Genomic DNA, 103,065 nt, shown 5'->3' on the forward strand with positions numbered 1-103,065 from the left:
TAATTTTTGTTGTAGAACAAAACGTCAAAGTATAGTCAAGTTTAGGCTTACCACAGGCTTAAACAGGCTCTTTACAACAGGCTTCATAAATCGAAAAACCCTATAAACCTCATAGGGAAATCTCTTCAGGGTTCTGACATAAGGCAAATAAATTCACACCTCACAGACAAAGCTAACAACCACATTTTTGGGGGGTTTGGTTGGATCAGTGTTTATACTGTTTATTTTTCCGGAAATTCCAAATCCAACAGCCAAACAACTTGTTTGTTGGTGTAAGTCTGCGCAATGTAAATTGGACCACTGCACCACTCATTCAAAAAGTTTTCTTATTTTCTCATGCATAAAACAATGGCTCAAAAATCAATAAACGCACACAAATGACAAAGTCATTCATAGTGTTGCATAAGTTCCACATTTATTTCATATCTGTCAATGTGTTAAGTGTACACAAACATTTGACTCATAATTCCAACACTCAGAAAGAGACACTGAACTACTGCCCACTGAAGATGGTACAAACCGGTTACAACTGCATATTACACCATTCACAGCAATCATGTTTATATACAAGGCAAGTAAAACTGAGAGAAAACGACAGAAAAAAAAAATGCTCATGAATGAAGTCTGTGCATAAGAGGCGAATGGAAGCACACAGATATTTGGTGTCGATTATGAGAACTGATTCATTCTTACACTTTGGGAGGTGGTAAAATGGATGCAATGTTTTAGCTTGGAAACATGATAATGCAACGTTTTATGGAAATTGCTAGTAGAAATGGTACAGGACAGGCTATAACATGAACAATTCATTCAGCTCTCTGCATTACTTTCTACAAGGTGCACAGACAAAAACTAAGACAATTTACATATGCTTGTACAGTATGTACTAAAACTGAAAGTGATTATTTTAACTATATATTTTTTTCAAATAATTTTGTTGACACGCCTGCTATTACTTAACATATGCACTGGTTTAAAGGTAGTGGCATTGTTTTTATTTACTCTGAACTGGTCGTGAAAGTAAATTGAAGCTGATTGACATGCATGGAAAAGTGAAAAGTTGCATGAACAGAGAACCTTCAGGGTTTGAGAATCATAGGGATATGCTTTCTGCTTTTACTCACAGAAACAGAATACCATCCTAAACACCCATATTAGTAACTGATTTTTTGGAATTAGAAGTGTAGATTTCATAGACATATCAAGGCTTCAGTAGAGGTTTGTTCAGGGTTTCAGATTCTTGCTGTACTGAGCATGTGCTGTAGGTTGGCTGGCCTCAGTCATACACATGTGCCTGAATCTTGCTGCCCTGGAGGAACCTCAGGTGATTTGCAAACAATTGATATGTGCACTGAACATGCAAGTATGGGTGAAAGGCTTGTGTTGGTTAGGCAAATTGCAGGATCATCCAATTATCTCACATTATAAGCCATCTGGAAAGCATGAGCTCTGCTCCAGTAACTATCAAGGTCTGGCCTACAGGACTCCACCTGCTAGCAAATGCTTTGTCAGAAAACGTGTCTAAATCACAGCTTCTGGCATTATATAACTCAAAAATGTTGTTTCATATTCCATAAAATGTAGTTCGGCTGAAGTTGAACAACTATTGGGGGTTTTTGAGGGGGTTTGCCTGTTGAAAATAAGCACAACAATCCGACCTGAGACAAATTTAAAACGTATTGAGTTGCCATCTATCAGCTCATCAGATATGTTATATGATTTTAATCACAAAAAATAGGACCAAAATGATATTTGGAACAACAGAAGGGCTTATTTCTGGAGTCCATGATGGTGTTAAAGATGAGAAACTTGTCCCTAAAATGAAAAATGTTTCTGGGTGAATAAGTAGATTTGTTTAGTTCATTTGCAAGTCAAATCAGTTGAGGAAAAAACAATTTACACCATCTAGACATGCTTAGAAATCTCAAAACCTAGTCTTATGTTGGGCATGTGCAATATTAAAACTATCTAAAAAATAATTAAAACTGATTTTGCCTGTGCACAAGAATTACACACAAAGAGAAAGGGTGGTACTGAAAGTGGATGATGAAAATTGTAAAACAAAAACAGAGTAGATGATCCAAGAGGCACAAATCATATCTCATCACTCTCTGGGGTGCGTATAGAAAATTCCATCAGTACTGTACATTTGATTTGTTCTAACAAACTTCTAAACCTTCCATTTTACCATACAAACACTCATGTAGGATTCTGGGCAATAATGATAATGTTTCTCTACCTGAAAAACCTTTTTCTTAACCAAAACTAGTTAACCTCTAAAAAGTAAAATTCAAGTAATCTACATGTTATAGCAGCTATCCCAGCATTCACTTCTAACCTGTTCCCCAAATGCATTCGGTCGTGTTGGGGGAATGAGAGCAGTGCGGTCAGTAAAATGGAGCTTAGTCAACTCATGATAAAAAAAAAAAGTGTCATGTGCAGAAATTGCACTGTACTTCTTCAAAAAATATTACAGTCTTTGTCAATAAATACATGCTGAAATAAATAAAAACATGTTAAATAAATACCTAACTAGATAAGACTTAATTAGAAATTTTAAAAATAAATTAGACAGATACTGTATAAGATAAGTTGGGGATACCGATCTTTTTTTTATATAAAATATTAGACTGGATTATGATACATTTTAGATAAATCTACTGACCAGTACTCCAACAAAAATAGGCCAAATCTGTATGAACGGTTCTCATACAGAGATATGAGAATGCAACCGTTTTCCATTGCCAAATTTTTCCTCATGCGTCCTGATTATTTTGAAAACTGCATTTCAAGGCCTTACAAGGGAAACATTATAGAGGTATATGAGTATTTATGGTGGGCTGTACTGTGTCCAAGAACTGCACTTAAAGAGAGTAACAGCGTAATATGATGTGATTCATCTGCTCCTTGCTAAGAACTGCTTATCGTTGATCAATTATATCTTCCATAGCCAAGAGATGAATAAACATATGGTCTGCTTACTTAAATACCGACCAGCTTTAAACGCAAAGACTTGCAAGTCAGGAGTAGCGCAATAAGGCCATGTGATCCATTTTCCCACCAAACTCAAGATATGGACGTCACTCTTCACAGTACCAAATTTAGATGTGTTTGCGTGAGCTGACAGCTTCAGAATTTTCAAACTTTCTAAAATGTTGCTGAAGACTACATAAGCATACTATCTCTAACCCCAAAAAGTAGTTAGCCTGTTCTGTTGGCGCTATAAGTTGAATATTTAGGCCACTGTAGATGCACAACAAAGGGGCCTTTAAGATACAGGTGCACAGTTGGTGCTAGTGTGGGCAGGTGCAGGTACACACATGAAGGAAACAGAGGGTCAGAGAGTTGATTGAGCACAGAAACTGGGGGATCTGTCAGTAGATCTATTTACAAGTATAGTCCTTAGTGTTTTTTGTCCTCGAAGAGTTGTACATGTGGTGGGCTCAAAACCTCATCTGCCCGGCTCTTCTTCTTGACAGTTTAGACCTGACGGGAAGAAGACAATTGAACAAATATTGGCATGTAAGGTCTTTTTTTGTGTGTGCGAAAGAGTTCGATATGTGCTCCACTGTACCTGATAGATCCAGCAAGCAAAGGGTTAAAGGCATACAGCCAGTCATGCATCTCCTTGTCATTACTGGCTTGAAGGAGTATCCCACGATGCTCTGTGCATACCGCAAACGTGTAGGGGGTCTGCAGTTCAGACAGACATTGGGTTACAGTTCAGTCGATTTACTCGAAAATAAAGAAAAGAAAAGATTTGTAGATGTTTTACCTTCAGCATGGCCTGCTGGTCTTCGCTGTACTCCACTTGTGCCGAGGACAGGTTAAGAATGGCCCTCTCCACTGTGTCTCTCTCCGTGTTGTAGATGTAGACATAAGGTCGGCGTACCACCACATATCTCTTAACCCAGCCATTACTGTGGGGCTCCAGGAAGTGCAAATAACCTTTCTTTGACACAATTGGGCTGCGACAATAAAATAGAGTACAGGTTAGACTTAGTCATGTTTCAAACATGTAAATTCATGAAATCTCAGAAATTTTATTTAATTTACAGGCAAATGTAAAATAAAAAGGAATTGCTTATCTTTTGTATAATGTTTTTTTTTTGTACAATTTTTGTTTTACCTGACACGGATTTCCTGAATATCTGGCACGAAAGTGTGGGTCCTTGATCTGGACGGTTGAGGGGACTTCTTGCCCTCTGTTTCAGACTCAGGGATGGGGCTGACAGCACGAGATCGAGGTGTTGGGGGTCTACACATAGAATACAGCAGTAAGAATACAGATGTTACTAACTACTGTATTAGTTAGATGGTGTTAGTTAGACTAATGTTCCTAAACATGACAATATAGCCTGTATACCAGTGCCCTGGTAGTGGACATTCATTCAAAAGCATAAGCACTCAAAATTGGACATTGCGTTCCCTTTCAGAGGGCTACATTTTTGTGATATCAACTTCAAATTTGTAAGACAACTTGGTTAGACATACTTTTTAGGCTTTGTAGCATTTTTAGACTCCAAATTACTTACAGTATATCATATAATTTATATTTATAAATTTATATATATATTCTGGTGACAATATTTGCGTCACACAGTGGGCCCTCGTGTACACGTAAAAACCAAAGTATACTCTGGGCTTAAGGGTACAAGACACCAATGTACTAAACACAGAAAAGTTTTTCGTTTGCGTTTTTCGAGTACATGCGACACCATTGTCAAAATGATCCCCGGATCCACAAAAACGACTGAAAACGCTGTATTGTGCATGCCAGGCCAGTAGTTGACGATGCTACTTTGTAAAGAAACAATACGCACCTACTGACTGAACATGTAATACACGCGTGCTCATGGCGTCACTTTTCACAAATTCACATTCAAACTGGACTTTGAAACCGATTTACAAAAGTATTCGTTTTCAGGCCCCCAAAACATCGTTGTCGTGTAACTGAATGGCCAAAACGCATAAAAAGTTTTACGAGTAAACGCCCCCTCAGTCTGATCAATAGTAGGCGGGAGAGGCCAGAAAAAAGTCTTTTTTCAGTCTGTATTGCATAAATCAGCTTGTTAAAATTCTTTTAAATCTCTAAATGAGACAACAGTCACTATTTACTGACCTGAGATCAGTGTTGTGGCCGTAGCGTCCCTCCACAAGTGATGGACATGTGGAGGACGGTGTGAGAGTGCTTTCAGCACACACTGAGGCTGAGTCTTTCAAAAGAGTTACTGACATCTCACTCAACTACAACACATCACAACAGAGAAAAAAGTCATTAAACAGAGAACACAACATGCTCCTTCAAAAAAATATATCTTCAGAAATCTTCAGTCATGACTAATATCTAATTTCTGTAGGTTTCTGCAGCGACCTGAGCTCCTAAAAGCTTCTTAATGTATTGTTGATAACTGAAACGTGTAAAATAGTGTAAAATATTCTTAATATCTTCACCTTGCTCTCACTGGCGCTAACACACACATGGCTGTAGTCCCTGTTAAAGGAGTGGTTAAGCAAACGCAGACACTGTTGGGGATAAACAGAAAAGGGGAACGTTAAACTGATTGACAAGAGCCTTTTTCTCATGATTTCCTGAAGTGATCTTAAAATTTCTTAAATTTTAAAAAACCTTTGCAGCCAGCTCCTTCTGCCTCTCGTTGGGTGTTGCGGGGCCTGGGCCGGGGCTGTGGCCCAGGCCCAGGTGGGTGGATGGGGAAGAGGACTCGGTTAGATCTTCACTCCCGCAGGACAGCAGCGACTCCTGGCCCAGCAGCAGGGTGGACTCCAGCTTCTCCCTAAGGAGGAGGTAGTGTCTAGTTTTCTCCACCTAACATACCGCAGAAGGAAATGAAGTCTCAGATACTCAGCAGGGCCGCCAATGACACATTCTTGTCATTTCACATTAAAAACCAAATAACTAGATGTTCTCACCTCCTGCAGGAGGCTCAATTTCTCCAGCTCCCACTGATGGTCCAGGATGAGGCTGTCACTGCGGGGCCTCCAGCCAGCCAGGTTCTCCTCCCCTCGCACGTACGCCACCGACGTATCCAGCACCCTCCTGCGCCGTCTTTGCATTCCTGCACATTCAGGTGTCATTTCAACAGCAGAACCTCCCCTAAAATGTAAACTGCCCAGCATCTCATAAATCCTCAGTTAAACAGGCTAGTGTCTTACCTGGGCTCCCTGCATCAGCCAGGTGGCACAGACTGAGCTCATACACTCCAGTTACACGGTTTCTACGTGTAAAACAAACAACACAAAACCTTATGGTAACTTCAATTAAAAGAGGAACACTGCAAAGGACTTCTGCTGTAATTTAAAGCAGCCGTACCCTTCAGATGGCCTCAAGGTGCCACTGCTGAAAAGGTTTCTGATGGAGCGAGAAGCCGGGAGCTTGGCGTCTCGCGAGTAGAACACCATGCATAAGTCTTTGGTTATTACTGTGGGCTGTGTGCAGTTCTCCATCTGGGAAAAGAAAACCATTGTAAGCTTTTCCATCTAAAATGGTGCTTAAAATTACCAAGAACAAGCAACACCTATAGAGCACAACAGTTGGGTTCCAATGAGCTCCAAGGCTGTTAATTGATAGTATATGATTCTGTTGAAATCATTAGTCCATGTTATTTAAACATCATAAAAAAAATTCAAAAACAATCCATTACGCCAAAAGAGCTCTACAGCGACCAAAGGTGAGAGTAAAGACTTTCACATTGTTACAAAACATATTTCAAATAAATGCTTATCGTTTCCACAAAAATATTAAGCACCTGTTTACAACATAGATAATAAGAAATGTTTCTTGAGCACCAAATCAGCATATTAGAATGATTTCTGAAGTATCATGTGACATTGAAAATTCATGAATAAATTATATTTTAAAATATATTAAAATTAGAAAATTTTAAATTGTAATATTTCATAAAATTACTGTTTTTTTTACTGTATTTTGATCAAATAAACGCAGCCTTGGTGAGCATAAGAGACTTCTTTCAAAAACATTTATTGTTTCTATACTTACTATACTAGTTTTTGATTATATAATTTGCATTTGCTTCATGAAATGTGAAGCCAAGGAATGTTGTCTTTTTATCTGATTTTCAAATACTTATTTGATTCAAATCAAAATATGTAATGTTTCTGAGCTGTTTAGTTTATGTCATGAAATTCTTCACTGAAGTTTTTTTTTTTTTCCTCTGTGGAAAAATGAATGGGAACTATACTTCCAGAACCAAGACAACTACTAAAACTGGAAAGATACTGTTGTGCTCTATAGAGTCACAAGGTTTACTGCCATTTGCCTCTCTTTCACATATGTACTTGATTTAACCATTACAAATGCCATTGGCTGTTTGCTAGATTAAATTATCTGGAACTAAATCATGTAACTAAATAAGTAAATGGCCTTGGTTACCTCCAAGTAAGCAGACAAAGTCATGTAGATTTTCTCTCCATAAGGAGTGACACGATTTAGCAGCAAAGAGTTGTGCATGGATGAATCCCAAGCAGCATCAAAACGGAAGAATGTCCTATATTGATGGTAGAAAACAGCCTTAAAGATATCATTTCAACATAGACCAAGGTGAATTTACATATTCTCTCACTCATGTTAGAATTTCATAAATATTAACAGGCTAAATGAATTAACTATGTTAATAATACATAATAACTAGTGTCAGCTTTTAGGCAAAACAATTACTAAATACAGTGTCTGTGTCATTTTATTTTAACTGATAAAAAGATAATATTTTAAAGGAACATTTTAAGAGTGTTTAAAAATTGTGACTACGAGACAATATAAATGCATGCAACAAAACACTTAGCTTCCTCACTAGATATGAATGCCACCACCAATGATGTGTAGAACGATGACAATAAAATAAAATTAAAATGATGACGGATGAAAGACGTAACCATTCAAAGAGGGAGGCAGGTACAAGGGGACACTTATACCTAGAATCAGTCCCCAAGGAAATGCTTTAGGTGGAAAGGAAAGAATCATAAGTAAGACAGTTCGGAGAGGAAAACTGAAGTATAAAAGCATATAGCAAATTTATCTCAATGAGCGATTGCATCTCCAATCAACTCACATCAGCTTTGTTAGGATTTCACAGACTTCCATGAAGTACAACTGAACTAATATTGACCCTAAAGCAATACTATATGAAAATAGTATGGGCTGCCTCTTACACATAGGCTTATTTTCACCTTGTTGAACTTCAAGGCTATAGTACCCTCCCTCGCTCTGATAAATTTAGGTCATAACCCACTGAAATGATCACAGATTGGATCCACTTGGCCCTACGCCAGGTAAGGGTCTTAAATCTCGAAATGCCTGAGTCTGAAGTACATGAGAGGGGCCGAGCTTCTCTGAAGTATGTGATAGATTGAGCTTGTGTGCTTTATATGTTGAGTGTTAAAGCGAATGGACCGGCATGACCCAGTAGGCAGCTTTGTGGCTGTCATTCAGACAAAAAGGAGTGAAAGAGGTACTGGAAATTTTGATTTGTTGAAGAGATGGGGAGAAAATAATGAAACATGGTGGGGGAAATTTCAAGGGTCACTGTGGGGAAGGTCTAGACTGTCCCACTTAGTGTATTTAAGTCCTAAAAGGGATAGTTCACCCAAAAATGACAATTCTAGAAAAGACATTTTCTAGACTTTTGCAAGTCAATGCTAGTTGCCAAAAGTCAAAGCCAGTTTGTAGATTTTGGGTCGACAGACTTCACAGAAAATTGAGTAGTGTATCATGGAACAGACTTCTTTTTCATTTGTCATGCGTCTCCTAACGAGGCATGTTTATGCATGTTCATTGGTTCCATTTGGAATGACTTGAAAGTGACCCTCAGTCGTTTATTGTACAATGCCATGGGGGAAAATGAAGAGACATCTCCTTATTGATCAACCACTATTGTGAATATTTGTGGTACGTGCCTCCTCAATTATAGTTACAGCCCTGCAACTGATGGGAACCCGCTGAGCTGCCGGATCATCTTGGACCAGGAACAAACCAGCAACATTCTCAGGAAAACATAGTACAAAAGCTGTCACTTAAATGGTTCCCTTTCAAAGGGTACTAATCTCTACCATTTAGGTACAAATGTGCACCCTTTAGTGCTAATTATACCATGGTCTGAGTGAATACTCGATTCTGATTGGCTGCAGGGTGTCCATTAAAAAGTGATAATGTACACCTAGGAAAGGCGTCCCGTCAATTTGCCTGATGACAGTTCTAAATGATTGCGCTGGCTCAAACTCACTGATCAACTGCTGCGGTCGGGTCGCTGTGGCCACGTTGCTTGGCAACGCCTGTATACGGGAGATATTAAGTAGTGTGCTCGACCTAATAAATAAAAACCCTCACGATTTTTACTCTAAAACACATTAAAGTATTATTAATTGATTAAATATTTCTTTCTTTCGTAAGTGACCATGGTATAAGCGGGTTAATGCCCTTCGAGGTGTCCATTGTCAGGTATTAATGGACTTCGGCGGAGGCAACCGTTCACGCCTCGCCGTCGTCCATTAATACCTGATAATGGACACCTCGTCGGGCATTAACCCTTACATAACGTACACAGTTGAAAGGGTACCATCTCAGTAACTGCTAAAATGTATTTCTGAGAGAGTACAACATGGCCTTAAGCTGGTATGATGTGATGCTGGGCTCAGGTCTACCAGCTCAGTCAGTTCCCCATCAGTTCCCACATCAAGCACCCAAACCAATTTGAACCAGCTAGAAGCCAACTACCATGTTCCAAAACACAGCTACTGGACTCGCTTGAGTTAGCTTTAGCAGATTAGGATACAAACACAGTTAGAAGACACTCAGCCATCTCATTTCTGACGCTAGTGTTAACTCCCAAAAAAACACATAAATCAAGCTCAGCATACCAAGCAAGATGAGGGATTGTGAAGATAATTTCCACCTCCCATTTATACACGATAAAAGATATTTCCTGTTTTGTTACCTTCCCTTTCAATTTTTCTTTCCCTTTAATTTTCTTATATCAGCCAATCCAAACTATAACTCATGTTCTTGGCAAAATATACAGAGGGACATTTCTTTCTAAGTTTATTGGTTCTGCCTGCATTGAGGACCTAAATAATATTGAAGAATTACTCATTGCACAAGGGTTAGAAAGCAAGCATGCTACCGCTGAGGTAATGCTTACATGGATTGTTGAGCTGCACACTGCCACCCAAACTGCTGGAAATTAAAATTGGTTTCTGTGACAACATATATGGGAGGAGGGACACTGTAGGGCTATACTCAACTCCCTGAATAACTCTTGGGACAGTAAGAACTACATTGGAGGATGTTGGTGTGGATAATAGTACAGTTGCCAAGGTGACAAGTGTGTACTAAGAATGATATCAAATACTTTGAGGAATTATGTGATGATATCTTACCTTCTCAAATCATTACTCATCTAACAAAAATATGTTCTAAGAACATTTTGATAACATTCACATTGAAGAAACATTATTTCTGAGTTCTCCGGACATTCAAAACGTCCAGTTAAAAAAAAAAAAGTTAGAAAAACATTCCACATTAGGGGGGCGTTCCATTTTATAAAAAACATTATGGGAATGTTAGTTTTTAAATGTTTTGAACATTTTTATACAAGTAGGCCTAGTAAGTATTGACGTACAAAAAAACGTTTGACGAGTGTCCAATTAATGTTTCAGAAAAAAAACATTCCATTAATAATGTACACTAAAATATCATATGATCAATAAGTTATGATAACATGTTCCCATCAAAATAAGTTGAGCAATTGTTAATATTTTCTGACTTATACAAGATTAAAACATTTTAAAGTCAGTTTTATGTAATTTAAGTTGAAATGACTTAAACAACCAAGTTGATTGTACTTAAAAAATTCAGGCAGCAACTTTTTCAACCAGATAGCTAATGAACATTCTATTAACCTTACTGGAAAATGTTTGTTCGTGACTTTGAGAGAACCTTGCCAGAAAATTTGCGAAAGTTCTGAGAATGTTTTCTGTTAGCTGGGATTTGCTTTCAATTCCTAAATTTCTTTCTGCAGCCCACAAATTGTCTAATTTATTTTCAAGCACTTCTATTCTACAATTGAACTATGGGTTGCAAGTTTAAAGAAGCACATACAATGATAAAAAAAATCCCAGATGATGTCTACTAAAGAGCGCTTAATCTGGAAAACATCAGTTGTGTACAACATCTGATAAACTTCTTATAAAAAGCAGATTTACATACATTCTAAATCATAAACATCTTCTAAATGTCTATTCAACATCTGACAAGAATTGTTGCAGATGAGCAAACACTCTAAAACATACATCTTGCAGATGAAAATGCAAGTTTACATTTAAGATGTAAACTGTACAATATCATACCACCATATACAGTGAATTACAGGTTACAAGTTTAATACTATGCAGCATAATTTTTCTGTAAAAGAGGGTGTTGAATTATGTGTATGATAAATTACATTCTCAGTGTGATCTGTAATAGCCCTGGCAAATGGAACAGTTCTGGCACTGCAACAAGAAAAACAGATTTGGATAAAAACAATGCTCTCATACCGCTCTGTGGCGACACCACCCTTATATTTACAAACAAGCAGCTAATTCCTGTGATTATAGTTGTCCTGGTTTAATCATTAGAAATCTGCAAGCAGCTCTTAGAAATGTTAGCTTATACTGTAGTCATTCAGGCAACATAATAAACCTTTAAAGAAATTTGATCAACACTACCTCCTAGTGGTCAAAAAGACTGGCTAATGTGAGCAGAGAATGCAAGGGAAGACTACCTGTCAATAAACTTGACTAAACGCATTTTTTTCATATGAGATCATAAATCTCAGTGGACTAACATAACACTAATTTTGTTCAGAGATTCATGATTAATACTGAGGTTAGCAGAGCAAGCCCTCCCGCCCATAAACAACACAGACCTCATGGTGTGTGGTCTGGCCAACAGTTATCGCCCCACACAGGCGAAATTGTGTTTTATGGTGTTGCTTTGACATTTGTGATGGAACTTGATCTAGTTGCAGAGCTGTTTAAATGAAACCATACATTTTTAATTAAGAGATGTCAGCTAATTTGTTGAGAATTTGTTGAGCAAGAGCAATACATTTTATGTGGGACTGATGGAGCGTGTGTGGTAAGAGTGACTCATTAAAAATATTATAAAAACGCTTTTAGTTTAAACCGGAGGAATGTGTGACTGATGAAGAAGTGGCTGACGTAGATTACAAATTTATTTATGAAGTTGTCATAAAATGGATTCGGCTAACAAAAATGTTCCAAGAAAGTTTTGCTGACGTTCCCTTTAGTTCTGAAAATGTTCTCTGAAACGTCCAAAATCAAACTTTCAAAATGTTCAATAGTTTTTCTTGGTTATGTGAACTTTATTTTATGGGGACGTTAGCTTTAAATGTCCTCAGTTACATAAAAAAAAAAAAAAAAAAAAAAAACAACGTTCTGTAAATAATGTTTTTGTGCTACCATTTTGAGAGCATTATTAAAGATCAGAATCTTTTCATAACTTTTAGAGCGTTAACGTAAAGTTCTGAGAATGTTCCCTATTAACTGGGAACGTGACTATGATCTCTACCACACCTCCTGTAAATGATTCAGCCAAAAATGCAGCCCATACAAAAGCCAAGCCATGCAATCCAGTCACCTGGTGCCAAAAATGTCAAAAACATACAATGCACAACAGAAGCTTCACACACAAAAGCATTTCCACGGGAGCCAGGGTGAAATTCTCTCACATTTTCCGAAATAGTAGGAGGAAAGGAGAAAAAAAATAGACAAACCAACATGATTGCAGAAAGAGTATTTGAGAGCCAAAACAATTACGCAAAGAACGATGGAGGTTGATTAGACAGATGGCCAGAGAAATAAAAAGATGAAAAATAAACATTCTGTTGTGTGTGTGTGTGTGTCTGATAAAATGGGAGGAGAGGGATTTGAAGGTAATATACCTAGGCATGTCCGAATCAAGAAACTGTCTGGAAAAACACAAAACAACATTCTGTTAGTGGACTAGAGAAATGTCAGAATCAGAAGGTTGTGGAGAGGAGCTTGTGTGGAGGCCCAGCAGCTTGTGTCTGATGAGACCTCTGCACAACTCTCCCGTCACAGCTTTGTCCTTGGTGTATGAATCCAGCTCCGATACATGGTTTTATGGGTAAGTATAATGTGGATTATCTAGTTAGGACATGTGGTTACATCGCAGGAGAGGAGGTCACAGCTGCTTGAAACGAGAGGTTTGTAATAATGTCTCTTTCATGCAGTTTTGCATCGGTGGATAAATCTAATAATATAAGAATGACTTTACTTTAAGCATTTCATGTTTGCAAAGTCTGGATGCTGATATGTGATGCCCATTTAAGGTGATGTCATAGTAATGCATTGCAGATGAAAAAATGCTTTGTTTGGCTGCTAGCATGAGAAACGTACTATTTTGTTTCCAATAACTATCATGATGAGAGAATGTTAATGATGGATTCTATTAGTAAAGTTTCATAAATAAGCTTCAAGTGTTTTTAACGTTAAGCTTTCTTTAAAAAAAAAAAAACAATCTTCACATGCAGATCACAACGACGTGATGGTGACCAGCAGAGCTCGATCCACTGTGTGGTTCAGTGAGAGGGTACAGTAGCTGAATCTGAGCAATGGAGTGCGGACAGAGCGAATGGAATGAACAGATGAGAATGGACACAAATGCAGACCAGCATCAGATGGGAAGACTTGCATAACCAGCAAGGAGGTGAACTAGAGAACCATTTTTCAGTGTCGGAAAATAGTGAATTCATATCTTCAGATTGAATTGTGACCTCCTTCATAGTGGCTAATAAAACCACATTTTGTCTCATGTGTGCAGTGGGAGGGGAATTATTAGTTATGAGTTTTATTAAACAGAAAAAGAGCAGTTGCAGGAATTAGTCTGTCAGTCAAGCGATTCGTATCCTGACTCGCTGTTGTTATGTCATGCAGAAAGGTCTCTGCAATAATTAAACACAATCCAACAAAAAAGAGGCGTGTTGAGAGGTTGTGTTAATATATTTTAACCATTTATCTAAGTTTATTCCACCCGTGTACCATATAAATCAGTCTTAGAATTAAAAATGGTAAAAAAAAATATTCATTTTGCACATATCAAATGTGTTTGGAGCTACTAGCATAGTTAGCCAAACGCTAACCATTTAATTTTCAGTAAACAACAATCTTACTATCAACTTTTTACACAAAACATTTTTGTATGATATACTTGTGTTATGTAAATATAAAATATACATAATAAATAAATAAAAATGACTAACTTCCAAGGGGTCTCAGAATGACTTGAATGAAAAACAATTCCTCTAAAACCATTTTCCCTTAAAAAAACTATTGTTTTCAGTTAAATCACAAAATGATTCATTGTTTGTTGATTAATTATATTCACACATTCACTGTCGGTGTGTGAATGAGTGAGTGAATGGGTGAATGTGAGGCAATATTGTAAAGCGCTTTGGTGGCCATTGGGTCTGTGAAAGCGCTATATAAATGCAGTCCATTTACCATTTTACCATTTAATTATATTGTCGCCGTTGATGAAAAAAGCCTGAAAAGAAGCAGTTTTGTCAGGAAGAAATATCTTCAAATATATCTTCAGTTTTTGAAAATAGTTTTGGACACAATTTTAACCTTTAAAGTAAAAAATAAACACTGTGTTAATTACATTCCTTATGTAATATGTAAAATTAAAACAATTTACTTTCACTATTGTTAAAAAAGTTTGGGGTCAGTTGCCAGTAAGTTTTTTTTTTTTTAAGAAATTAATACTTTTTTTCTGCAAGGGTGCATAAAATTTATCAAACATAACAGTGAAGGCATTTATAATGTTACAAAAGGTTTCGATTTCAAACAAATGCTGTTCTTTTGAACTTTCTATTGATCAAAGAATCCATAAAAATATCAAGCAGCACAACTGTTTTCACCAATTCAGCATATTATTATGATTTCTGAAAGATCATGTGACACTGAATAATAGAAAACAGTTAGATTTAATTGTAATAATATTTGATGTACAATTGTAATAACTGTAATAAAATATTACTGTATTTTGAATGAATAAATGCAGCCTTGGTAAGCTTAATAGACTTCTTTAAAAAACATTTAAAAAAAATCATACCGACCCCCAACTTTTGAACAGTAGTGTACTTTTTAAGGTTCAAACCTTCATTTTAGGATCAGACTTCCCCAAGCCAAGCATACTTTGCACCCTGTCGATAATGCTAAAAGCCTCAATATGGCAGTTCTAGGATGTGTCAGTTGTCAGTGCCCACAACCGTGCAGCGAGTTATGGTATGTTTGTGCAAAGGAACATAAAAGTGTAAATATACTTCTGGTCTTTATCTAAGGCTGGCACTGTTGCATTGCCGTTTGATTCTGAATCACTCCCTTGTGTCAAGCCCTTAAGAGCTGTTTGGAAGGTTTGGTTCACTGACTCATTTCTCTTTGGCAAAAACTCATTGCTTTAAAGTTGTGCAGAGAACTGTTTGTCTCACAGGCTTGGCTTCAGCTCTCAGATCATATGCCAAGGCTGAGGAGAGAGTCGTATTAAGTGCAGCAATCACTAAAATGGAGACCTGGTATTAAAAAGAGTGGAGTGTGAAACAGCCAAAGTGGACAAACTCTTCTACTGAGTGTTCAAGGAGAAAAAAGGCTTCGTGACAGAAGAATAAATCTCCCATGTACTGTAACCTCTTGTGGCAGTGTTCTTAAATATAAAGTGACAAGCATAATTTTCAAGATGTCTTATGTTTAGTGTTAAAGACATGGAAAACATGAGAATGTCATGTTATTGTAAACTTCTAAACTGGTCTTCCTGACATATTTATTAGGGTTGAGAAGGTACCTGTCATCTTGTGTGGGTCGAATGTATCCTGCAGACAGTATGTTGAGAGAGAGAATATTGGGGTCGATAATCGTCTCATCTGCTTCAGGTGTGTTCCGGATGCGCCCTGTCAAACGCGAAAATCCCATTTGCTGAATATCACAATATATCTCTTATTTACTCATTTGCATTGAGCATAAGTTCGAATTTGAGGCCAAACTCACCAACAACCAGCTCTCGCACTTCCTTCCACTCGATATCTCTTCCTGACTCATGTACTATGGTGACTGTAACTCTCCTTTGGATGCCCTGTTATGTAAATGTTGTGTTGTTGTATGTCATATTGTACTCTAATGTTATATTAGTATGGACTATGGTTGCTGTGTTACACAATAAAAAAAAAGAACATTTTCCAGTACCTGATGTAACATGAATGTGCCATGGCAGGGCATGCCTACCCGGTGGTCCACTACGGCTGGGATATAGCTGCAAGGGACAGATACATGTCAAATACAATAACCAGCAGTCAAGCTTTCCTGTATGTAGAAACACAGTGTAGGATTTACTGTATAAAGCCAATAGATTTATTAATTAGGAATAATTATTCACTTAATAATACATAATATATTTTAATCTATATAAAATATATATATACTATAGAAAATATGTCTAAAAATATTTATTGTATAATAATGATTTGATATTAATTATATATTATATTTTTTAAGCATGCCCAGTTTGGTATGCTGATAAATCATTCATATACAGTAATTTACCATAAAACAAATTTATTAGATATAATTTCGATAAAGAAAAGTCAGCTTTTATTGTTATTTAGTTGTGTGTGTGTACAGCAAAAATGTCCTGGTGCAAATTTTATGTACAGTATAACTAATTTGAGTTTGCACACATGACATTGTATAACATAATATAGCACATACATTTGTTCAAGCGCGAAAGAGAACTCGATTCTGGTGCGCTGTCTGTGCGCACGATACTGACATGCACACGAGTTGTGTGTGTGTGTCACAGAGACAGGACATTCACAGACAGCACTTTCTCCTTTTGTCTTGTTGCGCTTTAATGGTTTAAAAGCATTTGTATGAATAAGAGTGTGATCATATAATGTAAGATAAAAACGAATGCTGCATTAAATATATTTTTTAACGCATTAAACTGAAAAACATAATCACACGTGTTAATGCGCTAATTTTGACAGCACTAATATAAATGTATAAATATGTGTGTGTGTGTGTATATACAGTATATACACACACACAGACATATCTATAATATTATATGTAGGCTACACACACATATCATGTAAACAAAAACTTTTATGTTAGATGGGATTAATAGCGATTAATCGATTTGACAGCAATACATTTAATGCATCCTTGCTGAATAAAAGTATTAATTTCTTTTAAAAAAACTAAAATTACTGACCCCAAACTGTACATACAGTATATGTAAAGTGTGTAAAATGTCCTTTGGGAAGAGTTGTAAAGTGTCTAAAATGATTCCTGATGGTACTGAGAGCAATTACATGAATGAGAACAGGTATGATTTCCTTTATATCACGATCTAAAAACCATTTTATACAGATACAAGTCAAGTCAAGTCAACTTTATTTATATAGCGCTTTTCACAATACAGATTGTATCAAAGCAGCTTCACAGTATTAAATAAAATAGTACATCAGTGTTTGTTTCTGGTGTAAAACATCCACGTTTGGTAATGCAGATCAATAGCACTGGTGAATCGATTAATCAATTTAAGCATCCCCAACTGAGCAAGCCAAAGGCAACAGTGGCAAGGAACCGAAAAAACTCCATTAGGTGACCTAATGGAGAAAAAAAAACCTTGGGAGAACCCAGGCTCAGTCGGGGGCCAGTTCTCCTCTGGCGTTTATGAAGTAGAGACCGGATTTAACTGTAAGATTAAAATATTATATGAATGCCTGGCTGAAGAGATGCGTCTTTAATCTAGTTTTAAACTGGGAGAGCGAGTCTGAGCAACGAACAGTATCAGGAAGGCTATTCCAGAGTTTTGGTGCTAAATGTGAAAATGCTCTCCCTCCTTTGGTGGATCTGGATATCCTAGGTATGACCAGAAGCCTCGAATTTAGTGATCTTAAAGAGCGCGATGGATTATAGGGCGATAGAAGATCCGTTAAATAAACTGGAGCTAAGCCGTTTAGGGCTTTATAAGTCAGTAGCAATACCTTGTAATTAATACGGAACTTTATAGGTAACCAATGTAGTGATGATAAAATTGGTGTTATATGGTCAAACTTTCTTGATCTAGTAAGAACTCTAGCGGCGGCATTTTGGACTAACTGTAGCTTGTTTATTGAGGATGCAGGACAACCAGCTAATAAAGCATTACAGTAATCTAGTCTCGAGGTCATGAATGCATGAACTAGCTTTTCTGCATCAGAAACTGATAGCATGTTACGTAATTTAGCAATATTTCTAAGGTGAAAAAATGCTGTTTTTGTAACATATGAAATATGATTTTCAAAAGACAAGTTACAATCTAATATAACACCCAGGTCTTTTACTGTAGAGGATAAAGTAACAGGACACCCTACTATGTTAAAGTTGTACTGTAAGAGGTTTTGTGGGCGGTTTTTTGAACCGATAAGTATTACCTCTGTCTTATCTGGATTTAATAAAAGAAAATTGTGCGTCATCCAATCTTTTATATCTTTAACACACTCTGTCAATTTGGATAATTTAGCGTTTTCATCCGGCCGTGATGAAATATATAGTTGAGTGTCATCAGCATAACAATGGAAACTAATTCCATGTTTCCTTATAATATTTCCAAGTGGCAGCATATATATTGAGAATAATTGAGGGCCTAACACAGATCCTTGCGGCACTCCATAGTTTACTGTGGAACTAGAGTTATGATCGATTTTTCTCCGTTTAAATAGACAAAATGGTAGCGTTCAGATAGGTATGATCTGAACCAGCTTAATGCTTGTCCTTGAACACCGTTCAGTTTTGTAGCCGATCTAAGAGTATTGTGTGATCTATAGTATCGAACGCAGCACTAAGATCAAGTAAAACTAGTATTGAGATACAGCCTTGGTCAGAAGCTAAGAGTAAATCATTTGTGATTTTAACGAGCGCAGTTTCAGTGCTATGATGCGGCCTGAACCCAGACTGAAACTTTTCATAGGTGTCATTTTCTTGCAAGAAAGAGCCCAGTTGGGCAGACACAACTTTTTCTAATATTTTGGACATAAAAGGAAGATTTGAAATGGGTCTATAATTTGCTAGGTTATTTGGGTCTAATTGTGGTTTCTTAATGAGAGGTTTTATAACTGCCAATTTAAATGTTCTTGGAACATGACCTAAAGATAAAGACGAGTTAATAATATTGAGGAGAGGCTCTTCCACTATAGGTAACACTTCTTTCAATAGCTTAGTTGGTATGGGATCTAATAAACATGTTGTTGTTTTAGAGGAAATGATAAATTTATTTAACTCTTTTTGTTTGTCCAGATACACTGGAAATCACTGATTTTACAGGCCACACTGAAGACAGCAGTCGATTCTGTTCTGACTGAATCAGTTAAAGGCCAATTTAAAGGGAAAAGGTCAATGTTTAGACAAGACACTTACTCTCCATTGGCCTCTAGCTCACAGATTTCAAAGAGGACCATCAGGTCGTATTTACAGTGGCACGGTCCTGCTGTGGGTCGCGTGAGAGCTGTCAGTTTGGTGGCAGGTACTATGCAGAAAATAGAGAAAGAAGGAACAACAAAGAGAGTCAAACCAATATTGAGTTAATCATAGACCAAAGGATATAATAATTCAATGGCAGATGAGAGGGAGACTAGAGTTTCACAGGAGAGAGGAAGATATGGATCACAGTATAAAAGGAGGAATAGAGAATATAGTTAGAGAGGACCAGGAGTGGGAGATCAGGGGTCCGATGTAAAGGCACACTGCTGTTAAGATGAATAAAGTAAAGTGAATAACAGTGATCCCTAAACATCTGCACATGCCAAGCAGAATTAATAAAGGAATAGTTCACCTCAAAATTAAAATTCTCTCATTATTTTTTTCACCCTCACATCGTTCCAACCCTGTATGACTTTTTGTCCTTCTGTGGAATACAAAAGGAGATTTTTCTTTATTCTGTCCGCTTTTTTCAATGTAATGAAAGTTAATGAGTACTGGGATCAAGCACCAAAATGGCAGCAACAAAAAAAGCACCATAAAGGTCTCATAAAAGTGATTCATACAAGTCCTCTGAAATCATACGATAGCAGCACATTGAGTCAGTGAGTTGAACTAGAGAACTGGATCTGTTTGATTCATTCAGATTTTGTCAACTAGATCAACTGTAAAAAAAAAAAAAAAAAAAAAAAAAAGATATGAAATACACTGAAAGGAAGCAGACTTCTCTACTTCTCTCATGCACTTACATACAGAATATATCATGTGGCTTCAGAAGACAATTATGCTGCTTTTTTGTAGTTGTTTTGCTTTTACTCATTTTCTTACATTATATATAAAAAATAATTGCTCAAAAATTCACCTTTTGTGTTCAACAGAAAAAAGCTAGGTTTAGAATGAAATACGACTGAATGAAATTTTAATTCGAAGGTGAACTATTCCTTAAACTCATATTTAACTATATTCATATACTTATGAATATTTATTTAAATTTTTCTCTTTCTGTAAGACAAACCATTGAATATGACACATACAATACGACACATTGTCTACTGTAAGTAGACAAGAAAACTAACAACGAAATACCTAATAATAATAATGACCCAAAAAGAATATCCTGCAAATGTATAGAGACCACTGCATCATCAAGCTCAGTTTCAAGTGACAGAACAACCAGTTTTACTCATGCAGTTCCACAGTCTTATTTCGGTACTATTCATCAATTTATTTCTGGTGAATGATGTCAGAGAGAAAGACCAGAATTGTCCATCTGCTTGATAAGGTTTGTATGGAGAGGCTGAGGGAGAGAAAAAGACATACACCCACACACAGTATTAACAGGCCGAAACGCAGTCCCTGGAACAAAGCGTCCTTCAGTCTGTCAATGCAGGGATTTTGTGTGACTCCCGTAGGACTGGGGGAAATGAGTAGACACTGCCTAAATATCACACATTTTTAAGTATAACATGTTTAAGAAATAACAAGAATTATATTATATTATATTTAGTGCTGAGCAACGATTAATTGCGATTAATCGCATCCAAAATAAAAGTTTGTTTACATAATATATGTGTGTGCACTGTGTATAATTATTTTGTATATATGAATACACACATACAGTATGCATGTATATATTTAAGAAATATTAGCATGTATATATTTAAACATAATTTATATTATATATAAATATTTTATTTATAAATAACACATTTTTCTTAAATATATACATGTATATGTGTGTATTTATATATATACAAAATAATTATACACAGTGCACACACATATATTATGTAAACAAACTTTTATTTTTGGATGCGATTAATCGTTGCCCAGCACTATTATATTATATTATATTATATTATATTATATTATATTATATTATATTAGTGTCAAAAGTACCGACTTGGGTACCATTTTAAAAATGTGACGCTTTGAGGACTGTTGAGCAGAATCATAAACAACTCTGATTGGCCATTGTGTTCACAAGCTCATTGGATATGTCTGTGATTGGCTACAATGATCAACGCACGGGAGCGTTTGAGAGCTGATAGACTCCTGCTTTCAAATGCTCCCGTGTGTATCTGTGTAAGCGCTCGCTGAAGAGTGGCATTGATGTATATTTACAACATGTTTTTGAAGCGCTGATCATTGTAGCCAATCACAGACATATTTGATGAGCGTGTGAGTACACTGACCATTCTGAAGTGTTTACGATTCAGCTCAACAGCGCTCAAAGCGGCACATTTTTCAATTTTCAGTATCGACTTGGTACTTTTGACAACACTATATTATATTATATTGTATTAAATTATATTATCAGCGCATTAGACTGACTAGAGGTTTAGTTTCAGGGACATTCTTTGGCCTTAAGCACTCAGAACCATTACAGACCCGGCTTCTGCGCTTTTATTACTGAACAGATAGACAAGGGCGGGGCCGGCAGTCTGGCTTGCTCCTCCCCCTCAAGGAGGTAGGACACAGCCACGCCTGCTGCATTGAGGGCGTGGCTTGACAGCGAGTCCACCAGAGCCCCATTGAAGACCTCTGGCAACAGGAAGCGAATCAGGTCCATGTTCTTCTCTCGATCAGGAGGGGTGTCGTTATCTGCGGCTACACCCACCACCAACAACATAAAGACTGTGACATGGGTACATGGACCCAAAACATAAAAAAGCAACATAAAACAGGCAACACAAAAAGACGGAGAATATGTGCTAAACAGCTTCAGCCTCAACGTGATTTGGCAGGAAACATTAACCAGTCGCAACTGCTTTATTTATTTTTTTACAAAACATGCAGTGGCCAATGGGGTGAAAGGGGGGGGGGGGCTTCAATGTTAATGGTCATAAAAAAAAGTCATTGCTCTCACCTGGTTTGGAAAGAGGCATGACTCTCGGGAACTGCCGTCTACATGGGCGCAACGGACTGAAAAAAGAGATCTGGCTGTCATTTCAGTACAACTTTGATGGATGAATTCGGACATTTGTAGCATGTATTAATCTGATTTGGAAATAATAAATATTGCCAGGATCTACCTAATGAGATCCTTGCAGAGCGCAGGGAAAGGCTGCTTCTGGTAATGTCCAAAGACTTCAAACACAATCGGCTGAGTCTTTATGTACTCTATAAAGGACTTGGTCACATCCACGGCAATCTGGAAAATCGAAGAAACGAGTGTTTTACCCTCAGCTTAATAAAAACAGCGTGACGTGGTGCTCTGAGTTATAGTGCAAAGCTTACATTCTGCACATGATAGAAGCCAAGTGGTGGACCACGTCCAGTGTTCTTCAACGGCTCTGTGGAAAACGCTTCATCGTGCCTGTGAATAAAACTACAAACGAGGAGTTTAATGAAAGAATATTAGATTTAGAACAATGACAAATGTCCACAAGTGGAAACAGACTTCAGAACAGGACAGAGGCACTCACTTGAACTGGCAGAATATGTCAGCGTACTCTGCGGATATGCTTGATGCCTGCAGCACAGTAACTCTGAATGTGAAGACTTCTCCAATCCTCAAGTGATCCAGAGCGCCGTCCAGTATGCCATCAAAACCTGTTTTTACAGGGCTGTCCAACTCTTCTGGGTTAACTGAAGAGCACACGACATATAGACATATAGATTCAGACTTCAGACACACAAACTCGAAGGTCATGTTTCCACTTGCAAACATTACCATTCAAACATTTGGGGTCAGCTTCTTTTTTTTTTTTTAAATTCATACTTTTATTCAGCAAGTATGGATTGAATTGATCAAATGTGGCAATAAATACATTTATAATGTTACAAAAGGGCTGTTTAAACGTACAGTATGTCATTTTTTTCGCCGCTAGGGGTCTCTAACCTCTTACAATAACAAAGGCGTAGTTTGATGACGCAACATTTGCTAAGAATTATGGATCTTGTCGTCAACGTCAAGCCGACCGATCTAATAATGTTTATGAATGACTGAATACATCGATGCTTTTATCATGACTGTGATATGAAGCAGCTCGGGATTGCTAAGAGACAGCTATCAGCTCCACACGCGACGCGAGTCCCGCGGATATAAAAGGAATATGGACATTTCATTCTACCGAACTACACGCAAGTGCAGAATTACAACTCACAGGTCAGTTTATAAGACAAATTAAACTTGTGAGGTAACGCAGCGCTGTTTCACCTGGTCTAACATTACACTATCACACTAAACTGCATTTGAATGTGTTGAAATGTATGTGTTAGTTTGTCTGTATGAGACTAGCAGTAAGCTAGATCAACATTAGAATAACATACAGATCATATTATAACATTTTATCATTGTTGAACTATATAACATTGATTAGTTTTATGTAAATGTGCTCACCTGTTTAATAAAGTACATGTAGGAGTGGTCGAAGTCTCGGACGTGGAGCTCTCGTTTATATACTGTCTATGGGAGCTCTTGGCATCTCGAAAACACCGCGCTGATATTGATTCTCGTTTTAGTTCTCATTTTTTATCCAAAGTCTGCTTGCCATGGTCCATAATGTTTGAACGAAACAACAACAGCGTGCAAATAGACATTGCGAACTACACAGTGGTCCACGTCCACGGGTTACTATCAGAGGGCTCTGGTTCATAGCTCTGGTTACCATGGCAGTACGAGCGGAAACCAGGGACAACGCGGATATGACGCCATTGACTGCGACAAAACGTAAATAAAGAAACTTGCCGTGTCTTCGAATTAAATAAAAATTTCTCCTGGTTTGAAAGTTGTTGGAACAGTCGGGATAATGTAAGTACACAACTAAAAAATATATATAACATAGATATAGTGATTTTTGCTATTTTTAAAGCAAAAAAGTTACATATTGTGCCTTTAAAATAAATGCTGTTCTTTCAAAGAAACAAAATAATGATTTCCACAAAAATACTAAGCAGCACAACTGTTTTCGCCTGTGATAAGAAATGTTTCTTGAGCATATTAAATATATTAAAAAAGAAAACAGTTATTTTAAATTGTAATACTATTTTACAATTAATGTTTTAACTGCATTTTTGATCAAATAAATGCAGCCTTGGTGAGCATTAAAAACTCAAATACATAAAAAAAAATTAACCAGTCCCAAACCTTAGAACCGTAGAGTACATGTTTTTCTATACATTTAATGGTATATTTTGAGTATGATGTGATCAAAATTTTCTTTGAAGATGCCATGTATGCTCCATATTTCTTACCAGCACAGGTATTATTGTTGACTTCATCAGCTGAGAGTCCCATCTCTGCATTCTGGCCCTCACCCTCCACAATTCGTAGCTCTTCCTGAGAAACGCCAGCACAGGAAAGTCCAGAAGTGCAGGACTCTGACTGGAACTGCTCAACAGGAAAGAGAAACACTTCAAGTAAGATGCCATATGAATATCAATGTTGACCAGTTCAGCAAAGCAGGTCACCAAGTATATGTCATGGTTCTCACGCTTTTGAGCAATTCATTTATGTGATTTTCCAGGGCATTACTATAAATCTTACAGCTTTTTGTAAAAATGTAAGTTTGTACAAATGTAAATTTTTTAAAAATAATTAAATTAAATGATTAAGCTCCCACTCACAAGGAGTATTCCCAGCCATTACAAATGGTTTAATGTCAATACCTTCTCAAACTGTTGGTCCTCAAAAGAAATCTTGGCAGTGCCTGACTGTCGGACACCAGAGCCATAGTCTGGTGCCTCTTCATCAGCTGGAGGAAAAACCAGAGCACCTTCACATCACTTCCTCAAGAAGTCACACACAGCTTGCCCTTTATATATACAATCCCTCAGGTCTAAATACACCCTCCAACCCCCAAAACTTTTTCCTGTTTCCATAAACTAAGGATTCACAATATATATTGGCACGTATCGGTCATCTACCAATATTAGAGAACTTTTTAATTTAGTGTATATTAAATTGTGCATGCTCGTTTTCAACTGCAACTATAACCCAATAATATAAATATAATATATGTCTTATTTAAAAAACTATATGTCTTAAATACTGTCTTACATCTTAAATATTATATGTCGTCTCGGTATGAGACAGAATTTAATATCGGTCAATTCATATTATTACCATCCATAAATATCTTTATCTAGACATGCATCTAAAGCAATGATATATGGAAATATGTGCCACTCTACTCACCAGTAGGTTCTGCAATACACTTACAGTCCTAATCTTACCTGATATTGCTTGTACAGCTACTCTGAGGAAACCTTTGACCTCTCCCTTCTCATTGACAATGGCAACCCGATGTACCAGGGGCACAGGATAGAGCAGATTACTCAAATACACAAAAGCCCTAAAGGAGAGAGGGAAGAAGAAAATCAGAAAATGTCCAAGGTATCAACTATACAGCAAACAGGACAAACAAAACATTGATCCACATATACACAAAAGCAGGCACTGCTGTGGCCCTGGACAGGATTATTCCTTACAGGACACATGATATAAAACAGGAAGGTGTAGAGTATTTTTATCTGTTTATATATATGTGTGTAAATGTTGGGCGAGTTTAAGGAGCATGGGACTGAAGTGAAGATAAACCCTAAAAATCTGATATCCCAAATTTGGAGATTATTTTTTCATTTAAAACTATAAATAAAATTGAAAAAATGTAATATACTCTACTGTTCAAAAAGTTTGGAGTCAGAGAGATTTAAATAACAATAATACTTTTATTAATAATATTACTTTTATTCAGCAGGAAAGCTTTAAAATTTCAAAGCGAATGTTACAACAGATGTCATTTTCAAATAAAAGGCTGTTTCTTTAAACTTTCTATTTATCAAAGAATCCTGGGGGGAAAAAATGATCCACAAAGGCATTAAGCAGCAGAACTGTTTTCAACATTGATAATAAGAAATATTTCTTGAGCAGCAAATCAGCATTTTAGAATCATTTCTGAAGGATCATGAAGACTTGAGTAATGCTGCTGATAATTCTGATCAAATAAATGCAGCCTTGGTGAGCATAAGAGAATTAATATCTTAAAATATCTTACCAACCCCAAACATTTGAATGGTAGAGATGATAGAAATAGAAATGAAAAATAAATACTTAAGATTCCACACTATTTCTACTGTAGGTCACTAATCAAATAAGTACATATGAGAATCACACAAGACGTTTTGGAACAAAACATTCTGAAAATTCATGTTAATTGCTGTTATAATGATATTATTATTAATTATTATAATAGTTGTAATTAAAAATGTAAAACAGCACAAACTGTCCTTTTATATAGTCTGTGCATGAGTAAATATGTTACATGGAGTGACTCAATATGTTTTTGTGCAAATGATTGTGGGGTATTTGGATAAGCAATACATCTATGATCAGAACAAGAAATACGACTGTATTTATATGTTCCAAAACCTTGAGATTGACATTTCATATACAGTAGTTGATTGTCATAATTAACAGTTTTCCATCCATCTGATATCAAGGACTACATCGCCCATCTTCCATGGGTAGACACTGAAAGATAACGGTAGTGCTGAACAAAAAAAGGGTTTTGGTGAGGTACAAAAAAGCATGCTTATGACAAAAAAAGGTGGAAGCGATGACATAAAATGTGACAGTACTGGACACTGCGAGCATGAACAGACAATACCATTAGCATATACCAAAAAATAAATAAAGATAACAAAAAAAAGCGGCCATACTGTAACAGATGTGCAGTGCATTGCACAAGCGCAACTTAAAAGAGTGAGCCGTTTCATCAAAGGTTTCCATGTAAAAATCTCACAAAAAAGGTCGAAATACGGCATATGATCTCACATGCCCGGAAGAGAGACAGCTGTGCTAGAAACCAGCTCTTTCATCTTGAGATATGTGAACACTCTGCGTAACCAAACTGCTGTATTACGGGAACCAATTAGTAAGTCATTACATTAATAGCTTTTTTTCTCATTCATCAGACACTCATGCCATGTTACAAAAATCTGGTCGTGTTTGTTTCTGCGGTACACAAAACAAACAGCTACGGTAATATGAATGTTTGGAGATAGCACTTCAAAGCTGACGGAGCCCTTTGAAGAAGTGATGCGGTGCATGTAAAAGCTGGGACACAGACCTTGACGGGACACGAGGGCCAAAGCTATGCTGGGTGGAGCTGCTGACAGCCAGCCAATTCTGAATTCAATTATCACAATCATTAGGTCCAAATCAAACCCAGAAGCTCAAGGTGTGTGTCTGCAGCGATCAGATGAAAGTCAAATGTATGATAATGGGAGAAGACAGGGTAAAGTCCAGACATGCTGACTAAACTCCAGGAATCCTTCCCACAGGGGAAGACAAATCAGAAGAGATCTCTTTAATATCTTATAGCGGTGAGATGGATATCAAGTGGAGACTTGCTTAAGTCTCCTGCTTTTTCTCTTGATCAAGTGACCCTTGTAATCCCATGTCTCCTCAAGTGTCAATAGCTATGTTTCCATCCACCTATTTTAATGTGAGTTCTGGGATATCGCAAATGCTGGATGGAAAAGCCAAGATGCGCATACATTCAAAGCATTAACTATACTATGGAAACACATTTACCAGATAAATCCCTTGATGTGCGAAACAAAATGTGATTGGAAAACTGGACTAAAACTTCTGTACAATTGCAGCAATTGTGCCAATTTCCCAGAAAGTAACAATTTTGTTCTCTTGAACACATGATAAAAATGGCTTTATTCGCTAAAGTTTTATGCGATATTCCAATTTTGTGCATAAGTTAGGTTTTTATCTTTGGATGGAAACATAGCTAACTGACAAATAAGAGTGGCCAAGATAAGGAAAAGGAAAAAAAAAAAAAACCTTTTTTTAAATAAATAGAATCTGGTTTACTCTCAGTTCTTAGAAATGCAATTATGTTGTTTTCATACGGTTTTGAAAAATGTCATGTGGTGTAATCATCAAATAAAAAGTAAGAAAATAATAAAATATTTCCTTACACCTTGAATATATTTACATGTTTGAGGTAAAAATTATTTTTGGACAAACATCATGAATTAAAAATTAATAAATGTTGTTGGGGAGATGCATCACATGAGATTTTATAATCTGAACTAAACTTACCTCGTCATAAATAAGTCCAATTATCTTATATTTTAGGAGACTGTTTGACTTTGACACACAGTCATGAGGGTCTGCAGGAGCCTTTCTATTATATCATTTCCTGTTTATTTCTGTATCGCACCACATGACTTTAATCTGTTGGAAAAGGTTGAACAGATTCACTGTTTTAAAAAAATAAATAATTGATTGTACTAAACTAATAATATATATTGTACTAAACTTTGCATTTTATTATTATTAGATTTTCTTTTCAAATAGTTTTTTTTTACTTCACTAGGATATCAGAACATTTGTACCACCCTGACATTTATCACGTCATTGACCCAAACACCAAAATCATCAATTCAACAGTCAAGAGATCTCAATAGAAAATAAAAAATAAAACTCAACCATTCTCCCATGTCAATTTCATAGCTAAATACTTGCACTGTACGTCAATAACAGTCTTATTTGTGTTTACATTTATATTTCTCATTTCAAAGCCCACTAAGAAGAGTGTACACAGACTCCCAGCCATTATACATTAAATGTATTTTAAACTACAGTGTATGACACCAACAGAAACTGAAAATAAACTCAAACAATCTCATTGTGTCTATATACTATCATCCTATTTGCATATGTCTGCCCTTTTTTCAGGTATTTATTTGTCTATAAATGTGAGTGTAGTCATATGTAAATAAAAATCTCTCATATGTATGTGTATGTGTGTATAGGCCTACATATGTGTGTGTGTGTGATGTGCACATATAATGTTTAAAAGTCAGTGTTGTAAAACAACCCAGTCTCAGTGTGAAAGAGCTAGTTTCCTTTCCCAGCATTCTCCTGAAACCTCACCAACCTTCCCAATACACTGAACAATGGCGAGCGATCATAAAACGGGTCCTCAGTCTTGCTGGAGCTTCTGCAGAGCTCTCCCTCATCATCATCATCATCATCATCATCATCATCCTCCCCCTCCTCCTCCTCCTCTAAATCCGAGTATGGGTCATCCAACAAGAAATCATCGTCCAAGTCATCCAAATCTGTCCCCACCTTCTTGTCCGGCCATGACTGGACCAGCTCAGTGAGCTCAGAGGTTGATGTGGGCTCAGAGGGGGTGGGGGAGGAGTTAGAGTCGCTCGCTTGCTCACTAAGGCATGTGGAGAAAAGGGGGTTTCTGGTGTAGCCAAAGACACGGGAGCCCAGTTAGTGTAAGGGGCCATCTGTCTATTTAATTGTTTCTGCTCGCAAGTGGGTACGTAAAGACTTTTAATAAGCCAACTTCACTTAGTTGCAGGGTAATGGACATACAACATATAAAAAACCTAAAAAACATGTGAACAGCAGCCTCTGTGACAGGATTCTGTTAAGAATGTCCAATATTACACTACCTTTCAAAAGTTTGGGGTCAGAAAATTTATCAGAAGTGATAGTAAAGACACTGATAATGTTACAAAAGGTTTCTATTTCAAATACTGTTCTTATGAACTTTCTATTCATCAAAATATATCACAATTTCTACAAAATATTAAGCAGCACAACCGTTTTTAACATTGCTAATAATTAGAAATGTTTCTTGAGCACCAAATCAGCATATTAGAATGATTTCTGAAGTGTCATGTGACAATGAAGACTGGAGTAATGACGCTGAAAAATCCAGCTTTGAAATCACAGGAATAAGTTACATTTTAGGATAGAAAACATCTTGTGAGAATATTTCACAATATTACTGTTTTTAATTATCGCCTTGGTAAGCATGAGACTTATTTCAAAAACATTAAAAAAAAAAAATCATACAGACCCCAAACATTTGAATGGTAATGTAAATTTTATAGATATAGTTCGCTCAAAAAAAAAAATATGATTCTGTCATAACACAGTCATCATCATGTAGTTCTAAACCTGTTCTCTTTTTTTTTTTTTTTATACACCAAAAGTTGTACTTTTGAAAAATACCTTTTTGTAAATATCAGCCAACATTTTTGAAAAATATCATGTTCAATATAATGAAAGTGAAACGAGATGGGGGACTGGCAAGCACTACAATGACAAAAAGCACCATGAAAGTAAAAGCAGTCCATTCACTATTCCAAGTCTTCTGAAGTCATACAGTACAGTAGCAAAAACCTCAACCAATACAGTTGTTACTTATTAGAGCTACCAGTACATTTTTAAAAATCTCTCCTTTCGTGTTCCACAGAAGAATAAGGTAAGGTGGGTTTAGAACAACATGAGAGTAAATGATTTGATTTCAGTGTGATCTTTTAAGATATAGTAAAGGCAAGATTAAGAGTAAGTCATACAGCTCAGAAGTAGACAGGGCAAAGGGAAGCTTGTGACCTAATTTAGAAGTGCATGGAAAATCGATTTCATGCTCCTCTGAATAAAGCAGCATCAAAAATCTTGCACTCTTGAAAAGTGTGTGGGCAATAATTCCTCAGAGGAATAAGCAATATTACATATATCCTGTAGAGATCAACTTTTAACCACAGTTTTTATTACATTTTCTCTTTCCAGCAGTTGTTTTGCCCTGCAATATACTCTACTATTACAAGAACAAAACATAATGAGAATTGCTGATTCTGTTCTGCATAACAGAAATGAATTCACTTTCAATGGGCCTTTCAAACACTAGAGTAGTTTGATGAGAATAATGTTGATAATGTGGCATTCTGTACTGAACACCAGCGGCCAGGTCTGTGTAGCCATGCTCTGAAGTAACCTTAAAACTCACCTTCCAACCAGACGGAACCAGGGAAACCGGTCGTAGAAGGGATCGCCTCCAGTCAGCACACTGTCACAGTCTTCAAGAGCATTGCTGGGCACCTCAGCAGCACGATCATACATCTCCCTCATCAGATCCAACCTCTGCCTGCAGGGGGCGGCATTATCCATCATTTACAATCTAAATCCTGGATACACTATGAAACCCAAGGTGACTCAGCTGGGTTTCTCTTCACCTACGCGTTTTTGTGTCTCAGAACTTGCCTTTTATAGCAAGTAACAGATTTTCTTTTTGTCATCCTGAAACAACATGCCTTCATTTTCTTTGCTTCTTTTCAAACACTCTTAATGTAAAAATTGCATTGTTTAACCCTTATCCCAGACTTTTAATCCTAAAATATGAGATTCCATGATTAAAATACAAAATTATTATACTTGTAAAACTATTAAAATTTAAACAAAACATGAAATAACCCATTTCAGTAATTATTGTGTAAATATACTTCATAAAAATGTATAACGACACAAATAATGACTGTCCCTCAGTTGTTGCATCATTTCCACCATGACAAATAATTTTATCCCTAATAAAATTTTATTTAAATGTAGTGGTTACCAAGGAGTCAAAAGTGTCAGTAAAGAGCACACTGATATGAGACATATGTGAAGAAACCCATTCCATGAAGCTCCCGCCACACAGTTTTTCTGCTGATATTAACGCCAGTGGAAGTTCTCTTCAGCTTTGGAATCAGATTGTTGGCGACTTTAATGCACCATGCGGCTCAGCACTCGATGACCCCGCTTTGTGACATTACATGGTCTTCCTCTTTGTGGCTGAGTTGCTGCTGTTCCTAAATGTTTCCGCTTTCCAATAATACCACTTACAGTTGACCATGGAATATCTAGTAGGGATGAAATTTCACAAACTGACCTATTGTAAAGGTGGCATCCTGTCACAGTACCACGCTTGAATTTGCTGAGCTCTTCAGAACGATGTTTTTTTTTCTTTCAAATGTTTGTAAATGCAGACTGCATGGCTAGGTGTGCTTTTATACCCCTTTGGCAATGTGTCTGATTGAAACACCTGGACTGAATAATTAAGTCCCAATACTTTTGTCCATATAGTGTGTGTGTGGAGTCTGTTGTTGAAGAAACGATATGTAAAAGCAATATGCAAAAATTACCTAAGCTTCTCCAGGGTCCAGTAATGTGTGGCTCCATTTTTCTGATCTTGGACTTCTACGGCCACAATGGTGCGAGGGAACGGGCTCTTCTCCCTGTCTTTAGCAGCCTCAGGTGGTAACAGGTCAGGCGGAAGTGGAGAGTAAAGTGTGTCCGTCAATAAAACGAACTGAAACTGAACCTGTAAGAGACATAAGGCTCAATCAGTTATGATGTTGTCATATCTTATAGGTTTAGCAGAGTGAATGTAGTTCTTTCTGGTACTATTTTCAAAGCTTTCACCTTCTTCTTTAGCTCGACGCTAATGGCATTGGCCTCCTTGAGGAAGATGGCATTGCCCCAAAGCATGTCTCTTAGAGATGTGAACTGATAACATCTCCATTTACGGAAACCCCACAACGCCAGTTCTGTCTCCCTCTCAGTCCATTGCACTATGGGTAAAAGAGATTGAATACAAGATGCTCAGGTGTCAAGATGTGGGTCATTTTGATTAGTTCAAGCAGTTAAAAAAAAACAATGTAAAGGAAATGGATCAGAGGTAAAATCTAGTCAATCTAGTCACCTTCCTCCTCAGGTTCTTCATCTTCCTCTGCTACATCAGGGTAACAACGATTTACCTGCTTCTGCAGTTCTTCTAGCCTGCTCTCATAGTCCTGTAAAAGACAAACAGTGAAATATCAACATTAAAAAAGGATCATATTATATATTACTGTAAGTTTGGAGTAAAGGAAACAAGTTTTATAAGCTCTTTATGCCTTTATGTCACTTACTAATCTCTGTTGCTCCAATAGATTGTTAGCCTCTTCTCTCTCCTTGCGATACTGATCCTCAAGTTCCTGCAGTCTATACAAACGATATGAAAATGGATATGAGTCTAAAACACAAACGTCACATTTGTTCACACTTGTTCTTGAATTTCCTCCACGTTACTTTTACCTCTGATCCATTTCCTGTTTCATATCAATGCCCTGTTTGTCCAGGAGTTCTCTCTGAGCAAAGGCCCAGTCTACAGGCTCCATTGGGGTCTCAGAGCAGGGGGTGCGCTCACGTTCCTGACGAGCCTGCTCTGGATGGTTGAAGCGGAACACATGGCTCTTGCCCAAAATGATTCGGTTCCCTACAAAAGAGTCAGTAAATACAAAGAAATTAAAAAATTGCATTAACACAGACTGGTTAATTCTGCACAGATGTGCATAAAATAATTATTTTACAAATAATATAATAAAAATCATAAATCAATCAAAAATAAATCAATGAATAAATAAAATCTTAAATCAATACAAGCATGCATGCATGCATACATACTAGGGATGGGAATCACAGGGTACCTCACGATACGATACGATACACGGCTCACGATGCCGATAATATCACGATACAGCAATTCTGCGCTAATCAATATATTGCTAGACAATCCTGTAATGATACATCACGATATCTGTGAACTATGATAACTCTGAAAACAAAATATATTAGTAAAAAAGGTTTGAATATGCTGAGAGTGCAGGTTTTCTCTCTTTTTATCTCTTTATTCAAGTCCAAACTGTTAGAAAACAACACAACGTTTTTCAGACTGTAAATTAAATGGAACATTTTAAGTAAATTAAAAAATTTCAATGAGATCAGTAGCCTGGAAATCAATCCAGACCCAAATCCGAAAGAATAAGGAAATTCCCCCAACTCGAGGGACGGCACCGTTTCAAACAACTGGTGTTCATCCATAGCCATCATGCAATGTTTACTAATGACTTTGACGTTGCAGCGCTGTCGTCATCTGTTTAACTCGCCTCTGGCGCGCCTATATCAGATACACCGATGTGATTGGTGCAGCTCGGCTACAAGGGCATAGTTAATGAGCATTATTACTCAATGCCAGAGTGACTCGCTGAGCAAATTCAAATTGTGCTCTTGCGAGAACTCTGGATTTCCAGGGTATGAGATCAGGGTGATGGCGTTCCAACTTAAGTAGCTTTACATGTTCGTGGTATTGCCCATGCACTTTACTTTTACCAGGCAGTTATTGTATATTGCGTACTCTTTGTCGATTTTGTTTGTCCCATAAATGGTATAAAAGCCAAACTGGGTCCAGGATTTAAACATGGCTGGGGCATCTATTATTTTACTCACATTGCTGTGCGCCATCCCGTTATAAACCTCTTTCTCTTAGGCTTGTTAACTTCTGTTCACGTTTCCCTCATTCATGTGTTGAGGGCCACCTCTAGGAGCCATGAAGTAGCGACGCTGGGAGCAGGGAAATCTATTTAGAGCGCCTTATTTTATTCATTAAAATATCGATATTTGGTGCCAGAGTAACGATTCTCGTATCGCACGGAGAATATATTGCCCTATCGATATTTTGTCCCACCCCTAATAAATATGCACACAAACACACACCAGCACAAACAAATAAATAATAGGAACCAAACCATATTGCTTAGAACAGTATTTTAGCAGGTGAGGGTAAAAAAGTAAAAACAAACCTGATCTGAGAACAGTGGGTTCTGTTACTCTCTTCCCATTTACATACGTTTCTGCTCCCTCACACGGCTCGAGAATGACAGCTGTAAACAACAGGAAGAACAACCATAAGGATTTTGGCATATACATGTACACAAGTAGGTGTGTTTTTACAGTAGCTGCATCATTAACAAACCTTCTCCCATTGGCCCAGTGGTGCTGGTGAAAGTGCAGTGTTCCTCTTTGATGAAGTGACCACTCAAAACAATGTCCTGTCTACTGCTGGCATCTTCTCTCCCCACCCTGAGCAAAGCAACACATCAAGATACCATAGTGCCAATTCTACTGAACAAAAGCATATATGTGTGATTTATATGCACGATGGAGAAAAGGAGAAGCTTGGATTGTAACTAACCTAGTAATTCCATCTTTGATGTAATATAGGAGACATTCAGACATCAAAGGATCTTCATTCAGGTTCACAAGGTGGGGTGTCTGTAACGAGGGGCCCAAACATACTTAAAATCAACTTTACAGACTCAACTATTTTTGCATTTCCAGAAAGAAATACCAGTGCTTGCAAGGCAGCAAATGACTAGTCTTAAAGGGGGGGTGAAATGCTATTTCATGCATACTGAGTTTTTTACACTGTTAAAGAGTTGGATTCCCATGCTAAACATGGACAAAGTTTCAAAATTTTAATTGTACGTTTGATGGAGTATTTCTGTGCCAAAAATACTCCTTCCGGTTTGTCACAAGTTTCGGAAAGTTTTTTTCGAGTATGGGCCTGTGTGACGTCAGATGGGGCGGAATCTCCTTATACGGGTCCTAAGGGCACTTCTCCCGGAAGGGCGCGCGCGCACCCGTAGACCAGAGCGAAAGAGCAAAAGCAGTACGCCCATCAAAGCGCTGTGATCGGCTTTAGGGAAGTCAATGTCACCAAAGAAGTGGGTTTTTGGTTGCCAGGGCAAGACAACCCTGCACAGATTCCCAAAGAACCCAGCGTTAAGGGACCAGTGGATGGAGTTTGTTTTTCCAGAGCATCAACGGAGTTGTGCAAGTGTTCTTGTTTGTTCCCTGCATTTCGACGATGATTGTTTTATAAACAAGGCCCAGTTCGACGCCGGATTTGCAGATCGTCTAATGCTTAAGGATGGAGCAGTCCCAACGATAAAGGTTCACGGTCGTGCGTTGGAACCACAGGCGGTGAGTAAAACTGCTTCAAATGTCTGTGTGTTGTTACTTAGCTATCGGCGCGTAAGCACAGCTTTAGCTCCGCCCACACGGCACGCCTCCAGCCGCTCGTTTTTTTCCGGAAAGACTCGGTAACGCCTATCTTTCTTTTATAAATATAATAAAACTAAAGACTTTTTGGAGATATGAAAGATGCAATACTACTCTATAGGTACTCAAGATTAACATGAGATTGACTGAAACTGAGTGTTTCACCCCCCCTTTAAAGTTTCAGGCAAGTTTAGGTTTTAGGCTTTGGTTCTGTGTTAATGCTAAATGTCACATCAAAGTCTTGTGGCATGAACCTCCCTATTGTGACATATATTTCTGAGTGAAATAGCTTCTCGAATTAGATAAAAATTTAGGACGAGATTTGATTGGATCTGTTTGGAACTGATTGGATTGTTGGCTCATTTGCTAATTGTTGCAATCTCATGTGAGTGACAGGTTGCTGGAGGGGAGTCAATATTGTCCCGCCCACAAATAATGATGTGCACAGATAAATCATAATAATAACCATTGCAATATTCCATAAAATATAAGAATTGTCCATTTTGATTTCATGGTTACTTTAAATATATGAAAAAAGTCCAATCACAATTTGTATCCAAGCATAAGAAAGAAGACCAATCGCAATTCAGCAGACATATATTTAAATAGTCTCATTGTTGATGGTTACATTTTCAAATGCTGAATATGCTGAAGTCAATGAGAGCTTTTCAAACATTAAAAAAAAACGTAAAAGTATGAATCACAGGGGCAAAAAGAGCCACAAAAGGCTGAAATTATCTACAAACTAAAGTTCAAATGTAGTCTACGCATTAAACCGTTCTGAATTTAATAATTGGAATCAATGGTTTAAACCCAAGCCAAAGTGCTGTACAACGTAGCAATGCCTTGCAAGCACTTTCAAAATGTATTTATACGACCTTGGAAAGAGGAAAATAAGATTTAAATTTTGATATCCATCAAAATGCATGCGATTCGATTTAGATATCACACAAGTGTAAGTCTCCAGACAGGAAAGCCTTTAAAAGCATCATAGGGCATGATGCTTGAGATCTGAAGTCTGCTGTACATTCACCCAGCAGTTTGCTTTAAAGTTTACTATAAAGACTTGAAGGAATTGCAGCACATCGACATTCATATCAGCAACAGATCCCTAAATAAAGATCAGAGATGCGTTTAAAAGAGCTCTGATGGGGAAAGAACACACAGAGGTACATTCTGAGAGAATCGAGATGCAACCACACAGTATCCATGGCAACCAACCTCATTGGGAGAGAACAGCCCAACAGTGTCTATAAACACGGGCTGAGGTTTTCTCTGCGAGGGCTTCCAGAAAGGGAACGTAAAGACATTCACAGGCTTATTTAGTTATTTGAACACAACATAGCCTTATCATGTGGTCCACCTCCACCTGCATACAGCCTTAATAATGACTTTACCTTCTTTGGTGAAAAGACTCCAACAGTTCCTCCATCCTCACGCATGGCCACACCCATCTCGGCCAGCAGTGCTTCTCTGTGAAAACCAATTTAGATGTTTTTAAAACTTATTGTTTAGGTTTATGACAATAGCATAACTAACACTAACGTAAAATTGCTTATCATCACATAAGGCTTCATATAACAAACCTGTCCATTCTGATGGCTTCTGTACGGCGAAGCTTCTCTTCCCACGTTTCATTGAGCTCAGCAATGATTTTCTCCGTTTCCTAGTTGGCATTGCAAACAAATTCAAGTTAAAATATGCCTCCAAGTTCATAGTAGTAGTAGTAGTAGTAGTAGTAGTAGTAGTAGTAGTAGTAGTAGTTTTTTAGATTTATTAATGTGAGATGTACATCAGCAAAGCTTTTGGATTTAATTAATGAGGTGTAAAAAAAATTGTATTAAAGGTATCATATCAGGAATACTTACTAATATAGTACCGTATACCTTTAAGACCTCAATACTCCCTCCCTAGTACAAAAAGACTACCTTAGTTTTATTAATGCAATCAAAGCCTCACAAACAGCTCATTCCGAAATTTCTTTTCAGTTTAAAAGGTACAGTTATAAGAAGTGTAGCTTTTTTATATATATTTTTTTCATTTTGATTTTAGTTTGTTTTAGTGATTGAAGTGCTTTTGTCATTTTAATTTATTTTTAGCTTTTTTTGTCATTTTTATTATAGCTTTAGTTGTATTTTACAGTCAGTTTTATAGTATTATAGTAGAGTAAGTTATTATATTTAAATATAATATTTATATTTTCTTTAATTTAAGATTTATTACAAAAACTATTTTTAATAGTTGTAGTTTCGGTTAATAATAACAACACGGTTTGTAGGTAAAAACAATTATGAAAAGATCCCTTTAATCTAGAGTTGATCCCTTAATATCTGGAGGCAGATATTTGTCAGATTTATATTTGGAGGATTTCATTCAGTGTTGTCAGGCTTTTATACTTTATGGCAGTCACCTTGAGTCTCTCAATGGCTTCCTCGCTCCCTGGGCTGAACATGATGCGATCGTGCAAGTTGCTGATGGAACCAGCCCGGCTGGACAGGGCGGAGAGAGATGGAGAGGGGCTCATCCCCGTCATAGCATTGGTCACTGTGGAGAGATCACCTCTTTGATTGACAGCTTGGCCACTATTGTTATTGTTCTTGTAATCGGATATGTCTGTCGGGGAAGGGGGAGAGAGGTGCGGGGGGTTGTGGAGGGGGGGGGGGTCAGGGGGTGACAGACACAGAGTTCAGAGAGAAGCAGACAGAAAAGGATGAGCAGAAGGAAGGAAAGGTAGAGAAAAGAAGACAGAGAAAGACTTGTAGCTTGAAATAAATTTGAATTCAGAGAGCAAGAAATTTCACATGTGAGGAGAAACGCTCAAGAAAGAACAGACAGTCACAGCCCAGTAAAGGAGACAAGCGGAAATAAAATAGGAGCTCTAGCACAGGCACCCGGCAGCACAGAGACAGCCATCTCAAGCGCAATGTAACACTTCGGGCTTCAGCTACAGCATTACACGTCGACCATCCAATGACAGCAACCTGAGAGCCATGTCTGAAATATTTAACAGGCATACATGCATTGATCTGGGCTGTTATTTGACACCAGTTTCTTATATGTGTTAGTGTACATTGAGCAGAATAATGGTGTTAGTCCGTTCAAGCAACTAAATGGCAATTCGTTCTTGGTCTTAAAGATGAAAATTCTGTCATCGTTTACTCAAATTGATCCAAGCCTTGGATTTAAACTGCATCAAATGACGACATGAAAATCAAACGTCAAGTTATATCAAAACTTACTGGCTCTCGCATGTCAGGAGACAAACGTTATTATGTGTTTTTTTATTTTTATTTGATATGACAGCGAATAAAGACTTAAATCTCAGTTTAATCATGCAACTGATAATGCCACTTCAGAAAACTTTATAGTCAAATTAAGCTATATGCTAATTTTAGACCTTGAAACCCAACTGACACTCAGTATACAGACAAACACAGCTAAAACCTTTTTCAAAATGTATTATTTTGTGTTAAACAGAAGAAAGCAAGCCATACGAGTTTGGGACGACATGAGGGTGACTTAATGATAACATAATTTTCATTTCTGGTTTTTGAGTTTTGTGGCTTTTATATACATGGATTTGAGGTTTTCTGAATGCTAATGAAGTCACTAAAAATCTAAATTCTTCCAAGAAAACATCTTGATGACTCATGTTGCACTACACTGATTTTTGTCCAATTAAATGGTGTCTAGAAGAATTGCCCCGCCCCCGCAAACAACTAGAAAGTAAATAAATTGTTGATGACTGCAATGGTCCATCTCTCATACTAATTAACATACACTTTATGTAAGCAAATATTGACTGTAGTACATCTGGACATTATCAATGAGCTCATATTTCTGCTAAAAGCCAGTGACTGTCATTACTGTCATCAACTAACTGGAATGATTGTCATCGCTGACCACAGTAAAACCTCCATTACCAGTTCAATTATACTCTCGTAAAATCCATTTGACAGTAAAATTTACATCCTACATCTGTTACAAAACAGCATTCACAAATCTTGTGAGCCGCACACAGGAAATATCCTCCCACGCTGCTCTTACTTAGAGACACTGTCAGCATTTCATGTGATATCCACCTATCCAACCACTTAATATCATATAGCTCTAGCTGAACAGTTATGCTAATATAATTTGAAATGCAACACTGGAAATAAGTGGCTAAATAAACATATACTCTATAGAGTATATAGTTTGTCTTTGTAATGTCTCTGTAACCTTCGGCACAATAATATCTCTCAGCTCTGACAGTGCTGCTATGGCAACAGAGTGCTTACTCGGTGCTACTACACTCCTAAGAGAGCTACCAGGCAAGTATCTTGGGTAAAACGTGAGAAGACATGGCCCCTGGTGACGGATGACTAAACACCAGACTAAGATAGATATGTGCTCTTCTAAGCATATAGCAGCTCATACAAGAGGATTGCATAATACATATTGAAGAAAGGTACTTCAGCTAATACTTTCCGCTCAAAGCAGTGCTGTGTGCCAATACGCGCAACCTCCCTTCATGGCTTGAGATTAACAAAGGCATTACCCCCTCTCTACATCCATCTCGGGTTTGAATAATGGTTCCATCACACACAGAGCAAATGCAATCAATTATGCACTAAAAATATTTTTTCATGACTGGCCAGTCCCTCGTCTGAAAGCACAAATAGCCACTTATTACTTATGGACAATGTAGTACAAATAGAATATTATTTATGTTTACTCTTTGTCTGTCAACTATTGGCACACTATTATAGATTAGATTAGGCAGAAATGCAGAAATAGATTCTTGATGTAACAGTTGCAGGTTTGGACATGTTTGGAATGGTCTATATCTTCTCAAAAATCGATACGATCAAGGCCATTAATTATCCTTGCCTACATTCATTGCTTTAAAGAGTTGAGTTGTGTTACATCTGACATTAAGAAGCATTGGGTTTGATGTTCAGCCATTATTAAAGCAGCAGCTAGCAACAGGCAAACATTGTATAAAGAAAACACAAGCTGTCACTCAAACACACATCTGCACTAAGTCCCTCCCACTGCAAAATACAGTCAGGTATCAAGACTTACTCCTATGTCTTGGAGAATTTTAGTGCATGTTGAATATTTAATTGAACGTACATTTTTTGTGCATCTCTTATTTTACAATTATGGTGTGATTTTTGCAAACTGTGGAAGTCACATAAAAAAATATATAAAATGCAATTTCCTTGCATTAGATTACAAAATATATTTACAATGTAAAAAATGTTTGTTTCAATTTAAAAAAGTAAGTGTTATTGCTACCTGAACATTTTAAGTTTAGCCAACTTGAAATGTGAAGTTGTACTAAGATCCAACTTAGATATTTGAGTTGACTAAACTTAAAATTTTAAGATAGCGCGAACAATTTAAGTTGAAACAACACATTTTTTTGCAGTATATTGTAAAGAATAGAAGGATATTGTGTGCTGAAGTGGCTAAAGTGTGCAGACACTGATTTCAGCATTAGGACACAATTATTACGCATTAATAAATCTTTACATTCTTATTCAATGAAAAGCATATGTAAATAGAAGGCAGCTAAAGAACATTCACTAGTATGACAGATGAGTGGATGAGTGAGATCAATTAGCTCATAAGTGTGACATCACATTTATCCCGCTCTGCACTGCAAGCCAAAAGAGAACGATAACAAAAAAGAGGGAGTGAGAAAGAGAGAGAGGGAGGGAGACAGCCCTGCATCACCAGACTAGATAAAGCAGCTTTCAGCTCAGAAACCACACCAGCAACCAGGGTTAGAAAAAAGCAACTGCCAAATAATCACATCCAAAAATTGCATTTTAGTAATAATCATTTAGATTATTAGAATACTATATTATGTTTATCTATTACAAATGCAACTTTCCTAATTCTATCCTAACTTTCCTAATCTATATTATTTATAATTATTAATATATTAGATACTAAATAAGTAGCAAATATATTAATGTTTAGCATTTATATAATGATATTTCATAAATCAACAATTATAAAAGATAGTTAAACCCTTGAATAGACCCTGATGCTGCAGAGATCTGCTTTATCCATAAAAAACTGCAAAAGCGTAGAAAAGAGAGTGAGATAGAGCCCAAGAAACACACATTTCAAACCAGCAAAATCTTCAACTGGCCCCCGAAACGCTGAGAGAATGACAAAGAAGAAACAAGAGTAAGAGGAATAATATAGAAAAAAAGTAATATATACAGAATAATACAGAAAAAAAGAGAGAAAAAGAGAGAGGAAAGTGAGACTCATTGTTTCACACAAAAAGACTTTAAGTGCTCATAGGACATTCAGAGTCTAAACTAGACTTTTGAAAGTCACTTGACACTGAATTGTACCAAACCCAGAGGGCTGGACTCCAGACCGTCTGTTTTAAGGCATTTCCCCGCTGGGATCACCATCAAGAGACGATAGGATGAGAAAAGAAACGAGTGATTAGAAGAAACAGAAATAGAGTTAGGAGTGCACAGGGAAGAGTAGAGGACCCAGTGGAACCTAGTGAGTTTTTTAAATAGTGGACATAGTGATATAGAAATAGTGTGTGTGTGTGTGTGTGTGTGTGTGTGTGTGTGTGTGTGTGTGTGTGTGTGTGTGTGTGTGTGTGTGTGTGTGTGTGTGTGTGTTAATTTTAATCATCCATGATTATCTTTGCAACTCTCTTCTATCTCTTATAGAGACAAAAGCTCTGTTCCAAAACCTAACAAGCCTCCTTGCTGTCTACAACCTACATAGGCAGCTGCCTTGTAAGAGAACATCAAGGAATCTCAAAAATTGACAAATTTCGAACATTATCCCTGCATTCGAATATGCCTACTTCCATACTACAGGTATATGGGTGAAAAACAGTATGTGAGATGAGTAGTACAGTCTGTCAAAATTATAGTATTTAATAAACATTAGGCGAAAAGTACTCAAATTACTTGCTACTTCCAGAGAGATTCTGAAGTGCGCAACCGAAAGAAACTTTACTATGAAGCCACAGGAGAGAATTTGTGAATGACAGTGAAGCGACATAAATGACCCTGTAGGTCACATGACGTAGTACGTCTAAATTAAATTCTAAACGTCTATAAACTTACTTTTGTAATGGTGGCGAAGTAGGTTTAAAACCAAAAGTAGAACCAAGTGTATTATATAGTAAGTGATTTTGGAAGCAGCTTATGTTGACATCAACTTCATGGGGTGCAAAAGTAATGCTCTTCACTGACACTCAATTGAAAATCATAGAAAGCAGTCTACTTAAGTTCAGTTGTCTATTTTTTTGAACAGCCTTTGCCATCTGTGGTGCCTTAAAATGCTGTTTTATAGGCAGCTTACTAGGATTTGGAACAGAACAATAAAACATTTGCAGTAATATATGTTTCAGTACCAGAAAGAAATAGCAGTCAATGAGTCACATTAACTGTCTGATGAAATTCTTAGAATGAAAAGAAGGTGGTGTCAGAGCAGAAAAAAGCAAATGGTCTTACTCTCAATGATGTCACCCAGGCCCTGGGCATACAGGAGATCCTTCAGACGTCCCACCTCTTCTTTCAGTTCACGCACCAGACGGTTATTAGGATCTTCATTGATCACAGCATTACAACGGATCTGTTTAGCCCTGTCCGCATACCTGCATAACACACACAACTGTTAGTGAGTGACTGCACTTTGGTTATGAATAAATAAGTGGTAATATATATACAAAATTGTGCTTTAACAATGTTGCTTTTCTTGTGGCTATTACATTATATATATATATATATATATATATATATATACACAACACATTCTCATTCTTGGGCGTCATATACTGACGCTTTTGACATTTCGTCGACATCGAACGCACATGGCACCCTTTAGCGTCAATATGACATGCACAGAGCTTTGTTCGGTTATGGGTAGGTTTAGGTCTGGTGTAGGGTTAGGGTTAGACCGCTATGAGGCGCCTTCTGGCCCATATCTATCTGCGTCTCATTGACGCTAAAGGGTGCCATGTGCGTTCGATGTCGAGGAAATGTCAAAACCGTCAATATATGACGCCCTAGGATGAGAACGGGCTGAAAGAGACATTCTACTCTATTGCACACACACACTTCTGATAGGTGCCCAATTACTCTTTTCAGCAGTGTTACTGCACACCAGCATCTTTGAAGGGCATTTCAAGTGGGAGGCAGGTGTGTGGAGAGGAAACGGGAACATTCTCATTATGTGACATACTGCTATATCTGTCAGCTCATTAACAAACTTCAGACAGAGAGAAAGAAAATGATAAAACTGGTGTTTTACTGAGGCAGAATACCTGAGAGTGCTGAGGGTTTCATCATAGTTGATGTCGGCTGGACTCAGAGCGGCCACCATTGCAGTGCGAGAGTTGCCACCTGTACGAGGTCAAAAGGTCAATTGTTTCAAGAGCGAGAATATATTATTATCCTGTTTCATGCGACAGAACACCTTTGATACAAACCAAGGTTCTCTCTCAGTAGCCAGGTCAGTACCGAATCCCTATAAGGAATAAAATTTTCCACTTTCTTCTTCTTTTTGTTCTGTGAAGAAAAGACAAAAACATTTTTTTATATATTATATTATATTATATTATATTATATTATATTATATTATATATTGTTAGAAAGTTTGGGGTTGGTAAAGATTTATTTGTTATTTTTGTAAAAATGAAAGATACGTTTATTTGATCAAAATAATATAATATACAAACAATAATATTTTTGAATATTATTAAAAATATTATTATAAAATAACTGTTTTCTGTTTATTAAAATATAATTTATTTCTGTGATTTTCATTCAATTGAAATTTCATTTCAAGATTTTTCATTACTTAAGTCTTTAGTGTCACATGATTCTTCAGAAATTATTCTAATATGCTGATTTGATGCTGAAGAAACATTCTTATCAATGTTGAAAACAGTTGTGCTGCTTAATATTTTTTGTCCAAATTTAAAATGTGATCATTTTTTTCTGAATTCCTTGAGAACAGAAAGTTTAGAAAGAACATAACTTATTTGACACAGAAATAATTTGTATTATTGTAAATGTCTTTACTGTCACTTTCCAGAAATTTAATGTGAATAAAAGTATTAATTTAAAAAAATAAATCTTACTGACCCCAAACTTTTGAATGGTAGTGTATAATAAATGACTGACAGACAGACAGATGGAATTTGATCAACAGTGTTATACCTTGTTTAAGCCAGAATCCTGCAAAAGTGATCAAATACATTGCGGGTGATTAAACTGACACACATTTTACTTTTTATGTTGAAAATAATAAATCATCAAACATCCTCAAGGCTCAAAGCAAAACAAAACACTTACCACCTCAGCCAGAGCTGAAATGACTTTTCCCAGGGTAGTGAGTGATTTATTGATGTTTGCTCCTTCCTGTGACGCAAAGGGTAAGTAGAAATAAATAATTACAATTCCAAACTCAAAGTACTGAAGATACTATTCTTCAATATACTAGATTATATTGAAGATAGAATGAATAGAAGTGCTGTCAAAATGCTCTCAATGCACTGAGAGTAGGAAGTATGTGAAGAGAATTAGACACACAAAGGCTTTTCACACTGTCGTTCTACACCCTGCTTATAACCCACGGTATAGGAACATTTCTCACTAGTAATTTAGTCTTTTTTTTTTTTACTCAGGATTATGAAACCCTGCTCCAGGGAAGGGTTACTGTTGGGGTTACTGGTTAAGTTTTTGCTGTGCTAACCCAGCATACAGTACAAAGCGAAGCGGTGTTAGAATGATAAGGGCCAGAAAACCGTGTGCCTCAAATTCACATGCATTGGCCAATCACAGAAACACTGAGTGTTGTATCTGAGTGTTCGCTGTCATTTCAGTGTTCGAGGGGAAAAAGTCAAATGGGGATGTAAAACGTGTCAATTGTGAAATACTGTAGAGACCTTTTCATTTTTACCTTTATAGTCTAAAAAGTCAATTCAGGAAAAAATGTATGACAGTCAGCATTTATATAGTATATAATATGCAATCAATGCTAGAACTTTATGTAAACAGGTCGCATACTGACACTGCAAATATGCAAAAAAGGATATTAACCCAGAGTCTAGGAATCTACAGTTTGTAACTTCAGTGTATGAATACCAAGGATTATTTGTTAAATGAAATATATTAAATGAATCTGGGTAAATTATGAGCAACGTGAAAAGATAACCCAGATTCGTTTAACCCAGGGTTTACAAATGACCCAGGGCTAACTATTTCAAGTGCGAAAAGCCATACAGAGTGGGTACAATAATGTGGAAGTCACAGGCCCTGTTTACACCTGGAATTAAGAAGAATTTTGTTTGATCGGACGAGAGAGACACATTCCTGTTTACACCTGGTGTTTTAATCCGTCTCTTTTGTCCACTTTCGACCACTTCTGTCCTGAGTTCTTTGAGGGGAGGGTCTATGGGTGGGTAAATGTATGGGGTTTTTCAGATCTTTCGATCTAATGGATGAAGTAAGCTCAAAGGAGACAACGGAAAACAAACTCACCTTGAGCCGTGTGCCTTTGGCTCCAGTGGAGTCTGCTCTCTCACTGCCGGCTAAATCCACCAGACTGATTTTGCTGACCTAACAGAGAGGTTCAGAAGAGGTCAATAATGAACATGCTGGAGAAATGGACAAGCCCATATCACCTTTCACATCAGCCATAGAGAAAATAAAAGTGCGTGTGTGTGCATCCCTGATGTGCAAGGATGGGAAACAAGTGGCCGAGCCTCATGCTCTAAATTGAGCCGTATATTATGATTGACAGGGTCTGTAACATGCAAGAGCAGCACGTACCTTTTCTGAAGTGTTATCTGTTTCCGAATCATGCCGCTTCTGGGTGAAGATGATGTTGAAGACGGCGTGAGAACGGCTGCTGGTCTCATTCATGTTAGTGGCAGCTACTGTCCTGGATAACAGAATTTCACCATTCAGAAACTTCATTCAGTGCTCAGATTATAATTCATGTGAAGTATTACTGTGGATTTAGATTTCTCACAAGTCTACATATCATAATCTCAAAGCATTTGCACTAACTTCAAACTTTGGGAATCATCTGGTCCTGAACTAAAATTTAATGATCATCAAAATGTTTCCCTGATGTATTCAGATCCATTCTCTAATGTACAATATCATTCAAAAGTTTGGGGTCAGTTAGATAAAAAAAAAATTAAATGTATTTTTATTCTGTAAAGATGCATTTAATTGATCAAAACTGACAGTAAAAACTGTTTTGAAACAGTCTTCTTTCTATTCATCAAATAATTCTAAAGAAATATAAATCACAATTTCAAAAAAGTAATATTAAGTTGAACAAATATTTTCTACATTGATGATAACAATAAGAAAAGTTCAGCATATTGCTTTCTGAAGTATGAGACACTGAAGACTGGAGTAATGACTGCAGCAAATTCAGCTTTGCCTTTACAGGAATTAATTACTTTTTAAAACATAATACAAAAGAAAAGAGTTATTTTAAATTGTAATAATATTTCACAATATTACAGTTTTTACTGTATTTTAGATCAAATAAATGTGATCTTGGTGAGCATAAGACATTTATCACAACACTTAAAAATATTACAGACACCAAACTTTTGAAATGGTAGTGATTATTCATCAGCTAAAATTCAATTCCGATAGATCTTAGATGACACAGTAACTTAAAATGTGGCACTGAAAAAAAACAAAAAACTTTAGGCCTCCTAATTATGTATTCCACTCAATTATCTCCTGTCTGTTGTGCCAAACCATCAACTTACATAACAGGCTAAATGTATCATGTAGGAGGAAGGTGTAATGTATTGGCAGGGATGTATCTCAACACCTTGAGATTAAAGAACTGTTAAATGACACTAAGCTGAGGAAACAGAAATGTACAATTATAATGCCTCCTGGAATTAAACGATCCATTTGTTTCCATGGCATTATGATGATAAGCATGAATAATAAGTAAATATTTGTTTTCCTCTCAGTGTGGACCATGAAGACCTTGAAAAACAAATGTGACCAGGGCTGTACAATAAGTGAGACCACAGGTCTGTGCAGCAAAAACAATAGGAATAGAATAGAATAGAATAGAATAGAATAGAATAGAATAGAATAGAATAGAATAGAATAGAATAAAAAATGCTTTCACATTGTGTTAGAATTCCTGTAATTACAAGAGTCTGAGATTCTACTTTGAGCTGTTTATATTCTCAGACCCCGGAATGATTTGTTACTATGGCAACACTCAAAATCCAAAAGCCAAAATCCATGTGTGACTTTGTTTTAGATGACAGCATAATAATAGAATGAATACATTAATTCACTTCTATATACTCTTAAGAAATGCACCAGGAAACACTGGCTATAATGAAATGGCTTCTTAAATGAAAAATATGATATCAGGTTCCTGGTTATCTTTCGTTGCTAATTTTGGTTTCATGACAATCAAATGAGAGCATTTGGAACTTTCATAAAATTCCAGAGTTTTTGAAAGAAGTCTATTTTTGTTTTCATTGGCTGTTTTGTTACTGTTTTCTATTTTAATATAATCTTACTATTTTAAAATGTAATTTATTCCTGTAATGGTAAATATGAATTTTCAGCAGCCATTACTCCAGTAATCAGTGCCACATGATCCTTCAGAAATTATAATATGCTATAAGTGCTCAAGAAACATTTCTTATAATGTAAAAGTTAAAAACAGTTGTACTGCTTAATTGTTTTTGTGGAAACTGTGCTAAAAAACTTTGTAACATTATAAATGTCAGTTTTGATCAGTTTAAAGAATTACTACACTTTTAAAGTTTTTACTAGTTGGAAATGTGTAATTACAGTAATACACACATGTAATAAACACTCCATTAGAATAGAATAGAATAGAATAGAATAGAATAGAATAGAATAGAATAGAATAGAATAGAATAGAATAGAATAGAATAGAATAGAATACCTAGCCTTATTCCCTGAGTCCATCAGGTCTTGAATGTCATTATATGATGTGACAGCGAGTTTGGACAGATCCTCTACATATGGGCCCAGTAATGGGTGCTCTCGCACACGCAGATTTCCTTTGTTTTTGGGGTTCAGAAGATCTCGTACCCTCTCGCAGTAAATCTCCATATAACTAACCTGGAAGGACAAAAATAAAAGCCTGTTTAAAAGCACAAACACCATGTAAATGAGAATTTAAACAAAAATCACAAACAAATGTACAATAAAAAGAGTGTGAATGAGATGCTACAAAGATTTGGAACCAAACAGAAGAATAGAAAACAGGGTTTGACCCAATCTTACCTCCACAGAATAGGACATGCTGTTATCAGTATTGTTGTCATTAAACTTGGTGAAAAGGTCCTCACACAGCTGACGGTTAGTATGAAGGAGAAAAGGGGAAAGAGACAGACATAATAAAGAGAGATTAGTTAGTGAATAATCCTTGTACTGGTCAGCTTGGTGTTTGACTTGTCGTTTAATTCTGTTTGAACTGATCTCATTCACACTGCCTCTGAATGCATTATCATTGTCCTGTTTATACAGCAGTGCCAGTGACGAAGAGACAATATGTGCTTTAGATACACAAAAAGGCCACTCAAGTAGCTAATAATTGTATAAAAGTGCTGAAACTGATATTTGGAAACGATTAATCCTCTTCATATTTGCTTGTACATGCATCTTTTTTTTACCAGTGGAATGATCCCCAGTTGGTCCTTCTCCTGTTTGCCCATCATGGTATAGGATTTACCGGCACCGGTCTGGCCGTATGCAAAAATACAGACATTGTAGCCCTCAAAGGCATGAAGTAACATCTCCTCTCCAATGTCTCTGTACACCTGCTGCTGGGAGGCAAAGTTGATATCTTCTGGCTGTGGATAGATGAAGAAAAATATAAGTCTTAGACGTTTTGAAGACTGATTTTAAAAGCAAAATATCTCTGTTTTGTGCATTTCACTGCAAAGTTTTTAACTAGGTCTGGCTCACCGAGGTATGTGACCAATAGGAGTAATCGAAATTGAAGCTTTTGTTTTCTTTGGGTGCTTTGGGGTTGATGATGGCTGAAAGACAAGGAAAAGATGGCAGAGAATAAGTAAGGTTAATAAAACATGCTAGAGATCCTGAGTGGACACCCAATACTCTGCTGTCAGTCACTGAATGGCCGCCACACAGTGGCAGAAAGTGCTGAGTCACAGTAGTTTAGTTTAAACGAGTCCACACGTATGTGCTTTTAAACCCTGCTTCTCCCACCAGTAGTAACTGAAAGTCATCACAGAGAGGGAAGAATCACAAATCACAAATTAGTAATTATGTTCATCTAAATATGGTAATGGGTGTAAATGAAAATGACGTCTTTATGGAAAGACTTGAGTCATTTGAACTTGCATTATAAATGCTATGTAGGTGCATTAACCAAATACACTAACATTCAAAAGTTGGAGATTGGTAAGTATTTTTTTATGTTTTTGTCTCATACGTCACTTTGTAAAGAAACACTGCACACCTACAGACTGAACACGTAATATGCATGCGCATGACGACACCGTTTTCCCAAATTCAATGGACAATAACGGTATTGTTTCAAAAAATGTTTCAGAAACAGTTTTTAAAAGTTTGCATTTTCAGGCCCCCAAAACGCTGTTGTCATGTAAATGAGCGGCCAAAAAGCATAACATGTTTTACGTTTTTAGTTGAAAACTATGCTTAGTGTATGCCTAATATGCTGTATACATTTAAATCTGTAATTCAAAACCTTACAATTATTTTGAACAATTTAAAACGTTAAAATGGTTATGATGTAAAATGTGATTTTACATTTACATATTTACATTTACTATTTCGCACTAAAGCTCACATGTTCTTGCCTCCATCGAAGCAGAAGTTGTTCATTGGAACGTCTTAAATCATGCTGGACAACATGATCATCACAAACTTCCGAAGCACAAGTACCGCTAACTTTAGGAAGACAGGAAATAATACTAATAATGTCAGAAAATGATATGCAATTTAAAGTCCACCATATATGGACTGACCTGTGAAGAGTTTTTGTGTATAAGAAAGAGTGAGAGATCAAGAGGAAAAGATAAAGAGCTAGAAAGAATTGCACCAAGTTTCTACAATCTAAGGTCAGTATTCAGTATTCCATAAAAAATCTTCCCGACTTCATATTTCATATTATCCTTGAGTGAGATACAAGAAAAAACATGTTTAGTTGGCTGGCCTTGATGGAGGTCTCAAGCATAAAACTCAACTCAGGCTCTAAATATTCCTCTGGACAACTCCATCAATAATAAATAATACATTAAAATGAATAAAATAAAGGTGAAGATGGGGTGGTGGACACATGCTGAAAGAACTGTCATAGGAATAAGGCAAGCGGCCTTTTACATTTTTAAATACTGTGTTGTGATTGACAGGATTAAATGAACTTGCTCCTCTTGAACTTTCCTTTAGAAGCCCAATTAGCCAAGAGACAGGTTTCTTTGCACAATACTCCACAAAAAGTATAAGCACATGTAATAAACACAGATAAAATAATACTTTTCACTTGAGATAACTAGTACCATCCCACTAAAAATGTGTATGAAATGAATGCACAACCATATAACAAGAGAAGCGCATCGCCAAAAACACTGAGTGCATCATGGAGGAAACATCATTTAAATGGACTCTGCTTGTCTAGCAACATAAAGGATAACTGTGCAATTTCAAACACTTCACATCACTGAAATCATGTATCTCAGAACATGATTAACGGAACGGTCCTGCTCTTGCGTCAGTCTTACTCACAGCCAACCCACACGTCATCACAGGCGCTACAGTCAGGAGTCTGACAGGCAGCATGAGCAGAACATACTGTTTCTGTTCTGAAATACATCTCAGCGGCCATATGGTGGGATGTGCAAGACCAAATACCAAAACCACATAAAAATAGCCTTTTAAGTGTATTAAATATACTTAATCATCCATGAATCAAAAAGGCGCAATATCCATGAAAAGGACATTTCAAGTACACATATTTTCAGTACATGGTTGAGCAACCATTATTGGACTGAGAAATTGAATTTAGTCAGTGATGAGGAAAACTTTTCTGAAAACACACATACACTTTCAGTGGTATTTTCCCATGTATACATTTTCAATTCAATTCACATTTGTATAGCGCTTTTCACAATACATATGGTTTCAAAGCAGCTTTACAGAAACTAACACCGTCAACAAAAAGGCAACAAGATAAATGTGATGAATTTAAGTTCCAATTAAAGTGTTCTGACCTAAAAAAAGAAAAGGCTATTCAAGAATGACCTTCAGAGAGTCAATAGGTTGAAAAGGATTCTCTGCATTAAGCAAACTCTAATCTTGGTTCTCCAGGGACGCTGGAGACTCAACAAATAGAACGCATTTGATTGGTTCATCATTGAAATATACATTTTATTTTCTATACGACCTAGATAAGGACATTGTTTAAAGTGAACATAATGAAAGCTCACATGCCTCATTTATAAAATGTTGCGTAGAAACCATCCTCCATTTACGATCATTTGGCCTACGTGTGATTTAGAGCGTACGGTGTTGTGCCGAATTCCGACCCCCTGCCGAATTATTACCCCCCTAGTTGAAGTCAGTACCTGATTGCCTAATCTTCCCCCAATTAGACCCCAGCGTGGTGCTAAGCGCTTTTCCACGTCAAAGACCGTTTTTATGAATTTGAATGTTGCCGTGAATTTTAGTTTTAGATTTTTAAGTTTAAATCTGTACATAAGCATGTTTTATAAATGAGGCCCCAAATTCCTACACTAGTAAAAAAATACTGTAATGCGTTTTTATTTTATTTTATTTTTTTATGTGTGGGACATCTCTGCAGCATCAACTGCAAATGTGACCTTATTAATGATCCCTTTAATTAGCTTTAAAGTTGTTAAATGATTAGTTCACCCAAAAATGACAATTGTCATTTACTCACCCTCATGACATTACAAATTAAACACATCCTCTGATACTTAACCAAATGTGCTGGCCATTTTATGAATGGGACAGTCATTGGGTGTTATGCACGGGTGTTATTGTAAACAAAATTCTAACTATTAAAATAATTTTTGTTAACTGAAACTGAGCTTCGAAAAGGACACAAAAACGCCACTAATGTATAAATACATAGCCTAATAAACTTTGTCTAGCTGTAATGTGCTTTATTCAAAATTTTGAAAAGTTATTCCGAGAATGAACGGGTTCATCAAGCTCACAAAACCGGTCTGAATGATTCCTTCGTGAATTGACCTGATCCTTTCACGGTTCTGAGTAAGAGGACCCAGACGCAGAATGAGCGAGGGGGGTGATATTTATTAACAACAGGAGACATAACACAAGATTGGTGAAGCAAGAACAGTCCAAACAATAGGGCAGGGCAAACAACAGGAGCTCCAAATGCTTATAACGGCAACAATGGAGACAAGGCAGCGGCTCAAGGAACCAGAGGCTTGGTTAACCGCTGAAACCCCAGACTGGCTGCCAGGTCAGGAGAGTCAGCGACAAGGAAGGACACATGAAGCAGGGCAGGGACCAACACAACACACACACACAGGACAAGAGATGACAAAAAAATTAAAACAAGAGCAAAATAAAAAGTGACAAGAACTATAACTAGAGAAAACAAAATAAAGAAACTAAAATATAACTGGAGCTTGCAAAGAAAGAGAAAACAATAGTAATAAACAAGAAAAAAAATCTAGAAATAAATAACTGGAACGGCAAACAAAGGAAATCAAAACAAGACTGGAACCTTGCAGGGAACTAGGTAGGTTGAAAAATAAATAAAAGGCAAGCAAAAAATAAAGACTTGAACTTGACTTGACATGAACTTGAAGAAAAACTAGAATTATCAAAAGGAAATAAATACATGACTGGCAGGAAAAGACTAAAGTAGCAGTGTCTAACAAGGCCCGTAGACTAACATGCACACAAGAGAAGTACACACACAATTCACACAACGGACCAGCAAAGACATGAGGGAAAGGAGCACAATAAATATGGAGCAGAGCAAATGAGGATCAGATGAACACAATCAGGCTAATGAGGACTAAACTGTGTTCCAAATCACTCCATATACCCTCATTCACTATTCCCTACATTTATCCACTAATATAGTCCACTTGAAAGAGTAAATGAAAACGAGTCAGCAAACCACTGAGGCTGCGTTTGAGTCCAATATTTTAAGCCCTTCCCTCCGTCTCGTTCACTTGGATGTAGGCCTATGCCATTGCTTACGTTGCACGAGTGTTCACTACTGGCGGAACCCTTGCAATGTATTTAAATGGAACCCTTGATCACTTGGAATCTGCTATGGAGCTGATTTATTATTTATATATATTTTCCCTTATACAATTGCTTACCACCATTCTATAGGCCTGTATGTATGCTTGACCTGTTAAAAATTATATAAACAAATATTTAATATTAATATTTTAATATATTTATATTAAATATAAAATATAAAAAAAATACACAAATGAAAAATGAGAACAATACAAAAAACTATAACTGTGTAAAAAACAGTCAGCTTAAGGTAGCTACAATAATTAAATGCAGTAAAATGTCAAAATGACTAAATTAAGCACGATCTGCTGTGACGTCACAATCATGGTACATTGTGGTCTGTGGATCTGCCTGAAGTGTATATATTTAGTAGACTCGCTCCCTCTGTCAAAATCAACGGGTCGAGGGTCTGTCCAAATAAACTTCCCTCGTTCACTTGACGAAGTTGAATGCGCTTCAAAATGGCGGTGGGGATTCCCCCGAGGGAAAGTGCTTAGGGAAATTCACGTAAATGTGGAGTTAAACACAGCCTGAGTGCACCGGAAGGGCTTCCGCTTTTGCATACTTTGTGCTTGCCGTTTAATAATAATTTAAAACTTAGCAAACTGGTAGCTCCAGTATATGAAAAGATTTATCTTGAACTCTGTCATGGAAACTAGCATGTATAAACCTTAATTAAACTATTTAATAATCAATTAAAAAGGAATTTATCCCTGAATGATATAAAGCTGTAGCCACATTGGACAAGCGGTTTCGTAAATGGATGGATGATTCAGTTCCGGGTGCCATCTTCATTCGTTTAGCACAACCCACACAGTGCATTGTGGGTATTCTCTAGCCGTTGAGTGTGCATCAGTTGTACACTCATTATTGCGCTGCATTATGGGATTTGAATGAGTGCGCTCGATAAAGTCCACTATGGTTTCGGACACCACTACAAATGGCTGTCCCCTCAAATAGTGCCCTATTTAAGGGTATAGGGTGTGATTTCGGACACAGCCCAGATTCAACAAGTGGGCATGGTAACAGGAAACAAGGAGGCGGGACGAGAGAGGCGGGACAAAGAAACAAAGCAATATGAATTTGGAAAGATACGAGGGGAGTAAATGGTAACAGAAAACAAATGTATTGATTTATCATTAAAACAAATGGATTAATTGCTTAAAAAAAAAATCAAGGTTTCAGAATACCATGTTAAGAAAATTGTGATTGAAGCAATTCATTTCAAAAGCCAATAGCCCAGCAATCTCACAAGAAAACACTTCTGGACCTCATAGTTGCAGCACCACAGTTTTAGATTCAACATAAAACATATTTCTGACTATCTCACACACACGCACGCGCACATGCACACACGCATGCACAGCTGCCGAGTAACAGAAGGACGTCATTGTATAATCCCTCCTGTAAAGCTCTGTTCTAGTTTTATATGATATCACTCAAGCAAAGCCTGAAATGCCTGAAAACAAATCAATTCCTCTGCTAACTAAAACACCCATTGGACAACTGGGCTCCAACAATTAGCAAATCTAATTCATATTAAAGAAATATTCTCTAAAAAAAGGCTGAAATATCCTAATTATATGGTTTTTAATTTAAACTCTCATATAGCTCCATATCAAAACACATCTAGGCACATGAATCTGAACATCAAGCAACATCCTGAGGCCACGTTATTCAAAACAGGAAGCTCTATTCTAAAATGGCCGACCGCACTTAAGGAGTTGGATTGAAATAATTCATTCACTTGTGTCGGTAAAAGGGACAGACCCTTTTAACCAGTCTATACATCTGTGTCTATCTGTCTCTAAGGCAGTGCAGTACCAGCTGTACATAAGACTATATGAGTTATAATAATAGCACCACATAGCCCAGGGGACATCATGCGTCACCTTTATAGAAGCACTGCCATGTTAAATCTACTCTTGTTGTTAGGGTTCTACCCTGATAGTCTTGTCAGTCTTGTCTCTGTTCAATGTTTCTTTGATTGCCTTGTACCAGAGCACATGGCTTTGTCTTTGTTTGTGTAGCCATCCTTGTTTCACTAATTGTGCTCACCTGATCCTCATGTGCTCTGATCCCTTTATATTGTTCTCCTTTCCCCCATGTCTTTGCTGGTTTGTTATGTGTGTATGTAGAGTGTGAGATTTTTGCTTGTCTACTGATCTTTTTAGACAGTGTTCCCTGCCAGTTCTAGTTTTTGCATTTTATTCTTTTGAGTTTGCTGTAGTCTAGTTCCAGTCTTTTGCACTAGTTTTCTCAAGTCTTATTTTTGGTTCTATTTTGATTAGTCTTCTGTTTGTAGTTCGTTCCTGTCCTCCATCCTGTTCCACCCTGGCTGCCGCTCCATAGACCAGGCAGTAAAATGGATACAGATTCAGTTGCAGCTCAAAGTTTCTAAATTGGTATTTTATTTATTTTTTTGTTTAGATGGTTGCAGTTTTTAGTCAAAAAATAACAGAAAACTGATAAGAATGTGTAAACATACCTTTTGTAATATAGGCTATATGTTTTTATATATATATATATATATTGCAAAAGTTTAACAGACATTAAGCTGAATAAATGGCTCTTGGTTAAGAGTAGTCACAATGTTAACGCTGATATGTAAATGTAGTAATAGGAGGCAAGCAGGTCACATTTTGGAAACTGTGATGGGTTTGGAGTCCTATCAATCAAACCTAGTTAGTCCTAATATTGCTAACCTTGAGATGCCACTGCTTGAATTATTTATAGCAGTCATGGTGTCTGGTTTCATGCTCCTGAGCCGTTGTATTCCAGCACCAGCATGAAGTATGTTGTTAAAACACTGTGGCGAGCAGGACGAGGTGGCGTGATTAATAATAATGAGCGACACCTGCGCGACACACTGGTCTCGTATCTCTCACAGAGGAGCGGAAGCATAAAGGAAGAGCGAGAGAGGACAGGCCTGGATTTATGTTGTGGTTTATGCCGTGAGGGGCTGCTGTCTTTACTTTCCTTTTGTATTTGTTTATTTTATTATTAAAGTCTTTAAATGTTCGCCGGTCCCCACCTCCTCCTTCCCATAACAACGAACTGCGTTACAAACCCTTTTAATATATAAATGAGTAAATTGTCAATAATGGTCTTGTGCGGTCAATATCAGACCTCTTTCCTCTCCTCTCATCATCTCTCCTTTGCTCTGCTTTCAATAATGACAATGATTCATGTCCACCATTTCAGTAGTTGTTACAGTACATGAGTCATGGCTGAAGCGGTAAATGCACAAACCTAATAAGGAGGGGTTTTTTTTAAATCGCTTTTATTACCCAGAAGAGGACGTGGCGACTGCTGACGTTTGTGTGTGTGCAGTGAGATGGAGATTTTGGGTTCAAGTTTCAATGAGTGTGAATGTGTGTAACCAGTGTATACACTTATTAAAGGTCAAACAAAAGTTCACTGTGACTAGTGACCTTATAATAAAAAACCTTTTCCAGTATAGCTGACTATATCATTTTCCACTACAGTGAGTTAGATATGTGATTTTTCATTATAGCCAGATGACTACACTCCATTTTACCATTAATAGCCAGGTGATCATGCAGACTAAAACAATGTGATCAGACTAATCTTAAAACTATTCAGGAAGGTGAAAACTACTTCAACAAGATGATACTTTTCACTTTGTGAAAGTATGGTCTGGTATCTACTGCAATGTTGTTTAAGCCGAGTTCAAACTGTACACTTTTCAGGGATCATAAAATATTTATCTTTTTGTAGAAAAAAAATATATATTTCTTGATCAATTAGTGTGACATGCTCACTTGTGTTTTTTTTTTTGTTTGTTTTGTGTTGTGTTGTTTCGTGCTGCTTTGTTTCGTGCTGCTATGTTTTGTTGTTTCGTGTTGCTTCGTGTTGTGTTGTTTTGTGCTGTGTTGTGTTGTTTCGTGCTGTGTTGTGTTGTTTCGTGTTGTGTTGTTTTGTGCTGAGTTGTGTTGTTTCGTGCTGTGTTTTGTGTTGTTTTGTGCTGTGTTGTGTTGTGTTGTTTTGTGTTGTGTTGTTTTGTTGCTGGGTTGTTTCGTGCTGTTGTTGTTTCGTGCTGTTGTGTTGTGTTGTTGTTTTGTGTTGTTGTGTTGTGTTGTGTTGTTGTTTTGTGTTGTTGTTTCGTGCTGTGTTGTGTTGTTTCGTGTTGTGTTGTGTTGTTTCGTGCTGTGTTGTTTCGTTTCGTGCTGTGTTGTTTAGTTTCGTGCTGTGTTGTTTTGTGCTGTTGTGTTGTGCTGCTGTGTTGTGCTGCTGTGTTGTGTTGTTTTGTGCTGTGTTGTGTTGTTTCGTGCTGTGTTGTGTTGTTTTGTTGCTGGGTTGTTTCGTGCTGTTGTGTTGTGTTGTTGTTTTGTGTTGTGTTGTTTCGTGCTGTGTTGTTTCGTGTTGTGTTGTTTCGTGCTGTGTTGTTTAGTTTCGTGCTGTGTTGTTTAGTTTCGTGCTGTGTTGTTTTGTGCTGTTGTGTCGTGCTGCTGTGTTGTTTCGTGCTGTGTTGTTTTGTGCTGTTGTGTTGTGCTGCTGTGTTGTGTTGTTGTTTTGTGTTGTGTTGTTGTTTTGTGTTGTTGTTGTTTCGTGCTGTGTTGTTTCGTGTTGTGTTGTTTCGTGCTGTGTTGTTTAGTTTCGTGCTGTGTTGTTTAGTTTCGTGCTGTGTTGTTTTGTGCTGTTGTGTCGTGCTGCTGTGTTGTTTCGTGCTGTGTTGTTTTGTGCTGTTGTGTTGTGCTGCTGTGTTGTGTTGTTTCGTGCTGTGTTGTGTTGTTTCGTGCTGTGTTGTGTTTCGTGCTGTGTTGTGTTGTTTCGTGCTGTGTTGTTGTTTTGTGCTGTGTTGTGTTGTGTTGTGTTGTGTTGTGTTGTGCTGTGTTGTGTTGTTTTGTTTTGTGCTGTGTTCGGCCAGAGACAATTTATATGAGACATGCCACTTCCTCAATCCTCAATACAACTATATAAGGAAAACCCGTAACGGCAAAGATGGCGGTTGTATGCACATGTCCCGCCCCTCCCGCTGGAAAGCCAATCATCTGCTTTTAACAGTCAGCAGCTGACCACTAAGGAGCGAATGTACAGTGACGTGACATAACTGCCATATTCAACCTGTGCTTTCGCGCTGTGGCTGGCGCTGAGCCAAAGACGGACGCGCTCAGCGCTTGTCATAGGCTCTATCACAACTGTTCAGTGTTTTAACCACATAATGTTTATTTTAGGTTTCAGACATTTAAATACATATAATTGTTTAAGTGCTTGGCACAACACCGGCATTCTGGATAGAGACGTAAATGAAGTTTGGTGTCCTGAACGTGAACCCTTGCGCATGTGTAGTAAAGGTATAACCTGTGGGGAAAAAGGCATTTTAAACCTTATTTTGGGGCAAAGTCATCAAACTTTTTCAGCGATTTTTATCATATTTTACTACTGTTTCTATACATGCAGTTTTTATGTCACAGTGACCAGTGAAAGTGCAGTTCTGACTTTCTGCCCATTCATTTAGATAGGAGCCTGGTCTTGTTAGTCCGAAATAGCTGCCCGGAGGCGTTGTCAAGATGGCGGCCGAGTGGCACGACTTGCCTAAAAGGACTTTGGTTCGGCACAACTCCTATGCAATGTGTATTGTACAGTCTGAAATAAAAGATCATTGATGTCACACAGTGTTCCATGGCTTTTACCCAAGATCTCACTGGGATTATATTGCAATAAAACAACCGTAAAGGACCATAAATATAACACAGATTAATCTATTAAAGACTGAAGACCCCATTGCCAAGCACACCATTCTCAATCAATATAAGGGAAGGCAATTCTGTGAGTGATGTGATCAGGGGAGCATCAACATGGCAATCAAATCCTCTCAGCTAAAGTCCATTTCAGGATTTATCAAATAGATAATTCAGTATCTTTTATAAATGGACTTCTACCACATGTATAATTACCACAGTATCACTGAGAACATCACACAGAATTTACAGCTGAAACAAATGAAAGCCTGTGTCAGGGAAGACTTTTTGCTGTTAGAAACCATTAGGCTGAATCTTACATTAGTTGTCTCGCAGGGAACAGCGCTAAAATCTTCAGTGGTTCAGTAATGAGACAATTTCCTACGAAAAGGAAACCCCTTTATAAGAACTTAAAGGCCTGTGTGAGCGGCCCAATGGTGCCTCAGTGATAGCAGGGTGGCTTAAACCAGTCAGAGCTGTCAATCATTCAGCTCTCCACCATTCTACAGCTTTGTGGGAACTCGGCTATTGACCCATCTCAAGCTGGCAGCGGTGACAAAGCAGCCGGCATGTAGCACAAAAGACACTCTCTGGGCTCAGACTCCCACTAACAACCAGTTATTTACACCCTCAGAATGAGACTGGGTCTGGCCTCTCTCCAAATTACTGCTGACTAGAAAGGCTCTTTCATGACATCATCGACCCTCTTACCGTACACCGAGTCTACCTTTCAAAGGAGAAAAGGGCCGCAATCTACAAAACTATTCACACGTGTGTTTGCATGTGTGTTAATGCATATTTTTTTAGATTCTGTGGTTCGAGTAAGGTGCCTTTAACCTACAGAATCCACATGCACAACAAAAACAGGGTCAAACATGTTAAGCAATTGATTGTTTCTAACATTAGATTTTGAATAGATCTCTTCCATTACGCCACTCCGCTGGGCCTTTGTGTTTAAGGTGCCTAACGATTGTGTTGAAGGTTTTGAAAAGATGCTTTTGAGTGGACTCTGAATAGACACAGGCAAACCACACAGGATGTCTGTGCAGGTAATCTAGCATTTAAGTTAATGTTATGCTGTGTCAATGCTGGCTCAGATTCGAAATGTCATTATTAGAAAAACACCATAGAAAAAAACAACTTGAGGCAGATACTATAGAATAATCCTCACTTTTCTAAGGGTGGAAATGCACATACTGTAACATCCTCTGGCAAACTCGAATGTACTCATTAAATAGTAAAAAGTTATCAAGATCCTAAGACTTCTTATGTAATCAAAGTTGTCTTAATTAGGCACTACCAGCTGTGCATTTGAATTCACCTCAAATGTTCAAATTAGCAATGCATCAAGAAGATGTGCTAATGTATTCAAGAACGTCAGAATTCATTTGTAAATGGTGAGAGTGATGCTGAATATTTTTTTTTTGACAGAGTGATAAGTGCACTTAATGTCCTCAATGGCTAATAGACTAGCCTGGACTCATTATTATTCATAGATTTTCATGGATATTTATGAACATATTTATATGCTCGGGTATGCGCTAAAACTAACAATATGGACATACTGACAATATGGATAAAATTATTGTCACTATATATATATATATATATATATATATATATATATATATATATATACAGTATATATATATATATATATATAGTATATATATATACAGTATATATATATATATATATATACACAGTATATATATATTCAAAATATTCTATATTCATAGAAATATGACAAGGTTGACAAACACAATCCATTTACAATGGCAGTAAGTGTTACTGCTGTTTTTTATGGCTCATTTCTCCATTGTTCAAGGTTCACAGTCTACTCTGTGCCCATTAAAACAAAATAACTGGAGCCTGGTGTATTGGGCTTTTATCCTCACTGTTATCAATGTCATATTTACATTATACCCCACTAGCTCAGCTCGCCAAAAAACGCAAAACAACAAAAATAACATCTGCAACAAGGCTTACAGATTTGCCAGACCCTTCGTAAAACCCTTGACCTGAGCTGTACAACAATACGGTGGTGTAATATTACATCCTCTATAATGAGGATCCTTTCGTACAGATATGTGCACAGTGTTTTTACAAATAGTCAAATGGTATAACAAATGGCCTATGGCTTTTTACTGCAATTCTTTTTGACTCAATATCTGGTGTAAACATGAACACTTCATCAAGAACTACCTCAGGTGAAGAGACGATGGTGGACACATTGTTTTTTCTCAAGCAACACAAGGTGGAAGGGAGGAAGCTAAATTAGGCCAGACTCTAAATATTTCACAAGCTCTCATTCATTATTGACCGACGGCTTCGCCCAGCTGGCAGATTAGAAATCAAATCTCTCTCCAGTCAACGATTAGTACCCTCAATTCTCCAAGCACATTCACACTTGCAACCAAGAAATTCTTCTGTATGATGACATTGCTGTAAAAGTGTATAGGCAATAGGCTACCCCGATCCCAATTTAAAATAATATTTTGACATAATACATTTAACCCTTCTATAACATTCTACAGCACACTATAGAATACAAAGACAAACAAGGTAACACTTTAGAATACTGTTCCGTCATTAATTAATTACTACACAGGAACAAATGAGTAACGCAATATTAACATTCTAGTAACTACTGTTAACTAACAAGAAACTCTGATTAACAAATTAGTAAGTAATAGCGCTCAATTGAATGTGGTAGTTCAATATTAACTAATCAATAACTACTCCTTTTTTTCATACCTCCCAGAGAACTACTACCGGTTCTTGATTAATGTGAATAATACACATTAATTCCTTCTGAAGGATCTTCACTTCAAGAATTAAGCATTATTCACTACATTAATTATGAACCTGTATGGCCCAATGACGTGACGTGCAATTTCTAATTATAAAAGTGATAATTTCACTTCATGGAGTTGAGGAAACAATAATAACATGATACCAAGGCCAGTAAAACATTTTCAGTGTTAAATCACATTGCAGTGTTAAAATGTGGGTAAAGAACTTGAACAAGTAGAGTCACGTTTAAAGAAATCACAATATCATGAGAAAAAATAGTTGTGCAAATTTTTTTTTCCTGAGCTCTAAATATTGTTTACTGCATCTCTTTATATATTCATTAAGTATTATTGATTTGAAAAGTTTTAATATCATAATATTTAGAAAATGCATTAACGTTATCCCATATGACATTTTGACTGGTGTCGTCACATGATTCTCAGTTAAACCGCTTAAAATACATTGTTTAAAATTGAGATTTTAGTCATAAGTAAAAAACATCCCCATAAAGATAATAACTACTTTGATGTGCAGTTTTAACCTATTTGAATTTTTTATCAGTTGAAAACCTTATTTGTCACTGGCCCGTATATAGGTTCTTAGTAGTCCTCTGGGAGGAATGAAAAAAATAGCAGTAATTGGTTAGCTAATAGTGAACTACCACATTCGAATAGCACTACTTACTAATTCGTTAGTTTCTTGTTAGTTATTAGTAGTTAGAATGTTAATATTATGTTACTCTTTTTTTTCCCCAGTATATTATTCATTAATGATGGGACAGTATTCTAAGTTTTTTCCCAAAATAATAATAATATATATTACTTTAGCCCAGTAATAAATTAAAACTGCAAAATGTAAAATAAACGGGAAAATTAGCACCAACCTAATAAACTTTCTTCTACCTCATCTAAACCATTTAAGTTGTCTTGATTATGAGTTCTTTTACTATCCAATGACCCAAAGAATGATGCCTTCTCATTAGTTACTTTGAAAATGACCACTCTACCAGCTAAACAAGTGAAAATAGCAAACTAAAACTGATCACTAATAATTACAGCTGCAGTGGTCATTGGTAGTTCTGCTTGGCAGTTGTGATTAGTTCATCGCAACAACCCTTTATTTTTTCCTTGGTTTTAATAGCTGTCATTTTCTGTGGCCACATTAGATTAATGGCCGACTATGAAAATCATGTCGGATCAGATTTACTAGAGAGTTTATTCGCCCCCGGTTCAGTGATCAGTTAGCTACTGTCCCACATCATCTCAAAATGGCTGCCCTTATGAAATCCTGCAGATGAGGTCAAACACTCAGATAAACACAACGCACGCAAGCGAAAACAATATTTAGACACACAATAAAAGTGATGATCTATAAACTTGAGTCTTTTGAGTATTCTTAGCGATTTAACTGCTGGATGTTCGTCATGGAAGCACTGGGGCTCAGATGCAGTTGGGTACTTACTGGTTGTGTTTCCTGACATCTGGATGATGCACTTGGAATCTTTACTGATTTCACGAGAGTTGAAGGGCCGAACTCTCACCGCCACCTTCACCGAGGCCCCAGCCATGGTGCCTCTGTGTGTGTGCTGAGAGCACTCTTTTAAAAGCCCAGGTCAGTGCTCACACCTGCCAACAGAAGAATAGAGCATTGATGGAACACTGATGTCAACAAACAGAAAACTGGAAGATCTATAGCTATTATATCTAATCATAGAATTATAATGTGGAATTATGTAATGTGTATGTGTAATGCAATGTGTGTGTATATATATATGTGTGTGTGTGTGTGTGTGTAATATACTATATATATATATATATATATAGAGAGAGAGAGATATTATGTTAGTTCACAGTGCATTAACTAATGTTAACAAATACACTTTTTATATTAGTAAATGTTGAGATTAACATTAACTAAGATGAATAAATTCTGCAGATATATATATATATATATATATATATATATATATATATATATATATATATATATATATATATATATATATATATATATACGACCCTACAGAGGATAAGCAGAATGGAATTGTATATACTATATTTCTATTAATATCATTATTAAATATATACATTTTAATAATTACACATGGAAAGATGCTTACTAATTGATTGAGACATTTTGATCAATGCACAAAAAATAATACACGCTAAACGTAAAGTAAAATCCATATTTCTGCACGCATGTGCAGCATTTCTGAAAATAAAGGAAGGATATTACTCAGTCTGTAGTTCCATTACTATATAGCAGCAGAGAAATATTGATTTAGACTCTTCTCCATTGGAAATTGAATTACACCTAGTTTCGGGAAAGCTGTTAAGCTGCCTATCACCATAGCAACTATGAGTATAATTTCTGTTGAATCTATATGTGGGATGAAAAGCAAACACATGATTTCAGTTGCGACTTACAACAAGGTTAAACAATAAATCCCCCAAAAAATGTTCAATATTTCAATGTTCAGACAAAGCGGGAAGGCTGTGTTTATATGACCTCACCGTAAAAGGATCATGCACGGTCAGCTACAGATCTAGAGAGATACTCGGCCCGGCAGCAACAAAAGAAGTGCACGGCTGGCTAAATGTCAGTACGCTTCCTAGGATTACAATAGCCAAATAACAGAACTGGCTGCCACCCACTCCGAGTCCAGCTCAGCCTCTTAGTCGGACCAAAATGGAGGTTCAATTAATGTGTCAGGGGAGATTTATGGCCTTTAAGCCTCAATCTTCTTTAAAGAGTTCTACTTCAGTTTATATATATGTGTTTGGATCAGTAACTAGGAGGTTTATTTGAATACATATAAATGAGCTCGTACAGAGATCTCATGTAAGCATAATTTTGAAATTGCCAATTATGAGGACATCATGCTGAGTCACATTCTGGTTCAGTCTCTCTCATTACTCTTCAGTCTACTTAGAGTCTTAGACCCCTTAACATGAACCTCAAAGGTTGCATGTCACTTTACAAAGATGTTAAAAAGCTGCGGTTTTTAGTGTTATTGAGTTGAAAACATAACTATGAAATAAATTTTATATTACATGTATTGTGACCGACACTTTGATTAATTAACCTATACATATCCATTCTAAACAATCTGTGATTAACATAATTGGTAAAAGAGAATTTAAGACCACAAAGGAAAAAGATCAAGTCATTTTTTAAATAAAGAAGAGGGCAGAAGATTTAAGTAAAGAATAAAGGTCATGGATTTTGTACATACAGTGCATCACAATTAAAACTCCATGCACATCTTCATTACAGATGAGCAGAAAGATCGATTGTAGAGCATGTTGTCATGTAATCTAAAAAATGTTACACCAATAAGAGTCATTTTAAGGGCCAGATCCAGTAGAAAGTGTGCCTTAAGGTAATATTTTGCAGTGTAGATCATAAAATCATAAATATTCAAGGTTATTTTTAATTTGCTGTCTATCATTGCGTTCCTAAGTGTTAAGAAATCTACATAAATCATTAATTGTGCCTGACATCATTTGCATAGTGCTGTTAGAACACAGTGGGACCGACAATTCCATAAGCGTGTGATGCCAGAAGTCATAATATTTTTCCCAACTCACTATTATATTAATTTTTATATATAAAAAAGAAAAGATTGTACTGTAAAAAAGTATAAATGAAATACCTTGCCCTGTGAATTCTCAAATCGTGATTCATTATTGTGTGCCTGCCAGCTTGAGACAATGAATGACAGTGCATTTATCCTTCCCGCACTTAGAAATATGTACACAAGGACAGAGGGCCATTTATGACGAACAACATCTGTTCCATTACTCACTTCTCAAAAAAACACTTCTCTGTCATAATAATAATGTCTGGATTTGTTGACAGCTCTGAATGGCCGCACCCCACAGCAGTCCCACCCTGGTGACCCAACACCAAATAAACACACAGAGCCTCATTAATACTGCATTGTCCTCTAGAACACGCTGACAATGAAAAAAAAAAAAAAAACTCTTACCTTTACAATGGAGATCCTCTGATGCTCTCAGCTATTGACTCTACAGATCAGCTCCAACTACTGTCTCTTGCGCTGGCTTCTCAAAATCTTTTTCTTGAGCTCTTCCTCTGATATGTCAAAAACAATCTGCTTTTCCCTCTGTTTAACAAAGGATCCTTTATTTGTTCTGGATGCCCGTTGAGGCCTGCTTGTAAGGAGGAAGGCTACTTGGAGGAGAGATCTTTGAGTGCCCTGTAATGTAGAAGTCAAAATGGCTCTGCTGGTGATGCTGAGACTGAGTGAACCAGTGACATCATCAGTGAGGAAGGCAGAAGCATCAATGCAGTAGAGAGAGAGAGAGAGAGAGAGAGAGAGAGAGAGAGAGAGAGAGAGAGAGAGAGAGAGAGAGAGAGAGAGAGAGAGAGCGAGCGAGAGAGAGAGAGAGAGAGGGGGAGGAGAGAGGAGGGGGGTTGAGGGGATGGAGATTAGATTCCCCGCTGAGTGCGCACACGCACACGCACACGCACACGCACACACACTCACACACAAACATGGCTCTACATAACATGAGATTCAGTGGCTAGATCTGGACTGCATACGTGTGATAGATTAAAATAAACCAAGTAGGTAGGTTTGTCCCAAAGTATGCAGTATGATTTTTAAGACTAAATCATATTTAATATTTACGTTAATTCACCTCTAATTCTATTGACTTAGCCTCTTTCTCTGTATTTGTGAATTATAGACTAAGGGCCCTATTTTAATGATCTGAAACGCAAGTGTCAAAGCGCAAAGCGCAAGTAACTTTGTGGGCGGGTCTTGGCGCTGTTGCTATTATACCGGCGGGATAAATGACTCTTGCGCCAGGCGCAAATCTAAAAGGGGTTGGTCTGAAGTAGCTTCATTATTCATAGGTGTGGTTTGGGCGTAACGTGAAATAAACCAATCAGAGCGTCATCTCACATTCCCTTTAAGAGCAGGCACGCTTGTTCTAAAGTGGATTCCTATTATAACGGCGGATTCGCCAGGCACGCCAGGAGCGGTTCACAGCCAAGGAGAGCAACGCTCTCGTCAGGGACGTTGGGGATGGAGAAACCCACCCAAATTAACTTTGGTTAAAAAGGCGTATGATAATTTGGGTAAATGTGTAAGCTAGATGTATGCTTTTATAATAAATTGTCTATCTATCTATCTATCTATCTATCTATCTATCTATCTATCTATCTATCTATCTATCTATCTATCTATCTATCTATCTATCTATCGTAATAATGTATGATTTGCAAAAATGAAAACTGCTGCTTCTGTGTAGATGAGAGAATCAAAGTGTATGCGCGTTGTGCACACGCTACATTGATTATGGCCAAGCATGCGCCCTTAAAATAGCATATGAATAACATGCGCAACGCGCCACTGACTTTAAACTATTTTTTCCTGGTTAGTGGCGCAATTGTTTTCTAAACCTGTAAAATAGCATGAAGGAACGTTTGCGCCGGAACACGCCTCCTTTTTTGCGCTGAACCGCCCAGGGAGCGCAAGTTCATTCCCTAGTTTAGCGACGTGCTTCTGTGGAGGGAAAAGCGCGCTTTGCGCGGGTGCAAAATAGGAATGACACATGCGTCGGTGTACAAAGTCAATTGCGCTGGGTGCAAGATAGGGCCCCAAAAGTAAAATGACACCAGTAAAGAAATAATTCTAAATAAAAAAAAGATTCATTTTATTTGCAATTGGTTTCATTTAACAGCTATAGATTATTAAATATTGAGGTTAAAAATGGTCTAAAATTCTAGATTATTAAAAACGGCAGTCATTTAAATTGTTATGCAAGTAAGGGGTAATTGAAAGAAAATATTAATAATAATACTAATAAATATTAATTAATTAGAATTCATATTAGGTAATTATTATTATTATTATTATTATTAATATTTATTATTATTATATGACTTGTAATGTCCAATTCTTATGCTAAAGAAAATAAAATATTGAGGTTAAAAATGGTCTAAAATTCTAGAATATTAAAAATGTTTTGCAAGTTAGGGGTACTTTTTTTTCCAATAATATTACTATTAATAAATATTAATTCATTATAATTCATATTAAGTAATTATTATTATTAATAATAATAATGTTTTTTATTATTAAATTATTATTATAGCATGACTTTAATGTCGAATGCTAAAGAAAAAAATGGTTAATTCTCAGTTTTTATACTTTTTTTAATTAAGAGCCAAAAATGTATATAAACAAACAAACAAATAGATAAAACAAACAAACAAACAAATAAAATGTAAAAACTACTCGAATCAAAAAAGCTATAAATACAATTTTCTGAGATTATGGTTCTGCAGTATTGCTTATAAGTTCAAATATTCCACTTTTTTTCCCATGGAAAAATATGGAATTGGAAAGAAGTGTAAATAATATTTGTCCTCATTTTGGCCTTTCCTTTGAGCTATCAGTCGAGGAAAAATCAGCTTTCTGGTGGGATTACTCAGTTCACAAACTATTAGAGAAAATTGGTCTGTGCTCTCCCCACAAATCCAGTAAATCCATGTAACACATTCATAAAGGAAGCTTTTCCCACTGACATTAATCCGCCTCTATTATTCTGACTCAGCCCCTCTTTGCATTTTCTGAATTTTGAGACTAAAATGAAATGACACCAGTAAAGAATTATATCTCATGATTAAGTCCCATATCTTAAAATTTGCAGGACTGAACAAAAAGCAAGACTATGTTGAGCTTCTGATAATTAAATAATTATTTTAAGAGTACATTTAAACAATCAAAGTAATATTAAAGTAATATATAAGTGAAATAGCCATATTTATGAGGGAAAAAAGGGATTTTTACCCATCAGCCATTAATAGCTATCTTTTAAAGAAGATAACAGAGGTCATTATTATGCATGATTTAAAGTCAAAATGGTTTTTATTTAGTGTCTCTAGCCTCTATGTGAGGAAAGAAAAACAGAGCAGCACATCAGTCCCTCTGAATGCTGTAATGATGATTCAGTGTTTTGGCCGGTCCATGTACAATAGAGGGAAGGGCACAGACCATCTATGGCACATCCAGAGCATGGAAGTATCCCTTGGGTTTCACCCAAATCAATGCAGTTTTCTAATGCCCATCTAATGAGCTGAGCAGGTCATTTACTTCATCTGGGACTTCATTTCCTATGGTCTTTGTCTTCCCTTTCATTCTATTATCTTTTGCTTGTCACCCTGTTTTGTCAACATGCCCCTCCCTCAAAAGTCTGACCACTAACACCAAGTGAACGGCTTCTTGATCACACATAAATATCCAAGAATCCAAGTCATTCAGGACTATATGTGTGTGACTCACAAATATTTAGAAACGTGCATCTACAACATCATCAATGCTGCTCAGTAAAGAGACACACACACAAACACACACATATATACTGTATATATATGGCAAAATATTACACACACACACACACACACACACACACACACACACACACACACACACACACACACACACACACACACACACACACACACACACACATATACAGTGCAATGCATAAGTGAATACACCCATGCTAAAGTTGACTAAAAAGAGGAATAAAAAATCATATTTTGGAAATTGAACTTAATGCCTTAATTTAAAAAATTAGGAAAAATCCAACCTTTAAGGACACCAATTTTCTTTGTGAATGAATAATGTATCGTAAATAAATAAATGTTCTTCCTTAGAATACATGGTGCATAAGTTTGGACACCCCTATGTTAAATTCCCATAGAGGCACACTGTAAAAAGTTTAACTATTATTTACTCAATTTTATTGGTGAAACATTTTTACACTCAAAAAAATTGAGTAAATTTTAAAGCTGTGAAATCAATGAAATATACTGTATGAATTGAGTAAATGCAAGTAAAAAAAATAAGTAAATCTGAGTAACTGCATCTAGTACATTAACAAATAAAATTGAGTAGAAATAATTTAACATTTAAACATTAAAAAAACAATATTTATGAGTAATATTAACTGTTTTTATTAATGAGTAATATTAACTTTTTTATTTTCTCTAAACCTTTGTAAAATAGTACTCCAGACAACCACCATTATACATTACATTGGCCTTTATTTTCAATGAGTACAGCAATACAGCACATTTTAGACTGTTTTTTCATGTATACAATATTGCCTGCATTTAAACTGATTTAACAAGTAAAAATGAAATATTTAAACATTCAGGTAGCCTAATTCAAGTGTAATCAACCACTCTGTTATCCAATATCCACCGAATCTGCGCTGGTCCTCATGCCGGAGACAGACTCGCGCTCTGCGGGTGAACTTTGAACTTCATACCGCCGTCCTGCGTTTCACTCACAGTCACTGTCTGAGGCACAGCCGAAAGATACTGCGAGCGACTGACATAACCTGCCAATAAACAAAAAGTGATAGTTCTGAGGACATTTTATCATCCAAATGATAATAATTATATTCATTATCATTATGAAAGTCAGTCATGTGATGTGTTTATGCAAAGCGTTTCAATCACGCAAAAAGACAAACGCGGCTCTCGTCTCGTTTAGGTGTCGAATTACGCCTCTGTAGGCTATGTTGTTTTGCATTAAATATGATTTAAAGCACAGTAATGATTTTATAGATAAAATAAAACATACACCAACCTGAATTTCACAGTGAAAATGCACCAAATCTGCGACGCTGAGAAGAGAGCTGTTGTTCTGGAGACTGGAGAGTTCAAACCGCCACGCTCACTCCAACCGTCGAGTTTTCGTCACGTCAGAGGGTGGGGGAGGGGGGGCATTGTTTTAATTGAGTAAACTTACTCAATTTTAAGAGCGTGTTAAATATATTAATAATATTGATTTGAATTAAGCAATTTTTTTGTTTCTTGAAACAGATCAGTTTAATTAAACATTCTCAAATATTTTGATAGAAATTTCACATAATATATTAAGTATATTATAAAGAAATAATTGGTTAGTCAAATACTAAATTATTTTATTGAAAAAAACTTAAATATATCTGTAAATTTTAGCTAAAATTAACTGTTGGATTTTTACTCAATTATTTTGGTATGTTTAACTCAAACAATCAAGTAAACGATATACAGAGATTTTATTAAGTTAATAAAGTTAAAAATTTCTGTAATATTTACTAAGCCACAGAATAATTTTTTACAGTGCAGGCAGATTTTTATTTTTAAGTATTTTTATTTTTATTTTTTTTTAGGATACTATGCATCCTGATAAAGTTCCCTTGGCCTTCGGAATTAAAATAGCCCCACATCATCACATAGCCTTCACCATACCTAGAGATTGGCATGGGGTATTTCCATAAGATCATCTCTCAATGCAAATCAAACCAGCTATTAGGCTAACTGAAATAAAATCATGCCAAACTCTAGGTATGGTGAAGGCTGTGTGATGATGTGGGGCTATTTTAATTCCAGAGGCCAAGGGAACTTTATCAGGATGCATAGTAAAAAAATAAAAAAAAATACTTAAAAATAAAAATCTGCCTGCCTCTATGGGAATTTAACATAGGGGTGTACTCACTTATGCACCATGTATTTTAAGGAAGAACATTTATTTATTTACGATACATTATTCATTCACAAAGAAAATTGGTGTCCTTAAAGGTTGGATTTTTCCTAATTTTTTAAATTAAGGCATTAAGTTCAATTTCCAAAATATGATTTTTTATTCCTCTTTTTAGTCAACTTTAGCATGGGTGTATTCACTTATGCATAGCACTGTATATATATTAATAAAATATTAATTATTTATTATAATATTCTCACTACCATAATGAATATAATTTCTTAGGTATTTCTTACATTGAATACTTGAAACGAATGAATTTCATTTTAAAAAAGAGCGCTCAGACTGAATCTGAACATGTTTTATTCACTAATTTTCTTTATATCTTTTCTCTCTCCCTCTTTTTTTTAAATTTATTTGAATTTGAATTGAAATAGGACATTTCTTTGATTTACCCTGGGATATGGCTCAGAGAGGAAGGCACAGCAAGCACTGAGCAACCACAGCATTCAGTTAGACACAATGCCAGTCTGAGCAGTCCCTTGTGGCTGCTTTTCTCTTCTTGTGTCTCTTTCTCCTTCCCAACCCTTCCTGCTCCTCTGTCTCAGCTCAGTGGAGCAATACTCTGAATAATTTATCCAGCTAGAGAAGCTCTGGTGTGGGCCTGACGCCCGATACCGTCTTAAAGGGACGCTTTTAGTGAGAATACTGCAAATAAAAACATGATGATAAAAGATAATGCAACCTAGAAGTCCACAACCGTCACACAAACACAAACCTAATCCTACCACCACACAATTTCAGCTGTATTATCAGTTTGAGTAATTCATTCAAAAGCCATGCTTACAGGTCAAAGAACTTTTATCGTCCTGCTGACATCCACATAAAGATCAATGAGGGAGGTGCATTGACTCTAAAGTGAAAGCTGTTGCTGCCAGAACAGTGAAACACACTCATAGGCTACATAAGATATTGCAGAAATGGAACCAGGATCAACTGTCAGTGCTGTGCGGAGCCAGAGGGTTTTGTGTGGAGAGGAAATTCGACCTGCAGTTATCTTAATAAAGGAAGGAAAGATTCATAGCATTCTGCCTGATTCGGAAGCTTCAGCGCACACTGCTGGAAAGGTGAGCTAGACTGAGAGAGTGCGACATACACCACCTGCTGGAGACTACAGGCGGTGCAGTCCTCATAAGATTTTGGAGGATTTAAGATTTTGGACAGAAGGGCCTGGTTTCAAAAACAGGGTTTAGATTAAGCAAGGATTAAGCCTTAGTTCAATTAAGACATTTAAGCAGCTTTAATAAACGTGCCTGATGTGCATCTTGAGACAAAACAATGGCACTGACATATTTTAAGATATCTCAGTGCAAACTGCTTTCAGTTAAAACAGCTCAAATATGCATTTTAGTCTGGGATTATATGCTTAAACCTTGTCTGTGAAACTGGGGGACAGATTTAAGGAAAGGATAATCCACGTAAAGGATTTAAGATTTTTAAGACACCTTGTTCAAAACCTTCAATTTCCTCCAACCTAAAATACACTTCAACTAGCTAAACTAAGTGTAAGTGTATAAAGATCTTACTTAATGAACCGTTATGTTTTTATTACCTTAGAATGCGCCATTTCTATCTAAATACACCACATTGAAATGCGGCGACATGTTTCTACAGTAGCCTACGCCTATGGACAAACGCGTTTCGTTACTATGTTGTTTTTCGTGCAAAGAAGCTGGCTAAAGTCAGCGAATAAAACACTGACACAGTGATGAACAAGTAACAATTATATTCGCAATAACATATCGTTTTACAGGATTATTTCTTAATTTATCTTTGTAAAGAAACCTCATTGCTAAACTGGCTACTCTCTGCGATCTCAGACGACGACATCTTTTCCTGACGGCCACTGTAACTTCTGTTGGTTGCAATTCGCAACCTCACCACTAGATGCCACTAAAAATTACATAGTGATTTAAGTCATTTCAACTTAAATTACATTAAACTGACTTAAAAAAATTAGTTGAATCTTGTATAACTTGTAAAAAAGTTGAAAATGGCTTAACTTATTTTGATGAGTTAAAGCAATGTAAAAAAAACATATGTTTTCATATTAATGATCATATCATTTTGTTACTTTTTTTTTTTCATAAATGTCAAGTTGGGGCACTGTTTTAAATGCATTAAAAAAATGTTCAGTCTATACAATGGTTGATATGTATATACATAACTTTTTTTATTTTTGCTGGTTAATGATTTTGTTTCAGAAATGTTTAAGTTAAAAGGCCGTTTCATGCAGGTTCCATTATGACAGCCTTTACCCCATATTTTGACAACATGCCTATTGTACAAAGAAAACAAATGTCTATTTGTCCATGTTCAATGAACTGTATTTTTGCGCAGTATGTCTCTAACAAAACATCTCTAATCCCTAACAAAACATCTAAATCTAATTTAAACCCTAAATGTTTTTCCATTCATGTACTAACTAGACAGCATCTTTATAACAGGTGTTAGATGTGGGGAACAGTCTGGTAATGCCAGGTATAGTGGACAGTCATGTTCACGTTAATGAACCAGGCCGTTCCCCTTGGGAAGGGTACTGGACCGCCACACGGGCAGCTGCAGCAGGAGGGGTGACCACTATTGTAGACATGCCCCTGTGAGTATAGACTTTTAAAATTAAAATTCAGTGACTTAACTGACATTACCATTATAATGGACGGTATATTTGGAAATGTAAAAAAAAATTGCTGATAGCTGAACTTTTATTAGCAAGCTGATAAAATACCTTTTGGGGTGGGTGGGGGGGGGGGCAGACCAAGTCTAGGTTGGTCTAGGTTAATAAATAACAATAAAGTGACATAACTGATTAATTTCATGGTACACAGAAACAGCATCCCACCAACTACAACTCTTGGAAACTTTCATGAGAAGCTGCGTGCTGCTACAGGACAGTGTTTTGTAGACACAGCATTTTGGGGAGGAGTCATCCCAGACAACCAGGTACTTGCCTACAAACTACCTGTACGAAATACATTTTGGTTTTACACTGTTCTTATAATCTTTTAATATTAAATATCATTCGAGCAAAAGTGGGAACACAAAAATATTTGCTACGCCATACCTCTATAAAAGTTTACCCTGTTTTTTACTTCTACGTTCCAAACATGGAAGTGCGAAAAATATTGTTTATCCATCTAAGCAGAATCAGCCGCTGCACACAGTAGTGTTTCATTTCTGAATAAATCAGCGTTTTTTTAACGAATTGGTCGAGTAAATTATTCAATGATTCACTCCAAAAGACATCCGAAACCCTGAACCAACCACTAAACCTTAATTTAACCCATGTAGTAACCTTACACTAGTCAGTAGGTATATTGAAAGTGCACGTACTGTAAAACAAAGTGCAACCCAAAATTCAAATCTTCATATTTTACACCTCATCCATACAAATTCATACAACACACATTCATACTAGATACAGAAGCACATACTTTTTAACGGTCACAAAGTACTTTACTCAGAAATTATCCGGTTTTGGACGCAGCCATCCACAAAGATTCAATGATTCACGCCAAAAGACTCTGGCAGCATACAAATATGTATACTTCACATTTCATGCGTACTAATTCATACTACACACATTCATACTATATAGGCTATATAACGTATAGCTAGCACATACATTTAAACAGCCACAAAGTACGTTCTTATTCAAAATAAATACCTACTCAGAGATTATGCCATTTTTGACTTGTTTAGTCCCTGAATGAATCAGTTTTTGAATGAATCGGTAGATTAAATGATTCTCTCCAAAAGACATCGGCTGCATCCAAATATGCATGCTAATGCATACTATACACATTCATACTATATTGAACATTCTTTTTTAACAGTCGCGAACAAAAGTCCCTATGCTATTTCGAAAACTTGTTAGCCAGACTTGTTTAGTTCCTGAATGAATCAGCATTTTTGAACAAATCAGTTGAGTAAACGAGTCATTGATTCACTCTGAAAGACAGTCACTTATCTCTTGGCATAAGAATGTGTTGCCAGTATAACAATTAAATGTTTGTCTGCCTGCCAATCCATCTCTGTTCATCCATCGCAGCTAGAGCTAAGGCCGATGGTCCAGGCTGGTGTGGCTGGATTTAAGTGCTTTCTGATCCACAGTGGAGTGGATGAGTTTCCTCATGTGAGTGATGCTGATCTGCATGAAGCTATGAAACAGCTCCAGGGCACAGACAGCGTTCTGCTGGTGAGCCATCTCATATTCTACCTGTCCCAATCATTTCATCTGACTTCATTAAACATTTCTGCCATGATGAGCTTCTCATGGCAATGGTAAAAGTATGTTTAGTCACAATTGTTCAGACATAATTGAATATGCAGCAATGAAATATGAATTATGTTGCTTATGGAACTTGAAATTAAGTTAAACAGTAATGATGCACCTATTTTGGAATAGTTTCATGCAGAGCGAGAAGTCCATCATCCAGCTCCTGAGAAAGGGGGTATGAGCTTAATCATATAATGGTAATTAAAACTACTGAAAATCATGAACATTTATTAATTTTAAGATGCAATTTCCTGCTTTTTTCGTCCCTCAGATCCGCATGAATATTCCACCTTCCTGAGGTCTAGACCTGATATTATGGAGCTTGAGGCCATCCGTACTGTCACTCAGCTCTGCTTACAGTATAAGTATGTTATGATGAGACCTATAAGGGTGATAAAGTCCTCAACTTTTGATAATCTAATGACTTTATTAGAGTAGCCAATCAAGAAATGACAAGTCAGCTGTTCTGTTCTTATTATCAGAGTACGATGCCACATTGTGCACCTGTCATCAGCCCAGCCTCTGGAGCTCATTAGGGCAGCAAGACAGGCTGGAGCTCCGCTGACTGTGGAGACCACCCATCACTACCTCAACCTGACGGCAGAGAACATCCCAGCACGGGCCACTCAGTTCAAATGCTGCCCACCGATACGAGACACGGCCAACCGGGTATCAGAAAAAAATGCATTTTATCCAATGAAACAGATTCCGTTTTACAGATTCCGTCAAATTTACACTAGATCTTAAAGTAATAGTTCACCTAAAAATAAATTACTTTCTTGTGTGGAACACTAAAACAGACATTTTGAGGAATACACACACTGTCATTTCCCCCATGCTATTATAACTAATGAGCACCAAAAAGGATGTAAAAACAGCATCGTAAAAGAATCATGCACTATATTTCAAGTCTTCTGAAATCATACAATAGCTTTGTGAGAGGAACAGACTGAAATTTACATTGTTGACAGACGATTATCCAGTGGGCTGTCAGTCAGGGACTTGAACTCAGACCCGATCAGTCCCATTTGTAAACCGAATTTCGGTTTTGTGAACTGAATCAACTGATTTATTAAAGGGTTAGTTCACCCAAAAATGAAAATTCTCTCATCAACAACTCACCCTCATGTCGTTCCAAACCCGTAAGAACACAAATGAACACAAATCGGAACGCAAACGAAGATCTTTTTTATTAAATCTGAGAGCTTTCTGTCCCTCCATAGACAGCTATGCAACAGACACTTTGATGCTTCAAAAAGTTCATAAAAAAATCTAAAAAATATGAATCCATATGAATTGAGTGGTTTAATCCAAAATTCTCTGAAGAGACACGATCGCTATGATGAACAGATTGAATTTAGGCTTTTACTCACATAAAATCAAAGCTCAAGCATGTTCGCTTGACGTGTGAGAACCAATGAGGTTAATTCTCGTGTGTTAAACAGCACGTTTGAGCTTTAGCAAGAGCCAATGAGATTCATTCTCATGTTAAACAGCATGTTTGAGCTTCCGCAAGAACCAATGAGGTTTGTTCTCGCATGTCAAGCATGTTCGGTTGAGCTTCTGTTTATGTGCGCTGATCAATGTTTATCGTGAATAAAAGCCTAAATTCAATCTGTTCATCATATTGTATAAAGCACTCGTTTCTTTTCAGAAAATTTCGACTAAACCACTCAATTCATATGGATTAGTTTTACGATTTCTTTATGAACTTTCTGAATCGTCAAAGTGGTAGTTGCGTAGCTGTCAATGGAGGGACAGAAAGCTCTCAGATTTCATCAAAAATATCTAAATTTGTGTTCCAAAGATGAACGAAAGTCTTACTGGTTTGGAACGACATGAGGGTGAGTAATTACTGACAGAATTTTTATTTTGAGGTGAACTATCCCTTTAAATAGAAAGCAAAAAATAAATAAATAAATAAATTCCCACAAAGTTATCATGTTTTTAGAATACTTGTAATAAAGACTTTATTACAAGAGCACAAGTCATATGGACTCTATTTATTTGTTTTAACACATTTATTATGGTGCTTTTGCACCAACTGCATTGAAAATTGTATCCTTCTTCATAATGTATCTTTTTGTGTTCCACAAAAGAACTTCATACAGGTTTGCAACAACATGAGATTGACTAAATAATGACAGAATTTTCATTTTAGGTGAACTATTCCTGAACTATTTTCTGATTGTCTCACGAACTTCCACAAAACGTGATTATAGTGCAGTCTAACTATTAGGAATGAATCTGTTTCTTTGTCAGGAGCTCTTGTGGTCTGCACTCAAAGCTGGGGAGATTGATATGGTTGTTTCAGATCATTCACCGTGCACACCTGACCTGAAGTGTTTGGACAGAGGCGATTTCACGCAGGCGTGGGGAGGGATCTCTTCTCTGCAGTTTGGTAGGCTGTCATTGTATCCAATTCGTTCATACACTCACACGCTGTATGTCTTATGATGGTCAAAGTACGGTGTGAGGTAAACAGTGGTCCACCAACAGTTTACCAATCAAACTAATGATTAACTCTTAAGAAACTGACGTTCAGGAGTCAAATCCCAGATTTGATCTAACTAACAAAAGATCTACAGTCACAGGAATAAAGTATGGGATTAGTTTGAATTTCCGCATTAATTGGTCATAAATCTTTATCAAATCACAACAATTGACAAACAAGTCTGCAGAATCAAAACACAAACATGGGTGTTCCACAGTGATTTTGACAAAATTTACTGGAACCAACACATGAAACCAAAGCTGTTTGCAAAAGACTCAGAATGCTAAGGAAAACTACACAGCACACCAACATCAAAACCTCATCCTAACCATCAGTTTGGAGCTACTTAGCAGTTTCATGTCCTGGACTGCTCGGAAAGCTCAAGCCCAAGTTTATCAGGACATTTTGCAGAGACTTTTGTCTTCCAATTGAAGTGCAATGGACAACGACCCAAAGACCAAGAGTAAAATCAATAACAGAATGAGATAAGCAGAAGAAAATATGCCTTCTGGAGTGACCCGGTCAGAGTCCTGACATCTTTGACATCCAAACCATAATTCTGAATTAAAAATGTAAGGTCTGATCAGCAATTACAGTTTGCTGTAATAGGTTATTGTCAAAACAGGGTCAACCAATTACCCAGCAAACAACCCCCCCCCCCAAAAAAAAATGTACAAATAACATTTTACTAATGTTCAAATTAAGATATGAATATGTTATTTCTGAATGTTCTCTGAACATCCTAAACATCCTGTTTTTAAATGTTTTTTCTTGGTTATGCGAACGTTAAGGAAACATTCCATTTAATTATCCTGCAAACATTATGGAAACGTCACTTTTGAATGTTCTCTTAAGTTTTGAGAACATTATTAAAGACAAGGTTAATTAGCTCCAACTTACTGGGTTCACATACTTTTTCCACCCTGAACTGTGAAATGTATTTACTGTTATTTCAACTGGGATTAGATCAAATGTTATGATCAATTTATTTAAAGGGAAATCTATGGTTCTGTAATATTAAATGATCAAATTCAAAGAGTGTTTCATATATTGCGAGTTAGCAAAAACTTAATTGGTGTTACTAAAATTTCCATTCATCTTGCTGTTTACAGGTCTATCTTTGTTCTGGACATCAGCTTCTAAAAGAGGATTTTCATATTCTGATGCAGTAAGCCTCTTGTGTAAAGAACCTGCTCGACTCTGTCGCCTTGACAACCAAAAAGGGAGTCTCATTCCAGGTCACGACGCAGACTTAGTCATTTGGGATCCAGAAAAAGAGTTTATGGTGAGAAAGAGAGGGATTCACTCAAGGGAGTTGAGCTGAAATGCTCGAAATGACTGACAGCAAGATAGAACATGCTTGTTGCTATAATTCTGTTTCTCTGAAAATACACTGAAAAGCTTTTCAGAGCCTGCAAGTAAATGTGTGTCATTTCATTTCTTAGGTGAAAGAAGACAACATACATCACAAAAACAAGGTAGGTCAAATTGTACATAAACCAATATGACTTTTCACATACTGATGAAGGGAATTTTTTACTTTTTCTCTCTTTTCAGTTGACTCCATACCTTGGCCTTGCTCTGCGAGGGAAGGTGAAGGGCACTATAGTCCGAGGGAGGCTGGTTTACAGTCATGGCTCTTTCAGCACTCAGCCTCTAGGGAAGCATCTCTTTATACAGCACAAGACACCGGCACCACTGTGAACAAAGCACATGAAACACATTCATTACATATCTCGCCCTATAGACCTTATGTAGCTCCGCCCCTTTTCAGCGCTGAGCTCGTTGTGTTCCGTCTTCCGGTTTGTATTTCCACAGCATGATGATTTACGGATGAAACGCTCGTTTTAAAACTTACTGGTCTACTGACGTTTGTTATGACATCCCCTTTAAAAATTAGCCTACAATTATCATGATAACTTTCGATAACTTTACAATAAGTAAATCCACTTCACCGGCTAATTACTCTTCGACAGCGATGCCATTGAAATATACAGAGCTACCGCAAAAACGGAAGTTCAAAGACAAAATTCTACAGATGTCTTGTTGCTCTGGCGCATAAGGTCTATATACTCACCACTTTCAGGTCAGGAATTGTTATGCAACAATGCTACTATGTGGCATAAAATTATAGAGTAAATAATTTTTTTTTTTTTAATTAGCAATTTATTTTAATTGATTATTGTGAATGGTTGTGGTATATTCCAAAATGCTTTGGATAACACTTTATTAATAATAATATTAATAATAATACATTTCATAATTAACCTAACATTTCATTATAAAGGGATAGTTCACCCAAAAATGTAAATTGTCATAATTTACTCCCCCTCATGTCGTTCCAGCACGACTTGTGTTTCTTCTGTAAAACATAATAGAAAATATTTTGAAGAATGTTGGTAATTAAACAGTTTCTATTCTCATTGACATCCATTGTATTTTTTTTTTGTCCATACAATGAAAGTCAATGGGAACCAAAACTGTTCTGTTACCAACATTCTTCAAAATATCTTTTTAAGTATGCAACCTTTTAATGGAATTTTGGAGCAGGTTTTAAAGCTGAAATTTTGTTTATAATTGTTATGGAATTTGAAAAAAGTACATAAATGTTAAAATATATTTTGAGCTATTAAATACAGAATTAAAATATGAATATGGTGCATTTTTTGTCATTTTCATTAGTTAGTTAATTAATAATGAATATTGTTAACTAAGCTCTATTGCAATTGTATTTCTTCAGGAAATGTAAATACAATTTGATTACATCACTGCAAAGATAAGTAACTAATGTTTAACCCAACTTCAGAGCAAAACAGTGAATTTTAAAGATTGCTTTACTGATTTACATGTAAAAATAAATGAATAAAGAATTCTGAAAATTATTTATCTGTGATATTAAACTGACTTTTGTGGTTTGCTCTTGTTTTTATGAGCAGACATTGTCAAAGTGTTATATACACTAAATGCTCAACATTTGAAAGATGCTGGAATAATAAATGAATGCTTTTGCCCTATATTTACACATTTTCTTCTGTATTAATTCATTTGTGTTTTAAAGTGAAAAATTATAACCGAAAACACGATTTAAGGTTTTAGGATTTCAGTGTTAGTGGTCTTTACTCAGTTAACAAGTTGAAATAGAATCTAAAGGCAAAAGAAATGTCAGTTAATTGAACAGCTGTTGTCACTGCTCAGCTGCACTGTTATAGCACTGTACCGTACGCATGTCAGGACACAAAGTGAGATGATTGGGCAACAGGTGAAAGGTTTGCCCACAGTTTACATGAGTTAACCATTGCCTCAGTCTGTCAGTGTGCCGGCAGCATTATGTCCTCTCTGTCTGTTCTTCCACCGGAATGTCTGTTACAGCCTTTCATCGTTCCCAAACGACTTATGCTTGGACCAGGACCGTCCAATGTACCCGCACGGATCTCAGCAGCCGGAGCACAGCCCATGCTGGGCCACCTGCATGCAGAAACCATTGAGGTAATACAGTACATGTGGTACATATACGGACTACTGACTTTTTAGGCCTTCACTTTTATACAATAAATGACGCTTTACCATTTTGAATCATTATTGGCCTAAAGGGATAGTTGACCGAAAAAAATAAAATTCGATCATGATACTTACCCTCATGCTGTTCGAAACATGTATGACTTTTCTTCTTCTGTGGAACATACAGTAAAAGAAGATATTTTGAGGCATGTCTCATACGATCAAAAACAGTTTGGTTACTTACGAATATGTAACCAAATGTTACTTATTCTTTAAATATCTTCTTTTTTGTTCCACTGAAGAGAGAAAGTCATACAGGTTTGGTAAGACATGAGGCTGAGTACTGTAAATGATGACAGAACGTACATTTTTGAGTGACCTATAATATTTAAAGTCCCCTTGAGGAAAAAGTCAAGTTTTTAATGTTGTTTTTATGTCTATGTGGTGTTTTTAATGTGCTTTAAGACAAACCATGTGCAGATTCATAAGTCAACGCCATTGCTGAGTATTTTCTCTTTTAAACTGCGTGAACCAAAGACAGTCTCAAAAACACGGTTTGAAATCGCTGGAGTTTCTGACGTCACAAACTACCTTGAAACCAATTACCTCAATGTGCTGGCGGGCTTTAGCATATCATTAACACTGAACTAGTAGGGGAGATGCCAGGTTATCCCGGTATATTTTTCTGTTGATATGAAAACTTGGGTAGATTTAGCAATATAGTGGGTGTATGATGTATATTACAATGTTATAATGAACTATATGCCTTTCTCCACTGATGTTCTGAGTTGTTCTAAGGATGCTGATTTTCAGAAGGCAGCTGTCTGACTCTGAGATGGTGAACGGAAACATTGGTTTGTGTAACACTAGCAACACATTATTAGCTGTTTGATAACATAGTCAAGCAAAAGGCTAATCAAATGAATTACCGTTATGTGTCCGTCTGACGTTGTAAAGAGCAATACCATTGTGCAGCGTTTACATCAGTAAGTTGACCGAGTGAATCCCTGAGCTGGCGTGAGTGGAGGCGGGGCTAATTAGCATATTTCATTGCTCCGCCTATACTAAATGAAGCAAGGGTGAGTAACATTCAAGCTATTTTAAAATATTCACAGGAAAAAATGTTTAAATATGTCACTTTGGTGATCAAAGATAAAATGATTGACTACAGGGGGACTTTAAACAACTGCAACACAAGTAAAATGACTGGGATGTGGTTAGTGACATTGTAAAACACAAATTGTATAGTAGCTTGAGATTTTCGTAAATATAATCCTGTCATAATTAATATCTATCAATGAAATTCATTCAGTGTTTGTTTAATTTTCTTTTAGATTATGAATCAGATCAAGAGTGGCATTCAGTATGCATTTCAGACCCAAAACCGAGTGACTCTGGCTGTGAGTGGACCGGGTCATGCTGCTATGGAGTGTGCCATCTTTAACTCACTGGAGCCCGGAGAGAGTATCCTCATAGCTGTCAATGGCATATGGGGGGAGAGGGCTGCGGAGATCGCTGAGAGGATAGGTACTGTTTCTGCTTTTAGTAGAAAGCCTGGAACCGAGAGTTATAAAGGTGATTCAGAACATCATCAATTCATATATCAAACACTCTTCAACAGGTGCCAAGGTGAACACAGTTGTAACCTCTGCTGGTGGGTACTTTACAAATGAGGAAATTGAGCAGGTAAAAATTATGTTTCATTAACCACTTATGTATTAACTACATATGATTAACCATGTTTGTACTGTTTTGAAGGCATTAGACAAATACAGGCCAGTGGTGTTCTTCCTCACACATGGAGAATCCTCCACAGGAGTGGTCCACCCCATAGATGGCATAGGTGACCTTTGCCACAAGTGAGACATCTCCTCCTGAATAGAGCTTGGATTTCTCAACATGCTTCAGATTAAGACTCCTTGAAATCAAACGTTTTCGGCTTCAAGTCTATTTTACTAACTTTGAGGTCATCTCAAAATTCACCTTTAGCAGATGCAACAGTCTTCCTCTTCTGAGAAAACAGAGAAAAATTTTGCGATGCACGATATAACGCCCACCATATCGGTATTGGCCGATAAATGTTACTTTTTAATGTTATCATTATCGGCCAAAATTTGGTTGATATTTTAAAGCCAATAAATAATGGATTATTTCCTTCAGCTGAGACACGTTGTGCACTGTTCGCCATGATGGTTCTGAATTGCTTGAAGTATGATTGGAATCACTAAATTCAGTTAAGTGTAACATGCGCGGGGCATGGCTTTTAATGGTGAGACTTTTGTTTTCGCAATCAGGCTCTCAAAAATTATATAAAAATTTGGATTTAGATTTATCGGCCAATATATTGGTTATCGGCTTTCATATATAAAGAATTATCGTTATAGACCAAAATTTTCATATCAGTGCATCCCTAGAAAATTTATTGGTGACTCATGTTGCATTACACAGATTTTTGTAACATCAAATGCTGTCTTGAATGAGAACGTTCCTCCCCCTAATACATTCAGCCATGACTAACAAGTAGGTTAGGCCGGTTCAAAAGGGAACTTGCACTGCGTCAATGACGCTATTGGGGAACGCCATCCACGTGAACCTGTGTCTGAAAAACTATCCAATCACGGCAATCGAATTTGACCAGCGACAGCCTATGACGTCACTACTAGTGCGACCCGGAAGTATAAAAGGGGCACCTAGAGAAAATGTCATCCTCTTTTTGAATTCAGGGACTGTTTTGTCTGATTTGCAATCACCTGAAAAAGGTAAGAACAATTATGGCATGTGATAAACGTTTCAAGAAGTGTGTGGATCCGTGTCTCAGGTTTCTGACACCAGATGACACCCACAACTTGTGCGTTTATTGTTTGAGCGAAGAGCACGCACGATCAGCTCTTGAGAGATCTGATTGTGCAGAATGTTAGAGTTTTCCTCTTAGAAAACTCCGCTCTCGTCTGGCCCTCTTCTCGAAGGAAGAGGGACAGGCATCTGGGCCCAGTGGTTCGGGTCCCGCTCGTGCTGAGGCACTATGGAGACTCAGATCATGGCGTTCCCAGATGGAGCTCGCTGATGAGTTTGAGAGTGGTCTTTTCCTCTCACGCACGTCAGAAGCTCGCGAGAGTGAGCTGCTGGATGAGGATGTGTTATTACATCTTAAATCTTCTGATCTAGCAGCAAGTGCTCTGCTGGCACCTAGCCCGAGAGAGCAGGAGCTGGCTGATGAGCGTCAAGAAGAGGTACAACTTGAACCCTCACAGCCTACCTGCCCCATGTATGATGAGCTGTTGGGTGTTATGGAGCACGCTTCAGCGAGGCATCAGCTGCCGTGGGAGTGCGTGAAGGAAGGAGCCGTTTGCGGCTGGCTGGATGAGCGGTTCCTTTCTGGCCATAACTCCCCAGCTCCTGTGAGCCTTTCATTCCTTCCTGATCTGCATACTGAGATCAAGAAGGCATGGAAGAACCCATATTCTGCACGCATCCATCGTCAGCAGTGAGCAAACTACACTGATGTCGAGGGGATGCGTGAATATGGGTATGTGTCGATGCCCCTAATTGACGAGACGTTCGCGAACTATCTCACTGCTGGAGAGGCATCGGCATTAAAAGCTCCGGCCCTGAATCATACGCGGCAGCAGGTCAGGCTGGGGCTCCTTTACACACGATGTCTGTGTTACAGGCATACCAAGCCGACCTGCTGAAGGATTTGGATCAGGGGCAGGGTCTCTCCCCTGACGCAGTGGACGAACTGCGCTGCACCACAGATCTGGCTCTTTGGGCCACCAGACAAACCGCTGCCTCGATTTGAAGGTGGTGGCGATGGTGGCCACGGAGAGGCATCTGCGGCTGAACCTGTCTGACATCGGGGAGAGAAAAAAAAGGGTTTTCTCCTCGATGCCCCGGTTTCACCATCTGAACTTTTCGGCGCCTCCGCTGAGATGGTGGTGGAAAAGTTCAGAGAGGCGAAGGCATGCTCGGCTGCATTCAAATCATGTATTCCGCTGCACTCCGAATCCACGCCCAGACAGCCAGGGGGGCCTGGCCCATTCCGGCTCGAGGATCGGAGACAGGGCCAGAGGTTCAGCGTCGCCTCTCGCGCTCCTCCTCCTACAAGGAGTAGCTCGCTGAAGAGACGCGACTCAAGGAAGAAGCGGGATCTGAGGGAGGTGATCCAGCACAGGCGCTCACAGCGTCAGTGAAGGGTCCCCTTCCTCTGAGGGTGAATAACATCCACCCTCTCCTCTCTTCTTCCTCTCTCCCCTATTTTTCTTTACCCCAGGCGCTTCTTACATCAGGCCTGAGGCCTGGACCGATGATGATATTTTCCCATTAAACAGAATGCTTCTGAAGGTCTGGAGTCGGGCTTGGTAGTGAGCGCGCCCTTTCTAGCTTTGGGTGGTAGGCCTTCATTCGAAGAATAAAATTTAAGCCGCCGCTCTATGAGCAGCAGGATGATCTTGGTAGGTCTTTATGTAAGGTTGTTAAACTAACACCTTGGGTCCCTGTTTAGAAAGTATTAAGGGGTATGTTTGATAGGAAAGGATATTAAAATGAGGAATTAGGGCCCTGTAGTTCCCTTTTTTATAGGTAGGCTTGCATACCTTATCATAGGCCTCCTCTTGTGTTAGATTTGATAGGTTTATGTAGTAGGTGGTGCCAATCTTGGTCACCCAGTGATGTACAGGTTGGCTTCATCTCATAGAGAAATCTCTAATGAGGCCACCGTGCACGAGAGCTTCAAACAGATTCTGTTAGCGTGAAATGGCTTCCTCCCATTTGGGGGTTTCTCCTGAGGCCACCGCTTTGTATAAAGCTCCAGTAGACCAACCAAGCGTTGCCCCTCATCGGGCCACCTGGATAGCCACCTTGTATTTGTATAGCAGGTCTCCTCTCACTTCTCAGAGTTGTTTTGAGACTATAGCTTTGAACTTCAGACATAGGATATTCAAGTGCCATCCCCACGAGGGCTGCATTAATATCTGGCTTAGGCATGTGTAATAGGAGTTTGTTGGAGACTATCTGCTAGAAGCTTTTTCGTCCCGAGTCCCTCAGTATCTCAGCGTAAGCTCTGTAGAGTTAGATCATCTACAGCTTATCTCTGTAAGGTCTAGTTTTCCCTGGTACTGGCCTCCTCTTTCTACAAGAGTCTTGTAGCCTAGGCCCGTCTGTGCATTAGGTGATAATGCTAGTGGATGTTAAGGGTAGAATAAATAGCAGCATAGGTAGCATGCTATTCCTAAGCCTCCCATGAGGGTATATTCTGGGCGTTGTCAGACCTGTCTCTCTGGAAAGTAATGCTGAGGTCTCCGCTTTCAAAGCAGTATATTGTAGCTAGAAATTCCTAGCTAGTCTTTAGGTTGGTTATCTAGGCCCCTTGAATTAATTTTCAAGTCATAAGGTGAAAATGTCGTTGGCCTCATTGCTGAGGCCTCCATTTCCCTTGGGCTTAGTGTTTTTTTGGCTACCCACAGCTTTAGTTTATTCGCCCTACACCACTGGGGCTCACTTAAGTACTCCCTCCCATTTGGGACTGGTTTAAGTACACTCCCTTAGAGCCTAAGCATGCCATGGGCTGACACTTTTTGATAATTGAAGTTGTAGGCCTTTCTATAGGCCTCCTTGAGAGTCAGGTAGCGTAAGATTGTACTCCCCTTGTTTAAAGGGTCGATAGCGCTCTAGCTGAGTAAACTGTCCATTGGCAATGTTAAGTAGGAAAACCCGGGCCTACAGTATTTTTGTGAGTACACCTATGATATCTGAGGCTAGTTCTGCTAACAAGTATTGCTATGAAGTAGCAGGCCTTCACAGGCCTCCTTGAAGGTGGCTCCACCATGTTGTGGATTTTAGCAATAAATAAGATCATCATGTTGTAGGCTCCTTTTGATCCTCTAAGCCAGGGGTCGGCAAGTAACTTTGGCCGCGGGCCAATATTTTTTTTAGCCAGTAGATGGCGGGCCAGCTAGACAGAGTAGGCCTATGGATACAAATTAAATACTCTTATATAGGCCTATAATCGCAGAATATGATGGGTCCGTCACCGTCCGTGGATCATTCGTTCAATCGTTTTTTCAAATTAAAACCAAAAATAAAAAGAATAAAAATGACTTGTTTTTCCATTATTTATTTCCTGAACTAAAATGAAAAAACGAATAACGACGTGTTTTCTGATTTTCTGATTGTGCTCAGATCAAAAATAGAAAAAATGAATTACTGGATTAGACAAATTTTCATTTTGATTTTTGATTTTGAATTTAACACCTTAGGCAAGGTGTATCAAGGAAATCATTTTAAACAGATCAAGTACTATTGTGGTAACAGAACAGATTATGCCTCATTCGCTTACAGTCCGACTTTTGAACTTTATTCCTTTTTTTTATTATTATTTATTCGGGACACACACATACACACCTACGGTTTAATGAGGTCTGTCAATATAAATATTAGGCTATTTTAACATTGTAGGCCTACTGTCAGCAGAGAAAAAAATGCCACAGAAAAAAATTATGAAATATAAATAACATAAATTAAATAGGACAAAGCCTATCGCTCAAATTTCTAAGCAACATTAACGAAAATCATATTGCCCTACTGACAAATGAAGTAGGCTATTTTCTGCCGAACTATTTCAAACATCCTTGCAAAAAAAGAATGTTGTTGACTGACAATGGTTTCAGTACCAAACAGCTCCTCAGAGGTGTACAGGTGGTCAGAATTAAGTGTGGATACGCTGTCAAAAGATGTCGGGATGGGCTATTGTCAGTCAGACCGCCCACTCCGTCCAAAGTACATTAGAGTTCTGACCGCTACCGTCTTTTGACGCGCGAATGGACACAAAGTGGTCAAGCGTGAACTAGACGCGGCATGTGCGAATTTGCATCGCTATTCGCGTCCGGTTTGAACGTACAGTTATACTTTAAAATGTAATCCCGCACCGCATGATTCCCTATATGTGCGTTGCACACAGTATGCGGCGGTGAAATCGCAGCGCGACTACGGCTTTACTCAAGTATTGGAAGAGTTTTGTGCAGCATTTAGGACTTCCAAAATGATCCGGCGGGCCAGAAAATATTGCTGGCGGGCCACTTTTGGCCCGCGGGCCGCCAGTTGCCGTTCCCTGCTCTAAGCTCTATGCTGAGTTCTATTCTCCAGGATGCCTGTCTCTATGATCCGGTTTCACTATCAGTTTTGTGAGAGACTCTGTTTAGGAAAACAGACAGGTTGTTGGCAAGACTAGGCCAGTAGATTTGATCAGGTCAGCCTCCCCTGGTGGCATATGGGGCTGACTTTATGTCCCACTCAGAAAGTGACTGGATGGGATTCCTTTCGGACCCCCAGGCCATATTCCCTTAAAGGAACCCCTTCCATGGAAGCTGTTGGTTTCAAGCCCTTGAGCGGCCTTGGTAGGCTTTTCCTTGTTTGGAGGCCTCTTTGAGGCATATGGCTTGGGCAGTGACCGTAGGGAATAATGTCACTGACAGCCTGAATGTGACCCGAAGGAGGAGTGTTTTCTTGGCATTTCAGGTTGAAACTGCCAGTTCTGACGTTTTGTCACGAGCCATAATTGGCATGCACTCCCCTCAGCATGGTGAGATTGTACTTCGTTCCCAAATAGCATCATCGACAAAGTGCGAGTTCCCTTTCGAAAAGGAATGTCTAGGTTACGACTGTAACCTCTGTTCCCTGAGAACAGGGAACAAGACACTGCGTCGTTAGCCATGCCTCGGGGATGTCTGCTGAACAGTCCCTTCAGACGAAAGTGGATGACATGTTCTCTAGGCACCCCTTTTATATTTCCGGGTTGCACTAGTAGTGACGTCATAGGCTGTCGCTGGTCAAATTCAATTGACGTGATTGGATAGTTTTTCAGACACCGGTTCACGTGGAGGGCGTTCCCCAATTGCGTCATTGATGCAGTGTCTCGTTCCCTGTTCTCAGGGAACAGAGTTTACAGTTGTAACCTAGACGTTAATCATTTACCTTTATCCATATAGCAGAAAGTTTTCTAAATCCAAATCAGGGTTGGTTGCTTAAAAAATTAAAAAATGGATGGATGGATGGATGGATGTGTCTGTGTGTGAGAAATGTATTGTTTATTTAGTTTTTTGAGTAAATTCTATTCTGTCACTTAGGTACAACTGTTTATTTCTGGTTGATTCAGTAGCAGCATTGGGAGGTACCCCTATCTGCATGGATGAGCAAGGTATCACCACTTTACACGTTCTGCCACCACAAACATTGCCTGTGATCCATGATTTGAAATGTACATTTTGTATTTCTAGATATAGATATTATGTATACTGGCTCTCAGAAGGTCTTGAATGCCCCTCCAGGAACTGCACCTATCTCCTTCAGTGAGAGAGCATGGTGAGTCAAAACAGCTCCAAGTATTATGTGGGAAAAACAAATCTCTAAAACGCTTTTTTCTTTTTTCTTTTGGCAAAACAGCCAGAAAATATTTAACAGAAGGACAAAGCCAATCTCTTACTTCTTGGACATGAGCTGGTTGGCAAATTATTGGGGTTGTGATGACAAGCCTGTACGCGCGTAAGGACCACTTTTACCAAGCACTGTTTGTTTTTTGTTTACCAAAACAAAAATCAATATGCTCAGACCTTTGAAGTAAATTCTCTATCATTAAAAACAATGAAAGAATATTGCGCATAAATGATAAAGTTGCTGAATCTGTTGTTTGTACAGTTATCACCACACCGGACCTATAACTTCTTTCTACGGTCTGCGGGAGAGTCTGGCCATCCTCGCAGAGACTGTGAGATCATACTCTGCCTTATACTCACATTTTAATTTTCTCCTGGCATTATGATCATCTGAAGAGCTAATGGCCAAAAACATCAACATGAATTAGTAAATCTGAGAAATATAAGGGATGCATCTAATGAATGAAATCAATAACAGTTTTGACAACATACTTTATTATCAGGGGAAAACAAACAAGCTGTCAAAAGCTGCCATTTTTGCACATGAATTTGCTGTAAATCTCTTTTTAATGTAAATGAACTTGGAGTATTATAATATATAATATATATAACATGCACCTCTGACCAAATAGATTTAATATCTATGTATAAAATTTACATTTTTATTTTTATAATACCACCCAGATTTTGGGGTACGTATGGTGTCAGCTGTTCCAACTTTTTTTTTTTGTAAATTTGCATTTTAGTATGAAAGTTATTGATGAATCATGAATAGATTGTACACAGATTGAACACAGATTCTTGTGTGATTTTAAGACCCAATGTTCCTCAGCAAGTCACATGTAGTTTTATGCTTCAACTGCTAGAGGGCCAAAGTTACATGAAACTTAAATCAGTATGAAACTGATGTTGCGATAGTCTTTTCTTCCCGATCGTGACTATTCCCACTTTTCCCCATTGATGCAAGTTAAACGGCTTCTCGAACAAGAAAAAATGTAGGATGGAACTTGATTTTGTCCACTGAGAATTGATTGGATGGTTTGCTATTGCTGTGAGATCTCATGTGAGTGACAGGTTGTCCCGCCGTCAAACCAGTAAACACATCATCAGTGAAGAGAAGAGATGTTTGCACAGAAAAAATATTTCAAATAAAGACTGCAATATTCCTTATAAAAACAAGAATTGTCCATTTTGATTTCATGGTGACTTTAAGAGCTTCAGAAGATCAGGTAGTCAAGCCCTTGAAGCTCTTGGAGAAATATTGTAAAAAGGCATTTGTTTGATGCATATTTTTTATAGGGTCTTGAAAACTCATGGAAAAGACACAAAGAGGTTGCAGAGTACTTCCATAAAGGCTTAGAAGAAATGGGCCTAAAACTGTTTGTGCAGGATAAGGTTGGTAGAAGAAAAGGAGCCTCAAAGATCACAAAAAAAATCTCATATAACATACATATTATATGAGTGTAACTATAGTATTACCTGTTTTGAAAACTTCTTGTGTCTTATAGAAAGCGAGACTGCCAACAGTGACCACAATAGTAGCTCCCCCGGGATATGACTGGCGAGAAATCACTGGGTACATAATGAAGACCTATAACATTGAAATCTCTGGGGGTCTGGGACCATCTGCCGGCGTGGTGAGAAGCTATTGGATTCAATTAATCATAACTGACAGACAAAAGTCATTCCAAGTACATTGATATAGTGTGTTAAAGAGACACATGGGTCAGCAATTGTAAAAGCACTGTAAATGTTTTGTTTCTCATGTTATTTTACAGGTTTTGCGTGTGGGACTGATGGGATGTAACAGCAGCAAGACCAATGTGGACATGGTGTTGGAGGCCTTGGCTGATGCTCTTAAACACTGTCACAAGAGCAGAGTCTGACAGCTTGACTGCTCATCAATAACAAGTCCAGCTTTTAACCCTATATCAGTGGTTTTCAGTTGTTTTTAGTGACAACATCCTTTGAAAGTAGAAAAACTTGTTCTGCCCCTCCTTAAAAAACGAAACATATCATTTGCATATTATAGCTGATACATAAAAACAAGGGGGAAAACTAGTACAATACTAGTAATGTTACGTTTTTATTGAAGAACTGCTATAAAACATTACTTTTTCATCTTATTCATATTTCATTTCGACTTTTTGTAAGCTAGCCGTTCTTCTATTTGCTGTGTATTTTACGTTTTGCAAAAACAAAACATTTAAATTGTATAAAGTGGTTCTTGCAATGTAAATATATATATATATATATATATATATATATATATATATATATATATATATATATATATATATATATATATATATATATATATATATATAATGCACAAAAAAGGATTAAAGGAATAATTCAGCCAAAATGAAAGTGTTTTCATTTACTCACCCTCATTTAGCTCCAAACCTGTCTTGATCTTGTTCATGTGGTTTTGCAGGATTTTGCTGAACTCGAGGCTAATCAGAGTATGCAGAATTTATTGTTAACTATTCAAATTAAACTATTGAAATGTAGACAGGATTTGACTGAGTGAAGAAACAAACCACAGTTTTCTACAGACTTCAAGTTCACAATCCTCCTTCTCAAGGCCTGCATCATGCACAGCCTTCTTTGCATTTTACAGTTGCAAATCATTGTCTAAATCTTGGCCAACAATTATTTAAATAACAATAACTTATACACACAAATATAAAATGTACAAAAAATAAAATAATAATAATAATTAAAGCTGCAAGCAGCATTTATCGGGGTTCAAGCTATTAAGGCCTTTAAGGGTTTTTAAGCATAAAAGTTATCAAGTTTTATTTAGCAAGCATCTAACCACTGACATAATAGATGGAAAACACCATTTACACTCAATACAGGCAATTTACCATAGGAAATATATGGTTTTAAAGCTTTTTAACAGTTATAGCGCCACCTTTGGACCGATGTCCATAAAATCTGGCATGCTTGTGTAAAAGCAATTTTTATCTCACTTGGAAAAACAGCATCACAGGTGTAAGACAACACTCAAAAGGCAAAATTGTAATATAGAAGAAAAGGCTTTATTCTTTGAGGAATCTTTTCGCAACCGCAGCCACCCAGATGTGAAACAGAAAGCCTACTGACATAATAAAACTGAGACATTTTATACAGGTTTCTGACATTCTTGACTCCTCCTTTCCCAGTCTCTGTAAATTTCCTTAAAGACATCTAGTATGGACTGGTTCTACCCCCCCCCCTGGGCAGGTCATGCTGTTCTTTGTCCCTGAGAAGCCAAAAGGCCTTCATTTACAATCTAAATGACCTCCTGCTTTCCTCAGGAGGGGGCCTGGGACCCTACTATATGACATCCTGTATTCTTCGACTAAGATTCTTTCTCGTGCCTAGGTGTTTGTTATCTCCCCGGGCTATCTGGTTTATTACATCTGCTCTTTCCTACCCCCAATTCAGCTGTTAGAAATGCTTTTACACACACTCAAATGAAATCAACAAGTTTTAAATGAATGGACACAAGAACAATGAATTTTTCATTAACATCTCCCCCCTGTTTATCATTCTCTGATAACCAATAAAATAATAAAAATTCATTTCTGTTTTCTAATCAAACCCATTATACTATTAAATCTTTAAGAATAGTATTAATTCAAGTCTTAATTCAAGAACAGTTATACCCTTCATGTATATCAATACTAAGCCCTAATTTGATTCAATCAAATAAAATCGCAAAACTTTTCTTCAACCATTAATTGGTCAACATTTTCTCCAGATATGTTGATCATCTCGTTGCCTCATGGACGTTCCATCTTCACCAATATGACACTTTGCATGCCGTAGAGAGGATTTTTTCCAACGTTGGCAGGGGAGATTTGTTTCTAGCACATATCATTGATCCCCTACTTTATTCTTTGCGCTGGCGTGGGAGGTTGTTGATGTTGGTTGGTATAGTTTAGGTCAGATGCTTGGACCCAGGTCTAACATCCTTCAGTCATTTTCAAATCCTTACAAGATTTTCCCTTAGATCACGATCGCACCCCTACTGGAATGAGTCATTTACTGTCTACTGTCACCTGCGAATGGAGGCCTTAAGTGATTTTGTTAGTGAGCGCGTGTCTTGTCGTTCCTTTGGTGTGACCTGTGAAATTTTCAACCTGAAACATATCACCGGATAATTTCTTGCTCATTGAATAGCACTCAGGGTCCTTGTTCCCCTGAAAAAAAAAAAACATTCAACCCATGTTGTTCATGTTAACAAAACAATACAGAATCAGTTCTGTTTGGTTCAATCCATCCTGACATCCTGCAAAATGAAAATTTTTAAGTTAGGCATTACACAGGGTTAGGCAGTGTTTCTTCACTTTGCTCATGCCATGCGCAAAAGTCTGCATCTTCTGTAAAGAAAAACAAATGTTGAGGTTATTGTCACAAATTTTTTTTTTTTTTTTTTTTTCTTCTGCTGTGCTGCCACATCTGCTCCGGCGTTTCCTGTTGAAACAATTCTTGTTATTAGCACACTTAAAATACAAACAATGCACACAATTAAACCCAATGTCCTCCCAACATTTATCTTCCCACCTGTGCGATGGCTTTCAGCAAATGTGAGCCCCTTAGTAAACCAGATCTAGCTGGTTTAGACAAATAAAGTTCTTCTAATAAACCCCTCCTGGACTTTTACTGTCCTCATATACCAATGAGGTCAAAGCTAGATAACCTCTCAGCCTGCTGTGAAGACAATGGGTTTAGCCCTCCCCCCCTGGATTTACTGTTTTTCCCACCTGTGAGGCCGAAATGTCTTTGTTTGTGGCCTGAATACAAATTATCCATACTAAAAAGTTCAAAGACTCATCTGACCACTTGTTTTACTGTGCGTTCTCTTGTTCCCGCCATGAGCATATTCATCCTCCTCTTGATGCACAACACCCATCTCGTGCATAAATTTAATATAATAAAATTCTCTTACTTTTATCAGACGCTTTTATCCAAAGCGACTTACATTTCAAGGTACACATTTACATTCTTATCAGTTCTTGCTTTCCCTCGGAAATTGAACCCATGACTTTGGCGTTACAAGCGCTAACGCTCTACTGTTTGAGCTATAGAAAACTGCAATATTTGTTCATATTTATTTGGTAACATTTGTTTGGATAAAGTTTGCTAACCCAAACGTTGTCCTTCAGCCAAATTTCCCATCTTTCTCGGCCTCTGAAATAAAAATATTACTTAAAGCCACAATTTCATCTTCTTATCAAATTATTTTTTAAGGCAACGGCCCCTAGTCTCACAGCGTTTTTTGATTTTCAGGCCTATTGTTTGGTCTCTTAATCAACTGTCATCTACGAACATTCTCCAGGTCATCAATTGGTCAGGTCAGGTCGTGTACACTTTGTCAACGTCACTACACTTCGTCAACGTCGGTCGAATAACAATCTTCCCCTTTTTTACAATACATAACTGTTAAGGGCTCTCTGGATAATCTGATATTTACTTAGCCTACTGTACGTGTTTGTTGCTGTCAAATTTATAACTTTTTCTCAAAACATGACTGACGGCTATCTACGACTTCACAATTCTAATTTATCAATACTTAAACCTGTCCAGAGAGTAATTCAAATCTACTGCACATCATGAATGACCAAAATAATAATTAATAGACAGAGCTCGATGATCAATCAACTTAAAGCTCATCCTGTTCTGTGTTGCCTTCTCATCAGATTGACTCACAATCCTCAGCTTTGTGAAATTTCAATTTCAAAATTTCAAATTTGTCATTCGCCTTAACCCATCTATAATGCTAAAACACTCTTTCCAGAGGTTAATGACAAATTTATACACACTATTCAGACAGAACAGTTGTCCTAAACTAACACATACTGTACAAAACATGAATTCACACTCACACTCTTCCCTGACTATGAACCGCTCATATTTCTTATTAATATCTTTTATCTAAAAGGATTCAAATTTTAAATGACATTTTAACCTTACATTTTCCTGTATCTTTTATCTAATGTTTTTATGGCCTCTTAACCAGTTTCAAAGCATGTCTGTTCATTATCCATCTGATTTTAGAAAAGTCAGCTGGATTGTTTTGGTTCATTATCTTATTTTGCTCCAGCTTTCTTTGGCTGACTGATAACAGAAGAACAGACAGAGTACCATCCTCTTCCTCCACTCAAGCAGTCTCTTTCTCTCTCATTATAAGCAAATAATCTTTTCAACAGCCTCCTAGGACTGTAACTAAAATAATCATAGTCATATTCAATCGTTCTATGATCTTTTCTAAGGTTATCTTTAGTTTAAATACTCAATTTACCTAACCTTTGTTTTCCAGAAAATTCTCTTGAGTCATCTTTAGCCACCACCATGTCTTATAGTGGTCCTTTGTCATGTCTAAATGATCTACAGGAGTCAGAACTGACACATTAGTTCAGCATCGACACAAATCTCTGTGTTTTCCTTGCTCATCAGGCAACTAACATTACAACTTTTTTTTTTTTTTTTTTTTTTTTCAAGCTGTCTCCACAACAGATAACCACTAGTTCAATGGTCTCTGCTGGCTCCTGAATGCCCATTCAGATCAGCTCTTAACCTATAATTGTCTTTTCTTCAGGGTGTTGTCCCCTGGCATAGTTGCAGACACTTGTCAGAAAAACAAGCCATTCAATCAACGCGGTTTCTGGTGAGTGGTATATAGAGGAACTCACATTTTCTGGGTCAGACGGCCGTAACTTCTTACAGCTCATCTCGCCTCTCAATGGTTTGCTGATGCTGCTGGCCTCACAGTCACCGCTCAACTCTAATACCTTTCTCACATAAAAAAAACACCTCCATCAGGAAATGCCCAGTGTTTTTGCGTGACCCTTCTGTCTTAGGTTGTCCTTTTGGCCTAAAAGATCGTACCCGTCGTTGAAGTAATCACTCGTACACACTGGTAACCGCTTTTTCCCATCACAGAATCTGTGACCGTTTTCTTCAACATAATCTGTTGTTTTCTGGAGCTTAGGAAAAGGCGCATTCAAGAGTCATCAGAGCCATTCTGACCTAATAGTGTTCACAGGGAGACAGGTTAATAACAACAGTATTTAATCACTTAAATTCATTAATCATCTTAAAGGTAGCAACCTGCCCAGATTATGGTCAGTGAATTTAGATCACAATCGTACATTCAGTGTACTGTTACTTCTGTAGCCGGAGCCATCAGCCCTGTTTTATGGTGGAGGCTAAAATCAGACAAAGAAGCGGTCCTAAAATAAACTAGTCAAAAATGTCACTTCTATCATTTAAGGTCTGCATTATTATTTTAAAGACTTCTTTAAAATCATTCAGTTTTACTTTTAAAACATTTACAAATTGTCCTCTAAATTTGTCAAATCTGAACTGCCTGTAGCATGATTTGTTTTAGCTCTTCCGCATCTATGAATCTGTTCAACTGAAACACTGTGCTTTACACAGCCTCAGACAACAGTTTTCAGCTGACATTGAATGAGAGAGAGACTCTTGAGGCATCAGGACTGGTACACTGCATTCTCATAAACCTTTAACTTCAGACTTTATCTGCCATCTTTTCTTTAACTGTAGCCCATCTTAAGGCATCTTTTCCATAAATTACATGTATTGTAATTTAGACATTACAAATATCCACTCCGAATGAGTCTCTGTTGCACTGAAACTGTGGCAGTTTCAGTTACAGCACATGCCAGATTTAGATAAGCAAACCTGTTTTGGCCAAATCACATTCTTATCTTTTAAAATCAACATTAACAAGCCTTTGTTTTTAATCAAATGCCTTTTACACATTTTACATTTAGCAACTGTTAATCCTGTAACACTGCTTCTGTTTATTTTATCTTAAAGAAATAATACGAATTATTCTAGTTCTTAATAACAATTTCATTTCAATTTTACTTCAATGTTTTCTCTAGGAGTTTATCAATCTGCTTCTATGATTCACTTTTGAGGCTGCTCCCTGCTTGTGATACATTTTTTTTGATTATCATTATAAATCATTCATTAGATTTGTCTCTCCATATCATCTAAAACCTTATCAAAGCATTTCATTCAAAAACACAATCATCCTTTTAGTGACCGGTACTTTTAAAATATTTTGCAACTCATTTAGTCTTATCCGTAATTTTATGTCAACCGGTACTTTTTATAGTTCTTTCCTTTCAAAAGGAATTCCTTACACTTAAATCTTTCAATCTTCTTACAACTTTCAAAAGTTCCAACTATCAACTTTATTTCTCCCTCATTTACTTTTACAGTCATACAGTGCGCATACAGTCACTGAATGACCCAGCTGACTGCAATAAAACACTCTCTGTTATTCTGCCTTTTATCTTTCTAACAGCTTCACCCTATTTTGCACTTCTGAAACATTGTGTTGTATTCAGGAAATGCAAACAGAGCCACTGATAAGTTCTCTGCATTCTCCCCCACTGTCCCAGCTGCAAATTCAATTACAATAGCCGAATTATAATCTTCATCATATTAACATTGATCTACTTTCTAACCCATATTAACACAGACTTTTCTTTAAATTTGTGTCATTTTGGCACTTTCTTTCTTTGGAGCCAGTTAAGTTATTGTTTATCTTTCTAATTACAATCAAACCTTTACTAAACATCATCTGCAAATCTCTTCAGAGCGTGAGCAGAACTGCTTACAGCATTTGCTCTTTTTTATCTCACTATTTATCAGGGCTGTTCAGTTACTCTTCATACAGTATTAAAACTTTAACGTGTCATTAATTTCATCAACACTGGTTTTTAAAAGCTTATTCTTCTATCAAATGGTTAGTTTGCAGATTCAACTTAAATCACAAAATTGTATTATAATTATTCAGTCCTACTTATCTCTACTGTTTCACAGAAAACACAAGATTCTCTAAATCTTCTCAGTCTCTAAATTACACAGACAGCTATCTTAGCCGCTTGCACCTTCAACTCTTGTTACAAAAATATGGCAATCTATTCTTCAATACTCTGTTCTCTTTTCATAACATTAATACAATAAAGCACATTCACATCACTATTATTGGCAGAACATTAATTTTCATAAGCGACACGGAAAATCTAAATATTCTAAATGGGTTTCACAAAGTTTCTGATTAACTTTAGTCACACATGTCTGGGGAAATTATCTCCAACCCATAATTTCCTTTATAAAACAATATATTTCCTTAAATGGCTTAATATCAACAAAATATCCAATCTCTGGACATTTTCTAATTTGATATTATCATCAACAACACTGATTACAAAACAAGTATACATTTAACATCCAGAAGCTGGTTTGAACAAGCAAGCGCTGTTGCTGTACTCCCAGCATAGCTGGACCCTTTAGGTTCAAAAGACAATCGTTTTACTTAATGAAACATTCCTTATCCTTATATCATGCCAATCCCTGTTAATCATACTCAACGCCCCATTTCCATCTAAAACTCACTTTTCGTACCATTTCAACTTAATTTGACTTAATCAGGCGTTCATAAATAGTTCCATGAACTCTATCGTTCCCTACATATCAGTTCCTTCTGCATCGACTCTGTTCTCTTTTATCTGCTTCTTTCCCATCCAACAATTCACTGTCCGTTCACAGTTTTACACTCATGAACAAACTTCAACAACCCTTTCTGACTAGTAACGGATAAGTTAGCATTTCAGAAAACCCTGTAGGCTACCTTTGTACAATCTCATATGCTCATCATTCACAACACTGCTCAAATCATCAGTCATAACTTTGCTCAAAGTTTCATCAGCCACACATAAAGATTTCCAACCGTTTTTTTTTTGTTTTTTTTTTTGTTTTTTTTTTTTTTTTCATTGCAGGTAGCAGAAAGTAAATCAGCGTATGCATTCGTGTGTGCGTCCTTTACACACGTTTAACACACACATAACAACCATTCTGTTTTCCCTCGTTCTTTTCTATTGATTCTTTTACGACATTGAGTCTTATCTTACTCAAGGTTCCCGCCTCGGGGAAATACATTTACATTTACCACCATCATTATTTCTCCTTTGACAGAAAATTGGTGTATAAAAATTATCTGTTTTACTGTTTGATGATCCCATTTTGGCTGAATCTCCCTTCTGGATTTCACAATTTCGACACGTGTCTTACAGTATCTGTCAAACGTCTTCAACAGACCCGATCTTTCCCTTACCCCAAGATCGGTCGGGTGGTTTGTAATTACGTTTCACTCAAAAACTTCCTATAAGCACTTTCCAGCGCTCGATTAATTCTGATTTGACGTGGCTCTTCCGTCCACCTAAATCGGTTACTAGCACTTTTGAGTAAAACTAATTAATCAATAACTGTGATTCCCCTGAATCTGTGATTCCCCTGAATCTGTGATTCCCCTGAATCTGTGATTCCCCTGAATCACCTGTGGGCTTTCCGTCCACCAACGAGCTAAGTGAGGTAGAAACTGATTCGAATTCCTCAGATCAATTCCCTTACCCCCAAAAAAATTGTGATTCCCCTGAATCAACTTTCGCCCGTACCAAAAAGCAAAACTCAGCCAATATGGTTCACGTTCACTCACAATTATCAAATTACACTCAACTTCAATAAAACAATTTTGCCGTTTCTTACCCAGAGATGCTTTTCTGTTTTTCCCGCAATCGTCGCGGATTTTTTAATCCTGGTGGGAGTTTTCTTTCACTGGCCCTGAGTGCGGGGTTTTGCCTCTCTCTCTCGTAATCTGTTGAGTTTCTATCTCAAACCGTCGAGGTATGAGACGGCCGCCTGTTGCTGCCGAGGTCGTGCACTTTCCCGTCAAATCCGTTCTCAGGACCAGGAGAAGAAGCGTCCGCACAGGATCCCACTTCTGACACCAGCTGTAAAAGCAATTTTTATCTCACTTGGAAAAACAGCATCACAGGTGTAAGACAACACTCAAAAGGCAAAATTGTAATATAGAAGAAAAGGCTTTATTCTTTGAGGAATCTTTTCGCAACCGCAGCCACCCAGATGTGAAACAGAAAGCCTACTGACATAATAAAACTGAGACATTTTATACAGGTTTCTGACATTCTTGACTCCTCCTTTCCCAGTCTCTGTAAATTTCCTTAAAGACATCTAGTATGGACTGGTTCTACCCCCCCCCCTGGGCAGGTCATGCTGTTCTTTGTCCCTGAGAAGCCAAAAGGCCTTCATTTACAATCTAAATGACCTCCTGCTTTCCTCAGGAGGGGGCCTGGGACCCTACTATATGACATCCTGTATTCTTCGACTAAGATTCTTTCTCGTGCCTAGGTGTTTGTTATCTCCCCGGGCTATCTGGTTTATTACATCTGCTCTTTCCTACCCCCAATTCAGCTGTTAGAAATGCTTTTACACACACTCAAATGAAATCAACAAGTTTTAAATGAATGGACACAAGAACAATGAATTTTTCATTAACACTTGTTAATGATGTTATGTTACATATCGTCGCTGCCCGATGAAACTCACGTATGTCCAAAACGGTTACTTTTCAGGAAGTGAAAAAAACACCTAATTTCAAAATCAGTTGAACGTAGCGTTGTCATACTTGGTACAGCATCTTTAAATGTAACCATATTATTGCCAGTGTAATGATATAATCGACATTTGACCAAAATCGAGTTTAAATGGACATACGTGCATATTTTACAGTAACGGTGGTCGATACGCGTTCTTCCGATCAATAATTAGAATGGCCAAGTCGCGTTTCATATTGACAGATGAATAGGCTACGCTCAGTTTATTAA

The 103,065-nt window shown here is 37.3% G+C and overlaps 3 protein-coding genes across 3 annotated transcripts; 2 read left to right on the top strand and 1 right to left on the bottom strand.

The window, feature by feature from the left end:
- Positions 1 to 394: 394 nt before the first annotated feature.
- On the bottom strand, positions 395 to 64,644 carry kif1aa (kinesin family member 1Aa; the record flags this gene model as incomplete). The annotated part of the gene is made up of 48 exons (XM_081379798.1): positions 395 to 3,486; positions 3,575 to 3,693; positions 3,776 to 3,968; positions 4,130 to 4,258; positions 5,123 to 5,247; positions 5,455 to 5,526; positions 5,630 to 5,827; positions 5,932 to 6,077; positions 6,175 to 6,236; positions 6,332 to 6,465; positions 7,412 to 7,526; positions 12,978 to 13,004; positions 15,899 to 16,004; positions 16,102 to 16,186; positions 16,297 to 16,363; positions 19,513 to 19,621; positions 22,442 to 22,497; positions 22,608 to 22,726; positions 22,813 to 22,903; positions 23,001 to 23,163; positions 24,772 to 24,907; positions 25,186 to 25,271; positions 25,753 to 25,871; positions 29,478 to 29,795; positions 31,353 to 31,490; positions 32,527 to 32,705; positions 32,807 to 32,955; positions 33,087 to 33,177; positions 33,295 to 33,367; positions 33,461 to 33,641; positions 35,005 to 35,085; positions 35,178 to 35,284; positions 35,397 to 35,476; positions 37,663 to 37,738; positions 37,852 to 37,931; positions 38,676 to 38,809; positions 43,756 to 43,898; positions 44,568 to 44,646; positions 44,733 to 44,811; positions 45,466 to 45,483; positions 45,601 to 45,666; positions 46,789 to 46,866; positions 47,080 to 47,191; positions 49,223 to 49,401; positions 49,567 to 49,635; positions 49,956 to 50,135; positions 50,251 to 50,324; positions 64,539 to 64,644. 48 exons carry the CDS (start codon positions 64,642 to 64,644, stop codon positions 3,444 to 3,446), a joined length of 5,370 nt encoding a protein of 1,789 aa, XP_081235924.1. The 3' UTR covers positions 395 to 3,443.
- An 8,883-nt stretch (positions 64,645 to 73,527) lies between these two features.
- LOC308699165 (allantoinase, mitochondrial) lies at positions 73,528 to 82,439 on the top strand. The gene is made up of 11 exons (XM_081379775.1): positions 73,528 to 73,718; positions 75,099 to 75,250; positions 75,480 to 75,594; positions 76,703 to 76,849; positions 77,060 to 77,105; positions 77,202 to 77,295; positions 77,413 to 77,599; positions 79,193 to 79,331; positions 80,537 to 80,709; positions 80,870 to 80,902; positions 80,982 to 82,439. Exons 1-11 carry the CDS (start codon positions 73,572 to 73,574, stop codon positions 81,126 to 81,128), a joined length of 1,380 nt encoding a protein of 459 aa, XP_081235901.1. The 5' UTR covers positions 73,528 to 73,571; the 3' UTR covers positions 81,129 to 82,439.
- Positions 82,440 to 82,751: 312 nt separating this feature from the next.
- Positions 82,752 to 93,234, top strand: agxta (alanine--glyoxylate and serine--pyruvate aminotransferase a; the record flags this gene model as incomplete). Its single annotated transcript, XM_081379747.1, has 11 exons — positions 82,752 to 82,910; positions 84,257 to 84,449; positions 84,544 to 84,608; positions 84,681 to 84,781; positions 91,043 to 91,113; positions 91,193 to 91,277; positions 91,359 to 91,457; positions 91,611 to 91,680; positions 92,648 to 92,743; positions 92,857 to 92,985; positions 93,127 to 93,234. The coding sequence occupies 11 exons, from the start codon at positions 82,752 to 82,754 to the stop codon at positions 93,232 to 93,234; spliced, it is 1,176 nt and encodes a 391-aa protein (XP_081235873.1).
- Positions 93,235 to 103,065: the final 9,831 nt, after the last annotated feature.

This window comes from Scardinius erythrophthalmus, assembly GCF_964197995.2.
Source record: "Scardinius erythrophthalmus genome assembly, chromosome: 12".
Taxonomy (NCBI): domain Eukaryota; kingdom Metazoa; phylum Chordata; class Actinopteri; order Cypriniformes; family Leuciscidae; genus Scardinius; species Scardinius erythrophthalmus.

What these genes read in the sequence shown, in the direction of transcription:
- LOC308699165 (XM_081379775.1), top strand. Translation starts at nt 73,572, where the DNA reads ATGGAACCAGGATCAACTGTCAGTGCTGTGCGGAGCCAGAGGGTTTTG. An exon ending in TACGAGACACGGCCAACCGG is followed by an intron (nt 77,600 to 79,192) that starts GTATCAGAAAAA and finishes TTTCTTTGTCAG; the next exon opens with GAGCTCTTGTGGTCTGCACT. An exon ending in GATCTCTTCTCTGCAGTTTG is followed by an intron (nt 79,332 to 80,536) that starts GTAGGCTGTCAT and finishes TGCTGTTTACAG; the next exon opens with GTCTATCTTTGTTCTGGACA.